The sequence below is a fragment of the Rhizopus delemar genome, genomic scaffold (assembly GCF_000149305.1).
Source record: "Rhizopus delemar RA 99-880 supercont3.14 genomic scaffold, whole genome shotgun sequence".
NCBI lineage: Eukaryota > Fungi > Mucoromycota > Mucoromycetes > Mucorales > Rhizopodaceae > Rhizopus > Rhizopus delemar.
This window is the reverse complement of record NW_027137840.1, coordinates 1-136,643: the sequence shown is the minus strand read 5'-3', so window position 1 is coordinate 136,643 and position 136,643 is coordinate 1. Positions and strand designations below refer to the sequence as shown.

Below are 136,643 nucleotides of genomic sequence, written 5' to 3'. Positions count from 1 at the left end.
CGGTTCGCAAGCTCACGTCGCCTGGTACCGAGTTTCTCGCCATTGTCTTATACTGGTAGATTCAATTTCAGTAAAGTTTTGCTTTCAACAAAACAACAGATTAACCGTTCGTTTATTTCTAAAAAGAAATCAGTAGATTTGCGTTCCATGTCCATGAAGACACGTTGGCTACTAGCTGCGTGCTCTCTTGAGACATCAAAAATCAAGTAGCGCTCTCCAACATTACTTTAGTTACAATAACAAAAAGATCGTTGTGAGCTTTAATGTTAATTTGATGAATCCACAGCAAACGAAATAATCAAAACCATTTTTTTTTGTAAACAAAAACTGCCTTGGCATGTAACGTAGTTGGTAAGGTTTGGAGGATATGTATATATATAGAATTTAAGCCAAGGCTGGGAAAATCAGAGAAGGCATTATAAAGTAGTAAAAGGTCATGTAAACAGAATATTATTATGGTATCCATTTCTGTAAAATCAAGAAGCACATCTATCGAAATTAGTAGGAAGGATTTCTGTGATCGCTAATGTTCAGCACGATCACAAGAGAACAAATGTGTTTGATAAAGAAATACAATTTGCTTTCGGAAGACTGTAAAGAGCAATCAGAAGAATTTAACCGTGAGCCTTAAGCAAATGTCCTGTATTATTAAACATAGTATACTTACAAGCTTAACAAGGGTTATCTTGTAAAGGTACATAAAGTTAGATTGAGCATCTCAGGGTCTTTTCAATTAGGAACACCGACGATCTCAGGTCATTTTCAACAACTGTTTCCGCTGTGTTCAAATATAGAAATAGATTTGATGGCTAATAAATAAGATAAACGCATACCTACTTTTGAAATAAAAATTATTTCCTTTGTATTCTCAAATGGCTTGATTCAAATTACAGATAAAGGCAAAACATCATCTGATGACAGAGGACCGGAGCTTTTGAGTAGCAAAAAGTGCCACGGGAAAATCCTAATAGAGAAAAGCCATAAGTGACTTTGAAATTTTAAACTAGTCAACTCATTTAAAGCCCCCCTTTTTCTATTTCCACCCTTTTTTCCATTTTTTTTATTTTATTTTATTTACATAATGGAAAAAGTTCCCATAAACCTCTTAAAGAGAGAAGAGAGAGAGAGGGAGAGAATATCGCGTTTTGTATTGATGTGTTTTATTAGTCAAGTAGAAGAGTTTTCTAGAAATAGATAATGTAAGTTTAAATAGACCTACTGCAACAAAAGAAAATACATCATTATTCAATCATGACAATAATCAAGTAAAACAATCATAATAAAAACACACAGCGGTATATTAATATCATATAGACAAACATGACACGCGATCAAATTAAATATTGTGGAGCGATTATGAGGAACTTGAAAAAACATCGAGACGCCACGCCTTTTTTACAACCTGTGGATTATATACAGCTAAATATACCAGACTATCCAAAGATCATTCATCATCCCATGGACCTTGCCACAGTTGATAAAAAATTAAATTCAGGCCAATACAGTAGTGTGGATCAGTGGATCTGTGACGTTCGATTGGTTTTCAATAACTGCTTTAAATTCAACGGACCTGAGGCTACGATCTCGATGCTCTGTCAAAATGTAGAATCTGCTTTTGAAAAAAGCTTAAGACAGATGCCACCGAGTAAAACAGTAAGATTTCTTCATGTGCTTGCAAATAGTCTCTAACTTTCATATAGAGTGAACCGTCCCGATCGCCCTATGTTGAATATGACAAAGAAGAAGGGTCAGCAAAGAAGAAACAAAAGACAAACTCAAAAGAGACCTTTGCTTTAATATCAGAAGACATTCGACCCAAACGAAAGGCCCAAGCACCCACCAAAGAGTATCCCGAAATCAAGCGTAATCCGAGAAAGAACGATGCACAGCTCAAATTTTGTGCACAGGCATTAAAGGAATTGAAAAAGAGTAAATACAGAGATATCAACTACCCCTTTCTTCATCCAGTCGATGTGGTTGCTCTCAACATTCCTGATTATGTTGATATCATCAAACACCCTATGGATCTGTCGACGATTGAAAAGAAATTGAACGATGGAGAATATGTTGAACCCAAAGACTTTGAAGAGGATATCAAGCTGATGTTCAACAACTGTTACCTTTATAATCCTCCCTCTTTGCCTATTCACAAGATGGGCCGTCAATTAGAAAAGGTATTTGATGAAAAATGGGCCCAGAAGCCTCCAAAAACAGAACCTGTTCCCTTGGTGGATGATGCTCCAGAAGAAGAATTTGATGAAGTACTTGAACAACGAAATGACTCGGATGATGGTAAGCTATTCATGTCTTGTGTGCAACATATCAATAACATGAACATTAGAACGCGATCAAAAGATTGCAGAGCTTGAACGCCATATTGCTACCATCTCCCAACAGATTGCATCCATTAAATCTCAAAAGAGAAAGAAACCAACAGAAAAATCACGTCGTGCGAGTACCAAGTCAACAAAAGAAAAGAAGACATCTGCTCCGAAAGAAAAGAAGAGAAGAACGAGTGCGACGAGTAAGACAAAGGAAAGAAAAGAAGAACTTCCAGAGTTTACATTTGATCAAAAGAAGGACTTGAGTGAACGAATCAATAATTTGCAAGGGGATCAATTAAATACAGTTGTTGATATCATTCGAAGTTCGATGCCCAATCTGGATGGTGTAAGTCATCATGGAATGTTATTTGGTTGTATATTAATTCATAGTATCATCGTAGCAAGGACAAGAAGAAATTGTGTTGGATATTGATTCACTTGATAGAAGTACTCTGCACCGGTTGCATGAGTTTGTTACAGGAGAAAGTTTGTTAAAACACCACAAGAAATCATCGCTACCAAAGAAACAAAGAAACTATGGCGAGCGTACAGAAGAACGTAAGATTCATGAATTTAAGCAAAATACAAAAATCCCATTCTAGTAAAAGATGCAAACTAACACTCATTTATATTTTATCCTGTAGATTCCTCAAGTGAAAGTGGTGAATCAGGTAGTGAATCAGGATCTGAATCTGATGACAGTGCAAGTAGTTCGGATTGATTAGATACCAAATAAAAAAAATTACTTTTTTAATTAAAATGTTTCATCATCGTCATATTCTACAGAAGCTTTGTTTGCTTCTTCCTCTTCAGGTGGAACTTCAAATCCCTCCTAGAAAGCATTGTTAATATACTAATGAATAATAAAAGATGACTATCCTAGTTACCTCTGTGCTGTACAAGATATTTTGAATATTTTGCAAGACAGGAATGGCTTCATGTTCTGTTTTACCGCTGTCTGCCAATGCCAATTCAATACTTTCTAAATTTTCTTGAACCTCAATTTCAATCTCACGTAATTTTCCGAAATAAAAGTCGCGTTCCTTTTCGAGACCATCCACAGTCAACTTGAGTTCTGCAATTTGCTTATTAAGATCAATGATGGCCGAAGCAGATTGATTATCCAAAGCACTAGGACGTCCACCTCGGCTTACACTACGAGCAGCTATTTGGGTGTCAATGTCCATTCTGTGCTCAACTCATTCGATTCTTTACCTGGTGTCTTTGTTGCCTTTTTACCAGCGGCGCTGACACGACCACTGAAGCAGCAGATGGACTCTTGGTGGTCGCTGTACTTGGAGCACCTCTTTCACGACGACCGACAGCATCATACTCTCCTCAGATATTTCGTCCCATATTTCTTACCCACTGCATGATCTAAATTGTTTGGAAGTTTCCCTTTAACTAAAGGGTCAAGGGGGTTAATTTTTCCTGGGCTTTAATTAGGGGGGGGGGGGGTAAAGAAAAAATTGTCCCAACCCTTTTTTATTTTTTTTTTTTTAAAAAAAAAAAAAAAAAAAAAAAAAAAAAAAAACCAATCCAATTTTTTTAATAAAAGAAAAATGAAAAGGAAAAAAGGGGAGAAGTCGATAAGTTTCAAGTTGAACCAAAAAAAAAAAAAAAAAAAAAAAAAAAAAAGGTGTACTTACTTGTGCTTTTTAAAGGTATTTTGTAAAATTTTGAAGTTGTTTACAAACTCATATTCAAGTTTAGCTTCAAACTTAACTTTCTGAACAGGAACATCACCTAAAGAGTTTTATATAAGGAAAGATGTATTTACAGACAAACAAAAAAAGGTGATGAACATACCAAAGATGGAGTCAAAGATTTGACAGTAAGCAGCACCTACAGTGGATTACATAAGTTTTTTACGAAATGTAGAAAAGAGTTTTTTTTTTTGTTTACCTGTTCCAGCTTGTTCCACTTTAGTATACCTTGTGGTTAAAAGTTCATTAAGCCAACTCAATAATTCAGTACGAGATTCACCCATATTGTGTGTGTAAAGAAGAAGAAAGAAACAAGAAGAAAAAAGGGGGACACGTGTTGTAATTCAATCTGAGTCTTCTTTGGCCCTGAAAAAAAATAAAAAAAAAAAGAGTTTAATTTTTATTGACTGTACGTAATTTTTCATTGAAGAATCTTTCTAGTTTTACAGCACATTTTGAATAATCAGTATCTTCTGCATTATATGTTTTACAATTATCAAATATCTTTTGTGTATCTTTTATAAAGTCTTCCATAGTTGGATAAGCATCTGCTTTTACGTTCTCTTCCAACGTGGTAAGGTCTAAAAGTATACACACATCAATATGTATGCATGCACAAAAGTATATGTTTACCCATTGGTTCTTTAATAATCTCATAGTAGTCAGTCACTTCATCGGATTTCACAGGTTCTAAAAATGGCCAAGCATGTGTATAATTTTGCATTTCTTCTACTAAATATAGCATTTCATGATATTGAGGAACATGTCTTGGTCGATTGGATCTGTATTATATTAATTTATAAGAAAAGGTCAAGCTTTTTCATAATCTTGTTGACTTACATCATATCCATTTCAGGTGTCCATCCTGAGTCAGATATACCAGGTACTTGAAGTGGGTCAATAGTAGTCCCATTGGGTATATTTTTGATTCCTGGAAATACAACATGTTCTGTAGACTTTTCCTTGATCTTTTTCAGTATCGCATTTCGCTGTATACTCAATATCTCATACAGCTCAAGGTATTTAACTTGCGGCACAATACTACATTGCATAATTGTACTACCTTCGTAATCCTTAATGTATCCAACCCATTTTCGTTTATCCAACGTAATCTCAGTTGTAAATCCCTGTTTTCGAAAATAGCCCACTGCAAAGTTATCAGCATAAGTCAAAAAATGCTTTACGTTAGAGTGGTAGGTTACGTGATCCTTCAAATGGTTCATAATAAACGACCCGTAACCCTTGAAGGGGTTAGTACTTTAACCATAATCTCTATACTACTCACTTTGACTTGTTCAGTAGACGCAATGGCGCAAAAGACAATCTCTGCAAACTCTTGTGTATTAAAGGGTCTATAGCATATACCACCAATGACCTTATTTGGATTACGAATAAGCGCAATACTACAGTGATTTCTGTCATAAACAAGCCTCGCTATATAATCTTTGGGCATATTGGGCAATTGTTTTTGAAATAGGTTTTTTAAACCCGTCAAGAGGATCATGCTATTGCGTGCTCCATCATTCAGTACCGCCTCTACTCTTATCCTTCCTTCTCTTTCTTCTCTCATCGCAGCTGACTCTTTTCTTATTTTTGGCTACAAAGAAGGGTACATGAGAAATTAATGTGCTTACTATTCCCTCCTCCCTCCTGTTTTTTTTTTTTTTTCTTCTTCGTTACCAAAAATTCCTGTAATTTTGGATTAGAAGCAAAACTACTATTTCGATATAAAGCTTCTTGCTTTAGTAACTCTTCCTCTTCCTTTTGCTTGGGTGTTTCGAATTCATCATCCAACTCCTCTTTTATTTTAACCAATTGATCGTCGCTATCTTCTTCTCTTCTACTATCACTGTCTTTCATGTTGTGATTTACTTCTGATAACTTATTTCTCTTTGCCATATGCTCTACTTCTTCATCACTCATTGACTCTCTACTTCTTTTTAAATCTACTTTATCGTTTCAATCCAACTTCTTTTAAGATTCTGCATAAAGTATAAAATTCTACCTTGGTCTGTATTCCTTGACGCATTATACACAATTTGCCTATGTAATTATGTTGTATCAGTGAAATCCTATGGAATAAGCATACGTATGCTTGGGTGCGATGATTACTACTTCTTCAATGATATTAGATCTTCATCCTCATATACATCATCATCAAACTTTCCCTTTTCCTATTTACATATATGACCATATCTACAAATGCATCTAGGACGGCTATACTTCAAGCACTTCATCGAGCCTTAAAGCAATTTTTAAACGTCGCTGAAGGACTTGACTCTGATCGACATGGTCTAAAAGAACACGTGCACACTGACATACATTGCTAGTCTCTTCAACTAAGCGATACCCTTTACAATTGGAAACACAGATCACAAGGCATGAATCGTGCAATCAATTTATGCTTTTGTTCATTGCTCATTTCCTGAAGTTGAGGAAATAACGAAGGTGAGGTTGCCATCTTGAAAGCATAAATTATAAAAAAGAAAAGAAAAAAGAAAAATTAAACTTTATTATTCCTCCTCCCTTTCATTCAATAATGATTTTAGTCACACAGCAACAGGAAAGAAATAAGAAAGGTTGATTGATTACAATACAATTATCATACATTATTTTTATTTCTCTTGTTTTTTATTTTCTTCTTCTTTTGACAATGAACTAGTAAGATCAGGCGCGTTTCTTAATTCATTTGTAGAATATTCTCTTGATTGAGACTTGAGTCCGTCTTTTGTGTTGTGAACTACCTCTTTATCTCCTAGTGATGCCTTTATCTTCTTGTACCATTCTTCTTCCGATTGACCATGCAAAAAGGCCACAATTTCCACTGTCATGTTATCACAGCCTATGCCTGTTGTGCCTGTTTGATCAGCAAGACAGTGATCCATGAGCTTTTCACAAATCACTTTTAACGGTACATGGTCTGCTACGTGTTGACGTATAAATTTGGCTACTTCTTGATTTGTCATGCAATCCCAGATACCGTCACAGGCCAAGACGAGAAACTCATCCTTCTCTGTTAGCTTGTGTCTTGTCACGTCCGGATCAGCTATAAGATTACGCATGTGAGAAAGGAGGAGAATAGAGCGTGTTCTAAAGTACCTGTTACGACTTGCTTCTCTGGCGGTAAATTAGTGGATGATTTGAATTCAAAATCGCCTAATGCTCTTGATAATGCCAAGTTACCTATTCAACAACATTAGCTCTTTATACTCTTAGCATTTAAAAATTACCATTGACTCTTCCAAACTCAACATGCCCACCGGCATTTTCAATACGTTGCGTCTCCTTTGGATTACTTGGCTTATGATCCTCTGATAAAGCAATGGCTACTCCTTTTGTACAAATAATCGCACGAGAATCACCTGCATTACCCTAACAATCACTTAGGAAAAGAAAGATGACAAGTGCAGCATGCTCTACTTACGACATATAATTCATTATCTTTTGTTAACAAAGCAACGATAGAAGTACAACCTGAAGGATCATGTTGCAGATCGGGATCTTTGATGATGTTAGAAACATTGTATAAAGTAGGATAACAAGCTGTACCTTGTCTTAAATCTGAATCTATTTTTAAAAAGCCCTTTTTGATGCTTTCTTTTATGTTGCCATCCTTAAAATCTTGTGAATCAATGATATTCTCTGCAAGGTGTTGGCTACTATATTTTGCTACTTTGTTTCCTACATTTAAATCCTATTCATTAGCCTCTTACCAAACATAGGCATAATTTCATTCACGTTACCACCGTGTCCATCAAATACTGCAAAAAATGCAGTTCCCGTATTTTCATAATCAAGTAAAGTTGTATGTGCATCCTCCATAGCTTTATTTTAAAGACATAAATTTTACATTTCTTTTCTAAGCTATTATCACTTACTTATTCTCCATCCTTGCATAGAAGAAGCACCATACATCAAACGTGTATCTTTGTCTTCTGTACTATGTTTTGTCGTAACAGGCTCCGATAATATTTGGCCCATATCCCCTCCTTTAAATGTTGTAAATATGTTGTATAAAGATGGTTTAATAAAGTAAAAAAATAAGAGACAGTATGCTTATAGATAAACACACGTTAATCAAGCAGAAAAGAAAAAGGAAAAAAAAATATAAAGAAGAGGGAATTTTGTCAATGAAAGCAGAATGATTTCACTTGCAAGCAAATTAAAATTCCGCGTGCTAGCATATCACAGCAGCAACCAAAAAATTCATTAAAATTCTTGGATGATTTTATTTAGACTTTATTAATTTACCATCATTCTTCAAATATAAACATTTGATTGAATACAAAGAAAGTGAGTCTAGAAGAATGATCTACAGTATTACAGTGCCCAAACTTTCTTGTTCATAAAGATGACTCAATCATACACACATGCATACATTATATGATCTTATTTGTCATGTAATATTACTTACACCTTGAACATTATCTTTTGCTGCGTAACCTGAAGCATGGGCCTCGTTTGTACTACATTGCGATAAATGTGGATGGGAATCAGAAAAAGAAGGGAAGGGGGATTGCGAAAACAGGAAAACTTTTTTTTATAAAGTACTGAATAATCTGTAAAAGATTGCTTTTTTTTTAATGTGTGATATGAATCCTAATCTTTTTTTAATACATATTTATATTTAATTGATCTGAACTCTTCATAAGTTGGAGAATAAAAAGAAAACTTTCTTCAATCATGATAACGTGTATAAAGCACAAGTGAGATGTAAAGAAACAAGATCGAGTTAAAGGTACACTTTGTTGATAACCTTCAAAAGTATGGTACTGATTAGCTAATGAATATTCTGCTATCTGAGTTGGCATCTCTCTTGAGTGTAACATGAGCTTAAAACCATCCTAAGAGGCAGCGTTTTGAAATATCTGAATGTTTAAAGAAAATACAAATGGTTGGTTAATTCATTCGTTGTATTCTTCATCCCTTCTTTTTTTAATCCCTTTTCTATCTCACAACAGCCAAAGCTACATCCAAAAGAAAGAAAAATACATTTTATGAACAGCAAAATAACAATCAGCTTTATTTTACTGACTCAAGCTTCCAGGAAAGTATGAAAAAAGGAAGAAAAAAAAAAAGGCGTTGCAGCATTTTTGGGGATAAAACAGGGACAAATACCTTTCGTGAGATATTTGTTTGATTCAAGAACAAACGCTGGCTGCAAATTGACAGTAACTGGATGCGTATAAAATAGACACTGAAGCCAAAATATACGATCTGGAGGTTGAGCAAAGAGGATTGTCAATCGATAAAAACAAACAAGGTGTTTCGCTATAATCTAACACATATCTCTGTCGTTCCTGTTTTCTTCTTCAGCCTAGCTTTTAAACAATACAAATACTATAATTAAAAAGTCAGTAAAGAAAGTTAAATGTATCCAAGATAATTGTCTGGAGACTATCAGCATGGGAAAATCGTTTACTTTGATCAACTGCCAAGTTGAAATATCAAAACTCTATGTTTCATATTGGCGCAAAATCAAGCTAAAAAGCCCTAGCGAAAACAAAGCTGGTTTTATCCTTTCTTATTTTCTTGAATCAATCGTAAACACCACTTGACGATGAAATAGTATTGACACGGTCATGAGCAGTAAATTTATTACCAAATACTATTTCCATTTAATATTATTTAAAGAAAAAGAGAGAGAGACCAAAGTAGGATGAATAACGAAATGGCTACGCATGTTCTCTCCTCCATATACAATGTATATTTGAACATACGTACTACTACCAACATTAGAAAGACAGATATAAAAGATAAAGCAAAGTTTGACTTTTAAAATAAAAAAAAAGAACGATTCCTATAAAAATAAACCGTCTTAAAGGAAGAAGGTTGAATATTGTAAAATAAAAATAAAAATCCATGGGGGGGGGGCAAAGTCCCCTAGCAAAGTGGTCAATTTCTTTCTGCTGACTTAGTCTTACGTCTGGAAGCACAAGTTCTAATCTCCATGGTCGTTTTCTGTTTGTTTATTCGTAGGTTTAAGCCCTCTTATTAAAAAATGTTTCTTATGACGACCAGCTAAAAATGCGGCATCCGAATAAAGTCCTCATACACAAAAAAATAAAGATACTCCGTATCTTTCTCTTTTGTATTTATAATTCATTGTACAGTCTAATGTAGCAGGCATGATTGCCAAAGGACTTCCCCTTCAACCAGAGAAATACTTCTTGCTACAAAGCAACACCACATCTAGAGAGGAACTTGTTTTGTAGGAGTGGATTTAGACGGCAGTCGGCTCTGTGTTATCTAGTAAAGATAAAAAGACTATAAAACTCAACGAGACTCAAAAAAAAGTTATCTTGTATTTAATACCATTGTACCTAGTATTTATATCCTTTTCATGAAGATTCAATTAAATCCTTTTCAAGATACTTTAATGAATTATGGCTGTAGATTTAGTATGAAGAAACTTAACATGAAGATCTGTTTCTGGTTATGCGAGTAGACTGTTTATAATTATTGCTCAAGTTAATTTATCTTTCATTTATGTGTCATTGCATCAGGAGATACATCGCCTCTTTCTTATTCCTAATCAACACGCTCTAAATGTCACTACCCACAGACTATCAAGGCTATAAGATTGCAAATGTCACTGAAGGATCGAAGAAATTTTTTAGTGATAATCCAGCTAAAGATTTGAATTTCGAGAATTAATGTGAGCTGACTCGCGCCAAATTGCACAAGAAAAATTTTAACACAATCTAAATTTGAAAATTTGCATTGTATAGGTACAAAGCTTCACCTGTGGAGTATAAAATATTGTGATGAAGAGCTTTTCGAGTTGTGGAGAGAGGGCTTTCTGGAGGCAAAGCCTCTATTTGAAGACTGCTTGGAGCTTCTTCCACTTGATGTTCAGTTCTTTTGGGACTTACGAGTTAGTGTAGTCATAAAAACATGAATCAAGAGCTAAAGACTCATCCTTATATCATTAGAACATAGGGATTGTTGGACGAAACCACAAGTATCATCCAAAAGCTCAAAGAAGAACATGCAAAGGCACTGTCAAAATACAGATATGCTGCTTGCACTATCACAACTCTCAAAAAAGTTATAAATCCTATCATCCTGAAGCTGTCACAAGAGAAAGACAACACAAGCATGGCTGATATGGGGCCTTTCTACTGTTAATAAAATAATTTGTTTTGTAACCTTTTTTTTTCTTACTTCATTAATTCCTATTGAGTTGCCTTAATTCTCACAATTACTGAACGTCCATGCACTCCCAATGGCACTGATGTAGGTAATATATTTACCGAGTTCAGCTTTAAAAATCACTTTCAACTTAACAATTGTTGTCTCCAAAATATCTTGTTGAACACGATGCAGCTTAGCAATCAACTATACGAATAGTGAAGCCTGTTTAGGTAGAGCACAATCAAAGTCATTCAATTTAAATAGTCTTTTCAGACGTATCTTTTTGATTACAAATTATTGGTTTGCATGTGTCAACGTGGCAAAGCAGGAGTCAAAACAAATAAAAAGCAGATACTATTAGAGAACTCACATACTAAATTGCTTTCTTTTACCATTTATTAAATGTGATTTTTTATTGTTTCAAAATATACGCATATTTTAGTTTTTATAAACCGCGAATTGATGATAGAAAATGACGGGGAAAAAAAATTATGGGCATGAAAGAGACAACTACAGTTTTTAATTGAAAGTACACTAGATAGCAAGTTTGGAATCAATAACAATCTTGGAAGCATGGTGTTGATACCAACAGGATGCTAGAAAAGCCAGGATAAGCAACTACGATCTTGCGAATAAGTTGAATGTTGTTATTCTATCTAACGAGCTGAAACAGCTATAAAGGCCAATCACCACAGAGCTCTTCTTCACCTAGTTACACCAAAGGTACCAGAGTAGCCAAAGCAAGTTTTTCTTTCAAGAGCATGCTTATAGGTTTAAGTTCGCAATGTGAAGATTTACAAGTTAATAGTATTTCAAAATTTTAATTACATATAGAATTCTTACGCTGTATTCTTGATCTAATCAATATTGTATTCCATAAAAAGCAAAACAATGAAGCAACCCGTACTCCGCGAACAACTTTAATGAGCAGCAAAGCCAAGACCAGGCTACTTCAGAAAAGCGAACTCTTTAATTTCTATACAAGTTACGTCGTGAATTGGGATCCCACCAAGCCCACGGAGACGTTCACTACCAAGACAAGTCAAAATGATATACCAATTCCTAAACCCATTAAGCCGGCCGGTCACGAAGAGGCTAATCTCCGCGTAGTAGTGTCTTCATTGTTTGCTTTCTTCCTTCATCACCATATGTATCTCGATGAGCACCTCTAGAGCTAAAGGGCTTGACAAGAAATCAGCCTTTTAACAAGAGTCAACTCTATATCCTTTGGACTTATAATTGCGTCGTGAATTAGGACTCCACCAAGCTCACGGAGATCTTTACACAAGAAAGACAAGCGAGAACGGTATGCAAATTCCCAAACCCGTAATGCCGGCCGGTCACGAAGAGGTTAATCTCCGCGTAATTGTGTTTGGTCCATGGCGATGAAGAGCATAAAGAAAAAAATAAAAGAAAAATGAGATTTCTATATTACGCAGCTTGTCTGAATTTAAAACAAGGAGGCAAAAAATGTGGGAAAGCAAGTCAGAAGATCCAATCGGATCTCGAGTTGCTGTCGATGCATAACAAGGAATGATTGACCAACAAGCACTTCCACTTGAGCAAGTCTTTCCTGTAAAGCTTGCCTTGTCATATAGATCATCATGGCTAGACTTTTTGATTGGCTGACTTCTTTGGATATTATCAGGGGGAATGCTATGCGCTAACACTTTCGCACGCACACTTTGCTATCAAGTTCTTTTTTCGCACAATCAATCATTCTTTACTTGGGCAATCAAACTGTTTGAATTTCTTCATTTATTTGACTATGTACTCATTTCTAAATACTTGTTTTCGCGTGCCCACTTTTGCTTACGAGTAGGGTGGTTCTGCAAAGTGTGCGCGCATAGCATTCCTTAAGAGAGAAAAAAAAATGGCTTGAATTTCATCAAGTCATTCGATTTTTTATAAACAAAAAAGAAAGGCATTTAGAGTGCATTTACACTAAAATGACTATAACCATACACATCTTGCTGATCATAATGCCTACGAAAAGCAACACCTCAATATTTATTTTTTTTCCATCTGTGCTTCAGATAATACATTCAATTCTATGCCTTTCGTCTCTTTTTTCCTCTTTCTCTCCTCCAAATGCTCAGCAAAGTGTCGGTCTCTTTCCTGGACAATCCTATCAAATTGTTCCTTATCATTACGAGGTTGTTTGATGATGATAGTGATGCTGATGCGATGGCTTGTAGTTGTTGCTGAAGAGGAAAGGAATGAGAAGAAGGAGTTGATCGTTCGTGTTTTTGGCCAAAGTTGCTCAAAAGAACAGAAGTGGACAGAAAGTCAGTCTCGTTCTCAAGCCTGATTTCTTTAGTCAAAGCAGATGAACGTAATTTCAACGATCCTTGGTGGGGTTTTTTTTTTCATCAGCATGCTTGCGAATGTCAGCAAACGCTTCTTTGGTATCATCTTTTTGTGCTAACCTGGCTTTCTCGATCTCTTTTGCAACTCAAAAGAAAGTGCTGCTCATGGCTAGTGAAAGAAGTATGAAAGCAATCTAGATGAATTTGAGTTTGAAAGGATACCAATCGTGAAAACAGGCCACCAATTCAAGAAGAACATAAACAGTCTTTGATCGAATTCTATGTTGATGATCCGAGTTATTGCATTGAAGATGTTGTTACTATGCTTACGAGCAAGTTCGCTGGCCTTGGGATTCAAAAGTCTAGAGTGCATGAGTTCATGAGAGATAAATATAACCTTTATATGAAGAGAGCTACTTGTTGGTCATAGGTAAGGGTACTATCCAAAAGCGCTACGATTGGGTGTCCATTTGGAAGGATTTGGACCTGGATTTCTCAAAGAACTATGCATTCACTGACGAAGCTGGTTTCGATATCAACATGTGGTCAAGCAGAGCTTGGGCTCCTAAAGGACCGATGGCAATCGTTACTACTCCTACTACTAAGGCGCCATCACCTACTGTTATTAGTACAGTTTCATTAGTGGGCATGATCAACTTGAGTGTCTGGATACCAAAGCAGCCTCCCAAAATAAGAAAAGTTTCAAGGCGGTAAAAAAGAAAAAAAAGTGCTGAAACTAACTTTCGAGATAAAGGGTCAAAAGACGCTACTGCCGACCATTACGTAAGGCTTTTAGAGGCTACATTGGACAAGCATGACCAAATAAGAGAATCTTATCTGATTATGGATAATGCGCCAATTCATTCATCCAAACAAATGGCTGAATTGATTGAAAGCAGAAGCCGGACTCAGCCTGTCTACCTTCCTCCTCACTCACCTGAACTTAACCTTATAGAGCAATCCTGGGCTCTTATGAAGGGAAAAGCCAAGCGTCATGAGCTTCAACATACTGAAACCTTCGAGCAGAGCATTGTTGATACAGTAAAGTTCCCCCTTTCAACTTCTCCAAAACATAATCCCACACTCAAAAAATCAGTTTGAGAACTGTTTAAATTATATATTTGTCTAAATGCTTGGAGAATGATCCACATTTGCTTTTTTTTGAAGTTTGTGCATTTTTTTTAGTCAGTCCTCGAATTGGGAGGTGGACCGACTGTACTGTACTCCTTGTCTAAAAGATGTGGATGATGTCAACCCTACCAGTTCTTTTAGTTTTTCTGCTCGTTTTCTTTGCTTGCATATCTATCAGATAGTATTCTAAGGCTTTATGACTCACTGTTGAGCTTGAGGATGCCGATGTGGTTTGTAGCAATAAATGATACTGTTTTGGTTCAGGTAAAGCGTAATTTTTTTATATTCATTTATTAAAGAAAATGGAGTGGATGACAAAAAGTGTGCAACTGATTTCATAAAATGTGCGAATTATTTCTGAAAATAGTCTACTGCGCAAAAGTTTAGAGGGGAAAAAAAAAAGGTCATGTGAATTCACTTACTCAAATGGATAGACTCCGATCTACTAAAGTAGTACAAAAATGAATAAACGACAGGTTTACTTTCTATCTGCAGTATGCATAACATAGCAACAAATCGAAAAGACTATTTTTATCCTAGCAACCTTTTGCATCCAAAAAGAACAGAATAAAAAAGTTCATTCTTTAGAGAAAAGAGAGTCAGAAAGGATGTGTGTATGACAAAGTGATTACATTCGTGCTATGATGTAATAAGTCGAATTCAATTGTTAAGTCAGTAGATTGAATGATTCAAATCTTTATTTCTCGAAAATACAATGAAAACATACATGGCTTGTAATCCATCATGCAACCAAGGACCTGTTGTATCAAACAAATCAATAGGACGATGAATCTCAGATGAAATAAAGTTTGAGTAACAAAAGATATAATTTACCCTTTTGCTTCTTATTTGATAACAGGAAAGACCCTTAGAGATAAGGACTATATATTTTTGCTTATCATATTTACTAAACATACAATATTTATCAGACCACAAATATATAAAACTGCATATACTTTTTTTTTTTTTTTCCTTTTTTTGAAAAGGTTCCATTTATTCCAGGTATTTAGTCTTTTTAGTACAAATTTAGATGTTTTTTTTTTTTTTTTTTGCTTGTAAACAATGTAAGCCCTCTACTGGTTTTATTCGGTGCAACCGAATGAAGCCTATGATGTCCCCTCTCTTTTTTTATACTTTTGCAACCTAAACTTCACTTGTTCAATGAATTCAAGTGAAACATCCAGTGGGACACCAACTTCCAAAAAAGCAGAGAGATGGAATGCTTGCAACAGACGGTACCCGACTTTTCTCTTCCCCCCGCACTTTTTTTTTCTCACATTGCATGACTGACTTTTTTTCCATCATTTCATCAAACGGGAGTTCCTTCAAATCCATCGTGAGAAATAACCCGTTGTGTCGATGCCATGACACAATTTATCCGCGCTCGCGCGCGCGCGCTTCAGTGAGTGAACCGAAAAGGACATCTGTCCCACTTTCCCATCAAGTCCTCCTTGGCTGTACAACCAAAGGATCGTGTAGAAAATGAAACTTAATCTTCCGTTTTCTGTCAACGTGTGAATGTTTCAATGATTTCTATTCAACAGAAAAGAGTAGAAAATAAAGACGGAGTTGGTTTGGTGGAAAAAGTGAGGGGGGGAAGGTGCTGTGGGCTTGGTTGGATGCCATTTCATAATCATCATCCATTTGAGCAGCATTGGGCCGTTCGTGAACCAGTCAAACGGCTCCATTTCATTTTCGGGGATCGTAGCGGAGAGTCGTCTTTCTGTGTCGCACAGACTTTTCTGAGTGAAAATTAAATTTGTATATAAAAGGTTGTTTTTTAATTTCTTTTTTTTTTTTTATCAATCACACTTGATCCTCTGGGTTTTTTTTTCTTTTTTTTTTTAAATGATTCAAGAAAACTATGCCAGCTCAGACACAAGCTCTGACAAATTTAGTAAAGTAGAGCAGACTGCAATTGATCGTGTTGAAGATGATCGTGCCTCTGATATTAATGAGTTTGGTCATGGCAATGGTAGCTTTTTGACTGCTTATTTTAATGTTGTCTGTGTTGTTGCTGGTACAGGTACACTGGGTCTCCCTAAAGCATTTGCTGAAGGTGGATGGCTTGGTATCTTGATCCTCATCTTGGCCTCAGCCATGGCCATCTATTCTGGAATAGTTCTCATCCGTTGCTTATATCATCAGCCTGGTAAACGTCTTCATGATTATAAAGCCATTGGCACCGCTGCCTTTGGTTGGCCTGGATACATTGTTGCCTCTGTTCTTCATTTCTTGAATCTCTTTGGTTGTCCATCCCTTTATCTTGTCTTGGCTGGTGGTAACATGGTTTCTCTCTTGAAGGGCACTCCTGGTGAATTGACATACCAGATCTGGGTTGTCATCTGGGGTTGCTTTCTGCTTGTTCCCTCACTGATCCTAAAGACATTGAAGGAAGTGACGGTGATTTCGGCTATCGGTGCCATCTGTACCATGATGGCTGTCTTTGTGGTTCTCATTCAAGGCCCAATGTATCGTCACTCACATCCCGAGATCCCTGTTGTGCATGACGGTGTGATCTGGGAAGGCTTCCCACTCGCTCTTTCGACCATTGCCTTTTCTTTTGGTGGCAACAATACTTACCCACACGCCGAACATGCCCTCAAGAAGCCCCATCAGTGGAAGTGGGCTGTTACTGCTGGTCTCAGTACTTGTGTCGGCCTTTATTTCCTGACGGCCGTTCCGGGCTATTGGTCCTTTGGTAATACGACGCAATCACCCATCTACAACTCTCTTCCTGATGGCCCTGGTAAATTACTTTCGACGATCGTCATGACTATCCACGTCATCTTTGCTATTCCAATCTACAGTACCTCTTTCTCTCTTGAATTCGAAAGATTTATCAACTGTTCCGATGAAAGATTTGGTAAGCTAGGTGCCTGGGTTGGTCGTGCGATCATTCGTACTGTCACGATGGGTATCTTGGTCGTCTTGGCCTGTTTTATTCCCTATTTTGATGATTTTATGGGATTGATTGGCGCTCTTGCCAACTGTGGTCTCGTCTTTTTGTTGCCCATCTTGTGCTATCTGAAGCTGACGGGTGTTCGTAACAAGCCTTGGTATGAATTGGCCTTTTGTGCTCTGACTGTTTTCTTGGGTATAGTTGGTTGTGTATTTGGTACGATAGATGCAATCAAGGCTTTAATTAGAGATTTCAATTCTTAATGATTCAATTATATTTGCTTTGTATATATTTTAAACACATTGTATATAATTATTTTGTTCTTAATAAATTTCCCTTTCTTTTGCTTACAAAGCAATCTATTGTCTTTTTTTAAATTTTTTTTATAGCCAATGATTTCAAAAGGTATAATTCCCTTTTTATAATCAATTACTTCAAAAGGTATAATTCAATTTACTTTTTATAGAAAAATGATGCTAAATACGTAATCCATCTTTGTCCTTTTTTTTTTTTTTACACATCAAGAAATACTTGGTATTGATTCAATAGGATTAAAGAATCTATTTTCCTTCTTAAGTTCCTTCTTTTTTTTTTTTTTTTCACTGAAAAATATATAAACAGACTTTTTATCAAAAGATCTCTCGTCATCACAAGTCGGGTAGATTCCGTACTAAATAAATAATAAAAAAAAAATTTTTTTTTGGGGGAGATGGCTTTAGGTTGTTGAGATGAAAAATTAGATGAGGAAAAAAAGAAGAGAGGGTTTCCTGTGAATTCGATGGATGAGAGAATAAGCCATGTTATTGGATTAAATCATTTGAAGAGAGTTGTAGGATCGAACGGGTTGAAGAGCATAATCTGAAACATGTAAAATAGTGGAGCTATTAAAAACCCTTTGAATGAATGTGCCTCAGTTATTGTCACAGGAAGCACACTGTGATCATAACATGCAGTCCAATAGATAATAAAAAGGTAAAGGTTGTCATCCACAAGAAGAGAATCGTAAGCGATTTACCAAACCACATTCTTGGTTCTAAATAACATAAATTAAGCATGACAGACACATAACGTCACTTGTTTATCTTGCATCAAACTCATCTTTCAACCTCTTCTTTCTCTTTCATTTTTTTTTCAACTTGTTTTTCAAACTCTAGGCTTTATTTTCTTTTTCCTGAAACCCTTGCTGAACAATGCATCATTCATCATCACCCTTTTTTTTTTTCCTTCAGTTCAAATCATCACGTTCCCTGCTTTTAAGCCATCTTTTCATTCAGTTGCCCTCTTTTTCTTATTGACAAATCCTTTTCTCTCTTTTTTTAAACAAGAATAGAAAGCCTAGTTTAAATAGCTTGTCTTTTAAAAAAAAAGCATAAATTCACAGTCTATCCTTTTCAAACAGTCGATTTGTTCTATGCAAGGGTGATATAAATAACAAAACGAATCTTTGGATTTCTTAGTGACAAAAGGATGCAGAAAGACATCTGTCCCCCCCCTTCCTCCTTTTTTATTTATGCTCACAAAGGTTCATGTGCTGTGCTTTACAAAACGTACTTTGGTGTTTTTAGTGGTTATCGGAGTTTTGGATGCAAGAAGGCGGTTTTCAAGCAGGTTTTCAGGGACGATCAAATAAAAAGCCCAATGCAAAAGTCAAAAAAAAATGTACCTTTTTTTTCTTTCTTTTTCTTTATGTTTTATATAAAATATTTCGTGTTTATTTGTTTTTTATTATCAATTCATCCTTGCTCTTCTTCAAAAGGTAGTCATCTATTCTCATTCTTTTATGTTTACATTGTATTCTAGTGTGTGAAAAGACATTGGCTTTATGCTCTCCTAAATGGAATGAAACTTGGTATCAATACAACTCATATACATTCATTCCAAACGAAAAGTAAATACACTACAATAGCAACACTCAGCTCACTAGACAACTTTTTTTTTTTCTTTCTTTCTTTAAAAAAGTAACACAGTCTTTATAGCTAATGTATGTATGTATCTACCCTCCACTGTTTATTCAAATGAATTCTAATCAACTTCTTAACAGAATATCACCTTATTCGACCTACATTTACTTGCATTAAACCAAAAACTAGATTCTAAAAGAACAATCAAATCTTGGTTTAATCTCACAAAAGCAGATTTAAACGTATGGGTGAATAATGACTGGTTTCCTACCGAACTCGCTCTGGGTTCACTCAACAAAACATGGACATTTTATGCTTTTTTATTAAGTCATGAGGCATCCATCGATCCAACCAGTGTGAATCAAGCACAACCCTTTGTTGCCTTTAATGTTGTTCGTAAGTAAAATAGAAAAGAAAACAAACATTCAATCTTTTTTTTTTTCTAGAGTCACCTCCTGTACCGATCGTGATTGACAAAACACCTCAGCAGTGGATTATTGCCCTGGTCGTGATTGCCAGTGTCTCGGTGGTCTTGATGGTGGGTGCGATGGCTTGGTATTGGACAAGGAAAAAGATGCAAAAGAAGTCGAGGCTGAGTAAACCAGATGCAATGCTGATCGCTGAGAAATTTCGTGAGGTGATGTCAGCATCTGATATGGCAGCAGCAAAAAGAAATGAAAAGATAGCTCAAGATGTGTTGCAGAAACAGTTACAGTCTGAAGTGGGTGCTTCAATCATAGACATCAAGCAAAGTGGACCTTCTAATTTAAAATAAAAATTATTATTGTTTATACCCCATCTGCTTGTATAGAAAGTTGGTTGAAAGAGTAAAGGGAGGAATGAGGTGAAAAAGGGGACATGTTCTTGCTCTCCCTTGCATCAAACACTCTATGCTTATTTAAAAGCCCAAAGGACAAGCAGTGCATCTTTTTATTCTCAGCAGTGTCGATCGCCATTGATAGTTAAAGAAAGGACGACATGTCAAGTGTGACGAATGATTCTTATTTTTGTATAAATTAAATGGTTACTGTTTCAGCTCATTCTCTCCCCCCCTTTTATTATAAAAGGCAACATGACACATCTTAGAGTCTCATATAAATTGACCTCGGATTCAGTACAAAAAGATTGGACCACATGGTTTCACTAACAATAGAAATTTAAACAATAAAGGAGTTTTCTGTATTTGGTAAAAATCTGTTTATTTAAATTCCCAAATATTCTCTTCTTCTTCTTCTTTTGCTTTTTCATAAAAATGTCATATCAAAAATTACCATCCGAATTATTAATACAAATATTTCAAAATCTATCAGAATTCTCTAGTCATCCTCAAGACTTGTACAACTGTGCGATACAATGTAAACTTTGGTGTTATTGTGCTATTCAACTCGTATGGCAAAAACCAACCATCATCAAAGTAGACACTTGGATGAAATTAGCCAACACATTAACAAAACAAGACCAGTTTATGAACTATGGATCCCTTGTACAAAAAATTAATTTATCTTCTATTGCAAATTATATGAATGATGATTCATTAGCCATACTTTCGGTGTGTGAACGACTTGATCGAGTCACATTGGCTGGATGTAAAACAATAAGTGATCAAGGACTAGCTTACTTTATTAGGCATGCAGGACATCATCTCACTTGTATCGATCTATCAGAGATCTCTCACATCACAGATCGTTCTCTACTCGAAATCGCAAACATCTGTCGTTCACTGCAAGGATTAAACATCAGCTTAACTGACGAAACAGAGGATGGTGTGACGGATGAGAGTATAGTGAAGATAGCTGAAAATTGTACACAACTAAAAAGGGTAAGAAGAACAAGATGGGTTCACGACGATTGTATCTAACCACAGGCCCGTCTTTAGATCAGATTGACCAATCGAAAATCAATCACAGATAAATCCATTTTTGCATTCGCCGCCCACTGTCCATCCCTGATCGAACTTGACGCGGCCAACTGCACCATCACGAACGATTCACTCATCGTCCTACTCAACCGATCTCGAGGACTGCGAGAACTGAAGCTGAACGGCTGCATTCATCTCAACGACCACGGCTTCCTTCATTCCTCTGTATCCAACTACCATCAGCTCCGTATGTTGGACCTGACCGGGGTCGGACAGATCACGGATCGAACCATCCACTGGGTCATCACGGTCGCGCCCAAGATACGAAGCCTGATCATGAACAAGTGTGAAAACATCTCCAATCAGGCCGTACGATCCATCGCCCGATTAGGTCGACATCTGCACTTTTTACACCTGGGCTCCTGTAAACAAATCACGGATGAGGCGATCGTCTACCTGGCAGAACACTGTTCTCGTATACGCTACATTGATCTCGCCAGCTGTTCCCATCTGGGCGATGACGCCGTGCTCGCCCTCGCCAGTCTCACTAAACTCAAACGGATCGGTCTCGTCCGCTGTGAACACATCACGGATCGAGCGATTCGAGCCCTCACCCACTCGCCTCATACCGCCCTCTCACTCGAACGCATCCACCTCTCTTACTGTCGACAGTTGACCGTGGCCGCCGTGTCGGATCTGGTCATTCACTGTAAACGACTGAACCATCTCAGTCTGTCGTTCATCCCTGCCTTTCAAATCCCAGACTTTCAACAATTTCGTCGAGATCCACCCAAGGATTATGGTGCTGATGCAAGATCCTTTTGTGTGATCAGTGGCGGTAGTATACATAAATTAAGAACCTATATCCGAGTCGTCTCATTCGCACCCATCTTTTTTGGTCATTCAAACCAATAAATTATACCCTTTATTTGGCATCCTTTTCGGATAATGTTCTTAATAAGATTTTTATACGGTATTCTGCTTTTTCGTTGGCGAGTTTCAGTGCCTTGATTTCTTGTTTTAATCTCTCGGTTGACTCCTCATCGCTGGACGGCTGGACGGCTAAGGTAGATTTTAGTTTCTGTCATGCAGTAGGGGGGAGGAGGATTAGTATAGACCTGAAGCATCACCGCCTACTATTCTTTTTAATTGTTCTACTTGGGCTTGAAGTGCTCTGATCGTCACATCCACAGGTGTGTTCTCTAAAAATTCTTCAGCCATTTTATTTCCAAAAGAAAAAAGGGACCCCTTCCCCGAGGGCTGAACTATTTCGATTTTTTTTTTTAAAACTCAACGTGTTGATAATGCAAAAAGAGAGAACAAGAGAGATTGTTTGAAGGATACAGATGATTGCTAACGTGGGAAATAGGAGAGAAATTAAACTGGCCTCCTCTTTCTTCATCTTGTTCTCCTTTACGCTTCAAAAAAAAAATCGAATTCAATAGATAGCATGAGTATAAATGATATAGAAAGCGGGGACTCATCTTGCTTGAATATATTTTTGCTTTATCAGATTTTTTTTTTACTTGGCAAAAAAAAAAAAAAAAAAAAAAAAAAAAAAATAGAAAAAAAAAATTAGAAAAAAGGGTTCAAATGTTTAGTTTTTTTAAAGTTTGCCATATATATTTCTTTTATAATTCTAAATAACCATGTGTCTCTTTAAAGGAGAAGCATTTTATATAGGAAGAAGGAGAGAATGAGTATGTACGTGGGATATGGTTAATGAAATCACTATAAAAAAGAAAGAGGGAAAAAGTAAAAAAAGATTTTTACTGTAACGCCAATATTGCAAATAAAACAATAATTGTATTTGTGTGTCCCTTTTTTTTGTGTATTACATAAATATTGCTATTTATTAACCAAACACATTTAAATATATTTATTTTTATCTTTTTCTCTCTCTTTTTCTTTTTTTCTCTCTTACTTTATATATATTATGGTAGCATCATCATCTTCATGTACAGGCTGTAATCTCTTAATTAATGAAGGATCTGTTATTGCTTTTGGGACTTCTTATTTTCACCATAAATGGTAACCAATATTATATTATAATTTACAGTGGATGCTTATATCCAGTAGCTTCATATGTACAAAATGTTCTCAAGCAGTAGATTGTGAATCAAATTTATTATTATTATCAAACGGAAAACCAGTTTGTGAAAACTGTTCTTATAGTTGCAACGTCTGTAAACTGGTGATAAAAGACGAAGCCATCATGACAGGTACATATTATTCAACAGCGTACTTTATATGCCAACAACCCGGTTCATAGGTGACGATGCTTATCACGCAGAGTGTTTTCGTTGTGCGTCATGCAATAAGAAAATAGAAGATTTAGTCTTCACTCAAACAAGCAAGGTAAACTTTACTTTACAAATCACACCAGAAACATGGTAACACCGTTCTAAAAAAAAAAAAAAGGGTATACACTGTACACCGTGTCATGAGAAAAGAAAAGCTGAAAAACAAAAAAGACGACAAGAAAGAGATAAAAAAAAGAAACCATCTTCACCACCCACGCCGCCATCGCCTCATTCAAGAAGCAACTCGGATGAAAACATATTTGACATGCCTTCTTTTTCCTTTTTCGAAAATGAGTCCACCGAACTTTCCAACCTCACAAAACAACTGGGCGCAAACATCACCATGAAAGACACAGCGGCAGCATCCACCACGACCGAAAAGATCAATCGAGCCTCTCAATATCTCGAATCGTCCCTGATCGATTTTCCCAACCCGCCCAGCAAGATCGATCAACTTTCCAGTGACCTGGAGGCCAGTGAAACCAAGCTAAAGATGATGCAGCACAATTACCAAAAGATACAGGAGGCCAGTCGAAATGCCCTGGATGAATTGACACGGGCCAAGGAGGAATTTGCTAAAGAGGTGGCGCTTCGCCAGCAGCATGAGTTGACCATTGCCCAACTACGACACCAGTTTGTTATTTATTTTCAAGCCAAGAAATACGCTCGAGATCATCTGGCTGTGCTCACCAAGGAAGAGATCGAAAGGGTCTCCAAGGTGCGAGCGGGTCTGGACAAGACGTGTTGTGATTTAAAGAGTTATCGAGATAATCTGCTGAAAGAGATGGATTCTCTTTTGCCCAAGACAGTCGAGTAAAGTACTCTGTCGCTTACGCATTCCTTCCCCCCTTTCACTCACACTTTCTTGACATAGACATGAAAAGATCGTGTCACTGGAAGTAAGCTCACTGGTATCCGAACGCGACCAATTACGACACGACATCCGATCACTCGAGACCATACGCGATGACGTCCTGAACGAAATGATCATGCTCAACAGCAAGAATGCTCAACTGACCGAGATCAACAACGACCTGTCACGAAGAATGTCTGAACGAGAAAAGGACTTTTCGCCTTCGCCCAGCCTGTCTTCTGAAAACATCAGCATGCAGCGAAAGTCATCCGAAGCGAGCATCGCGCGCAAGACAGCGGCCAGTCCGGAACCCAAGACGGGCTTCAAGCTGAAGAGGACCATGTTTTCAAAGCTCAGTGGGAAAAACAAGGAGGCAAGCCCGGTCTATGGACAGCTGGGGAACAGCAGTCATCTCAGTCTGCATCCCTATGAGAAAACGAAACGGAAGGCGTCCCAGGAGAACCAGGCCCACAGCTTTCAACCGACTTCCTTTTTGAGACCGACGAAATGTGATGGGTGTGGGGAAACCCTCTGGGGATTGTCCGAGTTGCGATGTGCCCACTGTCTCTGTGCGAGTCATGCGCGTTGCTTGCCTCAGGTCGCTTCTCACTGCTACATGATGACCATGAGTTCTATCGACCTCGGACCGTCCGAGATGGATCTTTTGGATGCCTTGTTCGGTCTCGATCTCTGTGCTCGTGCTCAGTTGGAGCAAAGACCGGTGCCGCTGATCATCGTTCGATGCATTGAGGCGGTTGAGAAGCGAGGGATGAGCTATGAGGGCATCTATCGAAAATCAGGTGGAGCGACCCAGATGAAGCTGATTCAGACCTCATTTGAGTCTGGTAGTGAACCAATTGACTTGGAGGACTATGAGTTGATCAATGATATTTGCTCAGTGACGAGCATTCTGAAACAGTACTTTAGAGAACTGCCTAATCCCTTATTGACCTATCAGCTTTATTCAAAATTCATTGACGCCGTCTGTAAGTCTTGATGGGCTCCATCCTGCTCTGTGACTAATTTTATTTGGTAGCCATGAATCATGAGCAAGAAAGAATCGACAAGTTTTACGAGTTGCTATCTCAATTACCTAAAGTGAATTATGACACACTCGAGTTATTAATGAAACACTTACACAGGTAATTGTTTACTGCACACACGTTTTATCATGCCTGTTGCTCACATCATAACCTGTAGTGTCCAAGAGCATAGCAGTGAAAATTTAATGACGACCAAAAACTTGGCCATGGTGTTTGGTCCAACATTGATGAGAGATGAAGATGGAAGTCGAGAGCTAACGGACATGAGTTATAAAAATGCAGTGATCGAATTCTTAATTACTCGCGTACACCAACTATTTACTTAATTGTATTATACTATTATTTATATAAAGTATTTATTTTTTCGCATTACATGCTATCCTTGGGGAATCATCCTTTGTATTGGATTTGTACGTGGCCTAGAGCCCTGTCTAATCGCCCCACGGGCTAATTTCAAATATATTATATTAGTAAAGTGTATACCCAAAAGCCAAAGATGATATTAAACATCATTACCTTTTTTATATTTTCCTAACAAACAGCCTGCCTTTCATGGCCTATTTTATCAATGCTCCTTCTTTTCTCACTAAGTAATATGTGGTTATATTTTAAAATTGATCTAGTCAACTTGAAGCACACTTTATCATTGTACTTTTATCCATTTTTGTTATTAAAAAGAGAAACGATGATGAAAAAAGACACATATACAGTTCACAAGGCTTGTCCTATTTGGTGAGTATGTCACATGATCGTGTTTTCTATGTGGAATCATTGTTCTTTGTCTCATTTCTCATTACTTTGATACTAAAGTTAATAGAGTACCATGATCTAATGATACTAACACTCGGAAGAAAATAGCGCGGGTTTTCATTATTTTTAATGTTTAAAGACTTGAAGCGGAGAGAGTGCTTTTTTTTTTTTCTTCTCAATGAAAAGAAAAAATGAAGAAATCAACTTGAATGACAAAAAGAAATTAAAATCAACAGAACCAATGAAAAAATATTCTTCAAACCAAAGATTGGCACAAGAACATGAAGCTTGTTGTGTTGTATGTGGAAGATATGGAGAATATGTCAATAAAGATACCAAACAAGACGTTTGCAGGTAGAATTTACACATTTGCATGTGATTTCACGACAATAACCATTGTATATGTAGCGTTGAATGTAAAAATATCAATACAGACTTGAATCAACACCGAATAAATAGCAAGTCTAAATCTATACCAACAATAAAGGAAATGCACAACTATATGGCTGATAATCTTCATGCCAAATTAACTCATTATCAAGAACCAGCATCCATTGCTTCAGCCAGCAAAAGCCAGATTCGATACATGATGAAAGCACACTCACTTGAAGTCAGCGGCAGCCAAGTCCCCAAGCCCTTGACAACATTCGACCAACTGTCTGACCTGCTGGGCCCCACTTTACTTCAAAATATCGAATCACTTGGCTGGACAAGTGCGACTGGCATCCAAAGACAGGCCATCACAGCTGCCTTGGCCGGGCGAGACGTGATAGGCTGGGCGCCCAAGCACTCTGGAAAGACGGGTGCTTTTCTCATCCCGACCTTGGTTCACTGTCGTTCGATGTCGGCATGGTACAGTGACAAAAGACGAGCAGGTCCGTACGCGTTGATCCTGGCTCCAACGCGCGAAATCTGTTGTGAGCTCGAGACGGTATGTCAGCGATTGGCGGTGGGTATGAAAAATATGCGAACGGCCTTGTTGATTGGCGGTGAGCCCTTGCCGAACCAGCTGTATCGGCTCAAGAAGGGTGTTCAGATCTTGATTGGCACTCCTGGACGATTATTGGATTTGGCTGCAGACCATCCCAAATTACTTCGACTTTGGCAAGTGCAGATGATTATCATGGATGAAGCCGATACCATCTTCCAATCTGGATATGGTGTCCAGGTACGACAGATCTTGGGCAAGATTAAGGATGATCGGAACAGACAGTTCATGTACTTTTCATCAAATACGGCTGAAGAAGAAAATGATGTGTTGAAAAAGTTGGTGAAAAGATTGAAATCTCCCGTTGAAATAAAATGTTTGGACTGATTGACACATGCTTTTGTTTATATAAATACCTGTTTCATCTTTATTTTCTCCCCCTTTTCTTTTCTCTTAAATGAAGAAAGGATTGATAAAGAATATCGCAGGTTCGACACTCCTGTGTTATATGCTACGTTTTGTTCATTTTAATTATTGGTATTTGATCTTATTTTTCATCATTCTCTATGCTTTTTGTCGGCCTTCTTCCTTGGAGCTTTTTCGAAAGACAGCTGTTATTAAAAGAAGGTCTTTACAAACGCCAGAAGAAAAGTTTGCAAGTTTACGAGTAATGTATAGAGAATAGTATTTTATCTATAAACTAATCTTTTTGATAGGCTAGTAATAATCAATTTGTGAATCCTTTTGAAGAATGGATAGAGGTCCCCTTTTACAAAACACTGTTATTTTGGATAAAGAGATACAAAGGAAATGGTATTCCATTTAATGAAAACGAGCTCCATAGCTCGTTACCAACCAAAAGGCCTTTATTTGAGACCTTGTTCAATCACCCAGCAGATAAAATCACTTTTACTTGGTTTGGGTAAACAAATAAACAAACATTCCGTAAAGAGGCTTATCCGAAAATAGACAATCCACATGCCTTATAACAATAGACGGATTGACTATTTTGACAGATCCGGTGTTCAGTAAAAGATCAATCAACGACTACCTTGGTCCTAAGAGATTAAGGCCTATCCCTTGTCAACTAGAAGAATTTCAAGACAAGATAGACATAGTCTTGGTCTCTCACGATCATTTTGACCATTTGGGTAACAGAAAGAACTCGGCCTTTTATATATTGTCTAATTGTAAAAGAATAGATGAAAATGTGGTCAATAAATTAGGCAATTCGGTGACTTGGTATATTCCACTAGGTCTTGGAAACTGGTTTTTGAAAAGAAAAATTATGAATTTTGTTGAACTTGACTGGTGGCAAAAAGCATATTTCAAAGATAACATATTGATAACTTGTGTACCAGCCATGGTAACAAAAAAAAAAAAAAAAAAAAAAAAGTGTTTTATAAAACAAAGTTTTCAACTATTCGACATAGCATTGGAGTGGATCAAGAAGACTCTTTGAAAAGAATAAAACGCTTTGGTGTAGTTTTGTTATCAAATCAAAGAAACACAACATCTTTTTTTGGTAAGCAAATAGGTTTTTATGCATAAATTAAACAAACTTGTAGCGGCGATACGGGCTATTCTCCAGAACTATTTCAGGCCATTGGTCATTTATATGCACCCTTTACTTTAGCTGCTTTACCTATCGGAAGTTATTTACCCTTTAAACTTATGAAACACTTGCATATGGGGCCTCAAGATGCCATTCAAGTCCATCGCGATCTTAGAAATCCCCGATTATCCGTTGGCATACACTGGGGGACTTTTATGATGTCAGACGAACACTATTTATCTCCAAAACAAATACTAGATACCTCTTTTGAACAAACTGAAGATTCCCAATTCATCACTATCGCTTTTGGTGAAACGATTGTGATACCAAAGGGCGATTTATTAAATTGAGGGGCGGGAAAACAAAGTTCCAATGGACAGTTTTCTTTTCTTCACAGGCAGTTTCTACGTTATTTTAATTTCAGATACTATAGATGAAAACCAAGACTATCCAAGATTTAAAATGAGATGGATTTAAATTTTTTTAAACGAATGAATAAAGAAAATAAGTCAAGAGTTTTCTTATTTAGACTAATCCTTATTAGTCCTAGTATTCTTCAGACAATTGAACAGCGTATTACAGAACAATCATTCACAATGCAATCAGTATGATATCCACATATCTCATTAGAAAAATCAATTGCTGTATCTAAAGAGATGATGATCATTCACAGATATAATCTTCTGATGAATTCTTTGGTTGTAGTAAGACTCTTTGAAAGCTATATGATGATTGATAATAACTTATTTTTGCTCTCTTCTCAATCGGAATGTATGTAGAGCTGATACTGCTACAAGAAGTCTGTAGTTTACTAACATACTTGCCGAATATCAAATTTATTTACTCGATAAACTTTTCCTTTAAATATGCTCCATTTCCAGATTGTATTTTAATATTGTACATGAAGATATTTATAAACCAGGTCCTTTTGAAATTGCCACTCTCAATGCAAGACTATTTCTTTAAATTATAATATACATTGTTAGAATTAGCCTATATAATGTCCTTCTTTGTCAAAATCTTGTTGCCAAGTCCTGTTGTATTAACAATATTTAGTTGACTACTTGTTATCCGTATATTATCCGAGAAAGTTTAGATTTTAAAGGATTTTGAGTCATCATCTGAATTCTCTCTGCTGCTAGTACCACTCTCGCTATTCCTTGCCTCACTCCTGTTTCACATAATTTTGTTGACGTCCTTTTTGATCTTTACATCTGATCTTTATATCTCTAACTTCCGTCTTTGCCTTGCTGTCCACTTAATTCTCACTTTTATCGCCATCTCTCACCACCTATCTCGCTCAAGTAATTACCCATTACAATTCTCTAGAAATCTTTCAGGCCTTTTCCCATTAATCGCTCTGCATGCGACGCTTGATATTGCCTTCTTCAAGCCAAAAGGCCCTGCTGAGCATTGCTTCATCGTCCCAATTCTTCATCTTTCCCAAATAGAGCTTATATGACACTAATCCGAATCCACAAAATGCTCTATCTTTCTTTGTTCTCGCAAATCACCATTCTAGCCTTCTATTTGGGCTCAATATCACTTAACTTATTTTTCGTCTTTCATTTTCTCATCTCAAACTGAATTCTGCACTTCCACCGCTCTGGCGAGTACATGGGCGTATGGTTTTTGATGCGGTGCCTTTTGAAGTTCCCCCATTCTAATTCCAACAAATTAATCAGCAAATTCTTGCAAGAACCTCTTCTTGCTCGTAGCGAATCTCCTTTCTCTCTTCCTTATGTGAGCCTCAATGTCTAAGTTTCCATGTTCCAATCAAACTCAAACTTAAAACAAAAACTACATCTTATCTATTCTTATGTCAAAAATGCCAAAAATTTATATTATGTGGCTCATTTCCATAATTAATAAGTTCGGGCTCTACTCCTTAGAAATAAAAAAAAAAATCAAGAATTTTAAAGTATAGTAGGATAGATACTGTAGAATCCGATTATTGAAATCATACATTTGCCTATCGAAAAAATAAAAGCCAACCATTGAAACCTTTTTTCCGCCCTTGATTTAGAAAACCGCCCTTTGGCGTTGCGACTACTGCATTAGAACATGCAGAAAATAGAATTTCTTTTAATGTTACACGTTTAAATTTATTTGTGTTACGATCATTTGATTAAAAAACAACCATTATGACATATAATCGATGAGTTTACAAGATCCACCTTCATAGATATCGACCTTGGTGATGTGATGAGCTTTATCCAATTTTTGATAATTGTCCATCGAGTAAACGTAAAAGTCAATGTGTTTACCATTAAAACTCCAACTTTGATCTAAATGGAGAGGGAGCGTGCATTAATTTATGTGTAAATTAGATAATATTTGTGTTCGTGTTTACCATCCACCAATAAACAACCATTGTGTTTCTTGCTTGAGCCAGGAATTGACCAACCAACAAGAGAAGGAACATAAATCTTTGTATTCTTCTTGATGTCATTAGAAGCAACAGTAACATAAGGGCGAAGAGGAGTATCGTAAGCTAGATGTAAGAAAAAAAAAAGATTAGAATGAATCATAGAAAGCTTTTTTTTTTCTTACAAGTTAAACCATAAGGATCGCTTTCTCTGTCGACCAACTCAAAACATTTATAATTGCTGCAAGTACAGCCACCAAGATTGACAATCTTGGAACCAACAACACCAGTACCCTCCATAACAAGAGCATCAGCATAGTCTTCAGAGACAGAGGCAATCTTTTTACCGCTGCAGGTCTTGACGGACACGTCCTTACCGCTCTTATAGTCATCAGGTTGAGCAATCCAATAATAAGTGAAAGCAGATTGACTTTGAAGCTTCTTGCGGGTTTCTTTTTTGCTGGTGGTCTTCTTGGTGGTCTTCTTTTTAGAAGATTTTTTGGTGGACTTCTTTTTGCTGGTTGTCTTCTTTTTAGAGGAAGACTTCTTGACACAGTATTTCTTTCCATTATACAAGTTTGTGCAGCTCTTGTTTACATTAGAATTCCAACTGTAAAAGTTGTTGAGAGAAATACCATACTTTTTTGCAACACTGATACAAGTATCACTGCCTTTAACTATAAAGATTCTGTTTAGAATGATAATATATCGCTATTTATAATGAACTTACTAGTATGGTACTTTGAGCAACTGACACCACGCTTTTCTAAAGTGTGAATGGTTGCAACTTCATCAGATAATTCAAATTCGATATCATCATTATCATCGCTGGCAAAGGCTGAAAGGTAAGATTCAGAAAGTGGTTCGCCATCCTTTAAATCAGTTTTAACGGCTTGAGTGCCCATATTGGTAAGAAATAAAAGACCAATAGTGGCCAATGAAAGTGTTTTCAATTGCATTTGTTCTCAGTCTTTTTTTGTTTTTTCTCTTTTCAATACGTGTTTAATGGTTTGTAAGAAAACCTTAAGGGAAAGGAAGGGGGAGGGTTTAAAGAAGAAGAAAAAAAAATTAAAGAGAAAATGAAAAGTATCCAAGCAGTATATTTATATAGAAAGTTTAATAAAAATAAGGTGGGACAAGTGATTGATTTTGTGTTGCATTTGAAAGTGCTTCTTACTTTCCGCTATTTCTATTGTATGTGTACACACAAGATGAATATTGAGGTTCCTATACCTCGTGTTGTCAGGAATAGGCACAATAGATGCCTTTTACAGTAAACCTTGTTTATTGTTCTAGCTACCAATCACGTGCATCACACTGACCCTCTCTCACTCATGTTGCATATAAATTATCATTTGTTAATAGCATTGAGTTTAGAGAGAGAGTATCAAATTCCCGCTCCAACCCCATAAATTAATCAATTTATAAGATGTCTTTTGAGGTTAGCTTCTACTTTTATAATCTTTAAAAGAACAATAGTGAAACCATAGCAACAACTGCCCAGGAACAAAATATCATATTTGCGCACAAGCATTCTATGATTCAGAAAGCCATTGTATTTGAATGAATTATTATACTGTTGAAATGAATTTCATCTCATATCATTCGAACCCTTTTGTTAGGCATATCAAGGATATATGCATCAAATATAAAAGGCGTATTTTCTTATAGTTCCCTCGTTTTTTTTTGTGTAAAAGTCAATATACTAAACGCACTATGTATAAAGATAAGAAGGAGGAAAAAAAAAGAATATTAAGAAAAATTAATACAATTATTTGACTATAATTACTACTCTTTCAAGCCACTCATATAAAATTAACTTCTTTTCTCTCTTTTACTTTTCTTTTTTTGTATATTTGTAAGAATGATTTCAATTGTCTTCTTCCTTTAATATTTACTAGTGTATCTCAAAATTAACCTTACAGGAAATAGTATAAATGGACAGTCTGCCAAGAGATAGAAATAGTTGAACTTCTCTTTTTTCTCAAGGTTCCTTATATAACTTGACGACTTTACAGATTGAGGCCGTGCACATTTACATTTGAATATATTTTTGTGATCAGATATAATTTATTGACTGAGGGAAAAAAATCCTTCTATTTTCCATTAACCAATTATAGAAAATGAATCGCGCGCGTTCTGTCTAAATTATAGAATAGAATACAGAGAGCCATTCGAAAAGTATTGTCAGGTTACTCCTTTAGAAATGAATATTTTAATATTGCTTCATCTTGGTTTTTTTAAAAAGAAAATTAGGTTGTATCTTAATGGCTGTCAAGAAAAAGTATCTCAAATACAAGCAAAGAGGTTTTTCGGAGCTTAGTTTGCTACCCAAAGTTGGGGAAACTTTATTGCGTACCGCTTTCTTTTTCCTTAGTTTGTTCAACTTTATGCTAAAAAAAAGATTGTGCGTAATTAGGTCGCTGTTTTCTTTGTGCTTCCTCCCCTCATCTTAATAAAGTTAAACAGAAACTCGTAAATAATTACTCAATGTAAACAATAATGAGATAAAATAGTACCTTTAGTATTTTTTTTGTCACAATAAACTATTTATTTCTTATTTGGTTTAAAAAGATACATACAGCCTATCAAACAATTAAACATGTCTCTCGCACAATATTTTCAGTCATAACAATATTCAACCCCTTCCCTTTTTTTTTAAAAAAAAAAAAGGATAGCTTAAAGCATGTTTGAATCAAACTAAGATATTCAAATCAGTGATTTTGGTTAAATTGAAATAATATTGAATACTATTCGACCTACACAGTCAAACGGAATGAACTATTCTTTGTGTCGACTCATAAAGTGGCCACATTTTTTACCCTTAATCCTAAAGAGATTTTTTAGTCAATTTGTACTACTTTAGATGATCTAGAGTTGTTAAATGTCTTTTTCTTTTTAAAAAAAAACAAAGCAAAACAAATTAAGACGATGGTAGTTGTTAAAGAAAAGGCTTGATGGATGTTTTACTATACTATTCGTATATCACCTTGACAGTTAATGAATCTTACAAGAAAGATAACCATACATTGTGTATGCCAAATATTAATTTGTGATACGTATACAAAAAAGTTTTTTTTTTAATGTAACTAACACTACACATTTTATGACTATAGTATGCTTTTAAATACTTAAAGACTATAATTTGACTATCAAAGACGTAAATGGCAGTGTCTATATCTTCAAACATTGTCTTTTTTTTTAATAGGGGTTTCTAATACAATTTTGGAATATTAACCATATAATAAAAAAATGTTAGTTTAGAACCTGGTTTATTCTCAATAAAGAGGGTCTAATATATTTTAAACAGCAACTTGATTAACGAGCAAAGAACAATTGTGCTATCAAACTTGTAATGCTAAGAGAAAAAATTCTCGAATCAGAAGATGGTAAAGATCAAGTTCTTTTTTTTAAGGATAAAGAAAACACCTCAGCTTACAAAGCACACAAAAGACTGGTAGTGTGACATTTATCTTGTATTCTACATAGGACTGATCTTCTTGTTCGTGGTGTTTTAAATAAAATGGCGTACGGTGAGGTTAGTATCTTGTCAGAAACTGATGCTAGAAAGAATATGATGATAATAAGATCAAGATCATAAATTCGACAAAAGATATACTCGGTGGCCGCATCAATGATGTAAATTATAAAGACAGTTGCATGGGCTCAGTTGAGGATCATTTGTTTCAAGTTTTCCAGTAAATGTTGTCAAATTGAAAAGAAGCTGATACAAGCATATTTTGTCATTACTGAATATTTAACCATTTTTATGGGACATCGAGTCATGGTATATTTCTTGTCAGTTTCTCTATACTCTTGAATGTAATAATGCTTTTTCTCTCAATCTATACCTTGGTTACCTGAAGGCTGATACTGCAATATGCAGTTTTGAAGAGATGAATCTGAAAAATCAGTAATAACAGGCAACATCATGCTTTCCCTTTGTGTCTCAGACTTTTCTACATGAAGAAGCCAGCGAATAAATATGAGATAGTAAAAGAGAAATCAACATAAAGAATTAGCACCAGTAAACATCTATGAGTTTTTTTACGGCCGATAGATAAATTAGTCTTTATTTTTTATATATATTCCTTCAACTCTCAAGATTACTTGAAAATAATCTTATCTTAGAAAATATATATTTAGAAAATAAAGCTTGAAAGTAAAAGCAAACCACGAAGTGAGCTACCTAGCTAGACCTTAGTGATATGGGAATCATTATAGTTTTAAGAAGTACTGTCCAATATAGCTTTGGAACATAATTTTCACTGTATATTATTACCCCTTTTGCAAAAATAGATATATATATATATATACATCGACTATAGATAATATCCTGATGTGGAGTATAAATTTTATTCTAATTACAGAAACTATCATTTATATCAACAGTTGCAAGCCTGAAAATGTTACAACATTTATTCAATAAAAACCAGGACATTATATACACTTGTTATATTTCGCTACTAGTCAACATATATTATATACTTTAGTTTTATTAAACACTCGGCTTATTGGTTGTTTTACAAAGATTGATAACACTTTTCTAAAACTTGTTGCTTCGATATTTTTTCTTATCAAAGAAAACAGGTTCACTCTTGTTTTCTTTGCTCCTTTTTCTTTTGTCCGACATTTAAATATATTATATCCCTTTTTCTTTGCTTCTTTTGGATTCTTTCAAGCACTTTCTATAGCTTTTGGTATTATTTAATGCAGTTTTTATATTGACTCTATTCAATTTCCTCTTCCTTTTTTGGGGATATCCTTGGCTGCTTTCAAATTATTTCTTCTTCTTTCACTTTTTAAAAGCAAAGAGAGCAGTGGATTTTGTAAAAGCTATATTTACCTTCACCAAGCCAAAATGTAATACGAATATATATATATATATATATATAAGAGCCATGCATATACAACAGACATCACATACAAGCACTTTCTCCCTTTTCTTTTCTCCTGTACTCGCCGGACTTTTATTTAGATGGCCCGTGCACACCAAAATGGGATAGGATTGAGAAGTTTGGGCGAATTCAGAAAAAACAAAAAAAAGGAGGCAAACCTTGTTTTGAAAACATAAAATACTGTACTTTATCTTTTTGGTTAAATATCTATCTTTATGTTACTTGGGTATACAATATAGTGTACCTCTTGAAAAGGAAGAAGAAAAAAACCACTAGTGAGACGGTTTTATGTATAGACGTTCAGTACAAGTTTGACTACTTGATTTCTCTCTCTTTCTCCTACTTTTATTCTAAATAAAGATAATCTTCATATTCTTAAAGTGGGGTTATTGGCAAAAAAGAGATCATGTGGCTGCAAAAGAAAGCGACGAATAAAAAAGTTGTTATTTCCATAAAAAGATATATTTACAAAATGATTTAGTATAGCAAAATTATGCTACTAAATCGTCAGCATTACGTCTGGTAGAATAGCAATATACGCCAATATAATATAGACACGAAACAATCGTTAAAAAAACCGGTGCAGGTGATAAACTAAGAGGATTTACTGCTGTTGTATACGTATTTATGTGGCTTGTAATAAAGCTATAGGAACACTGCTTAAATGAATACAGTTTATCATATTAGCGATATATAAATCATTTCTAAAAAAAGACAAACCAGTAGCAAGAAAAGGGGCGAAACATCTTGGATACCATCAAGGTTTAAATCTAGTGAAGTGACAAATCTCGATAGAAGTGAGACACTTTTGTAAAAGAAGTCGAGAGTGTTGTGGGTATGCTTTGTTGATGAAAGCATTGAGTTTATTATCATCAAACCACTCATATTTATAACTTTGTTTTTGTGCTTTTAACATAAAAACTTGTTTTAAGAATTGAATAATGACTACTATAGATGAATCTCATCAATACAATGTCTTTTTTTGTTTTTATATGTTTCATTGTAAACAGTTCGATCTATTCCCGGTTTTGCTACTAAATGGTAATGGGCAGTCACTTGATAAACAATGGGCGGTTTGGGTTGATCATTTACCACATGGCAATAGCTCTTTTCTTTTTTCTCTCCTTTTTTTTTGAACAGGTTTTTTAAACCCTTTTTCTTCTTCTTTTTCTCTCTTTCTTTTTCAAACAAAAAGTTTTTTTTTTCACTTCAAGATGCTTTTACTTAAACATAATACGCTGGATTCCAATGATTTAATAACAATAGAAAGGGTACAGACAATGATTAGTATTGTTGTTATAGTTTGTATTGACTTAATATAGCAATACTTACGTTGGTCAAAACACAAGGGATCATTTATTACTTCAGAATTTAATGTACTCGATTGCAGTCGTACCGATCTTTATGGACATTTGATGGGTATATTTGAAAAGTTGGGCATATTAAACACCCTCAATATCACTGTATCCCAATTGTTGGACTTCTTGGTGGATATCGATTCTTCCTATCACTCTACCCCCTATCATACATTTTATCATGCAGCGGATATTGTTACTATTCTTTATTTCGCAGTGACTGAATTGGAAGCGAGTACTTGCTTTACAAATAAGGAAATTGCTATCTTGTTCATAGCCGCTATCTGTCATGATGTGGGACATGTAAGCAAATATGAAATAAAGAATAAACATGTTATACTGAACAGCTATTCTAAAGCCTGGGTTTAATAATGATTTTCAAGTCAAGACAAGGAGTAATCTTGCCACTCGTTATAACAACACATCCGTATTAGAATCTCATTCAATTGATTTAAGCATTCCATTGATAGAAAAGCATGGACTATTCAAGGGAATCGACTACATCGATTTGTTTAGAAAGCTGATTCTATCGACTGATATGGCTTACCACTATGATTTGCTCCAGGAAGCCCGTGATTTGGAAGAGGATCCGTTTTTCTGGTTCTGGGATGACAAGAGACGAACAAATTTTGCCAAGATATTACTACATGCAGCTGATATAAGCAACACAGTACGTGTATGGCCCATCTCAAAGCAGTGGTCAGATTTGATTGTACAAGAATTCTTTCAGCAAGGAGATGCCGAGCGATCGGCTGGATTGACTGTCTCACCTGGCATGGATCGTGCTTTAGCTTCTCAAGCCAGTATCAGTTTAAGATTTGGTGATCTAATCGTAAAGCCTTACTTTGAGGCCGTCTACAGACTTTTACCCAAGGCAAGCGTATGGATCGATACTCTGGAACAGAATAGGATCGAATGGGAAAAGGTCAAACGGGAGACTCCTTTGACAGCAGCTATTCGTCGTCACGGCAGCGTAAGCATTCCTGCTGGCACTGTGCTTTTGCCTTCTTTGCTGGAGACCAAGATGAAACCAATGAGAATTTTGAGAGCTTCAAGTCATTCGAATATCTTAATTCCTCCTCAAAACTCCATCTCATCGGAGCTTCGAAGGAACAGTGTACAGCATATTGTATCATAACAAATTGTATATTTTATTATAAAGAATGTATTACTTACATGTAGAGAGAAAGCAAAAAAAAAAAAAAATAGAATAAAAGCAAACTATATCTTTCAATTGTAAATCAATTCATCCCTCACATTCTGGACATCACCCTGTTGAACCTTGCGTTCTCTTCTTATTTTTGTACACTGTTACCCCCTGAAATCAATAATAGCACATATATTGTCATGAAGTAAAAAATGTTCAGAGTATTGTTTTTGAAATATATTCTTGAACATTCTTGTGAATTTTTACAAATTGTTGATGATTCATTTTATAAACTGAAAAAAAGGTATCAAATTTTATTTACAAGACGTTCTTTTTTGTTAAATAATCAAAGCGTTTAAAGGTATATCCAACAAAAGCAAGGTCTTTTTGTGCATTGACTGTATCCATTTGATAAGCTAATATAAATGTGTAAATGAAATGCATACTGCTTTTATTGTCTTTGCTTACCTTGGTTAGTGTCCACTGCGCCTGGTACAGCTTCTAATTCATCTATAGGGAAATAGCTTGTATCTGTAATGCTCTTCAACTGGGGTATGTGGGGCGATCTTTCGTTTCGAAGTTGTTCCCAATTGATTCCATAAAAGAAAGGATGTGCCTTTATTTCTTCAGGTCCGTTTCTTCCTAATCGATACTCTTGATCACAGATCAACCTGTCCAACATTATTACTGTTCGCTTTCATGAATGAATAGTATGCTTAATTACCTGCGAATAAGGTCCTCTGCTTCTCTACTGATCGGTTGATCCTCTGGGAAAATCAACGTCTCTCTCCAATTCATGATCTTTCGATAGGTATCATGAGGATTTTCTGAACAAAAAGGAGGATAACCACAAAGGCACTCAAACATGATGGCGCCCAAAGACCACCAGTCACATTCTTTACCATAGCCTCTTTGTAAAAAGATCTCGGGCGCAATATAATCAGGTGTGCCTACTGTAGAATAGGCAAGTGCTCTTCTATTCTTTTTCCACGTAGCAATCTTTTCCTTTTGTGTGTTCAGATTGATGATCATATCAGATGAATTCAACTGGGCTCCTCCTTCCAAGAGTCTTTGGTAATATTGCGAGTCGTGTGTTTTATGGAACCCGGTGGATAAACCAAAATCAGATAGTTTGATATGACCATCCTTATCGATCAATATATTATCTGGTTTGACATCTCTATTGCTGTTATTAGTTCTCTCTTTCTTTATGCGTATATATTCCTTTACCGATGAATGAATCCCAAGTTATGGATAGCTTCTAATGCCAATACAATCTCTGCAATATAAAAGCGAGTAACAGGTTCACTAAATGTATCATACTTGATCAGCATGGTCATTAAGTCTCCTCCAGGCAGAAACTCCATGATCAAGTAAAGATATTGTGCATCTTGAAAAGAGAAATACAGCTGAACAACCCAAGGTGAATCAGCTTCGGCTAAAACATCTCTTTCTGCTTTAACATGAGCTAGTTGATCCTTTTTCAACATTTCTGACTTCTTTAAGGTTTTCATCGCATAAATCTTTCCCGTATCCCCTGCTTGAACTAACCGTACCTTTGGAGACAGCGAGGAGTTAGTTGAGCTATAAAATTAAAAAGAGGAGAAAGATAAAGTTTACCTCACCAAAAGCGCCTTTACCAATCACTTTCACGGTAACAAAGTCATCTAAACCAAGTCTTGTTCTACGTAATCTTAAATATTGAGATTCTTTCCTACCCAGAGAATAAAGTTGTCTCTTTTTCTTTTCTTCACTACAATTCTCGTGTAATAATCTGTTTTCCATCTCGGCTCGTCTAAGAGAGAAGAATGAGTTTTTATTTTTTTATTTATTAATAATTAACAATTTACCGCTGGTTTCTTTCATGAGCCTGTTGAATGGCAGTTTTATAATAATTTTCTAAACGTAATTTGGCAGCTGTTGCTCTGTCTAATACACTTTGAGGGAATCCTTCAGTTGAGCCTCTTACAAACTCATCAACATGTTGTGGGCTTGTATAAGTATAATCCATATTGTGTAATACACTTGAAAAAGAAAAAAAAAAGGATATTAAAATTCAATTGTCAGACAAAACTTGAAATAAAATAAACTAGAAAATTCAAATTCCGAAATCCTTCCCTTTTTCTTTTTCTCCCTCCAATTAAAAAATGACCACTCGTGATATTATCCAAGTTACGCGTCAAATGGTAACTGAATACATGGCCAAATTCGATTCTTCTCATGATATGTATCATGTTGAAAGAGTGGTTGCTTTAGGTAATAAAAATAACAGGAATTCGAGTTGAAAAAAAAGCCTGATTTTTCTTTGGTGATGCGCAGCACTTGATATTGCTAAAGATTGTTCTACCAAGGATCAAACAGTTGATTTACAAGTAGTTGAATTGGCTGCCTTGTGTCATGATGTAGGCGATAGAAAATACTATCAAGGAAAAGAGACGGGTGGTCAACTGATTGAGAAATTCTTGCAAGAACACGGTTATGAAAAGGCAAGTTTGGTTTCCAAGATTGTAGATCATATTGGATTTAGTAAGGAATTAGGATGGGATGATCAAAAGGACCCTAAAGAGCAAGTAAAATGGCGTAACAGCTGCTTGGAGTTACATGCGTAAGTTCATGATGTGCATCTCTAAAAAAAAGTTTTCTTATATCTTTGGATAGTGTACAAGATGCTGATAAGCTGGATGCCATTGGTGCATTCGGTATCATGCGCTGTGCAGCTTTCAGCGGCACTAAAAATATCCCTCTCTTTGTACCTGATCAAAAAATAGTAAAGGATTTGACACAAGAAATTTATCTTCAAAACAAGAATCAATCCTCTATTGCTCACTTTCATGAAAAGCTGTTTAAATTGAAAACGATGATGAGAACTCGTAAAGGGAAAGCATTGGCTATCAAAAGAGACGAGTTTATGAAAACCTTTGTGGATCAAATAAATGAAGAATACAATTTATTGAAATAATACTAATAAATAAATGGTAAAAATAAATAATTTTTTTTTCATGTAGTAGGCTGTCGACATATCATGGATGGTTCACCAGCCATACCAAAATTTGGGAAAGAGATGGGTCTTTCTCGTCTGGATGCTTTGTTTCTTCTTTTGATGGATATGGTTGAAATCACATTAGATTTCCTCTTTTCAAAAAAGACGGTCTTTAATTTGTCAAGTATATAACTTGTCTTTCTTTCTCGTGGTGCAGCCGATACATGATTAGCATTCTCTATTAAAGAAGAGCCTTCAATGATTTGATGACTATTGTTCGTATTGGGATTTTCATTGATATCTTCTACTGATTCCATTTCTATGGCAACCGCGGTTGTATAACGATTTATATTTGTATCCTCTTCTTGTTCGATGTGGTGTACATCATGAAAAGAAGGAGAAGAAGAAAGGGGTGAAGATTGCAAATTCGACTCTACTGCATCATGGCCCATTTCCTCTTGTTCAATGGCAACATTTGCTTCCAGGTCAGAATAAGTACGACAGAGAGGACATTGAAAGCCAGGGTAACTTTGAAAAAGAGGACGAATGCATTTGAAATGAAAGGAGTGTGAACAAGGAGCGACAAAAAGAGCTTGAAAAGGTGCTAATGCATACAAGCATATACAGCATTCATCTGTCGTCTTCGTGTCATCATGAACTGCATCCACTTGTGTTGTTAGTGATCGGAGATTTTGAAAGGCTGTTAAACTAAAAGACAAAGGTCTTGTATGACGACGGTTTAATTCAAATTTCATTTTGACAGATCGATAGACTTCTTCTCTTCCACCTTGAAAATCAACACCCAACTGCAAAAGATCGCCATCATGTATTTCAACCGATCTACTCTCTTGTCCTGCAGGACTAAGTCGAACATGATTCAAAAAAGTACCGGAAGACGATTTTGTATCACGAATATATAACTATATATAGTGTATGTGTGTAAGACGGAGCTTTTTTTTTTTTTTTCTGGACATTGGCGTCACAGCTTTTTTGCACTAATTTTTTATACCTTGCCATCTTGTTCAACCCAAATTTCACAGTGACACCTTGAGACGACCTTACTTTTGAATGATAAACAATCTGAATTCATATGTCTTTCTGAATATCTTCCAATAAATAGCTTTGTACCATGCTCAAGTTCACGATCCACAATATCAAATATCAAACTTCGACTGGGATTATCAATGTTGGGCACAATGCGAATATGAACTTTGGGCAGCTGGGCACACACAGTAGCTCTTCTTGAATCATTCATTTGTCGTGTAAATCGTCTGGTTAATAAAGCAGATGCTCCGCTCAGTGATCTTCTTCTACTATCACTAATTGACATGTAATATTACACAAAAAGGGAGATGATAGAGAAAGAGTGGGAGAGGGGAAGAAGAAAAGGGGAATAAAAAAAAAGGAAGAAAAAAAAATTCAATTGTTAATAAAAAAAAAAGAGGTCATTTTATTAAGTTTGGGCGGGAGAAAAAAAGAGCTGGTCTGATATAAAAATGTCACACATGTATAAAGTTACATAATAAGAGAGAGAGGGGGAAAGATGCAGTTTTTTGAAAGAAATTCATTTAGATAAAGCAAGAAACTGCCCGGTATTCTCACTCTTTCTCCTTTTCTTGTTAAAAAGAAAGGGGCGGATGTATCATTGACTGAAATTAAGAGAGACGGAGGGCGAATATTGAAAATGGGGGAAGTGGGGGTTCAAACTGTTTGACTAGGTCAAGTCAATTACAGTGCCTATAACCTTCTCAAAGGTAACGTCACTTTTTTTTTTATTTTTTTTTTTTTTTTTTTCTTTTTTTGAAAAAACACACACACTTTTTGCTTCCTTCACTAATAAGCTTTATGAGGGAAAAAAAAAAAATTGGCTTGGGATTTTTTCTGCAGTCCTCTTTCCTATTGCTAATTATTCAAGCCAATCACAATTGTTTGGTTCAGGCTATTTGATTTTTTTCTTTAAATAAATTTTTATCTGATATGAATATACATCAGAATTAATTAAAATAGAGCAGCAAATAACTTTCAAAGTAAGTATCATTGTTCGTGCCATATAATGGTTAATCCCAATGCTTCTGTCAAATCATTTCGTTTATACTACATGGTTCAGTGGCAAATTGTATTTTTTTTTTTTTTTTTTGCCAAAAATTATCGACAGCAAATGAATATGAATATCTTTTTTTATTATTACTCCTACTAATTGAATTACGATGTTTTTAGGTTTGAAGGATTATCAATCGTTTGAGACATGCTTCTTTTTACTCCTGAAGAGAGCTCCTTAAAAATGGTTTATAAATAATTGACAAACAAAAGGAAATTAAAAAGGTTCAATGAACTTTCTGATTATTTTATTGGCATTTATTGTTATCGTTCAAGCATCTGTGCATACAGTGCACATGGATAAATTAAGATTAGCTCAATTCATTGTAGCTCAAATCAAGGCCCGTATTCACAGCGAAATTACCCTTAAAATATCTACTTCTGTAATCAATCCTTTATTCATTCTCACATGGTTTTATTAATGATTCTTTAGGTTACTTCAAATGTAATAAGGCATATTTCTATTGATTTAATCACACCACATGGTATTAGCAAGGTAGAAAAAGCTAGCTCAAGTACAATTCAACTGTCTGTGGCTAATGGACTTCAAGGTAATAAAAAAAAAGAAAGGGGGAGGGGGGGGAGGGGATACATGCTTTTATAAACGTTCATTTAAGCCTTTATTTAATTGATAATAGTGCGTGTATCTAAAACGTTAGAAAAAGCATTGGATAAAATCATAACTCAATCCATGATAGAGGAGCTGATGCCAACCAAACTCGATCGTGTGTCTCAATTAAAGGGTGTGATGATACAAGCAGAGAAGTTGGTTCGTCTTCAACTTACAAAGATTTTACCAAAAATAGAAAAGGCATTAAGGTCCTGTATAGAGACACATCTCGAGAGAAACACACATCATTTAGAGATATATATTCCTAAAGAGGGAAACTTTATTGTATTACTTCATCTTGATGTCAGCGTTCTTTCTCGAGCTGAAACAATCACTCGATCTGTTTTCAGAAACTACATTCGTCAGAATGCTACAGACCTAGCCCAGTTAGGCCAAAGAAACCTATTGTATAAAGGCTTAAGGGTTGCTTTTGCTCATTGAAGTTGACCTCTTTTCTTAATGTATTCAAAAAAAAAAGCCTCTTTTTATATGTACTCGAGTTGAAGTCATAAAAATAAAAACAAGTAGTGTGAAAGAGTACTTGGTCAAATAAAGCCAAATGCATTCAGCCCTCGCTGTGGTTCTTGTTTTACGTATAAACAATCGTATTCAAAAACATGTTCTTCACTTGCACAAAATACACGTACAAGAAAAAAACAAAAGAGGATGTGAACACGCCAAGCGTTCCATTCTAAAAAAAACCAAAAGAGATGGTAATTGTGACACGGGAATCATTGTGCGTTTTCACGCGATTTTTAATCTAGAACGCATCAGGCTACTTGCAATCCATCAGGTTGAAAACACCAGTGGCTTGTACTATGCGCAGCTCATCAAATTTCCTGCAAAAACCCCTTGGTGGAACTTTTTTTTTTTTCTACCAACAATAAAATGTCACAAATAGAAAGTATGGCCATTTTGGGAGTTCGCTCCTTTAGTCCTTCAGAACCAAGTTATATAAAATTCTTTTCGCCACTGACTTTAATTGTGGGTTCAAACGGTTCAGGCAAAACAGTAATAAAAGAATGCGCGTTGAAGAGGATGTCTGTTGATTGATTTATTCTGTAGACCATCATTGAAAGTCTTCGATATGCATGCACAGGAGACACACCTCCCAACAGCAAAGGTGGTGCTTTTGTGAATGACCCCAAGGTTTTTGTTTATAGCATATTTCTCTTAAAGGACATTAACAGAAGAAAAGGTAGCTGGGACAAGTGAAGTGAAAGCACAAGTAAAGATTAAATTTAAAAACATCAATGGCGAAAGAATGGTCTGCAGTCGTTCTTTGGCAGTGACCCAAAGGAGAGCGACAGTAACACAAAAAACAATTGACAATTCACTGTTAAGATATGATCCAGTGACAGGCGAGGTAAAGATGAAGGAGTTTTTTTTTTTTCCTTACAAAGCTCTCAAACGCTTGCATATCTACCCGTAGGCTTTCAGTATCAGCAGCCGTTGTGCAGATATGGATGCAGAACTGCCACTTCACCTGGGCGTTCCTAAAGCCATCTTGGACAATGTGATCTTTTGCCATCAAGAAGAAAGCAATTGGCCGCTATCAGAGTCGAGTCTATTGAAAAAGAAATTTGACGACATCTTTTCATCCAAACGATACGCGGTTGCACTGGATAACATCAAAGACGTAAAAAAGGAAGCCGTCCAGGATGTCAAGATTGGCAACGTACGACTCGAAGCCCTCAAGGCCGACACGGTCAAGGCCAAAAAGATTCGTGCAGACTTGACACAGCTCAATCAGCAGACGGCAGCCAAATTGAACGCGTTGGACCTGATCGAGGCCAAGATCGATCAAGCGCAGCAAGAGGTGGCTCGATTGAGTGATGTCTTTCGGGACATTCACTTGACTTCCGATCAGATACAGCAAATCATCAACAAGCGTGACTTTTATCTGACCACGATCCATTCGCTCCAGGACACCCTCTCGCCTCGACCGGAATCCACCGAGGAACTCAAACGGCTGCTGGACGAGCATCGGGTGAGTGAAGGCAGGGTGAGTGACGAGAGGGATGGATTGATGGAGAAGCGCAGGGGACTGGAAAGGAAGCTGAAGACAGCGCAGGATGAGCTGTCACGAAAGCATACCACCGTAGGTAAATTGATGGCGGCTAAAGAGCAGATGGAGGACCAGATGCAGAGGCGGATCGAATTGATCGAGTCCATCAACTCAACCCACAACCTGTCCTTTTCCATTCATGATGGCTCTAAGGCTGCTGCTTTGCTCAGAAAACAGGTGGCGACGTTAGAAGCAAAGCAGAAAAAGGATAAAATGGCTGCATTAAACCAACAAAACACACTGTCTGACGAGCTCCAGTTACTAAAAAGTCAACACATGTCCATTATTGAAAGCAAAAAGCATTTGACAAAACTGATTGTAAGCTTCTTCTTTTTATGTCTTGTACCCTCTTTTTCCCTGATACGTTTTTTTTTCTTTGTTTTTTTCTTTGACAACAGGAGAATGATAAGATGCAGATTGAAAGTTTAAGAACAAAGTTGTCAGAATTTGATGTGTCTGCAAACGAAATTGAGGAAGGGAAAGAAAGAGTTGAGAAAGAAGTAAGAGAAAGAGCATCTTTTGAAAATCAAACACTTAGCTTTATTTTAGCAAATGAAATTGAAACAGTTGGAAACAACCTCAAACGTATCCTCCCGAGAAAAGCTGACAGAGAAAGAACGTGAGTTGAAACAGCTGGACAATAGCATCACGAATCTGAATGATGAAATGAATCGATTGAGTAAGCAGAGTGACTCTTCTGCAAAGTTATCACTGAAACGTTCCGAAAAGGAATCAAAAGAGGCCACAGTGAAGCGATTGTAATTATGAAAAAAAAAGGTACAATGTGTGTCACTCACCGATTCATTCAGGTATAAAGAACATCTTGAAACGATCGAATATCTATTGGGTAAAAGACCGGATGCAAAGGATTTAGAAAAGGATCTTTTGCAATTCAAAGAGTAAAATATTCATTGGCACACGACTGACAGTTGACTTACATTTTCTGTTGTGTAGAGAAAAAGAAAGAAATGTAAAAGAGTTGAAAGAAAGCAGAGATACTGCCAATAAAGAGTTTTCGGCTGCAGAAGGAAAGATTGGTGTTGCTAGACATCATATATCCGTCAGAAGAAAAGATATCCAAAGTAAGGTTTACAGTGTTTATCGGATGGTGGGTTTATAACAATTTTTTTTTTTTGGGTCAGAATATGAGACCACGATTCGTGCTGCATGCGGTGATCATGATCTCATGGATACCTTGAACGCAACAGAAAAGACCATTATGGATTTACGAGAGTAAGTTGGAGAGGAATGAAATAGAGAAAAGAAACTAAACCAAATCAGACAACTTGCCAACATTCATGGTGCAGAACTCATTTATGGCAAATTCTTTGAAAAGGCCAAGGCCTCAAAGTGTTGTCCGTTGTGTACAAGGGGGTTTGGTGAAGACGCACAGAATGATGCCTTTCAAGGGAAATTGCAGACGATCATGAAGAGGATTCCGGATCAAAGAGAGAAATTGAATGAAAAACTAAAGAAGAGTGAAGAAAAGAAGGTGAGGTTGAGAGCGGCTCAAGGAGACTGGATCAAGTTGGAAGCGCTCAAGAAAGATGTGGGTTCGATTGAGAAAAACCTGATGGAATTTGAATCTGAAAAGGATCATGCACTTAATAGAGCGGATGTGGTAAAGAAGAGGTAGGGGTGGTGTGCATGATTTTAACTAAGGTGGACTAGGCCTCTGCTGAATTGATAGAGATCGAAAGCTATACAAACAAAGTAGACAGACTGTTGAAGCCAGCAGAAGAAATGAGCCGTCTGCTGAAAGAATGTGATGTGCTCCAAAAGAATATCACTGAAATCGAAGACGAATTGAGCTACATGGGCTCGACCCGTACACTGACCGATTGTCAAAAAGACATGGAAGAATTATCTTTGAAGAGGTAAACATAGACTTTTATCAAAACATCCAGTTTTCTCATCTTCTCAAGTCAAACTGTGCGTCGAGATATCAAACGATTGCATGATGACATGGACCTTGCCCGTCGTCAGATTCAACATGCAGAGAATAACGTGAGAGATGCACGCGAGGCGTTGATGAATTGTCAGCACAAGTGGGACTTTAGGGTAGGTTTGGACATGCAATTGAAAGAGTATGAAGAGAACATGAAGACACACATGGAACAATTAAAGGTAAAGAGATGAGACAAAGTGCTTTTGAATGACATTTGGATAGAAAGTGGAGCATGACATAGCCCCACTTGAAGAACAAGTTCAAGCGACGACGGAAGCGCATGAGAAAGCGGTGGATGCATGGCGTATGACGGAAGAAAACATGAGGGCCCAACAAAACATGTATTTACGTCACGCTGACCGTTTGGATGAATTCAATCGTCGGATTGCAAGGTAAGACACATGGATGCCTAAAGGGGAATGTGTCGATTGATTGATTTGGGTAGAGAGGAAGCTTCAGTCGGTGCTGGAAAATTTGAAAACACGATGAAGGAAATAGCGGATCTTGAAAGTCTGATGGATCGACTCCAGGTGGACATCAAGAGCACGCTGGATCAAATCAACGTGATTGAGAAAGATGAAGCAGAGAGAAGGACGGTCGAACGCGATCTACAGGATCAAATCACATTTAGAGAGAGGCAGGTTGATCTGGCCAACTGTGAAAATGAATTGCGCCAATTACAAGAAAAGCAAGGAGATGTGGATGTCGCGTTACTTTCAGAACAACTCAAAAAGGCCCAAGACAATGAGACAAACTATATTGATCAAGTAAGAAGCAAAAGAGCAGGCTTAATTGATCTCATTCTATATGTAGCGTGGAAGTATCCGAGGTGAACTGGTTCAAATGCGTGATCAGATTAGAAGATATGAAGCAGAATTAGCCAATGATTATGCAAGTGTGGATGGTCGTTATGGAGAATTGTTCATAGACGTCAAGTCAAAAGAACTTGCTATTGGTGACCTTGAAAAATACAGCAAGATTTTGCAGATGGCCATCATGAAGTATCACACATTAAAAATGCAAGACTTGAACAAGATGATTCGAGAGCTCTGGGTGAATACATACCAAGGAGGAGGTCTGTGTTTCAAAAAAATAAAGGGAGAGAGAAGAATGAGTACTGAAGGATATTGTTTTTAGATATTGACTATATCGAAGTACGTGCGGATGATGAAGGGACGACAGCAAATAGATCGTTTAATTACAGAGTAAGTGTATATTGCTGATATCACTTGTGGATGATTGATCATGAAGCACAGGTTGTCATGATACAAAATGGATCAGAATTAAATATGAGAGGCAGATGCAGTGCAGGACAGAAAGTGTTGGCGTCCATCATCATCCGACTGGCTCTTGCAGAGACATTTTGCGTTAATTGTGGTGTGTTCACCTTGGATGAACCGACGACAAATCTTGACCGAGAGAACATTGAGAGCTTGGCCCAAAGTATAGTGAGGTAATTGAGATGGGTAATCAAAGGATGAAGCTGACTTGTTTTTTATAGGATCATTCAAAGAAAGCGTGGACAAAGTAACTTTCAATTCGTTGTCATTACTCACGATGAAGAGTTTGTTGAATATCTTTCGCGTTATGATATTCTTGGTCAATATTATCGAGTGAAGAAAGATGACTAGTAAGTCAATCGCACAAAGGATCACAATCACAGTCTAATTCTCTCTTCTAGTCAACACAGTACGATCACACTCCAAAGTGAAAGCGACAGGTTCACAAGTTAATGGTCTATAAAGATACAAAGGATACCTCATTCTGCTCACGATCGATAAAGAAGTGGATTAGAATGATTCAAAATAAATATAAATGAATTTCAAAACATGTTAACAGTCATAATAGAAACGCTTATCCTCATTCTATTTTCCAACGTGATAATACAATCTAAAAGGTCTTTTTAAAAGAGAGGAATGATTCTATGTATCCTATTGGATAAACAACTTCATTCAATCCAATCCCCCCCCTCTTCTTTTCAAAGGTAAAAATGGGTTGATTAAGGTTCTGTGTTTTGATTGGATCAATCCAACCCGTATTTCTTTAGCGTGAGAAAACAATTCTTTTTTTTTTTTTTTCTTCATTGAACATTATTATGGGAGTAAGCAAGTTGACGACTGAAGAACGAGAAAAGAAGTTGTCCACTTTATTTGAATCTGGATGGAAATTAGTGGATGATCGAGATGCTATTATAAAAGAATATACTTTTAAAGATTTCAATGAAGCCTTTGGATTCATGACTCGTATTGCATTAAAAGCAGACAAGATGGACCATCATCCAGAATGGTTTAATGTAAATAAATCAAATAGATAGCATCCTACCTACTCACGTTTATCAAAGGTCTACAATCGTGTACAAATCACTCTGTCTACTCATGACTGTCAAGGATTGTCCATCAGGGATATCGAGCTGGCAAAGTTTTGTGATAGCATCAAAGTAGACATCCTCTGATGCTCTCTTTCTAAATCCTATTCTATCGTATTTTATATTAAACATGTTGAATGTCTTTACAAGATCCATGGACTTTAAATCCAACCTATTTTAAAACCCATCGTCTTTTCTAAAAAAAAAAAAAAAAAAAAAAAAAAAAAAAAAAAAAGATATTGAATCACTTTGACTATCTTTTGCATTCCTTTTTTTTTTTTTCCAAATAAAGTGATCCGATTCAAACAAGTCAGCCAGTCTGTTTGAAACACTACCTGTCACTGGTGTGATGAAGGAAATCTTTATCGGTGAGGACATTAGGAAGGATAGCTTGTTGAAATCAATGATGTGAAAAAGAGTAGAACGTACAGGTTTTGTTTGAGAATGGGATGGTATCAAACAAGTAGGATGATAAAAAGACATTGTCACCATTTCTTCCAATTGGGTGATTGAAGTGTGTTTGAGCATTACTGTAAACAAAAAGCCTCGAAGTCACTGTCACTTGTATTCACGTTGAAGACTAAACACGTATCCAAATTCAGTTCTAGCAGAGAATGACTCCATGTAGCAGTCAACAACTAAAGTCTCCATAAGTTCATGATGATGACAGACTTCAAACTGGACAAGAGGGATTCACGATCAATGATCAACAGGCTGAAACTCTGTGTTTTGAGAATCTATTTCAAATGACTCAGCTTTTTTTTTTTTTTTGCAAGTCAAAGGACATGAAAAAACATGAAACAGTGTTTCCTATTCTTTTTATAGACTAATGCTTTATGGATGTATGCTTGAATGCTATTGACAATAAAAAGGATATTTTTTTTTTTCTTTGGTAGATCCGAGTTTATCGGATTTCTTATTTTGGCTATGTTTCCGTGATTCCTTTTGTCTTTATTCAACTCTTCTTTCAGAGTGTCTATTCTATCAAAACCATAGAAATAGAGTTTAAACTCTTTGTTTGTCATCCAATGAGTTGATATATAAAAAAAAAAAGAAAAAAGAGAGAGAGAGGACAATAAGGATTGTATTACACAAGTCTTGACAGTTGAGTGGACAATATTATTTATTTATTACAATTAAGATAACGCATCTCCAGCTGCCAAGGTAGTTTCATTAAAAGTAGGTGATAATCTATGAAATGCTGAATTCGATTGGGGTCGTTCATCATCATTCAACAAGTTCCGTATCGTCGGTGTTCCGGAACTAGCCGCATGATGTATTGTTTTAATAGGAGCCAATTGAAGCCCGAAAGTATCCCGTCCTTGCTCATCCTCTTTTTCTCTCTTTCTTTTTTCCCGTGAGAGGGAGCCATGTTGGATGTTGGGAACATGTAAAGGTGGGTAGATATCCCGGTTAGAATAATCAAGGAGGGTGGATGTGGAATATAAACTAGGAAAATGAGAACTCGTCTTGGGTTGTCCATCGAGTATGTTTTGTAAAATGCTTTCGATCACTGACAGCCTTTCTTCGATGGCTTGAATTTGATGCATTGAGATAGTGCTTGTTTGAATGCTTGATGTGGTGGACTGGGGTGACTGTGCTTGAGGTGATTTCTTTCGAACAGGCTGTGTGATCAAGTGAACATTGTTATTCAACCTTTCTCTTATAATAGACATTGGTGCACCCGGTCTCTGATTAATGATATATTTACATTCAACACGAGCCTTTAGACAACCCGTACAAGGATATTCTCCATTGCATTTCGTCTTTTTCCTTCTACATTCTCCACAGGCACTGATCACCTTGAGTCTTTTACGCTTCATTTTATCATTTTCTATTGGTTTATTCATTTTTTAAAATAAAAAGGAAAAAAAAGGTTTGTCCCGCTTGAATTATTTTTTTTTAAAAAAAAAAAAAAATAAAATAATAAAAGAGGGAGAAAAAGGGAAATGTTTAAAACAAAATATATTTAAGGGAAAGAAAAAAAAAAAAAAAAAAAAAAAGAAAGAGAAAGGGAGGTGGAATAGAAATTTTAAAAAAAAATTGGTTTTATTGCCACATGAAAGCAACCTTGGTGGTTTGCTTTAAGCGTCACATTATGATCATCTTATCTCAAACAAGTCCAATTGGAATAAGCTTTTTTTTTTAAAGTTGAACAGTTTCCGAAAGGTCTTGTTGAATTCACTGAATCTCTTTTTTGGAAAACAATAGCAAGCGATCACTTTACCGAATTGTGAATTCCCCCCCTTTTCTCTCCTTCTTTTATTTATTTATTTCTGAACCTTAATCAATAGGATGGATTCATCAACTTGATTTTTCATTCTTTTGTAAAGACAGTGTGTCTTCTTTAAAGAAGTCCTGGCTTGATCAGGTAGGATGCATGGAATATGCTGTCATCCAAATAACAATAAGGTCACGCTACCTTTTTTAGACGTCATCCGGCCCACACCACTCTTCCTCAAAAGCATACCTGATTCCCCTTGTCCCCCTTTCATTTCGATTCCACCTTAACTTTTTCTCAAAAAGGCATCCTTTGTTTCTACAAGAATGCAATTAGTTTATAAATCATTGTCAATGCTCTCTCAACACTCTTTCAGATCACTGATTTATTTTTAAACAAAATCCCCCCCCCTCACTCGCCTCTCGAATTCTTTGTCGGCCAAATCCCAAATTAAAAAAACGGAAAGATTTCCTTTTTAGTCTTCTGTGGGACAACAGACTTCAATAGTCCCCCTTCTCTCTCTCTCTCTCTCTCTCTCTCTCTCTCTCTTTCTTTTGATGGATTGAGTTGAGCTAATGAACAGATTAGGTTCAATACTGTCTTTATCCACTCACAGTCAGATCAGAGTTGAATCCCTCTTTTTTAAATAAAAACAATCTTTATTGACCTTTAGACCATGAACTCCATTGAAAAGAATAAAAAAAAAGGATAAACTAGTTTAAAACTCGAAAAGAAGCTCTTTGACTTGTAACCCTCGTTCATCAACGATCAATGGGCCCCACAAAGACGATTGGATGCGGAATAATTTTTATCTCTCTTTTTTTTTTATTTTTTTTTTATTTTTTATTTTTTTCCACATGTCCTTGTCAGCTTTTGTAGAGTCACAACCAAGACAACGAGTGAGCAGAGCTTGGTTTGTACAGTGAAAAAAAGAACGTATTCTATTGTCTTACCTACTTTTAGTGACTTGTGTAGAAGAAAGAAAATAAGATGCGATGGCGCAAACCCTGTCTGTGCTAATTGTAAAACGATTGGACTCGACTGTACTTTTAAAGATACTACAAAAAAAGTAATCATACAAAGCCACCGTCTCTTCTCTATCTTATCCTTCTCCCCCCTCAACTCTATCTATAGCGAGGACCACCCAAGGGATACATTGAAGCTATTGAAAATAGATTATATAAATTAGAAAACATGCTCGTCGATTTATCAAAAAAGGGCGAAATACAATCCAACAGTCTGCTGATGGAACTCAACTCTCCGCTGGAAACACCCAGTGGAGAACAGATCCGGGCGAGACCGATCAGAAGAGTACCGAAATCAGAAAGGAACAAGGTCTTCTTTTGGCAGCAAGACAAAGCAGGCAGAAAGAAACGAGAGAGTTTATGGTCAGAGGACCCAGGGCGAAAAGAAGGTGTGGACGAAGGCACGGGTCAACTTGCGATGGATGAGAATGGTCAGGTGAGATACCTTGGTAAATCCTCTGGCTATTATTTATTACAAAACTGCAAGACGTATCAAAACGGTGCCTTTCACTTCACCGATTACGGTAAAAGGCTGAAGAGCGTCTATCTCGTGGCTGATCCACTTGAATTACCACCCAAGGATCTCTCAGAGCATTTGATTCGTCTTTACTTTGACCATTTCTATCCTTTCCTGCCCTTGTTCTTTCGACGTCAACTCTTTTCTTCGGTCGAAAGAGAAGTGACGCCGCTCTTGCTCAATTCGATTTATGCTGTCGCTTCGAGAATATCGCCTGATGTCCGAGTGAGATCCGATCCTGCCCTACCAGAGACAGCAGGAGATGTCTTTTTTGAAAGAGCAAAGAAACTGTTGGATGAGTCGTATGATCAACCCAGCATATCCACCGTTCAATCCCTCTTGTTACTCGCCAGTCATCAACACGGTACGAGAAAGTCGGCTAGAGCTTGGTTATACAGTGGCATGGTAACACCTCTTGTTCTCTCTTTATTCATCCTCATTCATTCCTTTTTTTTTTTTTTTTTTTTTCTTTCTTTCAGGCCTTTCGAATGGCACAAGATCTGGGTTTACACAGAAATTGTGATCACTGGAATCTATCACCAGAAGAATGTGAGAGAAGGAAGAGAGTGTTCTGGTGTTGTTATGTTGTGGATCGATTGGGAAGTGCAATGTATGGAAGAGCGACGACGTTTGAAGAAAAAGATTGCGATGTTCCTTTTCCCTCAGTCGATGACCATGATGTACTCTCAGCCAAAGGAGAACCAGTGATTCGGTTACTAGACAACTTTATTCATTTAATCAAGTTGTGTGACATATTAGGCCATGTTCTCAAGAATATTTATTATGTACGTTCTCTGCAAAGTACGGCAACCAAACAAATCGATTCAATCTTGACCATCTTGAATAAAAGGCTACATCAGTGGCATGACCAGTTGCCAAATCCACTCAAGATTCATCCCAAATCCAATGCGCTGCCCTGTGTCGCTGTCTGTCAATTACACTTGGTTTACTACACAACCCTCATCTTGCTCCATCGATTGTTTATTCCTGGTCCAGACCAAGGCCTGTCGACGCTTGTGCCCTGTGCCTCCATCTGCGCCTCAGCCGCGGATTCTATTTTGTACATCACCCATCACATGCTTGAACACAACCGGTTGGTTTATGTGATGAATTATGCAGTCTATTATGTCTTTACGGCCGGTATCATCTTTACCAGAGAAGCCAATCACAGTGAGAAATCGGCAGAGGAAGCCAAGATCAAAGTGACCCGATGTATGCAGGTCCTGGATGAAATCGAACTGACCTGGATCACGGCCAGTAAGAATTCTCAAATCTTGGCAGAGTTGTCCGGCCTTCAGCAGCCGTCGTCATCGTCGACCACCGGCTTGAACCATCCTCCTCCATTCTATGCCAACTTTGCTCTTTCACAAACTACTTCCATGGATCCATTCGCAGCCCCTGGTATTATCCCAGTCGATGCCAAACCTTTTCACCCTTCCTTTTGGGAACCCTCTCTCGATCACTGGCATTCGTTTTCTCCTCAGCAAGAGACCCCCATGTATCAAGAAAAACAACACTTGATTCATAACGATCAACATGTGGATGTGCTCACGGGTGTCTGCTTACCTCTGGAGAGCTCAAGAGATGACCCTAAACCCACGGATGGTTTCATGAGCTATGTTCACCACAACAGGACACTTTATCCATCAGCAGAGGAGGAGGGTGGCAGGCCATCCTCATCCCATAACAGAAATAATCATCTTCTTGAGGACACTGCAAATGCTTATTATTGGTAACATATAAAAAGCACGGATTGAAACAGGATTTATTTATTCATGAATATTTACCCCCACTCGACTCCTTTTCTGATCGCCTGTCGACCCTTTTTTTCAATCCTTGTTCAACTGTCCCTTTTGTTTTAAAGAATAAATTGCAAGATTTAAAAAAAAGATGTTCAAGTCGACCTTTCAATCGCTAGTTTCGTTTGTATCCACAACAGTTTTTTGTTTATCACAAAAGACACCTATCCCCCCCCTCCCCTTGATGCGCCGTATTCAAAATATCCATCATCACCATCGATTTCCTCCAAACTTGATTGAGGAAAAGTCAAAAGCCTGAGGCGGATGATACTCCTGTGCCTTATAAAAACAGGGTCATTTACAAATAAGCGATCGAACTGACCCCATTTTTAATCTCTACTGCAGACCACTGCCAATCTATCATGATACCGGATTCTTTAAAGAGGATCATGATTCGACATGTATTTCAGAACCGGATGAGATAGAAACAGTCGTATTGCAAAAAGGGTGGAATAAGAATAGGATCCAAAATGAAATAAATGTACCATTTTCAAATTGTGTTTATCCGACTGAAAAGAAGCTGCTTTTTGTAACCTGCTTTGCTTTCTATCTCCTTTTCGTCGGTTGTCTCCAAACAAGCTGTGGAGCTTGGCCTTGGGTCTATAAAAAAAAAGAAAGTAGAGGCCTTGTGGGATTAAGAGTACAATCGATCGTATTCCCAACCAAGACAGCTCAAGAAACACATGGAGCCTAGGATCCTCATTTTTAAGAGAAAGAAAAAAAAAAAAAGGGGGGGGGACTTTATTTTATAAATAGGATCATTTTGTACATATATACAGCCGTGTCTAGAGATATTCTGCCATCGTCAGTCTGGTCAACTTGACTGACCACCTGATTTTTTCTACAAGCTTCAAATCGATCGTCTTGAATTGGGCCAGACAGTGTTCCATCCGTGCCTCCCACTCATCCAATGCCTGATGATGATTTTCAATCAGCAGAATCAGTTGATCTTCTTCCAAGGCCGTGTTCGTCACTTGCTCACAGAGCGTGGGCCGTTTGTGGACGATGGATGCCGTTGACAGAACACACATGCAATACTTGCTCACAATCAACGCATGTCGATACAGGGCCTCGGGACTGATCGTATTCGGCTCCGTCTTGAGGACATAAAAGAGGACCTTTTCCAATCGGAGTGGCACATGTTTCTTGTTGCGAAACTTTTTATAGCTGCTCTCGATCCGAGACACGTCCGTGTCGGCCACGGCTTTATCCAAAAGAGCGATCAGAAAGGTGGGATACTTGATGGCCTGCATCAGCTGTGAGCAGGCTTCAGGGTCCATCTGTTGAAAACGGGAATACAACTGACTGACAAGACCATCAAAGCTCGAAATCTTGTCAAAACAAGAGATGGTGATCATCTATAGACACTTGATTGAGTTTTCCCCCCTGTGGATATCCTTTCTTTCTATTTACCATGTTCAATAGATCGCCAGAGAGTTGACAGAGGTGTTCATTTTCATTTGGGTAGCCCTTCAACACAATGTCGAGGTACTTGTCAAACTTGGTGCAGGTAAAGAGCGATTCGTTTGTCAAGGTGGCGAAAAAGATGGATCGAGCCACCTTTCGGTCATCTCCCAGTCTTTCCTTCAGGTCTGTCTGGAGCACGTTGACAAAGAAAGCGAGCACGAGCGCACGACAGCGAGCTTCCAGATGATGGCTGGGCTGATTGAGTACTTTGTCGACATAATTCCAAAAGCCGCTGTAAGCGGATAGCTCCTTTGTATTCAGCAGTTCGTACTGACCGCTTTCGTCATCCATGTCCATCGACTGAGAAGAAGACAGCTTGAAATAAGCAAACTCATTCCATACTGGATTGAACATCTCTGGTCCAAACAGAGTCAATACGTCCATAAGTAAAGTATAGGCTTGCTTGCATTGAGACCAGTGGTTTCGTTGTGTTTCTCTACTTTTGAATCCATCCTTGGACTGTAACATAGTGTTGATGAGTGCTATTAATAAAGCGCTACAAAGTGTGTAAACTACAAAAAAAAGTGGGTTCTGATTCCTTTTGCTTACCTTGGTGGCCTTTTGCCAGTACTGAGCATATTTTCAATCAATTGCATGCCAACACCAGCTATACACACACAGCATAAAAATTAATGGTTCAAATTGCTTCAAAGATCCTTCTTACAGTGATTGACTTCAAAATAATCAATAATCATCATTTGCATTCTCCTAGGCATGTATTCTACTTTGTTTATTCTCTTTTCTACTCTGGTCTCTAAAGTGACATCATTTTGGTAATTATAGATTTCGAGTAAAATAGGATTTGTAGCCAGCAGTTGTCTGGCTGGAATGGTCTCTGTTAATTCATTCTTTGAGTTATAGTTGATGTATACAACATCATCCTTGTTTTAAATCATACAAAGTTACTTGCACTGGTTTATTTATTTTTATTTTTTTTTTTTTTTGTTTTTACTTGTTCTTCATATCCAACAATAGTCATTGTCGAATAAAAAGTACGCGAATTTTCTTTAAAAATCGCGACCAATAATAATAATAATAATAAAAAAAAAAAAAAAAAAAAAAAAAAAAAGAGAGAAGCTGTCAAAACCATATTGTCTAGTTGAACATCCCAACTCTATTTTCATCAAACACAAACATCATTTTGTTACATTTTTTGATACAAGGCATTGGCAAAGGAAATTTGAACCTGATTTGAAAGGGATAAATGGATCTTGCAATTCTTGCAAGTGCACCATATTCACCAATAAACACAACAGTGTACCTTAACATTTGAAAAGAGAAAATGATGCTTTGGATATCCACATTTCTCTCCATTGCTTCTCATTCGTCATTCTAGTCATTTTACTTGCCCTTTTTTTTAGATTCTCTTGTTTGGATCGTGCACTGTAACCTTAAGATCCTGTTATGCAATACTGAAAAACAATAATGTCATCCTCTTAGGTCCCAGAGAGGGCGTTCCAGGCTTCTGTAAGCAGGGAAGGGAAGGGAAGGGGGGGGTACGATCCATATGGATGCTGCTGCTGTTTGATATGAATACAATATCCATTGTATTAAGATGTTTGATTTATTATCAAGTACAAAGGCTTTTTTTTTCTGCTTGCTAATAGATTCTTTCTTTGGTTTGATGATTATTTGTTCGTTTAGGAAAGAAACAACAGAGTTCCCTTCCTATTTTCTTTTGTTTTTTGTTTTTCTTGGAGTAGCTTAGCGCATGACTGAAAAGAAAAAAGGGGGAGAAAATGGGCTGCTATCCTCCTTAGACACATGTAGCATTAAGCCTGAAACATAAGATTACTTCATCTCTTTAGCTTTTTCTGTGTAATGTTGAATAACAAAGTAAATTGATATCAAACAAGCTAGATCATGCAAACAATAAGAGGAGCCTTGAAAAAAATTATTGTTTACTTGTTTTATTCATGAAATCCACTTATTCACATGTCTCTCGAATTGATTAGGCATGAATTGTTGTATTTATGAAAACCCTAAAGAATCCTTTAGTACGTTCAAAGTTATTTTTAGCTAAAAGAGCTCTCTTTTTTTTTTTTATTGAATAGTTAAAAAAAAAAGATATTATCAGAGTATTTGAATTGAATGCCAAACTGCTATCTTTAGTTGCCTTCGAAGACGGTTGACTTTCTATGCTCAAATCTTTGTGAATTATACTGTGCTTCCAGTCTCAATTTACCAAATGTTTGAAAACTTCGCCCACTTTTTTGAAAAAAATTGGCCAATTGTTTGTCGTTCCTAAATCAATCTCAGTTGGCTCCACTCCGTCTCCTAATGTGATAGATGCTCTCTGAGCCACGCTTTATTTTCCTTATTTATAATAAAAATAATATTTTCCCTTTCTTCCCTATATCTTTCTAAGCTGCGCATCGTGGAAAAACTATGGATTATATCAATCACACAAATGGACAGGACGAAGAATCAAATCAACAAACAATCTTTACTCGAGCTGAAGTCGAGGAAATCATCAGAGAACTTGAGGAAAGAAGAGAACATCAAAGACAATTACAAACCATTGGGAGTGAACTCCCTTTGGCTATTAGCCAAGCCTTGGACGGCACATCTACAACCCAACTCAAGGACAATTTTAAACAATACAAAAGAAGCGTCCAACGTTACAACCATGACGAGTGGACTACAGCTGAACAAATCAATAAAGAGTTCATCCCTGAACTCAAGAACTGGAAAGTGGATGCCTATCAACTCGTACATGCCATATATAAGATCACAGAAACCACAAGAATCCAAGCCAGAGCAAGCACCGAGTTATACGAACAACTCAGCTATCTACAAGACAAAACAGAATTTGCATCAACAAAAGACAGAGACATTTTCAACAACACAATTGAACAAGCACAACGACTTGCAGTTTATGATTTTGGGTCAGCAAAATTTCAAGAAAACGACGCCAAAGAGGTGGCAATCAAAGCACTTAAATTACCAACTAGCATCAAACATCTGGAATATTCAACAGAAGATGATGGAAAGAAGAATTCATTCGATGGAGACTTTGTTGAACGACTTCAAAGAGCTCGATTTGAAGACAAAGTTATTAGAGATGCATCATCATTTAGGGGAGGCTTCCATAGCAACAGAAGCTTCAACAATGGATACAGAGGAAGAGGCGGATCACGAGGTGGATCTTGGCGTGGGAATTGGTCACACGGTCAATCTTTTCAGACAGGAGGAAGAGGCAGAGGTACTCCTTTCTCCCAACAACGAAACTACACCTCTCAACAGCCAACAGATTCAACATCCAACGACAGCAAATAATTCAACAACATCCTTCTTCACCGGTAATCTCTACCAAACAACAACAACAAACACAACAAGTAGTACAATATCACAACAAGAATTTCACATCCAATCAACATTACGCGGTACCCCAGGATGGGATCCTACCCGGGGGTCGCCTGACTCACTTTTACAACTATTGGACACAAATAACGTCCCACCAATGCCCTCTATCAATTGTGAAGGAGGGATACAAGATTCAGTTTGCCTCCCATCCAACACCATGGAAACTCAAATCATCAAATATAAACCCAGCAGATCAGCAAGCAGTGAATGAAGCAGTCAACAAATTCCTTTCAGCAGGAATAATAGAAATCATGCCAACACAATCAGAAAAATACCTGTCAAAATTTTTCACGATTCAAGAAAGCACCAAGAGACGACCCATTCTGGACTGTCAAAGGTTGAACCAACACATCCAATGCGAACACTTCAAGATGGAGGGTGTACCGGCGCTAAGAGAATTAATCGAAAAGGGCGATTTCATGTGCAAGATCGACTTGAAGGACGCCTATACTGTGGTTCCAATTCATCCAGAATCGCGTCAATACCTCACTTTCAAAAACGAAGGAAAAATTTATCAATATCGTTCCCTCGCATTTGGACTAAACGTCGCTCCCAGGCTATTCTCAAAACTAATGAGATATGCAATAGAACCGTTACGCTACCAAGGAATCCGCTTAGTATACTATCTCGACAACATCTGTCTACTGTCAAGGTCAAAAGAAGATCTATTAAAAACAACACAAACGGTAATAAGACATCTAAAATCTTTGGGATTCATAATCAACGAAGGAAAGAGCATACTAACACCCTCTCAAACACAGGAATTCCTAGGATTCCAATTCAACACAAAGAAGATGAAGATTACAGTACCTCCACACAAGATCAACAACCTTCTACAAAGGATCAAACAAGCGTCACAGCCAATCAAGAGGTCTTGCAGGTGGATTGCAGCTCTACTGGGGAAAGTTACATCAATGATCCCAGCGATAGGAGAAGCACTCCTTCATATTCGTCATCTTCAACGAGATCTAGCAAAGAGCCTACAACTGAACAATCGGAATTGGGAAAAACCATGCCAGATATCTCAACAAAGTCAGCAAGAGTTTCAATGGTGGAGGAAATCAATAACAATGAAGAACGGCCTACCGATTCAGTCCATGGAAGTATCAACACCACAGATCACAATTTATACGGACAGCTCCGACTCAGGCTGGGGAGTGAGTTCGCCAATGATCAAGACCTTTGGCTTTTGGAACAAGGAGGAACAAGAAACGTCAATAAACGTCCGCGAACTGAAAGCAGTATACTTTGCGTTGAAGATGCATGCAAAAAAATTAGAAAATTGCACAATAAAGGTTTTCACCGACAACACGACGGCATTGAAATACACAACAAAATTTGGAGGAACAGCTTCACTCCAATTACAAGAATTAGCAGTGATGATTCAGGACATCTGCAACAAATACAATTTGAAGGTAATTTATCAACATATACCGGGGATAAAGAACACCAATGCAGACCGACTATCAAGACAACAGCTGCCACTTTACGAACGGACAATTCCGAAAAAGATGTTTCAACAGATTTTACAACAATGGGGACCACTACAGATCGACGCCTTTGCTGCGACACACAACCATCAACTGAAGAGATATTGGAGTCTTCATCCGGATCCAATGGCAGAAGCCCAGGACGCTTTCCAACAGCGGTGGCTGAAGAAGGGAATGTACTTGAACCCTCCTTGGAGACTGATTCCGAAAGTTATACAACAAATCAAATTACAGAAAATCCATCAGGCAGTTCTAGTGACTCCATTCTGGCCCAGTCAATTCTGGTTTCCAATGATTTTGAAGATGAAGCATCTAAACAATCCGATTATTATGAAGATCAGCAAGAAGTTTTCCCTAGCCGCTTGGAGATTATCAACGAAAAAAGGCGCAAGTCTGGTTTAATAAATGAAACTAGTATTAAGTACATAGCTAAGTCAACAAGAAAAAGCACAGAGAAAGCATACGACAATGGATGGAAGCACTGGCAACAATGGTGTTTTCAACAAGATCCTCAAATAGACCCAACGGCCTACAACAGCACCAATGTATTACATTTCTTGGTTGACAATAACAAATTTAGCAGCAATCATCTTAACACTTTAAGATCATCCATAGCGTCTGTATTTCGAGTACTTCATCCGGAGGAAATTCCTCTAGCCAATCAGTCTATTATTCAAGCCTTCTTTGCAACAAAGCGTAGATCAGAAATCAGAATACCTTCAACTCCACAACTAGAGACTTGGGACATTGACAAGATGACGGATTTTCTAGTATCAACTTGGACAAACTCAAGTAGTTTAACTCTATATGATTTATAACTGAAGACAGTCGCATTACTATGCCTAGCTACCATGGCCAGACCAAGATCAGATATTGGAAGACTGCAGTTTCAAGACATCATCTTTAATTTCGAAGATTCAAACAACTCAATTCCTACGGGTGTCAAGATACATTTTAGAGAACCAAAAGAAAATCAAGTTAAAACTACAAGGCTCGGTCTTCTACAAGATACTCGTATATGTCCGGTATCCACTTTATACCTATTTATCTCGAAGAGTAACCATTTGCGAGTCAATCTACCGACTGATCATACTTTATTCTTGGCGCACATTGAAAAACCGGAACAGGTCGCATCTATTCGTCCCTCAACGATGTCAAGTTGGGTTAAATCTATCATGGAAAGATCAGGAATAGATACCACCATCTATAAAGCACATTCAATAAGATCAGCTTCAAGCACAAAGGCAGTAGAAAAAGGACACTCGATTCAAGCAGTAAAAGAACATGCCGGTTGGAGTCTCAACTCAAATACATTTGAGCGATTCTATTACAAACCAACAAATCAAGACTCTTCAAGTATAGCAATTACCCATTCAATTTTTTCTCAAGCTGAAAACTCTATCACATTAGGAGACGGAGTGGAGCCAACTGAGATTGATTTAGGAACGACAAACAATCTTTTTTTGAGACTCTGCTTATTTGAGTGGGCGTCTCAAAAAAAGAGTCCCATAATTTTTGAAATCATCTCCTTTTAGACTAAAACACTATACAACACTAGATATACTAATCTATAGAAATAGTTGATTTTAGGTGACACCAACGTTACTAAATTGTTTTTAAAATTCAGAGATCAAAACACCCAGGCCGTTGAAAAAACGGGAAATATAAACTCTATGCGTGTTTTGTAAGATTATACTAAAGTCCAAGAGCGAATTTGTCATGTGCCTAATCTATGATAACGTATAATAGATTGCTTTCGTACATATTCCCTATTAATAGATGGGATACTAATTTCTGTATCACTTCGTATGTAAAACAAACAATGGAAGTACTGCATGCATTTGCATACAAAGAAATTTCAATGCTAAAAATATCAGATGAATGCATGTTGTACTTGAAAAAAGCGTCTGATGTAAATTATTAAACTTCTAAAGAAAAAAAAAAACTTTTCCCTGAAATTTACTAATTAGGCACTCGACAATGATGATGTTGATATCTCAACGTTTACCTTTGAGCCAGCCTCAGAGCTGGATGTAAATGTAAAGGCCGCTTGCTTGGAGTTCGTCTCTTCGTTGGCAATCAAATGTAGTAAACGATCCGAAGATATGTTCTTTGATCGATATCTTAAACCATCGATTAGAGAAGCTGTTTTAAAATCTTGCAGCAAAGACTTTATTTGTTCGGGATATGTAAACCGGCCGTTATCACTTGAGACACACATATTTCTATGGACTAATTGCTGTATTAGAAGTGATGCCTCGGACCCAAACGTGCCTTCCAAAAAGAAGGCTGACTTTATGTTGGGCTATAAAGGCCACAAACGAGAAATTTTTTTGTTTTATGTCGAGCTGAAAAGACCCAACAAATTCAGCAAATATCAAGTTGAAGACGATTTCGTCAAATTATGCAAACATATGAAGTACTCTATTGACAACCAAGCAGCAATAGGCATTGAAGCCCCGGTTGCCTTAGGCTTGTGGTGTGAGGGTATCAGCGTTTTTTTACACATATTAATACCAAACTTTTCTAACATCATATATTCAGGTTTTGTTTGTTCCCTTATGAAGATGACACTTGTCGAAGAGGGAATTTATGTACCAGTGGTGTTAAGAAAGTTCAGACTCGTGGAGTCTGAATCTGAGTTAATTAGCCTCTCAAGAACGATGGAGTGTCTGAACTTTGTCTTGGTATGTATAAATGCATATAATTGATTATTCCCTTTTTATTAATTCCCCTTTGTAGGAGGAAGTAAAGAGCTTCCCAGAAAAATATAATGCCAGAACAAAGAAGGCAATTGTAAAGAAATATATGAAATCATCATTTATTTCAAAATTTATTAAAGAAAAAAAAATAAAAACATATATATTATGCTGTAAGACTTTTGGGAAGAATAGAAATTGTTTGATTCTATATTGATCATTGATATACGTCCTAAATCCATTAGTTTTTGATACACCTTGTTGACAGTTATAGGTTGGCTTTTAGGTGTCTGGTATCACGAAGGGGCGACTCATAGTATGAATTGTGCTTCAAAATAGTCCCCTTTTTTTCTTGAATTTGTGGTATCAAACAAATAGAACTAACACTGAATAAAATACGTAAGCAACTATATCAAATGTTTTGATTACAGTGCTCACTAATAATAATAACTTCATAACTATGTATAACAATTACCATGATATCTCAAAACGTGTCCCTGTTTAATAGTATCTGATGGAGGTGCCGGTTGACCATGCCCTGTGTTTATCGACTTATAAAGAAATAGGTCATTCACGTATTTTCAAGCACCAGAACTACAGATTTCATTTGATATAAAGCTCAAGTATGTAGTTCTTATAATAAATTAATGTGTATCTGTATAATAAAATAGCCGATTTTCTTGTAGCTTAATTTATTTATGTGGCAATTGGGCTTTTACATAAAATATAGATTCGCAATGGAAACAGAATGATGAGGATCATGTAAGCAGGATATTTGGCTTCGATTCTAGGTTAATATTTGCACGTAGCTACTTTGCTGTGGGTCAGAGCGAGGGTATCAAGTGCCTGGTTGATCTTTAGGCCGACACGCAAAGACTGCACGCAAAGAGGTCAGAAGAGTACTGAAGGTCATGAAAGGAAAGGATTCCTGGCTTGCTTTCGCTTCCGTATAACGCAGTCTTTCAAGAGGCAAAATCCCCTTCAACACACTTCTCATAATCAAACGCCTTTTCAAATAGAAAAGAAACCCTGCTACTGTGTATTAACTGACATGATAGCGTGAAGACATATTTGAGTGAGGGGTTGATTGTTAAATTGCATGGCATGAAGAAAAAGTGCAGATGAAAATGAATTTTGAACTTTTTGAGTCATCAAGGTATGGCTGGAGATGTTGATAGACCATCGATTTTCAGATGATTTGAGTATGGTTCTTTAGTTTGCATTTTCAAATGTCAAAAATAATGTCCTTGTCCTTTTTGTTGTTGTTGTTCAGCATGCTACGTGGTGTTAAAGAAAGAGAAAAAACAAAGGAAAACTAAATGTAAAATTTTTTCAACAATGTGACGTAGACATATTACCTTATTTGTTTATTTTTGAGTAATGTTCCGCACGAGTTTGTTGGTTTTTTTTTTACTGTCGTTAGTATTTCTCAAAGTAAAAAAGCTAATCAATAATAAGCTCAATTGTGAAACACTCATTCTTGTTTGAAGTTTTTTTTTTTGTTTTTTATTCTTCAATCTAAAAAATAAATCAACAATCCCAATTGTGGAACACATGCTTGTTTGAAATTTTTTTGTTTTTACTCTCGTTAGTATCTCTAAAGGCTCAAAATAAATCAATAAACTCAATTGTGGAACGCACGCTTTTCTTTGGATTTTTGTTTACAGTGCGAGCGGTGGAGTTTGTTGCTTTCAAAGATTCTTAATTTTAATTGTCGCGTAAGTCAATAATATTTTGTTGCCAAGGGGGGATCTTGAGGACGGGAACGCGTAAGAAACGACATTTTTATGGTATCTTGTGAACTTAAATGCTCAAGCAAACATTTTCCTTAGAGCCTAATGGATCTATAATACTTCGTTGCCAAAAAAAAAAAAAATTATTTTGTTGATTTATTTTTTTTGTAAAAGGAGGATTTTATTTAGGTGCCGCATAGCGTACACCATTGTAAGCGGTAAATAAAGTACAATCAGTTTTTTGTTCTGCTTTTTTTTTTTTTTTGTTAGTTTGTTTTTGTTATTTTTGATTTGCAATATGTGCTGAGTGTGTTAATGTCAAAGAAACCTGAGGTAGAAAAAAAGAGAAAAAACACTCTATGGACTAGCCTTGAAGTAAATGACTATTGTTTTCTTTGTGGATCTTGAGGATTTGCCTAGTGGCTCTTGCTACTACTTCCTGAGTCCAGAATGGATGGTCTTCAAAAATAAATTTCCAGTGAAGTTGCCATAGAGAGAGCAGCACAGAAGCGATGATATCCAAGTAGGTCACAGAGAGCGAAGGAGCGACTTCGACGTCAGAGGAAGGAGGGAGGTGAATGAGATTATAAGTCAATTTGGTAGGATCCACGAAAAAGCGAGAAGAAATTGTTTGCCAGATTTCATGTTTGAAGGGACAAGACCAGACAAAGTGTTCTTCAGAATCGACGCCGCCACAATAAACACAATCAGGATCTCGAAATCGGGTGGGTATTAACTGGTGAAGGCGTTCCTTACACGGCATTTTGTGATGATATAGTCTCCAGAGTAACGTGTGAGCTCTGTGTGGGATAGCTGCCTTCCAAAAAAGACGCCAGGCAGTATGACTTGCACGCGGATATGCTGCTGGCAACGTGGATGAGTGGGGTAGCTGAGATTCGCGAAGCCATTTTGTGTTCAACGAAGCAATAGGAGTCCCATCTGGCAAAAGTGAATCCAGAATATTGTAAAAGTCTGTTTCAGTAAGCGCAGGAAGTGGTAGTACTGACGAGATCATGTGGATCGAATTGTGTGGACATTTGAACTGCTGAAAGAAAGTGGTTTCTTGTGTGCGACATAGTTGAAGCTGTTCAAAGTAATTCTTGTTCTTAGAGCGAAAAGGATCTGAAGGTATGGGAGATTTACGCCGAAACTTACCACAAGCCATACCAAATTCATATACATGTTTGACAAGAATTCCAGACCAGTAGGAAGCCTTGAAAACTTGATTTGGCTCGAGCAGATACGGACAGACTTGAGTCAGTGGTAGTTCACTGACCATACGAATGTCGAAGGCTTGCCAATCAATTTTGTCCATCGTTTTGAACAATGAGTTGAAACAGCCAAAGGACTTGATTGTACTTGAACGCATGTTAGGAATCAGTAAAGGTAGAATATGAGAAGGTGAAACTGAGAAAAGGCGCAAGCAGTGTCGAAGAACATCACTAATGAAAGTGTAGTAATAAGGTGGATCAGAGGAAGGAAGAAGAAGTGGCTGCAACCATCGAAGTTGTAGAGCTGCATGTTGTGTTCCAGAATCTAAAATGGCAAGCCCGCCTTCCTTACGTGATCGCTGGCATGTTTGGAAGCTGACTGCAGAAAAGCTTTTGCGTGTGAGAAATTGAATCATAGTCGAGCGAACCTTACCGAGGTAGGATTGAGGAACAGCAAGAACACGGATAGTATGCCAGAGCGGACCAAGCAAGAGTGTATTAGCGACTAAACTACGGCCAAGAATTGACAAGTTACGTTGAGCGAGCATTTGAGCACGTTGCTGTAACTTGAGCAGGAGGCTATCAAGAAAACTAGAAAGCTGGTGGTTGGCGCTGGTGAGTGGGTAGCCAAGGTATATGGCCGCTGTGGAGTTTGATCGATCATGCCACTGTGTTATACCATGAGAAGACAGGATAGATTGCCATGGGTGCTGCGGTTGTCCAGAGAGTGAAATTGCCAAGGTTTTTTGACGGTTTAGGCGAGCATTGGATGCCCGAGAATAGAGATCCAAGATATCGAGTAAAGCATGAAGCTCACTAGGATCGACTAGAAATACAGCTATATCATCAGCATACGCCATGCTTTTAAGGACAGGTGCTTGAATTTTGTTGATTTATGCTCCAGTAATCATCGCGTATAAAAGTTTTATATGTCGTTTCTCTTCAAATGTTTGTCGCAAATGAAGATTCTATTTGTCCGGCTACTTCCAATAATTGTCGTTTTGAACAATGAAGTTATTTGGGTTGCCAGTTAGTTTTAACGAGCAGTTTTACATTATTATTTAACAGAACAGATTTATTTTTTTGAAAAACAGGTATCATTTAGAATACAAGTAAAAATACATTATCTCCTGGTTTATTAGAGCAAACCCAGTGGTAGAGGGGTATTAGATTAACTTTAATAGGTCGAAGCTAAACATTTAATACCTTTTGTGAGGATGTCACTTTATGGTCCCTATTAACTCGGACTCTATTAAAATTTCTATATTATATTTTTAAAATTGACATGAGCTCTGACGATGTTTACGCAGCTGTAGCAGAACGATTCAGCAAATTGAAACAGTTCCAAAACGAAGCAAATAAATATCTTCTTGCTTTGAAAGGCTTTAATCTTGAATATGACAAAGAAATCCACTATGTCAGGTCACTTTGTGATCATAAAGTTGTCAACCAAAATCGCATCGGGGATCATCTTCGTCTCATTGCAGATGGCTGCTTGTATTCACCAACCTACGACAAAAAAACTTTTTGATACCGCTTCAGAATGCGCCGAAGCGTGTTTATCAGTATTATTAAAGTCATTTAACTTAAGGATTACAGCTTTCTTCAGTATAAGTACAAAACTACTAGCAAAGCTAGATTTTTACCTTACCAGAAAATGGCAGCTGCCACCCACCAGGTAGCTTATGGATACGGATATCACTCTGTGCACTTTAAAATCCATGATTACTCTGCCAACTGATTAGATGAATATTTTCGTATGTCAGAAGATTCAGCAATGTAGTTGAAGTTGTTTTGCAATGTTTATCATAGTAAAATTCGGCTTTATTTAAACTAAAAATGCAATCATCCATCAACTTATTGCATTATCAATATATAGAGAACTCAACTGAATGCATTCTGAGGTGACATATAAGCGAGAAAGTTGAAGATCCATTATTAAGATGATTTACATAGGCGTTATACGAAAAATAATAATGTAACGCAATGCAGCAAGCTTTGACAACTTTTGACTTTTCTCTATCTAACTGGTTCAAATCCAGAAAAATATAAACAGATACATGTGCATAATAAATATCACTCAAAGCAAATTTCTTTGTTTTTCTTTTACTTTACTTAACATCAAGAACAAGAAGTCCCTTGAAGCATATACACTTTATTGTAATCCCTTTTATTTTATCTTTTTATTTTACTTTACTCAAAACAGTTTGATCTACTTAACAAGATCTGGTGGTCACTTATTACAAGCGAACTTATATTCAATCTATTACTATTTTGTGAACCAAACACTATTCAAAATCTTGGTCTCAAGTCAAAAACCCTTCATAACAAGCCTACTTTATACTATAAAAACTTTACAAATTCCAATCTCACAATAGATCTGATAACTCCTATCAAATTTAATAGGGTTCGTTGGGAAGACATAGCTGTAGTAAACCCAAAAAAAAAAGAAGGAAGAAGGAATAGCAGTGGTTTTTCCTTCCCTTTTATTCATGTGTAATTTTTGGTATGTGTTTGTTTGTTTGTTAAAACACACTTTATATGACGGTTAACACTCGGCACATGACAAAATCTACTAAATCCACTATTTCTTGAAATCATTGTTATCAAGAAATCAGCTGTGTTCTTCATCCCCGAGTGATTATTAATTCAGCTCTATTAAAAGCAAACCCAACGGTCCTAATTAAATTAACTTTAACACCACGAAATCAAAAAATTGTCACCAAATATTCCCATGTATCTTGCGATTCATGCAATGAAACCTTTAAAGATGCTACACAGTTAAAAACCACCATAAAATCCATCGTCAAAGTTCAATTGTCATCAACTATACAAATTATGAAGGTTTGTTTGCAAGCTCATCGTGTTGATTATACTCACATGTTTATTTAGGCGAATCAAAGACATTGACATTGGATCGAGACAAAGATGATAATTTTATTTGCCCAGTATGTTCCCTTAATCAAAAACGAGATCTGGGCTTCGTTCTCACTTCTCACGCTAAAAAGGTAACTGTGCCTCATGCTTGCCAACTTTACAAATCTACATTGATGGAGGTTAGTACATTCATACTCGACAGTTACCTTATTAAAAGCAAAGCTAACCTCTTGTTTTATTTTATATTTTTTTCAATGATAGTTGTGTGTCAAATGAAACTGTCTCTTCATCGAGAGTACAGATGTATAATATGCAATGTAGACATCAAGGAACCAAAAGAGCATTTCAAAAGCCAGCACTTCAATTACAATGTCCATATCGAAGAAGTTGGAGAAAAATGAAAGATTGGTATTCCAACATATGATACTTTATTCTATGATCGAGATAAGGACTTTAAACGAATCAGGGCGGAACCACTTATGAGAGCCTTGGGTTTAGATTTGATTAATATTGACTTGAAACATAACCAAAACTCATTCAGAACAAGCGCATTGATTAATGAAAAGACATCCAGGTTACTAAAACGATTACCGCAGTCTACTGAAAGCAGCTTAAATGCAAGTATGACATTCCCAAATAATGAATCACAGTATCCAGAAACGTTTACAGTATGTAACCTTCAGAAAAACATCAAAAATAGCAATTTCCCATGTATCAATGATATTCTGGAGTCATACGTAGAGTTAAATGATGACATTAAAGAAAAAAGTGAATATTTGGATTTGAATCATACTGTTAACATCTTCCCAGGATCAAGCATAGCGTCAGATAATTTTTCATTATTAGTATTAACAGCAGAAACATATTCAAGAAATGGCTTTATGGGTGCTCATGCAGAGAGGAGTGGTGATTCGTTTCCTGAAAGTATTGGTGGTAGTTGGAACGAAAACCAGAATTATAGTCTAACCAGATCTTTATTTGATAAATGTGAGATTTCTGCAATAGCCAACTTTGCCCTGTTGTCCCTATTGGCGTTCTAACGACTATATCGGGACCTGATTACAACAACGACAGTTCAATCCAATCCTATTCGATAGTTATTGTTAAATCAATAATTTATTTACTTCATTGTTCCTTGATTCGTCAAGAAGACAGCGGTTATTGATTATCCACTAACCTTCCTTCATTTTCCATATCATTCTTTTAACCGATCAATTGAAATAGCGGTAAAGACCCAGACATTCAAAAAGTATAAATACCCTCAAATGATTTTTATTAATAAAGCAATATACAATCTTTAGTTTCACAACTATTGTATTTTTTAGTTTTTGTCTCATATTTCATATTTGGCAAAACGCTTCTATATTGAATGAAAGACATTTTGTTTGTTGTTGATGTTAATGGTGCGCTGCGTAAGTATTGCTAGTTTTAATGCGTCCATATTCAATGCTTTTTTAGAGATATTTCCAAGCTCACATTCGCCATAACCAAAGCATAAGTTTTCATTGTTATTTATTGCACTGATAATTGCATCTAGTGTTTTTGGAGTGTAGTCATCAGCAGCCTTGTTCGTCCATCGCAAAAGTATGTTATCTTGAGTTTCAGAGAGTATTGTAATGAGTAAAGGAGTATAATAAGTACTCCATAATTCGATCTCTCCAAGCTTTGCAACATCAACCTCTTTCTTCGGAAGAAAATTCAGCATACAAGCAATACCCTTGATGATATTTTTCTCGTAAATGGTTATTTCTTCCTTTACAGATAGTTCCAAAAGCTTGATCATTCCCATTTCCAATAAAAGCACACTACGCTGGATATCATAAATAATCTTTGAGATTGCTAAATATACTGTATTCACCATCGTAAAAGTGCAATCAAAATGAGTACATTCTTAAGTATTTGATCTAATAAAGTACCACCAAAATACTTGATTTGCAAGCTGTTATACTGATCATCGGCTACAAGAAGCATGTTAAGATAAGCAGCCAATTCCGTAATATTTTTTTCAGCAAATATCAATCCTTCTGTTTTAACCATACTGATTCATACTTCGTCTTTATTACTTCTTCAGTATTGAAGCTGGCCAGACTTAAAGAATCTTTGGCAGATTCGGGTAGCTCGGGTGGTGGCATGGACTCAACAAGAACCTCGGAAGTTCTTGAGTATTTGTACCTGCAGGTCTGAGTATAAAGAGCATCATCATCAGCATAAGCACGTAAGTGCTTCTTTGAGAAGGTGTCAGGTGTTTCGTCAAGAGCATTTAGAATTTTCTTGAGCTGTAAACTAGTCTGGTTGCATACTTCAAGTAGGACATCACAAGTTGATTGTTCAACTAAAACATGTATTTCTGTTTGCTCTTTAGCAACTGAATACAGAGTTTGCAAGGCGGGATAATTGTGGTACTCTGTTGACATCAATGAGAGCTTTTGTGAGGAGAAAAAGTAGGCAATTGCCATTAATGGGGGAAGAGGAGCGGTCTTCTCAGAGGCTTCGCCAACTGTGCTTTGGCTTAAAACATAGCACTTTTCAGCCCAGTACTTGCATGAGATCTGCTTCATAAATGAAAATTCTGTCGCCTCAAGAGCTTTACTGACATCGCCTCTAATAGCATGTGTTCCAAATACAATTACAATTGGTTTTGCCTTCAGTTTCTTTTTGATAGACAACGAGTAGCTCATAAGTCGGTTTATGAAGTCCATGGTGATGAAATGCTGTACTTCAACTAGCACTGGCGGTAACTCATTAGAGCTTACAGAAGCAGTATAAACAACATCAGACTTGGTGCCATTGGGCCACTCAGTTGGTCTTGAAGCGTACAACAATTTTGCTTTCTCACCTACATGGACAATCAGTGCCTGTACAAACCAAAATAGCTAATGAGGATTCCTTATCAACAACTGCACAAACGATCATATCAATTACATTAGCATCTCTCAAAATAATCTTGGCCATTAAATCGCTTCCTAGAAGATACTTGGGATTCATTTTGAACAGTAATAACTTGGAGTCTAGAGATACATAATTAAATTAATGCAAATCCAGACAACGAAACTAGAAACTCTAGCAATATGTTTTGAAGACATTTTTTTTAAGAAGAGGAGTACCCAGCAGTTGAAAAAATGGACACTGAAATGCCATGATTTCTTTTTTTTTTTTTTTCGACTTGTAGGAAGATTATCGATACTCTACGTCGTCAAGTCGATACGCCCTAACTGGCGTGTCTTATAATAAAATCTTATTTTGATGTTTCATGATATCATACTGTTCTTAATGCCTTAAAGGATACTGAAACTTTGACAACAAGGATTATTATTGAGGGCTGTGAAGCTGTTCCCCTGGAGCATCTTCAGAACTTCATTCGACATTCCATTAAAAGATTTGAAGACTACAAAAACAAACAGTCAATTTAATAAAGTCATATGTCTTTACCACTTTGAAGAAGTATAATACAGTTTTGACGCTGACCAACTTAATTCCAGAAAGTGACCAATTGGTTTTCAAAAAGCCGACCAATTTATTTCAACAAGATGTTTATTCTATTTGTATTTCTGTTTGACAATATTCTTCATACTCTTTGTTGTTTTTGGTCCTTGCTTCTTCAAGGCCTTCCAAGTCTTTTTGAGAGTGGAAATACTGAGTAACAAAAAATTAATATCACAGAATGGATCAATTAGAAGATGACCAACTTACATCTTTCATCCTTGGTGCACTTATTAGCTGATGTGCTTTTAGCGTACTTTTTATCTAGTGTACTTTTGGTGTACCTTTTAGCTGGTGTACTTTTGGTGTACTTGAATAAGTATCTAAAAGTACACCGAAAGCACATTCGAGTTAAAATAAACAAAAAGAAAAGTAATATTTTACTCTAACGATAGATGAGTTTATTTCACAAATGAGAAAAATAAATTATTTATAAAGTGACAAGAATTTGTCTCGTATATTTTGTGAAATTTTGGCATTTGCTACAGATATTGTACTGCTCAATCCCTTTGCAATCGTAGAAATGTTATTGTCAAGACAGAATTTATTGACGTTAATTTCTTCACTTGTTCCTATTTCTTTCTCTAAATGTTCAGGAACAATTGGTGAGACAATTCGGCGATAAAGTATCAATGCCTTCAAATTTGAGCAACTTGCGACAACTAATGACACACTTCAGCAAAGTCTCGACATATAAACCTTGGAGAAGTAGTCTTCACAATTTCGACACCATCTTGACCATGCCTGCAACCATCTTCTCTTTGTGTAGTTTGCCTTCGAGCGGGTATGGTTTTGGACCAAACTCTCTGGCTTTAATATCTTCACATTTGCTTCAACTGTTTGCATTGGCTGTGATTCATAACAAAGGCACTTTCAAGAATAATCGACTTGAAGACTTTTTTTGTCGAATACAATCCAGTTTTTAACAAAAAAAAAAAAAAAAAAAAAAAAAAAAAAAAAAAAAAAAAAAAAAAAAAAAAAAAAAAAGCTGCAAAGATTGGGAGCCAATATGCAAAATCGTTGAGAAGCTGTACGAATAAAGATACAACAGGTTTCAGAAGAGATTCTATTTGACCAAACTTTACACCTGGCCCCACATGTACTTTTGAGTCATTGGATACATCAATCGATGACACCACCAACAAATTTACAGAAGTGCTTCCAATGATTAATTTTTGGACTTCTGGCCTTCCATCTGACTTAGCATATACTGAACAACTGGTATGATTATTGCCATCAGGCATGGAACATTCGGTTGATTCTGAGTGAAAATAAATGTTGTTGCTTCTAGAGTAAATTTCAGCAGCCAAAATAATTAAAGCAATGCCATCATCTTGAATAATAGTACCATTGAACAAAGGAGGTATCAATTTCAAAAGCTGAGGGTTCAAGCAGTAATTGTAATCTAAAATTCTTTTTATTTCACTGTTAATTTTTGTGTAAGGACCTAGCTTTTTGATAATGCTTGGTGTTGCAGAAACCCTGACAAACATTGAAGAATAGAGTCATCGTTGTTTATCATTCGTGTTATGGTACCTGCCGCTTGTTGATCTTTATACAAACGACACGAAAGTAAAAGGTATATATATATGGACTATATGTTCAAATGAGTCAAACAAATAATTTGATCGAAAATGCCTAAAACATCCAAACAAACAAAATCAAGACGACATGTACCAGTTGATGCGTGATGGTGCTTAGAAAATGTGAATAAACTTACACCGCAAAATTTCTTTGAACATTTTAATTATGACAACAATCTAAACGGAACAGAAGATATAAAAGTATTATACGTAAATGGATTGCAGTTGGAAAAAGAGACGTTTTGTTGAATGCTTTGAAAAGTTGGGACAAATCAGAAAAAGTTGTATCATTTTGGAGAGACAGATGTATTTTTGACTCTACAACCATCGGCGATAATGACAACGAGCATGACGAATCATCCGACGATGAAGAACTACCCAAAAGCAGGTGGAATATCAATAGTATAAACGTTTCAAAGATGTTGTTTGATTATAGACGCAGTGTGATCAGTATGGTTAAAACAGAAGGATTGATATTTGCTGAAAAAAATATTACGGAATTGGCTGCTTATCTTAACATGCTTCTTGTAGCCGATGATCAGTATAACAGCTTGCAAATCAAGTATTTTGGTGGTACTTTATTAGATCAAATACTTAAGAATGTACTCATTTTGATTGCACTTTTACGATGGTGAATACAGTATATTTAGCAATCTCAAAGATTATTTATGATATCCAGCGTAGTGTGCTTTTATTGGAAATGGGAATGATCAAGCTTTTGGAACTATCTGTAAAGGAAGAAATAACCATTTACGAGAAAAATATCATCAAGGGTATTGCTTGTATGCTGAATTTTCTTCCGAAGAAAGAGGTTGATGTTGCAAAGCTTGGAGAGATCGAATTATGGAGTACTTATTATACTCCTTTACTCATTACAATACTCTCTGAAACTCAAGATAACATACTTTTGCGATGGACGAACAAGGCTGCTGATGACTACACTCCAAAAACACTAGATGCAATTATCAGTGCAATAAATAACAATGAAAACTTATGCTTTGGTTATGGCGAATGTGAGCTTGGAAATATCTCTAAAAAAGCATTGAATATGGACGCATTAAAACCAGCAATACTTACGCAGCGCACCATTAACATCAACAACAAACAAAATGTCTTTTAGTTCAATATAGTAGGATTCAAAGTTAGTTTTTTTGTAACAAGGATAGAGAATGAACATGTATATGTAATGAAGAAAGTAGGAGAAGTCGTACTCTCTCGTTGTTTATATAATTTACCTTCTTTTAGCAACATGAAAACGATGAATGACATACTACAGATCAGCAAATACTTTTGGGAAGTATGCAATACGGATTTACATGTTGGTCAAGTCAGTTGGAAAAAAGGAAATCTACCTTGGGCGATGAGACATTTGATCCCATTATTCACGCGGATCTCTCTTTTGTTGAGGTCGTTGTTACGCATTTGTAGGTTTGTTGCATATATTTAATATAGTACATTTCATAACCAACGCTTTTGATTCGATTTCTTTAGCCTCAATTTAATCACCAGCCCTAGAAACCCTTTGCAGCATGTATGTATGGAGCTTACAACAGCATCGTTGACAACGGTGTTTATCTTGAATAACCTATTCTTGTCTAATAATGATACCATTAATCTTGTCTAATAATGATACCATTAATCTTGGCTGGTATGTTACATATGTATATGCATGCCAATGTATAAAGCACTAACGTGTTATAAGTTCTTGTTCCAATAGGTTTGAAAGAGAGATTCATACAACTAGTACAACCAAATGGGACGGAGTGGCTATTGCCATCAAAGATAAAAAAAATTACTCCTGTTCTTGTTGAATTTTCTGGAGGTGTAAAGTTCAACACCACTGATAAGAAAGAGCAAGACGATGAAACAAAGATGGTGGGCAAGATTTTACATACATTGAAATACATTGAAGCACTGCAAACGGCTAATTACCCGATTCCCCAACATTATATTCGCTTCTTTGGTAAGTATTTTTCAGTGTACTACATCACTTCTGTTTTGACTAAAATACTCTTTCTATTGTATTGCAGGGGGAGAAATTATCTTCGAATGTATTTACTTGTTGAAAAACGGAGAGTACATAAAGAGAAAGTACTTCACAATCACCTGCCCAACGACTTGTGAAGAGCTAATCTTGTTCGTCAAAAAAATACCTCGCTTGCTTAATTGGAAACAGATCATCATCATGCAAACCAAGCAAATGTTGGATTATGATGAGTAAATAAAGTTTTCTGTTAATTTATGTCTACCAATACTTATTCTTTCATGTTGTCTAACTTTTTTCGATTTCTTCCTCATTTTATATATGTTGCCTGAATAAGAAACGAAACTATTGACAAATGGTTCAGAGGCAATAACTTTTTAAATGAATATTCTAATATGCACAGACATACAAAGCTCCCCTCTTTGTTGGGGTCCACTCACTCAATAAACAAATAGAAAATAAAATAAAAGGAAAGTTCTATTTTTTTTTTTGCACTTTATTTTGATTTTAACATTCAAAGGACTGGCACAACACTATAAATTGTAAATTGAGAACTTCATAAAAAGGATTCGTTCAGGAAAAAAATTGGCTCTAGTATAAACAGTTTAAAGTAAAAGATATTAGTTTCTTTTCTTCCTTTTTCTTCTAATATATAAACGTATAGTTACCTTTTGAAAAAAAAAAAATCTTGAAGATTCTCCACCGTCGCGGGCAGGGGTTGAGTCCTACTGCTTTACTATCCTTTCTGAATGACATTAACTTAATAATGCCAATCCCTAAAGTGAGTGGAGGCTACGGTACACTGTACAATAGGTTGTTGAAACCACAAAGTAGGGTGAGGCCGCTGTTTTACATTCAAGTTAAAAAAATACAGGGAATGCAGCGGGTTTAAAAAAATTAAAGTGCGGGAAATACAATTTTTTAAACCCGCAATTTGATGCTGCGTTCACTGTAGCTGGACAAATAGAATCTTCATTTGCGACAAACATTTGAAGAGAACCGACATATAAAACTTTTATATGCGACAATTGCTTGAGCATAAATCAACAAAAATAAGTTCGTAAGATACCGTAAAAATGTCGTTTCTTAGGCGTTCCTGTCCTCAAGATCCCCCCTTGGCAACAAAATATTATTGGCTTACGCGACAAACTCCACCGCTCGCACTGTAAACAAAAATCCATATGAAAGTATGCGTTCCACAATAGAGTTTATTGATTTATTTTGAGCCTTTAGAGATACTAACGAGAGTAAAAACAAAAAAGTTTCAAACAAGCATGTGTTCCACAATTCGGATTGTTGATTTATTTTTTTAGATTGAAGAATAAAAAAAAAACAAAAAACTTCAAACAAGAATGAGTGTTTCACAATTGAGCTTATTGTTGATTCGCTTTTCTACTTTGAGAAACTACTAACGACAGTAAAAAAAATAACAATAAAGAAAAAATAGTGTGATTTTTCAACCTGTGCGTTACACCAGTTTATATGATTGGCTAGGATAACAACTTCAACTGTCAATAATATTCTTACGTGCATTAAAAAGGGGCTAAGAAGCTTTTATTATTTTTGAGGGAAATCAGGCTTATAATTCACAAAGATTTGCGCATAGAAAGTCTAAATGAACTAAAGATAGCAGTTTGGCATTCAATTCAAATACTCTGATAATATCTTTTTTTTTTAACTATTCAATAAAAAAAAAAAAAAGAGAGCTCTTTTAGCTAAAAATAACTTTGAACGTACTAAAGGATTCTTTAGGGTTTTCATAAATACAACAATTCATGCCTAATCAATTCGAGAGACATGTGAATAAGTGGATGTCATGAATAAAACAAGTAAACAATAATTTTTTTCAAGGCTCCTCTTATTGTTTGCATGATCTAGCTTGTTTGATATCAATTTACTTTGTTATTCAACATTACACAGAAAAAGCTAAAGAGATGAAGTAATCTTATGTTTCAGGCTTAATGCTACATGTGTCTAAGGAGGATAGCAGCCCATTTTCTCCCCCTTTTTTCTTTTCAGTCATGCGCTAAGCTACTCCAAGAAAAACAAAAAACAAAAGAAAATAGGAAGGGAACTCTGTTGTTTCTTTCCTAAACGAACAAATAATCATCAAACCAAAGAAAGAATCTATTAGCAAGCAGAAAAAAAAAAGCCTTTGTACTTGATAATAAATCAAACATCTTAATACAATGGATATTGTATTCATATCAAACAGCAGCAGCATCCATATGGATCGTACCCCCCCTTCCCTTCCCTTCCCTGCTTACAGAAGCCTGGAACGCCCTCTCTGGGACCTAAGAGGATGACATTATTGTTTTTCAGTATTGCATAACAGGATCTTAAGGTTACAGTGCACGATCCAAACAAGAGAATCTAAAAAAAAGGGCAAGTAAAATGACTAGAATGACGAATGAGAAGCAATGGAGAGAATGGTGGATATCCAAAGCATCATTTTCTCTTTTCAAATGTTAAGGTACACTGTTGTGTTTATTGGTGAATATGGTGCACTTGCAAGAATTGCAAGATCCATTTATCCCTTTCAAATCAGGTTCAAATTTCCTTTGCCAATGCCTTGTATCAAAAGATGTAACAAGATGGTGTTTGTGTTTGATGAAAATAGAGTTGGGATGTTCAACTAAACGTCCGTTTTTCTTATCGGCCAATTGAAAGCAACCTTTTCTATTTTTTTATTTTTTTTTAAATTTTCATGAAAATATAAAAGGACTTTTTTTTTTTCTCTCTTTTTTTAAAACTTTCCTATTATTTATTTTACCTGATGTCTAACAACAATCGTCAAAGTCAAGCTTACCAAAATCGTCCTTACCCACCAAGAAACTACCCAACAGATAGTCAGAGGTCTAATCTAGATCAACGTGCACGTAGTTATCCCAATCAGTCACAGTATGATCCTCGCATGCGCCATTCACAAAATCAACATTCTACAGAAAGTGGGCAACCATCACAACGACCACATCCTAAAAAAGAGCCAACACGTCCCAGCAAGTCTCGGTCTTTATCTGTTAAAGTGAATCCACCTTGGTTGCTTGCTGCCTTGTCACATAAAAATATACCAAAAGACGCAACTATACAGAAACCCACAAAGAATGAAATAAAATCAATCATTCCAAAATTAATGAAGGGCTTTCGATGCAATGTTCCTTATGCATACCATCACAGATTAGTACATGCTTCATTAAGTCGACCTACTGAATTTGTTAGACAGATACCGGTGCCATCCATACGCTACTTGAAGAAAGAAAGTTGGCCTGTATACAACAAATACATTGGACCTCCCCTCAACAGGGAATTGTTAAAGAGGCGTTGCCATCAAGCTGCTGATCCCTCATACAAGGTTCCTGTTCCTGATCGCAAAGAAATCATATCACCTTATTCCCGCAGACCATTACCCGCCAGAGAACCAGGAGAAATCGTCAGTGGCGATGCCTCTCGCTGGAGACAGTCAACAACAGCAAGATCTAGATACCCAGAACCTAGCTCAAGTCATACCAATGCCCCTCAAAACACGAGAAAAGATGCCTTTAAAAATGATCCTGAAATTATGTCATTCATTGCTGATATCAAGGCCAGATCAAAAAACTTTGCTCCTAATCCTGATTCAGCTCAGACATCTAAAGAAACACCGCCTGTCAAGAAGGCACTGCCTGCGCCTCCTGCACCGCAAAAGCCCATTACCAATACACAAAGACCCATTCAAAGACCTGCTGCTGCTACTGCTGCTGCTGCTCCAACACAGTCTGTGGCTCCTACATCTGCTCAGGTGCCTTCAAGACCTACACCTGGATCTTCACAAAAGCCTGCTGCAGCCCCTGGTACATTCAAAACACCCGATCGTGTCAATCGTCCCCGTCCAACGACAGAAAGCGCATCAAAGTCAAGACCTGACCCTGTTTCTCGTCCGTCAGAGACTATGAAGAAACCTGATCTTACTTCTCGTCCTGCTACAGCTACAGCTACTGCTACAGCTACAGCTACTGCTAATGCTACTACTGCTACTGCTACTGGTGACAAAAGACCTCAAGCTGCAAAACCACCTCTTCCACCTGCTCGTGCTGCACCTGTCGCAAGCTCTTCAAAAGCTTTTGGTCATCAAGAGAAATCAGTTAAATCTGATCTTCACAAGACAAAAGATAAGACAATTGACAAAGGCAAGCGCCGTACTTCCATGCCACTTGATAAAATACAGGTAAAAATAGATATACACATTTATAAAACATAGTATCTCACATTCTTGTTTTGTTTTTAGAAAGCTATGGCCATTAAAGAATTAATTGAATTTGAAAAAGCTTCTGCTAATCGCATTCCTACGTAAGCAAATACATTTAAATATAAAAAACCAAATTAACATTTCATTAGCACACCCATGACACGTTGGTCTATTAAACTGATCCCTCGTCCAAAACTAATCGTCCGTCAACGCCATCCAACTTCTTCTTTCATGAAGCTCGCCCAAAGACGTAAGATTTTCTTTTATTCCTGTCTTTTTATTAATTTTCATTTGTTTATTTAGATGCTAATGATATCAAGAGTATCTCATCTTCAAACAAAGCGTCGGCTGAAAACAGAAAGATTACTAAAAAATCTATCCCTGTTAAAAAGTCTACATCTCCTCTCAGGAAGACTTCCGTTGAAAAATCTCTCGCCGAAAAGAACTTTGAAGATAACTTTACCAAGAAACATAGCATTGCTCAAAAGCAGCTTGACAAGAAACCTACCGAGAAGAAACTCACTGAACCCACTGTTAGAAGGCCATCTGAACCCACCGAAAAACTTGAGCAGAGACCAGTGGAGAAGAAGTCAGCAGAAAGAAGACCAGTGGAGAAGCAGTCAGTGGAGCAAAGAACCCACAAAGTTGAAAGAGCAAAGTTGTCTGAAGACACAGAACTTGAAGAAGGTGAAACGATCAGCCCGTCCCCATCCCCTCCTCTTCAAGAAGAGCGTGTAAAGACTTCCTCCTCAAGCCGCTTAGAAAAAGACGCCACTCGCTCATCACGAGATATAAATACTGCATTATCCTTGAATGCGCCGGCTGAATCAAGTAAGCCACAGAAGCGAAAGGCAGAAGAAAGTCCTGAAGAAGAAAAGGCACCCAAGAAGACTGCCAGCAAGATGAAAGATGAACCTGAAAGCCAATCAAGCCATAGTAAACATGCTTTGTCAGCGACAGCTCCCAAATCAAACACGATGGAGCAATATAAGGTGTTTACTTTTATGTAAGTTTACTTTTCTTAACAAGAAAATAAATGTAACTAAACTTTATTACTTTAGGTTTAAAAAATTGGCACATACATACAAGAAACGAGGTGATGCTGAGTCTGACCCGCTGAAGGCTTCATTCGACCACTTCCACTCCTTTTGTAACTACATCATCAGTTACCATTATGCTGAGCTTCAAAAGCCGAATGAATCCCCCTCCCAATTCTCAGCCACGTGGAAGTCTCTTTTCCCTTTTGCGGACTCGCTGCTGTCCAAACTGAAGTCGCAAAAGGAAGAGCTGCTTTATGGCGTGTGTCTTCGCTTGGTGTCAATGATGCGATACCACATTTTCAATCGCATGCAAGCGGAAACACGCGTCATATTGGCCAAGCAGCTAGCCAAAGAAGACAAAGCAAGCAGCCACAAGTACTTGCAGATGTCTAGCAATCTGCTAGACGAATACCACAAGGCCATCAACATGTTTGGAACATCGGAGTTGCACTTCAATTACTCTGTCGCTGCAAGGGGGTTCCCCACCACGTTCAAGGAGGTCTGCGTTGACGGAAACGTTATCCGAGGAATAACGATTGGTGGGGAAGCAGGTGTTGAAGTGCACCCGATGTTTCCATTCACATTTGATGCAAGCTTGTTGCACGCTGCAATCACCGCCAAATGTATCATCGATGAAGCGATCACCGCTAAGAAATTAGCTTACAAGACCATCGATGATACATTTGATTTCATGTAAAATAAAAAAAAAATAAAAAAAAATAAGTCGTCTTATGTTAAAAGCGCAAAAAAAAATCTCTTGTTATCTCTTTTATATTTTCTTCTTCTTGTCCAAATGATAAGCATAAGTACACTTTATTCCAAAATTATTGATATACTTTTGAGAAAAAATTCTTGCAAATAAAATAAAATAAAAAGGTGCAAAAGTAAAAAATAAATTTAGCGTAGAAACAGAAAAAAATTTTGAGCAAAAGAAGAAGAAAAATTGATGCAAAAGATAGAATAAGAGTAATAGCAATGATGAGTACATATAACAAAAGAAAAGGATTAGTAGGTAGAAAATAGATAATATATCAATATGAAACTTACCAATAACAAGAAAAAGTAAATTAAATGATAAAAGGTGCAACAACCGAATGTTAATAAACAAAGTACCAAATTATTTAAGTTCAAGCTTACCAAAGTGCATCTAAGGTAATACATCGATAACTGTGTTGGATAGTTATAGAGTTCCAGGTAAAACTCGGCGTTTTTTATTCTCTTCAGATCTTCTTCTTCTAATCGGTCCTCTTCTTTCCACCTCAGCACATTGAAATCTCTCTGATATTTCACCATTCAAGCGAAGGTTACAAGCAATATGAATCATGTTTAAGCATACTGCCAAATCCCGATTCCATAAACGCTCACAAAGGTCTTCAATACCTGAAATGTTTTGCATAGTCACTTTGCATTTTTGATTTGTATATCTAAGAGACCAAAAAAAAAAAAAACAAAAAAAACAAAAAAAAAAAAAAAAAAAAAAAGTCAGCAAACAATTTTGATAATCGTTGGTCAGAGTATTTGATTACTTACCAAAGTAAACCATGACAAATAACTTCGGGATTGTTTCGTCTTTGGTATGGCCGTGGATTTGGTATTCTCTTGAAGGTTGTCAGATTATGATTTCCACAAGAAGGGCAGTACTGACTTGTTCAAAACTTATCAAATATACCAAGAATTCATGCTTCTACAGCAACCAAATAAATCGGAAGCAATAAAACTTTTTAGATAGAAGCAAGATGTTCTTCATTAAAGTGTGTTTATTTTAAGGGGGCTTAATCATAATAATCGAGGCTGCTCAAAAGACCTATTATATTGTGTTTCCATTGAGTCATATCCATATTTAGTTCCTGTTCCTTTATCCATAGAATCGAAATTGACAGTGTTTTTGGGTCATAATATCATTTTTATTAATAGTTTCAGCAATAACACTATGAGTAGAGAAATAAAAGTTAGATATTGAAAGGACTCAACAGAAACACTTGTTAATAGGTTGTCAAAATATAGAATACCTAAACAAACATTCAAGTCATCAATCCCAATCCAAAATCCAAATAGTAAAAAGTCACGATTATTCTGCATCAAGACAAAGAAATTAAGATGTAACTTCTCAAACTAGAAACGATAAACATGTACAAAGAATAATTATCTTTCTTCTATTAAAAAGGTCCTATTACTTATATTTTGATTATCAATTTTCTTAAAGGATTACAATAGCATTGCTTATTCTTTGTTATGGAATTAAAACAAGGCTAATGGCTAAACATAATTATGAATGTATCAATAAATGAATAGAACGAAATGATCATGAGGCGCTCTGTAGCATAATAGAAAAATGGGGTGTTGTTGTTGTGCTTTTGCAGATGCACCCAAGATAAGAATCAAAGCAATAACTATTTTTGATGCTATCTCTCCTTATTATGTAATAAGCATCAAAGAAGACCAAGAGAAATAGTCCCTTCGAAGAAGAGAAAAGTAGCAGGTGGTACTCAGGCTGTTGAAAATACCAAAGGTGGAACTGTCATTGGGTATTATAATTTCATTACAAATGCTGGTGATATTTTGTATAAGCAAGGGTGATTGAAGAGCAGCTACATTGTTATGGACAATATTCCTATTCACAAGAATGCTGCTTTTAGAGAACAAACTGAGCAATGCTGCTACTATTAATCTTTCGGCTTACTCCCCTTGGACTTAATAAAATTGGACAGTTTTGGTCAGTTTGCAAAAGTAAGCTTAAAAGAAAAAAGCTTTTGCAGGAAGAGACATTGTCATCTAGAAGTGAAGATGCATACAGCAGAATCCTTTTGAGCGATATTCAAGGATTTTGTAGATATTCAGCTGCTAGGTTCGAAGACTGTTTAAACAGTAAGCCAATGTAGTATTCTCTTTTTTTTTCGTGCAGTTCATGCACCAATAAATTTATGAACTTTAAAAAATAATCTTGAACCAATCTTTATCTTTAAACTATACGAATTTTTTTCTGAAGGCGTTAGAATAATTTGTGAAAATAGTATACAGCTATAAAAGCCCAACAATATCATCAGATCCCATCCTTTGGCTACCAATGACAAGAACAGAAAGAAATAGATGCAAGCGCTGGCGCCTTGACTGGCTATCAGGCGGCAATCTAGAGCCCTGTCCAAGACATCCTACCCAGATGCTCACAAAACAACATGCAATAAGATGCCTCGACATGCATCATCGCTTGCAAATGCCAGAAACAGTCCAAGGTCCTCTATCGTTCCTTCTCAACAAATTACCAAACAGAATACCATGTTCCTCTCACTTTGCCTCCCCATGGTTTCTTCGATGGTCGGTCATTTGTACTATACTTTATGAACTTGACTACCTGTTTCATGATAAGGACCAACCTTTACCACCATTCCAGCTAGGGCAAAGATTCCTCGATTGGCTACCCTCTTCCCCTCACTAGTAACATTCATTTGTTTCCTTCTTTCTTTCTCCCATATCTTTTTTTACTCTTAATCCCCAAAGGAGTTTTTAGTTTCCATTCTCTTTTTACTGATCTGACCAGGGCGAAAACGATGCAATGTTAGACATCATTCGCTCAAAGTGGCCATTAATTTTTTATAAATAAAAATCAAAAATTTAAACGTATAACTATACAACGTATATCTTAGAAATGGTTAGGTAAATAAAACAAAAGGCTTTCTTTAGTGTATATTCTATGATTGGGGAAAATAAATGCTGTTTCATTTTGTTGGTGAATGCTTGTATGAAAAAGATGCGGCTTTTTTTTAAAGGTGGAATAAGTTAGAGTTTTACAGTGCTTAATTTTTGTTGCTGACGGTCCAAGAGAACGCTATGCCAACTTTTGAATTGTTCAAGTACAACAAAGGTAATGATTGTTTGAGGACCTAAACGAATAAATGCTGGTGTCCAGCCCTTGAAAAATGAAGAAATTCCTTCGGCTTTAAACATTTGTTTCATAACAGCGGTGGATGGCATTTTGTGGTCATTTGTACTGGCTGACATGATACGGGTTTTAATGACATCGACAGGTGAACATACGGTAGTCGCCACAAGACCCTGAAATGATAGAATTAGTAAGCATGATTTTTTTAATATCATTGAGCACTTACAGCAAGAACACTTGAAGTGAAATGAAGGGTCAAACCATCTTTCATTAAAGTATAATTCAAAAGAATGGCCTTAAACACATCATAAGAAACACACTGTGATGAAGTCATCAAAATGGCGCGGTTAACATTAGGGCCAATGCCACGGAAAAGGGCCGAGTAACCTTCCTCCTTTGAGATGCGAATGATGCCGTCCAAAGCATGCTTATAATTGCGACGTTGTTGAGGAGGCAATTGCCCATCATTTTGCATACGAACATTAATCACATCGCCTGGGTTACCGAATGCTCCACCCAAAGCACCAGCAATACTCGAACAAATCAAAAGCTCTCCTACATTGGCCTCTGTAACACAAAGTAAGTCACAAATTCCCCTTCTTTTCATACTTACTCTTATTTTTAGAAATCATTTCTTTTAATTTTTCATAAACACCAAAGCGGACAGTTGAATAAGTAGCTTGTCGTAAGATGGAAGCAGAGAGTCCAGCATATAGTTTAAAAAATCCTTCGTTTTGAGCAATCTTGACCATAGTTGAAAACATTCCCAACTTTGCACTACCTTTTGTGTTCTGAAGTCGAACTTTAGTTAAATCAAAGGGGTGAACAAAGACAGCTGCAACACAAGAAGCCGCACCTCCAAAGTAAAAAGGATGAGATTGTTTTACAGTTGTCATAGTGCCTTTAAAGGAAAAGAAAGATCGAATAAAAATTTTTTGTTAGCTTTTTTATGATAATCTGTGATTAAATTTGCGTCCGTGTGTTTTTTGTGGAAATGATTTCTTCCGAAGTTTCAGTTTACACAATCACACCAAATATATTTTCGGTTAAAGAGATTTACCAAGGAAAATTTTATGCTCATAACAAAATAAAGTTGCTCTTTTCTCAACCATCAACTCACTAAAAAACATGTCAGCCCGAATATCCATAGACTGCACACGACCTTTGATTATAACTGAAGATGAAACAAAAGAAAGCAAAGCATGGGGGACTCTCTTTTACCTTACTAGACCACATCATATGATTAGAGAGATCGCAGAACTTGTTGAATTGAGCAAGTCTACTATGCAAGATATAAAAGCCAAGACGGATAACGATGGAAGCCCTTTACTTTACAATCAAACAGGTTGTCCATTGAAAATAAACGAAGGAACTGAAGGGCACTTGAAGAGGATATTCAGAGAGGATCCTTTTGCCTCTTATAAGGAAATAAATACGGAATTAACAAAGCTGGATATTTTTGTTTGTATAGAAATTCTTCGATCGACATACGATCGATTTGACTCCAAATCGTACAGAGCAGCTCACAAGCCTAGATTGACCGCAAGACACCGCAAAAGTAGGCTTCGCTGGACGAAGGAACACCTCAATTGGACCGGAGACCAATGGAGAAACGTTGTTTGGTCTGATGAGTTGCGCTCTTGTATGGAAGGCAGTAAACGCGGTAAAAGAATACTCAGGAAGGAAGGAAACCGTTATGACGAAAGAAGTATACTATCTACAGTCAAGTGGGGCAGTGATGGTGCTATGGCTTGAGGATGTTTTTGACGAGGAGGTTTCGGACCTTTAGAAATAATTGACGCCGGTTTTGTAGACCAAGAAACATACATCAATACTTTGGCCAACAGGTTTCATCCTTGGTTTACAAATGTCATGATGTATCAGGAGAGGGATTTCGTCTTCCAAGAGGATGGAGCTTCCTGTCATACAGGTGGTTATGCTCGATGGTGGAAGGAAACCCACCAAATTAGGGAGTTTTGAGTACTGGCCTGCTCAAAGCCCTGATTTGAGCCTTATAGAACATGTTTGGAATGCTCTTGAAAGACAAATTGAAAGAAAAAGGTCGTCCGTCAAAAACTTCGTGCAGTTGAAGGTAGCTCTACAAAAAGAATGTGCAAGACTGGATGATGAGTTTGCCGACCGATTAGTTCGAAGCATAAAGAGGCGATATGAAGCAATTATTAAGGCTAAAACCGGCGCAATAGAATACTGAAAATTGCTTTATGTATATATTCTTAAAATAATTGACTCAACCTTTCTTTTTCAAAACTTGAAATCCAGGCTTAAGCTTACACATATGAATTGCATTTGAATTTATATGCCATATTTTTTCAGAATTTTGTTTCAATATTTTGTCCGAAAATTTATTTAGTCTGACTGTAGTTGGTTCTGTCCATGGTAAAATAACATCACTTTTCCGCCAATATTTGGTCGATACACACTAGAAAGAGGTAAACAGGGTTAATATTACTCTGTGCGCAAGAATGCCAGCTGCTTCAAAGAATCTATACCAAGCAATGATGACCAAAGTTTCTAACATCGGGAAGCTCAACAAAAAACAGCTGTGAGTTGCCGTTGCCAAGGAAAAGCCATCATGACTGGAATCAAATCAGACAGATTCTTTGCAAGTCTTGGGCATTATTGATCTGTTGGCTAAACACTGTCTATCTGGTTCAGCCATTTGCCCTAATGGTACTGAGAGTGAATTAACATCCTACCAGAAGTTTGCTAAGATCCTCGATGAAATTCTAGACGACACCATGCTGAACATGTTAGATGGTGAAAACGCATGCAAAGCATCCAAGTCCATTGAAAAACTCATAGGAAAATATATGGCTCTAATATTCCTCTCAATAATGGCTTTGTCCGACGCATTGATTTAATACTTGCAACAAAGAATATAGAGTTGTCCACTAGCGAATGGAAGCGGAACAAAATTCCACCTGTCAAGTGCTTGCAACAGTAAACCAAAAATACTCTAATGAATAAAACTATGTTGACCTACCTTTTGGACCTTCCTTTAAATGAAGCAGATAGTGATCGTGTGTTGACGTTCGGGATGGACTAGATGGGTCCTATGGGGTGTATGTTTGCCATAAAACAAGCAAAAGATGTATATGTAGTGAAGCCAATTTCTACTTCGTTGGTGCCCACCTATCTTGACAAGCTGCTATCTTTTGAAGAAACGCTGGGTTACCTATATGCGTGGCGCAACTGTCATTTGAGACTGAAGAGATCATGCTGCCAGCATTTCACAAATGCGAACAAGAAGTGTTTTTTCTTCTGCCCTTAAGACATCTGTACCTGCAGATGTCAACAGCACGCCAAATATATATTTGAAACCATCGATCTCGCCGCAGTCAGGCCCCTACGACGACTGAGCTTGATTTGGAAGATTCAGATAACGATGAACAATAAAAAAATGCATATGTTACTGGTTTTTTTTTTTTTTTTTTTTTTTTGTGAGAAATAGTATAACTATTACTATTGAAAGAATTTTACTATTAGCCCAACAGCAGAGATATTTACTTGGAGTAGGTGCATTTATAATTGTTCATGATATCGTTGAGCATCCGATCAAGCCCAATTTCATACACTTTTCAAAAATGGTTGTGAGAGCGACACATCGAAAAAAAAAAAAAAAAAAAAAAAAAGGTGAATGCTGATCGCTTTCCATTTTCAAAGCCCAAAAAGCAACTCATGCAAACGGTACATTTGGGAAGCGCTTACGGTCCATTTTAATCTTACAAAACTCACTTACTTTCAGAACGGTGACTCAACCAAGTTTTACTTTGGCCTGAGTGTCATAACTGTAGAACCGGTCAAGGCAACTTAAAGGGGGGAAAAAATTGGTCGATAGTCACCGTAGTCCACTTCATCTGAACTCTCATTGTTAGAGAAGTAAGGTTATTCTGGACGAAAAAAAATCTCAATTTCTCAACTGTCTAAAAGATATTCAAGCATGTCTAGAAAAAACTACACTCGTCTGAATTAGATATGCGACATATTCTTTTTAAAAAGCACAGCATTATTTTCCTGAATTATGTGACACTCGTTTTTAAAATATACGATACTGTTTTTAAAAAGTACAATAGGTTATTTCTTTTACTTTCAACATCATTTTGGCAAAAGGTGTATGTTCAAGGCTGACCAATAATAATACGCTGGCTTTTTTTTTTATCAAAAAGATTTACAGAAAAATTTAACCCAATAATAAAAGGGGAGAAACGTCTTTTCTCTCTTTTTTGTTATTGTTTTTCCGAAGCGAAAGATGACTCAAAGAGATGTCTTTCAAAACTTTATGACTTCGTCTGCTTATAATAATCAAAATCAACAGCAGCAGCCACAACAGCCTAACATGATGTCGTATAATCCAAGTCTTGCTGGAATGGATCATGCTTATTTTTATCAGCAACCACAGCTTCAACCTACAAATGTGCAGCAGATGCAGCAATTGAATCATTTAAGAACAAATAATAATTTTTCTCAACAGCAGCAGCAAGTGAGTTACAGTTCAATTGCTTACAACAATTACCCTCAGCAGCCTAGACCACCATTGCCACAGCAACAGCAAATGTCTCCCGCGGTAATGAACAGTTTATTAGCCAATTCGAATCCTTCCCTCATTTATCAACAGCAGCATTCCTTATTGAATCAAATGCCTCAAGCTGTTCGACAAAGCACACAACAGTTTTATCCTCAACAATTACCAGGCTTTATTCAACCTTACGCACAACAACAACTGTCTCCTCAAGCTATGCAAGCTTACCAGCAACAATTACAACGTCAACAGCTTCAAAGACAGCAGTATTTATTACAGCAGCAGCAATACAGACAGCAACAACAGTATATTCAACAACAAAGAGCTATGACAGAAATGAACGCAAGGCCTAAACGACCTACCAGGGCAGCCACTAAAAAGAAACGAGCTTATGAAGAATCCTCTGAAGAGGAAGATTTTGTAAGTCTTATTTTTGTTTGCTATTTTTATACTTATTTTTAATGGAATAGGCAATTACTTCAGATGAAGAAGAGGTGCCTATTGAAAGCGATGAAGATAGTGAACATAATAGAAAGAGCCAATCAGCCTCGGTCGATCCCGATGAACCAGTAATGATTCCTTTAGGAACAAAGTCATTTGAAAGAATCTTGGATTATAGAAGAAATAATGAAACAGGCGAAGAAGAATTGCTTATTAAATATAAAAACACGAGTTTTCTTCATGTTGAATGGGTGCCTCTTGAAAATATTGAAAATGAGCATTTGGGTAAACATCGTGTTAAGAAATTTATGCAGAAATACCATGAAGAAGGCGGAAAAGGTGAAGACTTTCAAGAATATATTAAAGTAATAAAAAAAAGTGAAGCATTATATGTATATTGACTTTAGCATAGATTGACCGTGTAATTGATGATGGAGAATTAGAAGATCCAGTTACAGGAGAAAATAAAATTTACTATCTTGTAAAATGGAATGGGCTATTTTATGATTTATCCACCTGGGAAACCGAGGAAGATGTTCGAAGAGTGGATAACGTGAAATTGGAAGAATTCATTGCTCGAAAGCAAATCCCGGCACATAAACTCGCGCCTTCTGCTGCAAGACCAGACGTGACGCGTTTTATTCAATATGATTCTTCACCCGTTTATAAATACAATAATTCATTGCGTCCTTATCAGCTCGAGGGCCTTAATTGGTTGAGATATTGTTATTACTCTTTTCGATCATGTATCTTGGCTGATGAAATGGGCTTAGGCAAAACAGTTCAATCAGTTGCTCTCTTGAATGACATTTATCATCACATTGGTATTCGCGGCCCTTTCTTGATCATCGCTCCACTGTCAACCATTCCTCACTGGACAAGAGCCTTTGGTGCCTGGACAGACTTGAACATTGTGGATTTCCGCGGTAGTCATACTGCTCGAAGCTTGATCATTGAAACTGAGTTTAACTATCTGGACATGGAAGGAAATCCTATTCCAGGCAAATATAAATTTGATGTTCTCATCACTACCTATGAAACAGCCTCAGCTAGTGCTGCTACCTTGAAAGATATTCCTTGGCGATGTGGTGTATTTGACGAAGCCCACCGTTTAAAGAACAAAAATTCAAAAGTGCTTGAAGTCTTACGTACATTTTATATTGACCACAAACTTTTGCTGACAGGCACTCCTTTGCAAAACAATTTGGGTGAATTGTATAGTTTACTTCACTTTATGGCTCCTCATATCTATGATGACGAAAAATACTTTTTTAGTGAATATGGTAATCTGAATTCAGCTCATGAAGTTGAGAAGCTTCAAGCTCTTTTAAAACCCATCATGCTCCGTCGTTTCAAGGAAGATGTTGAAAAAACCATTCCAGTCAAAGAAGAGACTGTTATTGAAGTAGAATTAACTAACCCTCAAAAGAAATGGTATCGTGCTATTTTAGAAAAGAATTTCACTTTCTTAAAAAGAGGCTCAAAGAGTAAGTTGTATATAAAAAACAGAAGAGGAAAGAGACGTATTCTAAACTTTTTGTTGTCAGATAATAAGGACATGCCTCATCTTCGTAATATTATGATGCAGCTTCGTAAATGCTGCATCCACCCTTATTTATTAGAAGGTGCAGAAGAAGTTATTGTCTCTGAATGCAATGCAAAAGGTTCTCAAGAACAATTTAATTGTCTCGTCCAGTCCTCCGGTAAACTTGTGTTGATTGACAAATTGCTAAGAAAGTTGATTCTTGGCAACCATAAAGTATTGATCTTTTCTCAATTCACAAGTTGCTTGGACATCTTGGCCGATTATCTTCGTGGACGAAAGTATGCCTATGAGCGTATTGACGGCAGTATTCCTGGTGAACAACGACAAGCAGCTATTGATCGCTTCTCAACTCTTCCGATTGAAGAGTCATTTGTCTTCTTACTTTGTACGAGAGCAGGTGGTGTTGGTATTAATTTAACTGTAAGTCAAATGATAGGTGGAAAAAAGAAGATAAGCTAAACGAGTAAATTTTCAAAGGCTGCAGATACATGTATCATCTTTGATAGTGATTGGAATCCTCAGAATGATTTGCAAGCACAAGCTAGATGCCATCGTATTGGCCAAACTAAACCTGTCCAAATCTATCGTTTGATATGTGCCAATACATACGAAAAAGATATGTTTGACCGTGCTGGTATGAAACTCGGTCTTGATAAGGCTGTGATGGGTACACACGATGACGGTAATACCAACAAGACATCAGAGTTGAATAGACAAGAAATTGAAGACCTTTTGAAAAAGGGCGCTTATGGTGCTATGCTAAATGATGAAGAAAGTGCTAAATTCTGTGAAGAAGATATTGACCAAATTTTGGAAAGACGTACAAAAGTCATTCGACACGAAGGAAATGAAAAAGGTTCCGTTTTCTCTAAAGCTACTTTCTCTGCTGCCGATGATGATAATTTAGGTGTGGATCTCGACGATCCAGATTTTTGGGAAAAGTGGGCTGCTAAAGCTCAGATTGATACTTCCGAAAAGCCAGATGAAAACACTTTGATTATTAAGCATTCTCGGAGAAGACGACAAGTGCAACGTTTTGGATCGCGCAATGGAGATGGATTTTATTCTTCAGAAAATGATTCTGATGCTGCATATGAAGATGAGTCTGATTTGAAATCCTCACGACGTGGTCGTGGAGAACAGCCTCGTCCCTGGACTCTCTCAGAAAAAACAAAATACGAACGAAAATTGATGATTTATGGCTATGGAAGTTGGGACCTGATGGTAACACACTTCCCACGTCGAAACGAGAAAGATTTGAAGGCGGTTACAAGAGCTTTAATGCGGAAAGCTTTGCTTGCTATTGATAAAAAAAATGAAGAGGATCGCAAGCTGATAGAAGATATTCAAGAGATTTTAGTTAATGACTCGCGTGATGAAGCAAGAAAGTATGATAGCGTTCCTTACACTGGCGCAACAAAGAAGCAAATTACAGAATATCGTTCCTTCTTGAGTCCTCCAGATTATGCTGACCATATTGAGCGCAAAGGTAAATGAGGTTTTTGTTTATCAGCTTTTAATGCTTAAAAAACTGGTAGGTCGTAACTTTTTACTTCGTATTCAAATGCTTCAAATTATTCGAGAAAAGATTGTTCCTAATGATTGGGAAGAAGCTAAAAAATTAGAAATTCCTCGTGTTACTGGTTCTCCGCCTGCCTCTTGGTGGAAATCGGATGAAGATCGTGATCTGTTGTTAGGTATCTTGAAACATGGCTACCAGCAGTATCTTTCTATTCGAAGTGATCCAGAATTTTGCTTTTATGGTAAAAAATACGATGATAGTCAAACCGACGGTGGAGAAGACGATGAACCCAAGAACGACCAGGCACTTGAGACAGAAGAAAAGAAGTCAATCACTTTTGGTACAAAGGACGAAGATAGCGATTATGAAGATAAAAATAATGGGAATGAAACAGATGAAGAAGAATACATTGGCGGTAGTAAATCTGAAGTTTATATCTGGCCATCCAAGGCTGATATTGGCATGCGCCTTCGTCGTATCATTGCTGCCTTTTTAAGAGAACGTGTCACCACAACCCGCAAAAGACGAACCCGTGATGGGTCTACTCGTTCACGACAAAGACAGCCTGCTCAAAAACAACGAAGTCAGAGTACTGGTCGTCGGTCAAAAAAACGTAAAGTGGATGTTGAGCAAGATGAAGAAATAAAAGGATTAATCACTGAGCAAAGTGTGGAACAAAGCACTGAACAGAATGCGGAGAATATCGACGAATTGTTACCTTTAGATGACACATCATTAGAAAAGAGACCAGAGACTCTTTCTGGATATCAGGTTGGAGCATGTCTTGTAGGAAATGTAGAGGAGGTAGCCATGACAGAACGACATTTGTTGACAAGTGAAAAAGAACTACCCCAAATATATACAAAAGAACCAAATACCACCGAAGTTCCTTTAATGGGAACGATAGAACAGCCTCTATCAGAGAAAAAAGAAGAAACAGCTCATTTAGATCTAAAGGAAGGGCTTGTTACTACGTTTGCTGCTGAGCCTTCACCTGTAGAACAGAATATAGCACACATCAATACAGAAGAACAAAAAGGAGTTGCTTCTGAAGCTGTTAATACTGCTAATGTATTGAATTAATTGAATTACCCCTTTTTAAATACGCGCCACTATTTAAACTGTGTTTTTATATAAAAGACATAGAAGTTGTATACACAAGAAAGAAATGTTTACTAATAAATATATATACAGATATTACACTTTATTCCAAAATTATTGATATACTTTTGAGAAAAAATTCTTGCAAATAAAATAAAATAAAAAGGTGCAAAAGTAAAAAATAAATTTAGCGTAGAAACAGAAAAAAATTTTGAGCAAAAGAAGAAGAAAAATTGATGCAAAAGATAGAATAAGAGTAATAGCAATGATGAGTACATATAACAAAAGAAAAGGATTAGTAGGTAGAAAATAGATAATATATCAATATGAAACTTACCAATAACAAGAAAAAGTAAATTAAATGATAAAAGGTGCAACAACCGAATGTTAATAAACAAAGTACCAAATTATTTAAGTTCAAGCTTACCAAAGTGCATCTAAGGTAATACATCGATAACTGTGTTGGATAGTTATAGAGTTCCAGGTAAAACTCGGCGTTTTTTATTCTCTTCAGATCTTCTTCTTCTAATCGGTCCTCTTCTTTCCACCTCAGCACATTGAAATCTCTCTGATATTTCACCATTCAAGCGAAGGTTACAAGCAATATGAATCATGTTTAAGCATACTGCCAAATCCCGATTCCATAAACGCTCACAAAGGTCTTCAATACCTGAAATGTTTTGCATAGTCACTTTGCATTTTTGATTTGTATATCTAAGAGACCAAAAAAAAAAAAACAAAAAAAACAAAAAAAAAAAAAAAAAAAAAAGTCAGCAAACAATTTTGATAATCGTTGGTCAGAGTATTTGATTACTTACCAAAGTAAACCATGACAAATAACTTCGGGATTGTTTCGTCTTTGGTATGGCCGTGGATTTGGTATTCTCTTGAAGGTTGTCAGATTATGATTTCCACAAGAAGGGCAGTACTGACTTGTTCAAAACTTATCAAATATACCAAGAATTCATGCTTCTACAGCAACCAAATAAATCGGAAGCAATAGAACTTTTTAGATAGAAGCAAGATGTTCTTCATTAAAGTGTATTTATTTTAAGGGGACTTAATCATAATTTCTTTGCCTTGAAATGTATAATAATCGGGGCTGCTCAAAAGACCTATCATATTGTGTTTCCATTGATCCATCTCTGTATTTAGTTCCTGTTGCTTTGTTCATAGAATTGATACTGACACTTCAATGGTCTTCTTGTTCTTTATGTTAAGTAAATATAAAAGAAATTTACTATGAATGATATTTGTTTAAAAATAATCAAAGAGTAAAATAAGTAAGGTAAAACATTGTAAAAAGTAAGTAGTAAGCTTTTCAAAAGCTAAATGAATTATATTTATAGTTTTCTTGTTTTTAGTGATTTTGTGGATGCTGTGTGTTTTTATGTTTTTCTGTATTTATCTGTATTCATACGTGTTTGCTTGTAGTTTTCTAGATTTGGACTAGTTCGAAAGAAGTCAAAGGAAGCCAAAGTTTGCTGCATTGTTTTATAATATTTTAAAACTTCAGGATTTGCGGGAAAAATACTGTGATGTTCATTATAATGCTTTGTGGTCACAATTTAGGCTGCTTTTACATATCAAAACTTCCTATACCACTTTTGTTAGTATTGTTGTATAATGGTTAAGATAATTAAATGAAATGTAGAAACAAAGATCGAGAAATAGTTTGTGTACTTTTTGAGACTGATCTTTATTTTAGTTAAAGTTAAAGTAAACATTATTCTAATTGAAGGCAGGTATTTATATCTTATTGAGTGAGTGGCTTGATATCTTCTATTGTTATCGTTCTTCTAATATTCAGGTACTTTAGCAAGTGTTATCTATAATTATGATTATGAAAACTTTTCATTTGTTCTTTTGTATGTCTGTCATAGATTATCTTTTATTCTGGAAATTCCTCACTGATTTGAAATAACGTTATTTTATGCATTATTTCAATTATGTGAAAGATTAGCAATATTCCTGACATTGGATTGGATTTGGTTATTTTAGTTGATACTTCTTCTTATCAAAGAACTCTCATGAATACAATACATATTCTAAAAGAAGATGTTTAATTGGAATTGATTGTATGATCTTATTTAAATAAACTTATATTTTATTTTATTTTAATTATGATCTTGTATTAAGACTTATACTTATTAATGTCAACTACAATCAGTTACTGTTCTACAACAGAACTCACTTCGGTCCCTGAATAATTTTATTTCCTATATAAAGGCGTAGTTTGATTAAATGGGTTCTCTCTCTCGTCTTGAAATCTAATAAAGAGGTTACATAGAGACTCATTCACTAGTTTTCAAGTACCATCTCCTTTTAATTCTCAAATTTTTATCTGCAAATATCTCAAAAACGTCAGAGGGTCTAGAATCGCGGGCCTGTGGATGTTCCGAAAGAATAGTAAACAGCGCGACCGGGCACAAGCGCAAGTCAGAATGGGGGTGGATGAGATAAGGCTTGATACAGTAAGGGACAAAATCAGTCCGTTTTTTGGTTTTTTCGCAATGCCTCTCCGAGAATTACTTTTAGAGCTCCGCTTTGCTGACACTAAATACGCATGTGGACTAGACAAAAATATTGGTGTAACCTAATTGCTTCTAGCTGCATTTCTTCTGTAGTTATGGCGGAAAAAGTGATTTTCCGTGATTGCTGCTAACGCCCGATTTTGCATTAGGTCCCGTATCTCCAGAAACAGTCACTGGATTGACTTGAAATTTAGTTTGGTATGTCTTATGACGTCAGTGAACGCTTACGCGTTCTCATATTTTAGCTCATTTAATTTTTTTACATTTTTTCTTTTTTCCCATTTACCTCATCTCAGATTAGCCAAACACGCCAGGACAGCAAAGAATGCCGACAAACATGCCCAAATTGAAAACATGTTGAACCACTCCATTCCATGGGATGTAATTCAAAAGAAAGTAGGCTGTGGAAAGTCCATGATTCGAAGAATTTCAAGGAAAACCAAGATGCAGTCAAAAAATAGCGCGGGTAGACATCGTTTACTCACACCTAGGGAGGAAACCAAAGCAGCTAGAGACATAAGACTAGGCTTATCTAAAAGCGCAGCTGATGCCTCCTTTGGTGTTAAAAAATCAGATCGAATGGTCAATCCAAAAACAATTCCTCGTACTTTCAAACGCAAAGGTCTAAAATCCGCTAAAAAAAAGACGGCACTTCCACTTAGTAATGACAGGCAAAAGGCGCGATATGATTGGGCAAATGCCCATAAAGACTGGTCCGAGACTGGTTGGGAACGCGTTGTCTTTTCTGATGAGACAAAGATCCAAAAAAGAGGGTCTAATGGTCTAGAATACGCTTGGAAAGAGGTTAATGCACCTTATCGAGACCATCACTACAAGAAGAAACATGCTTATGGAGGAGGCGGGATTATGCTTTGGAGTTGCATAACTATACATGGAGGGGGCTACATGTTCTGGCTACAAAGTAATGTAAATGGTGAGCTATACACATCAGTACTTGAGGAGGAATACAAGGAAACATTGAAGTACTATGGCCTGCAAAGTAGTGACATGATCTTTCAACAAGATAATGCAAGCATCCATTGTGCTTCAGCTCCTTCAAAATGGTTCCAAAAGAACAAGGTTAAGCTACTGAGCTGGCCAGCATACTCTCCTGACCTTAACCCAATTGAAAATGCATGGACCATGCTTAAAAAGAGGGAACAGATGACAAGACCACCCCCTTCCGTGATTGAGGCTGATCAAGCATTTTTTGACCGGGTTTCGAAGCTTTGGTATGACCTAGCAACTCCAGAGAACTGTAGAAACCTTATTCACTCCATGCCCCGTCGAGTTCGGGACGTAATCCAGCGTAAGGGCCGTGATACCAAGTACTAATTAAAATTCAAAGAAATAAAAATCCGTTATTTTCAATATATCTTCTTATAACATATCGGAAACTAAAAAATGCCAATCCCGACAGGTATTGTCAGATTTGTTGAAAAAAGAGGTAAATTTTTTGTCAGCAAAGCGGAGATCTAAGTATAATTCCCGGCGTGGCATTGCGAAAAAACCAAAAAACGGACTGATTTTGTCCCTTACTGTATGTTCTGATTTTTCAGCAGTGAGTCCCAACGAGCTTTGTCAATAGCGGATTGTTTCCTTAATCTTTCTTCTGCAAGATAACGAGCTTCACGTAATCGCCTAAGATAATCCAAAGCATTTTGGGAGATCAATTCAGCATCTTGTTCCACGAATTCTTGTATAAAAGGTCTTTGATGATCACCAGGAATACGAGGATCAACACCGTAAGTCAGATAGAATGGGCTAAAGCCGGTAGTGGTATGTTTTCGAATGCGACAAGCAAATAAAGCAGCATCTATATACTCATCCCAACTGTGAACAGCACCATCAACATATTTGGTAAGCATTTTCTTGAATGTTTGGTTGAGTCTCTCGCATTTTCCATTTGTTCTTGGATGAAAGGCACTAGTCAAGTTGTGGCAAGTCTTAATTTTTTTTTTATATATTGCTTCACAACCTTAGACATGAAATTTGGACCTCTATCTGTAATGATTTCTTGTGGGCAACCAAAGCGCATAACTATTTCTTCATAAATGAATTTTACAATTTCTTCATCTGTTGCGTTTTTCAGTGCTCTAGCAATAGGCCAATTGGTGGTATAGTCTACAGCCATCAGAAGCCATCGGTTTCCATTCTTTGTGCTAGGCAGTTCACCTATAAAATCAAGATGCCATCTTGAGAAAGCTGGAGGTACTTCCAAAGGCTTCATAGGAGCATGGTGATTATTTTTATCAGGAGAAGCAGCCAGTTGACATTTTGGACATTTAGATATCCAAGCGTTGATGTCTTCTTGCATACGGGGCCACCAAACTCGTGTCTTCATCAAATGATATATTGTGGTCCGACCAGAGTGACCATACCCAGTATGAAAATCATTTACTAAGTCAGCTCTTCTTGAAAAGGGTATAAACTTAAGTTCGAGATGATTGTCAGTCTTTTGTATCTTTTCAATTCTATAAACCTGCTTGTCCTTAATCACGAAATGGTGTTTCAACTTGTTTAAACTATCCTTTAGCTTCTCAGGCCATTTATCTTGATCACCCAAGTAATGCAGAGGCCAATCTTGTATGGGATCTTGCTCTAATATGGGAAGTGACTTGAGCGCCGCAGTTATATGATAGACATATTTCGGTTGTATAGATTTAGGGTTAGGACTTGAGTCAGGGCCATCTCTTCTCGATAATATATCAGGAATTTGATTGTCAGAACCAGACTTGTACAAGATTTCAGGGTCATACAGTTCAATTTCACTTAGCCATCTTACCAATCTGGGAGTCGGCTTGTTTTGAGACCGTAGGTACTTTAAGGGCAGGTGATCAGTAAATATTTGATAAGAATTACCTTCGATAAAGCACCTCCAAGTTCTCAGAGCATACAATATACTGAGTAGCTCTCTCTCTTGTGCAGGGTAGTTTCTTTCCGCTTGCGACAACTTCTTTGATTCAAAAGCCACTGGTTTCCATATTCCTTCAGATTCTTCTTGCATGAGTACAGCACCAATCGCAAAATCACTTGCATCACATTCAATTCTAAATGGTTTGTTCATATCAGGAGTCATCAAGACTGGAGCACTTGAAATCATTTTCTTGATTAAATCGAAGCTTCTTTGACATTCATCATTCCATGTGATGGCACGACATTTGTGACCAGTACCTTTTGTCAAATCTGTCAAGGATGCAGCAATACTTGCAAAGCCCGGAATAAACCTTCTATAGTGTTGTGCTAATCCAATGAATTGTCTAACCTGTTGGACATTCTTTGGAACTGGCCATGACTGAATCGCTTCAACTTTTTTGTTGTCAGGTTGAATACCTTTTTCATTGATAGTAAATCCAAGGAAGGTTAGTTCTTTTCGATTAAATTTGCATTTCTTTTTGTTTATAATAAGCTTAGCTTCATCCAGTTTCTTCAATACTAAGCGTACATGCTCCTTATGTTGTTCTTCATCTCCATTTGTAAATATTAGAATATCATCAAGATAGACCATTACGAACTTATCAATGTATTCCGATAACACCGAATTTATCATCTTTTGGAATGCAGGTCCACTATTAGATAAACCAAAAGGCACCACTTTCCAACAGAATTGACCATACCGAGTACTTATTGCAGTTTTGATAGAGTCAGCTTCGGTTATTCTCTGTTGATGGAATCCGTTAGTCAAGTCCAAAGAGGTAAAATGCTTAGCATTGTGTAGTCTTTCTAAACATTCATCTATCCTTGGTAGTTGTATCTTTTGTTTTAAAGTAACCTTGTTCAGCATACGATAGTCACAACACATTCTTAAATCACCATTTGGTTTTCTAACAAAAAGTACAGGATTTGACCATTCAGAAGCACATGGTTCAATTAGTCCTTTATTTAGCAGTTCCTTCAGTTGTTTTTGCAGTTCAGAAAGTTCTAAAGGTGACATTTTGTATGGTGGTCTTGATACCGGTACAGTGTCAGGCTTTGTTACAATTATATCTTGAGTGTCCCTCATTGGAGGTAATCCTGTGATTTCGCCTTTAAACACCTCAGGGAACTCCTTGCTAAATTCTGTAGACCAAGAAGCGTCAATATCATTTATATTGTTTAGATATACCATTTCATTTTCTTTAAGATATACTTGAGCAAAATAGCATTCTTCAATTTGCTTGGTCTTGTAAAGTCTTTCTAATTGTTTGGCAGATATCAGATAGTTGATTTCATTCTGCTTCTTTATAAATGATGTTGGTTCTTTAACTGGATGTAGTACCACCATTGATGCATCAGGAAGCGCGATTGTCCATGTACTATCAAACCAATCAGGTTTTGGCTTTACTTGCTTTAACCATGAGTTCCCCAGAATGATATCAAACTTCGATTCAAAAACGAAGGCTTTGAAAGTGCTAATAAAGTTCTTTTCCTCTCCCCTTATTTCCATCTTGCATGTAGCTTCACCATGAATAATCGTTTGTTCGCCATTAGCAGTCTCAACAGCTTGATTCTTGACTGGATGGTAAGATTCTACAACTTTGAGTACCTTCGGATGAATATAATTTGCACTAGCTCCACTGTCAATCAAAGCATTGAATGCATGACCATTTATGTAGATTTTGTATGTGGGCAATGTTGAGTTTTTTGCATTGGTATTCAACAAAAAGGTACGATCTTGTGAAAAGTCAAAAGAATAAGGGGAAAGGTCAATTAAAGAATCTTTATTAACACTATCAAAAGAGCAATCACTATTTCGTTTAGGTAAAGTATCATTATTACTTGTGTGAAGCTCCATAGAATCAATATTGTTGACTAGGTGGTTCCGAAATGGCCTTGTTCGCTTGTATTGTCGGTTTTGTCTTATTCTTGACTGTTCAAATTCTTTGATATCACGTATTCTTGTTCTACAATCAGCTACCATATGTCCAGGTTTATTGCACCAATGACAAATTATAGTAGATCGTCTTGCATATCCATTGTTCTGTCTGTTTTGTTGAAAATTGTTGTTGTCTTTGTTAGAGGCTACCATTGCATTGAGTTGATGTAACAATACAGACAAATCCATAGGATCATTGACATATCTATCTTGTTGGATTTTTGCAGGCATTATCCCTATTTGTTGTGCGCTTTCAAATGCAATAGCGAATTTACTAGCTTCTTCTAGTGTTCGAGGTTCTTTAGTCAATACATGAATTCTAACATTGTCTTTCAATCCTCTAACAAATCTATCCAAGGATTCATCATCTGAAATATTTGGGAGGTCTAATAAAATGTCTTGGAAAGCATCTACATATTCAATAACCGATGACGATTGTTTGACGTTAGCTAATCTATCTCTTGCAGCTTGTTGAGAGTAGGAGGGTTTGAAAGCATATTCTATATCTAATTTAAATCTTTCCCAAGTAGTTGATTGTTCATTCTTTTCTGTTAGTCGGCTCCACCATTTTTGGGCTCTGTCTCTCATAAGGGTGACTGCGTACGGAATCCATTGATTGCTGGGTACATTATAAAATTGCAAATATCGTTCTACTTCTTGTATCCAAATGTTGATTGTTGCAGCATTTCTATCTCCAGCATATGTCGAGGGAATTGGGATCCGGATATGGCTGTTTGTGCTCTCTGTGTTTTTTGGCATTGCTGAGCTTATTGCTGACGCGATCAGCTGTGCTAAGTTTTCCATGTTAATATTGTTGTTGTAGCTCATAGGCGATTCTTCTAAATTAATATCTTCTTCTATAATAAGTTGTCTGTTGTTGTTAAGTATAAAATCTGATGCGAATTTGCTTGCTATTGACTCAAAATATTCTGCTGTTTTTCTTCCGTAATTGATTCTTTGATCTTCAGGGTATGTTGGCACTTTTCTGTAAGCAAGGTATTTAGTTCTGAATTCCGGTGCTAGTAATCTGTAAACTCTTTCTTCTATTTCAAAAATCCTTTGTTCTTGCGATATTGTTGGCTTGCTATTTGACATACAGTGGGTCAAAATACCTCACAAACGTATGATGATTTTTACTTATTTTTGATGTAATTCCATGAGAAATTGGCTCAATCATTTCAAATTTGAAAATAAAGTCATCCATATGTATGCTACTGTGTACCAAAATTTTAAACTCAGATCATTAGCTGAGATCTATTAGGAGACAGATACTTAACCTCGGTCTATTTGTGAGGTATTTTGACTTTATTAATATCTAGTTGATCCGCCCTTTTCAGCAATGACATCTTGTATTCTTTCTGGCATACTGTCAATATACTTTAAGCACTGATCTTTTGTAAAGGAATTCCACTCTTTTTCCATTCTTTGCCACAGTTCATGTATGCTTTTTGCTCTATTTTCGTACATACTTAGCTTCAGCTTAAGATGGTGCCATATATGCTCGATTGGATTCAAATCAGGACTTTGGGATGGCCAGTCATCAATATAACACATGCTGTTATCATCCATATACTGTTTTGTTGACTTTGATCGGTGTTTTGGGTCGTTGTCATGCTGAAAAATGGATGATTTCCAATTTAGGCCATAGTACCCGAGCGTGTCTTTAAGGCTTGTGCCAAGGATTTCTTGGTATACCTCTGAATTCATGGTGCCATCATATATCTGACATGCATACCCGGGTCCCTCACTGGTTATACAGCCCCACAACATGATACCACCACCACCATGCTTCACTGTAACTTCAATGTGATAAGGCTGAAGACGGTCTCCTTTACGCTTCCAGTAGTATTTACAGCCATCCGAGCCCCAAATATTAATTTTGGTTTCATCCGAGAAGATGACACGTCGCCAGTCGTGAATGGTCCAATACTGATGCTTTTTAGCCCAAGCTAATCGAGCTTTCTTGTGCTGTGCAGTGAGTAAAGGCTTCTTCTTTTTTATCTCAGCAAAAATCTCCACAGAATGCAAAACGTTAATAGCGGATTGGTACGACATAGAATAGCCCAACTCTTCCAACTTCAGGTGGACCTCCTTGGCAGTCCTTAATGAGCCGTTTAGAACCTCTCGCTTGATTAGACGACGAGTGATGTCGCTTACTAGGCGTTGCTTGCCGCCTTTCTTGCGAATCCGGTTAGGCATCCACTTATTTGCATAGTTGATAACGGTGTTTTGATGCACTCTAAACCGTTTTGCAATAACATCAGTCGATACATCATGCTCTAGTGCTGATTTGATGTCCATTTGAGCTTCGTATGGTAAGGATTTGGGCATTTTTGCAGACGGATGGATGATGCTGTAGATGGAAATTTACTTACGGATTAGCGAAAGAAAGAATAATCAATTCTTTTCCAAAGTTTAAATTTTATGTTCCGGGGTGACTGCGCTATCCGGGAAATATCTAAAACTTGCCAGAACATTGTTTGGAATGACCTATGGCGAAGAAAAGAAATAATTGATGGAAGTCAAAATACCTCACAAATAGACCGCCTCCAGTTCATAGTGGATGATTAGCTCAGTTTTCATTCTCGGTCGTGAGAATGTTCTGGCTATATACGCAGAGTCTGGGATGACATTCGTGCAAAATTTGAGAAAGATACAAAAATTATTGAGTAATCCAGAAGACTACCACATCAAAAAGTTCTGAGGTTTGTGAGGTATTTTGACCCACTGTAAATACAGTAGGTCAAAAAACTGCTGCAAGGAATTGCAAAATTCAGGTTTTACAGCTGGTTGTCCATGGGTATTGCACCAAACTATCTCAAACTTTGACTGTTTGTACCTCAATAGAAAATGCATTTATTCGTCGATTATCGGATATGGGCAATGGTTATTGGTGGAATTTGATACTGCTAAAGGTAATATTTTAAACATCCGGTATTTTTTACTTGTTTACATATGTTTGAAATAATGAATTTTAATACGACCCAACCGGTTGCCATCACAATTTTTCACATTCTTGACGAGATTAGAATGGTGCCAGTATATAAAAGCGCTTACAATTCCTTTATTTTAAATTTTATATTCCCTTATTTAAATTATTTCTCTTTTTTACCCTATCGTCAATCGCATGCCTAGACGGCTGTCAGAGGAGAAAGTAAACGATCTCAAACAGGCATTAACCGGATCCACATCAAAATATGATATTGCTAAGGAGACTGGATTACATGAATCAACTGTTAGTAGATACTTTATAACGTTGTTTTCAAGTAGGAGAGTGAGCACAGGTGATAGACCTGCAGTAGTCTCCAAAGTGACGAAGCGGTTAATCAAAAGAAAAGTCATTGAAGGGGTTTTAAAGACTTCCAAAGAGGTATACCGGGTGCCAGTTAGATTTGGCTACGATATCTCATACCAGTCAGAAATTAACGTACTGAAATCAATGGAGTTCCATTTTCTGATAGAAAAAAAGGAGCCATTTCAGACAAAAGTGCATACGTAGCATCAGTTAAAATGGAACAAGGAGCATCAGGATTGGGCAATGGTTGACTGACAGCAAACCGTTTACTTTAATGAAACCAAGATCAACGTATAGGGCTTTGATGGTGGTGATCACTATCGGAAAAGGCCAAGTGACCTTTTTCAACATCATGACCTGGATTTTGTAATCCAGCATGAAGCTAGCAAATTGATGTCCTGGTGTTGTATAACCTCTGAAGGACCAGGATATGCTTGCTAGATTTACGATGGAAAGTTGTACTCGGGTGTTTACCAGTATATTTTGAACACTACGTTTCGTGATACTATGAAGTACTACAATTTCGACTGGTCCAACATTTACTTTTAGCATGACAATGACCCAAATCACAAGGAATAATTTACAATGGCCTAGTTATGTAGTAACCTAGAGAGCTATATTAACGATTGGCCAGCTCAGAGTCCGGACTTAGATTCAATCGAGCACGTATGACATCAATTGAAGTTGAATCTCAAATATTACGAACGTAGAGCAAAGACCACGAATGTGCTTTGGGAACAAGTTGATAAAATATGAATTGATTTCGATAAATATCTTTTCGGAAGTCATGTAGATAACATTTCGAAAAGAACTCAAGCCATTATTAATAGAAAAGGAGGTTCAACTAAATATTAATAAATAAATTCATTCCATTAAAATTTTCGTTTTTCCAAATTTTCAAATTGCGCATCTCATACTTCCTTCAATACTTATCCAATAGGGCATAAACTCTTTCGGATTTTTCAAGACATGTAGAAGATTTACTATGTGGGAACAGAGGCAGTTTGTGCCATTGTAACAGGATGGGCGCTACAAAAACCAAGAAAAATGGATTCCTTGCAGCAGTTTTTTGACCTACTGTAAATTCTGTTGCAATTGGAATGTTTACAACAGATGCTACCAATTGTCGTGTTCTTTATAGTAATGTATGTAAAAGGAAATATAAGTATATGGTCTTAAAGATTAGGTAGTAGATAATTGTCCTTTTATTTCTAATAATTATTGGGTCTATTTATATTACTTTACAGAACTGAGGTATATACAGTGGCTACCAAAACCGTTCGCACAAAACGTATTTTTTCCTTTCTGAATCTTTTGTGACCTATTGCGCATAAAAGATACCATATCTAATACATATTTCCTAAGAGTACAAACTCTTGGCTTTCTGATGAAGTATAAAATGTCACCCTATGCGCACCCTAACTCGTACTACGGAGAATCAAAACTCAAAGGCACTTTCGAACGGTTTTGGGGCCACGCTTGAGGAATTCTTCGATTGCGATAAACGCAGTCACTGCACCCTCCAATTCTTCCACAACTTTCGCTGCTTACTAATTCACCACTGCGCATTATTTTTTTGCCTTTTTTTCTTTGTCATTCGCACATTCTCATTTCGACATCTCGACATCTACCAAGTAATTACCCAACATGCAACCATTAACAGAAGATCGCAAGAACACTATCGAGTTTTACCTTCGTCAAGGTTTTTCTTATCATAAAATTGCAAAGTTAGTCAAAGTATCATCCTCTACTGTTCATAAAATTCGTTTGGAGTTAGGCTTGCCTGCTCGAATTGACAAAGGTGGTAGGCCAAAAGCGCTCACTAAGCGGGAACAGCAGCATCTCGTTCGTGCTGTAACAGTAGATAGTCTCGAAAATGCTGTACAAGCACAGCAGTCGTTAGAGCAGAACTTGGGCAAGTCAGTTTCTGTAAATACTGTACGTAGAGCGTTAAGAGATGCTGGTTTGGTCTCATTTGTCAGGCCAAAGAAACCTTTAATTAATGAAAGAAATAGAAAGAAGAGGCTCCAATGGGCTCGTCAGCACATTGACTGGACAGTAAACGATTGGATGAACGTCATATGGTCTGACGAAACCAAAGTCAACCGTTTTGGGTCCGACGGGAAGTCTTATGCATGGAAAGTGCCAGACCAACCGTTAAAAAAGCACCAGGTTTGTGAGACAGTGAAGCATGGAGGAGGCTCTATAATGGTATGGAGCTGCATTAGCTGGTACGGTCCAGGCTATATTGTGGATGTGGGCAAGAACATGACAAAGGACGTTTATTTGGAGGTTTTACAAGATGACTTGATGAAGTCTTTGGCCTGGTATATGGAAGAAAGTGGAAAATCTACGAGTAAATTTATCTTTATGCAGGACAACGACCCCAAACATACAGCTAAAGTCGTATCAAAATGGCTAAATGAGCAAGAGTTTTATGTAATGAAATGGCCACCACAATCACCGGACTTGAACCCAATTGAAAACATGTGGCAATTACTTAAAAGACGGCTGTTTAAAAATTATGACTGCCCTCCATGTGGTATACATGAGCTATGGGATCGTATAGGACACACTTGGTACCAAATCACGGCTGAAGAATGCCAAAGGTTTATTAAAAGTATGCCCGATCGATGTCGTGCGGTTATTGAGGCTGATGGCTTGTATATTGGATATTAAATAAACTTATTTTAATTCATTTCGCTTTTAAAATATGTGGCCCCAAAACCGTTCGAAAGTGCCTTTGAGTTTTGATTCTCCGTAGTACGAGTTAGGGTGCGCATAGGGTGACATTTTATACTTCATCAGAAAGCCAAGAGTTTGTACTCTTAGGAAATATGTATTAGATATGGTATCTTTTATGCGCAATAGGTCACAAAAGATTCAGAAAGGAAAAAATACGTTTTGTGCGAACGGTTTTGGTAGCCACTGTACAAGTATTGTCATAATTCATGTTGATATTGAATATAAACAACTCTCTTGTGAGTCATAGTGTAACTTGTTAGTACTTGGGACTTGGCTTGTGTTAAAGTGATGTAGATTTGTTTAAATTGAGGTTTGAAGTCTTGAATGACTTGAGTTTAGGTAACTTGATTGAACGTTTAGCAGTTCTTTAGAGTAAATTGTCTTTGAGTAGTGACCACCAGATCTTTTTAGATCAATAAGGTTAAGAATAAGATTGTTTGATAAACGATAAAAATAAAAGGGAACTTTCTTGATTTGTGATAACTCGGGTATCGGATCAGAAAGAATAAGTAAAAATAAAAAGAAAAGAAAAGGTAATTGTGACCCAATAAGAAAAGATTGCTTTTTTTTTAAGCGCAAGAGGATTTGATTTATTGAATTTATTGGATAATGTTATTTTGTTTAAAAATATTCATCTTATTTATATAAAAATTGGCGTGGCTTATTGTTTGTGTTGTTTGACATCTATGTCGAACGACATCAATGTCGCTGGACATCAAAATTATTCTTGTGATCAGCATTGTTCTCTTGATCTAAAATTTCATCATTTGTGCTACAGATCCTCCCACCAGAAGAAAGACCATCCCTGGTCTGGCTGTTGACTTGAAGCAAAGAGTCTTCATCCCTTATTCTCTTTACTAGTACCCGGTGGTTTGCAAGGTTTGGCAATAATCTCCTTAATTGATTGTACTTTGTTTCCCAATAAATCTCTTCACCCCATCTTTGGTTTATTCCACTAAATGTCATACGAGTCCATTCTTCTATATGCCAAAGTAGGCGTACGATGACTTGTTCCTTTAATTCTCGTAGATTTTCTTGTTCTTGCATAATTTGCATGTATTGATCGTATACTTCAATCATGAAATATTCATGAATGGCGGGATCTTCAGTAGGTTCAGGATTTTGGTTGACACAATTGTATATAACGTCAAAGAGATCATCCGTGTCCAACAGGTTTAAGATACTATCAGGCTGGGTTATGTCTTCTCCAGTTTCAGGGTCGTAGGGTGTAGCAGTAATGTGGGCTTCAATTTGTCCTTTGTTAAGAGCAAGTTGGTTCATGATATAGTTAATAAACTCTTGACGGGTTCCTGTTCCAGAGCCTATTACATACTCTATAGGCTGGTAGCTGTCGTGTTTGGTCATTAATGATGTCTTTATTCATTATTTTATTATTGATCTCAGTCCAGCCTACGTCAGACTATACAATTAATAGTCAGACGATATAATCCAGGGTTCATTCTAAATTATTAGTTCCTTTCCTTTTTTTACTTAATAAATAGTAGTTGTTAGCTATTGACTTCCTACTGTTTTCATATTATAAGTACCAAATATCGCATTTTTTGGCTAAATGAAAGATTTACCGTCCATCTCTTTGGAAGCCTATAGCGGCGCTAAAATTGAGCGTACAGACGTATGCTATACATCATTCGAAAGCCTGGGTCGTCTATTTTAGATGATGTAACATTAATTTCCAAAAATGGTAATATGCGGGAAATAATTAGGAAAGAAAACAGGCGCTATAGGCCCTGATTTTTATAGTTATCAATGAAAAATTTTTTTATTTATTTTAAGCACTTCGGAGTTTTTTTACGGGCGTACTAGGTGCTGAGGTATCATTTTCATCAGATTCGCTATCGGAATCGTCATCTGAGATAAAAATAAATGGCTCTTCATCGCCCTGATCACCAGTGGCATCTTCAAAGACGGTTGTGAGCAACGATACCAATGGACCTTGGTCGGCAATGCCTGCTCTGGTGAACGACACTTGCGAAAAGCAAACACGCATTGCCTTCCAGTGATTGCCAGCATGTTTTCTTCGCTAGATGAATTCCACTAATTTCCATGGCATCATCGATGCTGTGCGATGACGGCTGGTCACTCCTCGTTTGATACCATTCCAAGTACCTAATAGCAGGTTGTTAGCATTGTTTAAGAATTCTATGATCTACAGAAGTATATACCTTCTATTGTGTTAGTGCAGGCACCTGTCTTTGGATCGCGAAATGTTTTGGAGTGATTGACCGTTTGAACAACTAAATTTCGGCTTGGATCGCTGTCAATCCCCTTATGGCCTTTCCAGCAGTCTACCATGACAAGTGAGCCTGTAAACAAGGGTTAGGTGCACTGATCATCAAGTATATACATATTTCAAATGTTACCATCCTTAGCAAAAGTATCGATTATGAGCTTTAAGGTATTTTGGTTGCGGTTAGGTACCGTCAGTAAGAACACCTTACGTTCGGGCGTGCGCTCTACACCTCCAACAACCCAAACACCGTCTACCCTCTTTCCCTTATTGTACTTTCTTTTACCAAATTTGCTCTCATCTATTTCAACAACAATTGGCTGTCCATCACTGCCAACCCTACCTAAGTATGACTAATTAATTACATACTCTGATATCAACAAAGCATCATGTACCAACTTGAACATCTTCAATTCGAAGATCTGCCTCCATTACTTGATAGATATCTTTGACAATGCTGCGGACAGTTGGCAGGTTAAGTCCAGTCATGGTAGATATTGTTCCGTTTGGAACTTGCAGCAGAAAGAGATACACTACTAACAGTGTTTGATGGATAATTGACTTGCGACCTTGAAAGAAGGATCCATCCAGGTAAGAAATACGGCTACGACCGCACGCACAGGTGGTTGAGCCGCATCGCCAAAAGAATCCATCCCTGCTGGACTGGTTCAAGCGCATTTCGGAGCCTTCCTTGCACTTGCGCGATGAAAAAAAGGCACCGTTCTCCTTCAAGTAACTTTTACCAGTTGCCTTTAGTTATGTTCCCTCCCACTTAAAAAATAAACTTACTTCAATGTACATTCAGCCGTCATAGTTCTTTCAGCGATGTATGCAAGAGTTGGCATGTTGTTAGCAGCGTTAGAAGACATTGGAGATTGATAAAACTGATAAAAAGATGAAGGAAAGAAAAAAAAAAAAACAGAAATAACAGGCCTTTTTATATTTTTTTTACATGTTTTGTTATCTGTCCGAAATCAGCCGATAGATAGGCAGCATCTCCGCAACGGGAATTCGTTTTACCATACAGAACCGATAAAATTTTTCCGAAAACTTTTGATATTTCCAAAAAAAATAATAAGTTACTTAGACCCAAAAATAATGCAAAAAGTAGACTATGTTTGCTGAGCGTCTACCGGGAATCGAACCAACGCCTTTAGAATGAGAAGCCATTAGCATAACCCAACAACCACAAATGTTGATTTGCCGATTCTCGTTTCGCAAGCCTTTTTGTCATACAATTTTTGGTTTTTGGAGCTGTTTTTCTCGACCTGCAGAAGTCGTATCTCGGTCCGGACTTTTTTCATGACCTTCTACTTGTCATCCCTCTTGAGTGAAGTAATGAACAAGGAAGAAAAAATGACTGTTCTTAGTAGATCTCGCAATTGGCCAATTTTGGCTTAATAAACTCCGCTTAAAAATGATGTAATCGTGTTCTGTGACCCCAATTACCATATTAATCATACCAAACTCCGCACGCGGAGTTTGTATATATATATATAGTAGATGGACGGTAAATCTTTCATAGATCCCATTTTTTTCAATAAGCCACTCCAGCTACTACTACCACTACAACATGGCCGTCATCACCCGCAACAACCGCCCCACTCGCACATCTCGTGCTTCCATCTCTTCTGTCTCTTCTTTGTCCTCTGTTGTTTCTGAGGTTGCCTCCTCTTGTCCTGCTTCTCCTGTGGCCCCTGGCCTGGACAACTTTTCTGACCGTCCCGGGTCACTTTCCTACGTGGAAATGGTCACTGGTTCCCGTTCTCGTTCGCCTTCTCCTGCTGACTCAGTCAGTGGTGCTATAGGAGAGAGACTTAACTCTCTTTCCATAAAGAAGGACGAATCGTCCTCAGTACGTGGTGACGCCATTAGTCTGTCCACTGCTGAAGATGACGTTGCCATGGAGGATGCACCTCTGAACAACGCTCGCTGCGCCATTAGCGGTGAGAAAAAGAACGCCTCGCGTTCTTCTAAGTCTGTTTCGAAAAGTAAGAGCAGCATCCCTGAGAAGCTGAAACGCTTTAATCGTAAGTACGATGAGACAGCTGACTTGCTCGACAAGTTAGTTGAGAAGCGTGATCTTGAAGAAGATGAGTCGAAAAGAAAGACTCTTAAGATCCAAATACGCGAGTACAGGGAAGATTTGGACTACTACGAGGAACGTATTACCAAGCTTGAGGTTAGCGCTAATGAAATTAGCCAAAAGATAAATGAGGTTGGGAACAATACCAACAATACTCGTGAGTCTGAGCCTACTGTCCCCATCAAGGTCATACCTCCCTTTCGCCTGTTGGTCAGTGCTGCTTACAATCCTAAGTATTACTCTTCCAGCAAGGTCAGTCCTGATGATGTGAAGAATGGCAATGCCTTTAAGACAGTAAAGGACTTCATCAGGAAGTTTGAGGCCATCGTGAAACATTATGGTGTCAACATTGACAAGAACTGGCTAGGATATCTCCAGTTGTCCATTGAAAATGGCCAGGATGATAGGAGCATCAATTGGCTCCAACATAAGCTGACTGTCGCTGATTTTAAGAACAGCAATTGGGAAGGCGCCAAGACCGCTCTCATAGGCAAGTTTGGTGAGTCCTTCACCTACTTGCAGTATCGTCAAAAGCTGATGAGAATCAAGCAGCCCAACGGCGAGTACTTGAACATGTATGTGGACAGATACATAGATCTTTTGACCAAAGCCAAGTTTGCGGACAGTCCGCTGGCAGTGATGCATTTCCTGGGCACATTGCTTCCACCTGTCAAGGATTGTTTGGAAAGAAGACTGGCTGAAATACGTGCCAAGAAGAATGCTGATTTCATCTTGGAAGACGATACGTTGTCGAAAATCCAGACAATCATAGAAAACAACAAGATGCATTTCATAGAAGAATGCAAGAAGATCTTCCCTGGGTTTGAAAAATCAGGGAACGATCTCAGTTCAAGCCTGCCGACAAGAAGGCACCAAGGCAAATAGAATCGAAAAGAAAGTTTCATGGCGACGAGCAGAGGCACTTTCCCGAAAACAAGAATAGGGAAAGAAATTTCCATAAAAAGCCGGCACACAGCGCGCCTAAATGTCGCTATTGTGGGGAGAAATATACCCCAGGTCACCTTGACAAATGTCGAGAAATGGAAAAACGTCGTGACCATTACTTAAATAAAGATACGGGTTGTAGAGCACGCAAAGATGCACCCAAAAACTATACTGGTAATTTTTCCCAAAGGCGTAGATCATTTGAAGAGAAAATTCATAATGCGAATGATTCACGTATAACGGTTCATAATATTGAGAAGGTTGAGAAACAGACCACTACTGAACCAGAGATCATGCAAACACATCCTGCGGATGAGGTTATGAATGACCTCTTAAATGATGATGAAATCATCAGTCCGTTTCAAAAAGCGTTGAAACAAATTCGGGAGAAAAAGAAGCACAAGCAAGGTAATGTTCGTTGCTATAGTTTAAAAACAAAAGAGGAGACACATCCTACTATGCTTCAAAGCCCTTACTCATTACACACTCCTTTCTTATTGAACGATCATAGATTAATAGCTCTCGTCGACACAGGCGCAGATGTTTCTTTCATAAGTAAAAATGCTGTTAATAAATTGAAACTGAGTATTATCCCAGTTCATGGTTCATTACTCTTAGCTGATAAAGAAAAAACTGTTAAACGATTGGGTGTGACCGATAAATTAAATGTCGGATACAAAGGGCAAACTGTAGCTCATGAATTTGAGGTGTTAAATATGCATGATAAAGTAGACGCTATTTTCGGGAGGGATATTTTACCAAGTTTAGGAATTCACCTTGTTGGTGTTGCCACCAATTGGGATGATAACAAAGTCAAATTCGATGATTCTATTGAAGACTCAGAATACATTCCAAATGTTTCCAATGCTGGCACACCAGAAGAGCATGAAGCTTTACTACAAGCACTGCAATCTCACATTGATAAAAATCAACGGATTGATGTTCATTCCTTATGTAATCTACCAGAAGCGGTGGTAAAGTTAGACACTCCTCATGGAAAACATGCACATGTCCGGCAGTATCCTATTGCAAATAAGATGATGCCAATCTTTGATGAGGCTGTAAAAACATGGCTCGAGAACGGTGTCATTGTACGTGCACCACCCTCACCATGGAACAGTCCAATCACATTTGCTCCAAAAAAGGATGCGAATGGTAATCCCACTGATTACAGACCATGTATTGATCCTCGTAAAATCAATGCCCTACTGGAGTCTGATAACTATCCATTGCCATTGATCGACGATATTTTTCATGATCTTGCGGGTTCTACAATTTTCACCTCACTCGATCTCAAAAGTGCATTTCATCGATTGCCCATTCGTAAATCAGATCAGGTCAAAACCACTTTTACTCACAGAAACAAACAATACATGTTTCGTTCAGCACCGTTTGGATTGAAACATGTCTCCAGTCATTTCATGCGCATCATGAACCTCATCCTCAGTGATCTATCCAATGTTCATGTATACGTGGATGATATTGTGGTTGGCACTCCAGGTGATTCCATGGAAAAGCATTATCAAGCTGTCAGTGCAGTCATTGATAGACTCACTCAACATAACATGATCCTCAATCCTCAGAAATGTCACTTTGGCAAAAGAAGTGTTCATCTGTTGGGCTTCTGCATTTCTGAAAAAGGGAAAAGCTTGGATCCACGTAAATTGACAAATATTGCTGACTGGCCCCGCCCCAAAACCGGCAGAGAAATGATGCAATGGCTAGGCACTGTTAATTACTTTCGTGCACACATCCCTTGTGCTGCCACACTCACTGCTCCTCTAGATGCGTTACGAAATGTTGCATTCATAGATGATATTGATTGGACTCCTGAACTGCAAGTTCACTTTCAAAGCATCAAAGACATATTATGTTCCAACGTTGTTTTGAGTCCATATGATCCTACCAAATCCCTTTATGTTGCCACTGACGCATCTAACACTGGAGTTGGTGCAGTTCTATTCCAAAAATTTGACGAAAAACAGTCGGGTGGACTCACTGTCACCACCATCAAATACCTCGGCTTCATGGCACGTTCTTTATCCCAATCTGAACGAAATTATTCTGTCACTCGGCGTGAACTCCTCGCTATTGTGTTTGCTTTGAAAAAGTTTCACAAATTTTTATATGGTCATCACTTTACCTTATATTCTGATCATCGAGCACTCACATACTTGTTCACGTCAGATGAACTCAACCCCATGATGGTGGGTTGGATGGACACATTATTGTCCTATGATTTTGACATCGTCCATATACCCGGTGTACAAAATGTTTTACCTGATGCTCTTTCACGTCTTTTTCCACCTGAAAAAGAACTGGCAGGGAGTGATTCTAATAACAGCACAGTAAAACACCAAAATCTTGCTTACAAACCAAATCTAAAAAAGGAACATGAATTAAAAATGAAAAAAGAGAACCGAAAAGTGTCCTATGTCCAAAGTCCTACCAAATTCAGTGACAAGGACTATATCACTCCACCATATGAGGATCGACAAGAGATTCTTGATGGAGTCCATAAATTCGGACACTTTGGAGCTGATCATATTGTAAAATCAATCCACAACCAAAACCTACATTGGCCAAATTTATTAGCTGATGCAGTAAACTATGTAAGCAAGTGCAATACCTGTCAGAAGTACAATATTGCCAAAAAGGGTTATAATCCTCATCGACCTGTCTACGCTTATGTTCCTGGGGATGCCTATGCCTTTGATTTAATTGGGCCTTTTCAATCCAGTAGCAACATGTATACATACGTGTTGATTCTAGTCGACATTTGCACCAGATTCTGCGTGTTGAAACCCCTAGTAGACAAAAAGGCAAAAACCGTTGCAGGTGCCATGGTTGATACATTTTCCTTACTCGGCTATCCCAGACACTTTGTATGTAGCGATAACGGCTCTGAATTCAAAAATGAAATTTTAGAGAATCTGTTCAATGCAATGGGTATCGACAAAAGATACACCACTCCTTACCATCCCTCAGCAAATGGAGCTGCTGAACGTTACGTTCAATCTGCTAAAAAGATATTAGCAAAGTTCCTTGAAGGTGCCACCGAAGATTGGCATCATTACATTCCATCTGTACAGCTCATGATCAACAATAAGATCTCCACACGCTTGCAGACTACACCTTTTTCATTGATGTTTGCTCGCAACATAAATGACTTCATTGAATACAGGGATGATGCTGGTGAATTAAAAAAGAAGGAGTACATGCCGCACGATGAGTTGCTGAAAAGAATCGACTACATGTCGCAAGTTGTCTTCCCTGCTATACAGGATAGGACCGACCTTTACACCAAAAGGCAAAAGGAAAAAGCTGACAGCAAAAATCGTCAGTCCACATTCCCGGAAGGAAGTTACGTAATGGTGCGTGACAGAGAGCAGTACAATAGCCTCTCACCGGTCTACAAAGGCCCATATCGTGTTGTACGTCAAGTACAAGGTGGTGCTTATATACTTCGTGATGTTGACGAAACGCTCATGTCTCGAAATTATTCTCCAGAAGAATTAAAGCTCATTTCACAGGATGAAATCATTCCAAAAGATGAATTGTACGAAATTGAGGCAATCATCAACCATAGAGGCGAACCTGAAAATAGAGAATATCTCGTACGCTGGAAAAACTACAGCAAAGACGATGACAGCTGGTTAACTGCTGAGGCATTTACTGATCCCGAGTCAATTAACATTTATTGGCGCAAAATGGGTAAATCCATAAATCAAAATGGTGAAGTAGTAAAAAAGAAAAATAATGAGGCTGAAAAGAATAAAAAGCAAAAATTACCCTCAGACTACGCCCCTAGTAAATTACTGACTACGACAATTATGAATGAACAGTCAAAGTCTGGAACTATGTCGCACAATAGACAATCTCATAATATAAAAGAAAAAAAGAAAGCTCAATCCAAACATAATGGTAATGCTTTATCCAGATATCCCAAACGAAGACTACAACAAAGTCAAGAAGGCTTTGATCGAAAAACAGATCATCATGAAAGCTCCGTAAAAAATGCCGTGACTGCAAATAGTAATCTTAGGCACAGCAAGCGCATAAAGAGAAATTAGGTCACACAAAAATTTATAACTGTTCAAACACTTCCTATTCAACTTCCAAACGTTGATACCAACTGGTAGGGGGTGATGTCGTGTTTGGTCATTAATGATGTCTTTATTCATTATTTTATTATTGATCTCAGTCCAGCCTACGTCAGACTATACAATTAATAGTCAGACGATATAATCCAGGGTTCATTCTAAATTATTAGTTCCTTTCCTTTTTTTACTTAATAAATAGTAGTTGTTAGCTATTGACTTCCTACTGTTTTCATATTATAAGTACCAAATATCGCAGTAGCCTCCGTCTTCGCACTGATTAAGGTAATTGTTGAGGTGGGCTTCTACTCCTTCAGGACCATATTCTTCATAGATCTGTTTCAAATACAACCCAGCAGGGACAGAGAGACCAGAAAAAAGAGGAGAGAAAGTTTCTTGATTCATTTTTGCTTTGTTTTGTTGATAATAAGATAGGTTTGCTCTAAATTTTGTTGATTATTTATACGTTTTTTTTTTTTTTTTTTTTGTAAGTGTGTGTGAGAATTATTGAAGTAACACGTTTGTTTCAGGATCGAGTCGCATATCATGATCTCTGACATTTTCCAAACACCATTGTACTTTGGGTAACAAATAGGGTTTCAGACGATTTCCGTGTACCCTTCTAATTCTAGTATCTTGTGCATCCAAGTTTTTAATATGATACGTTCCTTTTCCTAATGAAAGGTGTATAATAAATGGACCATCCCATTTGTCTTGTAATTTGGCAGACCATGATGTAGATAGGGAGTCTCGATATAATAGTACTAAGTCTCCTAGTTTGAAAGGGGGCTTTAATTCTCTGCTTTCTTCTAATATTCTTTTCTCAATGGCCTTCTTTTGAGTTGCTTGTACTTGTGCTATAGCTTTTGCGGCTTGTTCACGTATTCTTCCCAAATTATATATCTGATGTATCGTTCTATGTCGTAGAATGGCTTCATACTTTGGTGAATTTCGTTCGTAGACATGATGATCCAAGTCAAAAGGAGTTTTTGGCTCATAACCATATGTCATGAAGAAGGGTGATTGTTTAGTCGTAGCTTGTTTTATACTTCGGTACGCAAACAAAGCAGCAGGTAGGTACACATCCCAATCTTCTTTCTCCTCGACTGATCGTTTTTGTAATATTGAAGTAAGTGTTCGATTGAAACGTTCAATTAATCCGTTACTTTGTGGATTATATGGTGTTGTCGTCTTGTGTATTATTCCATAACTTCTACATACTTGTCGGATTAAATCACTCAGGAAAGGCTTCCCATTGTCCGATACTATAATAGTAGGGCAACCGTGTCTACATATTATTTCTTCGTATAGAAACATAGCTATTTCTGCAGCTGTTTGAAAACGCATTGGTCTGGCTTCAACGTATTTGGTCAGGTAGTCTATTCCTGCTATGATATATCGAAAACCCGAACGTGATGCTTGTACATGTTTAACATCTAAGGCTATTCTATCGAAAGGCTTGGTAGATACAGGCACTGGATATAATTCTTCATTCAGATGCTTCTTTCCATGCACTTGACAATGATGACATCTTTTTACATATTCCATTATGTCTTTGGCCATTTTATCCCAATAGTATCTTGCAGCGATCTTATGTAGTGTGTTGTTGTATGCCAAGTGTCCTCCTAAAGGATGCTGGTGATATGCGTATATAACTTCTTCTGCTTCTTTCTTGTTTAATACTTTGCGGATCAATCCGTTCTCAGTGTTATATCGATAAAGTATGCCTTTGTATAGGGTAAATTTTTCGGATTCCCTAAGTAGGTATTTTTCTTCTGTAGGTGTGAGATTTGATGATAATTTGAGTGTTTCCAAATATTGTTTCAGTTGTTGTATCTGGCTATCTTCCATTTTTGTGATCTTGTGTAATGAATTCTTTCAGTGGCTTTTTGTTTATTGTTCAAGGTGAATTTGTATTGTTTCAGGTTTAAGGTTTTTTTTTTTGAATAGGTTGTTTCAAATTTGTGTGGTGTAAAAAAAAAAGAATTTGTATTGTCTTGTCCGACCGCCTCCTCTATGTAGATTTTTGTTGTTTTATAATGTTTTTGTGATTGTTTTATAGATTTATGTTTCAACTACCCCTCCCATCCTCCAATGGTAGATAATAACGATAATATTAATGATATATATATAAAATGATAAGTTGATAGGTTGATAATATCTAAGAATTGATTGTTGTAGTGTTCCAAATAGGCGATATTAGTATCCTAATCTGGACATGAAGTCTGCGCTCTCATTCACTCTTCCTGGACGATATTTGATTTCGAATTCGTATTCTGACAAGATAACAATCCATCTTGCTATGATTCCCGTTGGGTTACTTGTTTTGAGTAATCCAGTTAAGGCCGAATGGTCAGTGATGATAGTGAACTTCTTTCCTAATAGGTATGGCCTGAAGAGCTTTACTGCCCACACCACAGCGAGACATTCTAACTTTGTAGGAGCATAGTTAACCTCTCCAGATTTCAATCCTCGACTAGCAAAAATTACCGGGTGTTCACGACCTTCTTTGTCTAATTGTGTGAGTATACATCCTAATCCTAGCTTAGATGCATCGGTTACTAGTATGAATTCTTTGTCGAAATCTGGTCTTGCCAAGACAGGTGCAGTGGTGAGTAGCTTCTTTAATTGTTCAAAGGCTCGTGTCGCCTTATCTGTCCAGGGTACTTTCTTTTTTGTCTTTGTTAGCTCATGTAGAGGTCTTGCGATTGAAGCAAAGTTTTTGATGAACCTTCTATAGTATGAAGCTAATCCCAAAAATGATCTTGTTTGTGTTACTGTCTTTGGTATAGGACATTCTACTATCTTTTGAATTTTCGATGGATCTGTCTGTATTCCTTCTTTTGTTACAATATAGCCAAGAAACTTGAGATGTTTTTTGAAAAAGATACATTTCTCTGGGTTGAGCTTTAAATTCGCTACATCAATGCATTCAAATACTTGTTTAAGGTGTTCCAAATGTTCATAAGGGTTTTGTGAGTAAACGTTAAGATCGTCTATATATGCTACTAGACATTTGTTCAATAAGGGTCTGAAACATAAGTCAATGAGCCGTTGAAAAGTGGATGGTGAGTTTACCAATCCCATTGGTAGCATGTTATAATGATATGTTCCAAATTTAGTTGTGAATGCGGTGTATTCCTGGCTGCTTTCTTCTACTGGCACTTGGTGAAATCCAGCTCGCATGTCCAAAGCTGAGAATATTTTTGCTTTTCCTAGTGTATCAAGTAAATCATCTATTCGAGGCAATGGATATGAATCTTTCTTGGTGACAGTATTTAACTTTCTGTAGTCAATGACCATACGATAATCTCCGTTCTTCTTTTTAACTAATATGACAGGTGCAGCCCACGGACTATTTGAGGGTGATATTATTCCGAGTTTACAATATTTGTCTAACTCTTTTTGTAAGTAGTCGGCTTCTATAGGACTAAGTCTGTAAGGACGGTGTCGAATAGGCATTGTGTCTTTTTCTAGTATGATTTTGTGTTGGATAAGGTTGGTGTGGCCCATAGTGTTGTTGTCCCAATCAAAGATGTGCTTGTATCCTTGTAATAGCTTACTAAGTTCTAGCTTTATGTCGTCAGACAAGTCCTGTATTTCGAATTTGTCTAGAAGTTCTGGGTCTAATGTTTTCTTATCTTCCTCTATTTCACTAATATGTCTTCTTTCCAAAGCGCACAATTCAGGGTTATTACTTAGATTGTAGGCATTTACTATAGTATCCTTTTGCAGGTTGAATTTTTCGAGCATCCCTAATTCTTCTTCAGGTTCTATTTGTATGTCTTTCTCCGTTCTATTGAATATATGTATTTCCAAATTCCTTTTGTTGGATACGAGAGATGTACATGGATCAAAATATCCTTGTGCAGGTAAAAGAGTTGGATGGGTTACGTCTGTCGTATCCCAACATACTTTAAACATGATTCATATTCAATTTATAAGAAATCAGAGTAATGAATGCTTTACAAAGATTTATTACAGTCTTTTCTCTATTGTTCGGTCATAACTAATTCCACTCCTTTAACTCAATGCAAGCTTTTAATATAACTCCTGATGCAATGCAACATAAATGAAAGATCAGATCTACTTAAGAAATAATTATAAAACAGTCCACTTGCATAACCAGGAACAGATCCTCACATTAAAACTTATTGACACTAGATCTACAGTTATAATTAATTAAAGTATCTTGAAAAGGATTTAATTAAACCTCCATGAAAATAGTATAAATACCAGACATTATAATATTAAATAAAGATATAACTTTTTTCAGTCTCGTTGAATTTTATAGTCTTTTTTATTCTTACGAGATAACACAACGTCAAATAAATACACATGATTATTCCGTTCTTCAATAGGCTTATCGATTGTTATGGTCTTTGATGTGTTAGCCTGAATGGTAAGACCTGTGGATGATGCTTTTATACGGTAAGTTTCTTTTTCCAAGATTATGTCGACTTTTTCTCCTTGATCGTCGTCTAATACTAGTAATGATTGTCCTTCTTCTTCTTTTTCGACGTCTTCTTCTTCTGAATGACTTTCTTCAGATTCTGTTGAACTATTTGTATCCGTATCATAGCTTTCATCAGACTCTTCATTATCAAAGTGTACATACTTAGTTATTTTGGAATTTGTTAAACTTATAGGCTGCTGATAATTCTGATGAAGGGCTTTTATCTTTGGCAAGGCTGCATTCTTCTTGATAAAATGTATTTCTATTTCAGCTTTCTTGTTTTTGTATTTCACTTTTAAGGTTGAGCTGTTGAAGTCAATTTTAGCCTTGGCACGATTTAACCAATTGGTGCCTAAAATGAGGTGCGAAGGACATGATGGTAGCACTTCTACCGTACAAGGAATAATGATGTCTTCTTTTACTTCTATTGGTACGTCATAAATTATTCCTAGAGCAGGTTGTTTACTATTATTTCCAAGTGTAAAAATGCTTTCAGACGGTGCGTCTATTTCTAAACCGAGTTCATCAGCCAATGCTTTTGACATACAAGTCTTGGCAGCTCCACAATCTACTAGCGTCTTGATCTTTTTATCATTGATATGTACAATACAATGTGCTGCGGTTGTATTTAATTCATCGTCAACAATATCTAGAGCTTGTATCATTGGTTGCTGTTGATTTTGTTGTTGCTGTTTTGTGGATATGCGCTTGGGTCTACATTCGCTGACTAGCTTTCGTCTTAAGGTTGGAGCTACTTGGATAAGTTCTCCTATTTCGATATCTGCTTTTTGCTTCATTACATCAGAAACTATGTCATACTGAATTAAAGCTGGTTCACTTTTAGTTCTAGTTCGCTTTTGTTTGATCGTTTCTCTATCTTGTACAGGTAAATCTGTGTCCATGTTTATATCATGTTGTGATGTATTCTGTTGATTGCTAACTGGCTGAATTTCTTCCAAATGACTTCTCGTTACAACCTTTCTTGTTAATGTAGGTTGCTTGCCCTTCGTCTTCATTGTTGGCTTTGTTTTGTTATAAGGAGTAGCAGTAGTAACATCAGGAGGTCGTTCAGGTCTTATTGCAGCACAGAGCTCTATTTGAGAAGGATCATGATTGATTTCTGTATCTGATAGGATGACATTAAGTTGGTGTTGAGAGTTTTCATGTTTAATGGATTTGTTATTATTGTGGGTGTTCGATTGACCATTCATTTTATCATTAAAAACAACCGACCCATTCAGTTTTTTGACTGACTAGGTTGTTGAGGTTGAGATTGTTGCACGGGCGGTCTGTTTTGTTGCGGACGGTAAGCTTGATTGTTAAAGTTATTTCTGCTTCGTCCTTGATTGTTATAGTCTTGTCTTCCGTGATTATTATCGTTACGTTGGTAACCATTGTTATTATACATATTATTATTGTAGTCATTATTGTTATAACTGTTATTGCCATTTTGGTATTGATACTGATAATTATCATTGTAACGATTACGACGATTGTAATTTCTAGCCGGGTTTTGATATTGTTGTTGGTTACCCAATTCATTTCGGATGGTTTGTTGAATAAGATTAACCAAATCCTGTTGATTATTATGTTGGCTATGATATGTTCCATTGTTCCTTTGAACTTGATATGGATAATTTTGGGCATGATAATTATTACGAGTAATTTCCAATGTTGATAGCTGGTTGGGCCCACTTACAATCTGAGGGTTAGGTATTACAGTGTTGACCATTCCGTAAGGATGTAAGTTAGAGATTGGGATTACTTGAGCAGGACCTTCGTTTGCGTCAATCAGTTCAATGTTATGATCATTTGTCGGATATCGCTGATGATAAACACCATCATCATGATATATGAGTGCGTGATTTACATTTCTTGGTATGAATGGGTTGTCAACCATTGCGATCTTGCGTGGACGGTTTGCGTTCCACCAACCTTCTGCGTGGTTTAACCAATCTTGAAATGTTCTAGCACTACTTTGTATACAAAATTGTTTGATATCCCTTAATAAACCTGCGCGAAAGCGGCTTTCGATTACGGCTTCGCTAGTGATATTAGCCAAGTCAGCAGCTTCACGTAATCTTGAAAGGAATATTTGAGGGTGTTCTTGTTCTCCTTGGATCATATCATTGAATTCCAATTCGTAATTCTGAATTAACTCAGGAGTAATGTAATGACTTTTCAAAAGTTCCATAGCTTCATCGTAGGTCACTTGTGGACGATCCTTGAGTATAGTTTTTTCAAAGTAGACTTTAGCAGCTCTACGTAATTGAGATTTGAGAATAGCGAGTTTGCGGTTATCACTATGTGTGTTGCTGAGTATAAGGTAGGAATCCAGTAGCTCTTGAAAATGGCGAAAGTCCTCGCCTTCATAGCCATAGAATTCGATTAGTTTAGGACGGTATCCTTGAATTTGGTTGCTGCTTTGCACCAACGCGATAGGTTCTGTCGTTGCCATTGTTGATAGTAAGTGTTTTGATATTGTTGATTCGATTTTGATTAAGTTCTTTTGATCAGTTCGATAGATTTCTTGATTTGTTGATTTATTTCCCTCGTAGTGACCACCAAATGTAACTTGTTAGTACTTGGGACTTGGCTTGTGTTAAAGTGATGTAGATTTGTTTAAATTGAGGTTTGAAGTCTTGAATGATTTGAGTTTAGGTAACTTGATTGAACGTTTAGCAGTTCTTTAGAGTAAATTGTCTTTGAGTAGTGACCACCAGATCTTTTTAGATCAATAAGGTTAAGAATAAGATTGTTTGATAAACGATAAAAATAAAAGGGAACTTTCTTGATTTGTGATAACTCGGGTATCGGATCAGAAAGAATAAGTAAAAATAAAAAGAAAAGAAAAGGTAATTGTGACCCAATAAGAAAAGATTGCTTTTTTTTAAGCGCAAGAGGATTTGATTTATTGAATTTATTGGATAATGTTATTTTGTTTAAAAATATTCATCTTATTTATATAAAAATTGGCGTGGCTTATTGTTTGTGTTGTTTGACATCTATGTCGAACGACATCAATGTCGCTGGACATCAAAATTATTCTTGTGATCAGCATTGTTCTCTTGATCTAAAATTTCATCATTTGTGCTACAATAGCTTGTAACTTGTTGAACATGAACTTCATTAAAAGAAAAGCAACACAAATATCCATATATAGAATAAAAAGATGACACAAGCGGGTAAACGTATACCCAGAGCAAGATTGAAAAAAGAGGAATCCGTGGATTGAACACGGGACCTAAAGATTTGCAATCTTCCGCTCTACCGCTGAGCTAATCCCTCACTTTTCTTTCGCTTTTGGTTAAAAAGGTAAACTCGTTTATTTTTCGAAAAAAGCCGATAACTCCACCAAATCAAGCCATCCATCTCCAATTTTTACACCATTCGATTCATCTTTCAAAAACACACCTTTTGGTTTTTTTAATTTTTCGAATACACCAAGTCTATATCACTTTTTTTCAGTTTCAAGTTTATCAAAAACGATGGGACCTTTACGAAAAAACTTGGGGTCAAGGATCCCCAACGCCGCCGCCTCAACAAACTCAGCAAATTCAAATGCTGACGTCACTCTTCAGTCTTTGGCTGCTGCTTACCAAGATCTGACTGCCCGCTTGAGTGCCTTAGAGCAGCTCCAGCTCGAAAACGCTCGTCTCTTGGAGCTTACGCAATCTCAAGCCAATGAGATTGATTCCTTGCGTGCCCAACTGGCCGCACAAACCGCCGGGGTCCCTAAAAGCACCCCAAGTTCAAGTACCGCCGTTTCTTCTTCTGCTTCTCCTGCTGCCGCAAATGGTGCTAAAGAGACCGTTTCTTCGCCCACCTTGGGTACTGCTGCCTCCTCTTGGGCCACTGTTGCTTCACGTGGTTCAAAAAGTAAACTCCGTCGTCGTGCTGCTGCTGCTCGAGGCTTCCAACCGGTTACAGGTGAGCAAGGTTTCGACTATGTGTATATCCCTCGGTCCCGTAAGATGTCTTACACCGAAGCTCGTCGCCGTCTTGGTCGTTTGGGTGTTGACACCTGGCGGGTGTTAGACGTTTCGTTCCCCGCCCACTCAGTTGTTGGGCTACTTGTACACCTTCAGTACAAGCCTGCTCTCGTCGCCTTGCTTGAAAAAGCAAAGATCAAGGTACTGGATCAATTCGATCCCTTGGATCCCAACCACCTTGCTGACCCTGCTTTTGCCTCTGCGTCTCTTGAGGTACGTCAAGAAAAGATGGCGCACATCTCTAATGAGCGTTGTCTTCGTACCCTTGAGCGCTTGCGCTATCCCGTTGCTGTTGCTGTCTCTCGCTTCTTCTTGGCTAATGCCATGGTGTCTGACGAGGCTGTCTCTGAAGTTTTGGCTTCAAAACAAGATCGCCCTGCCTTCCCTCGCCACCGTGATCAACCCGACGACGAAATGATTCTGGATCAGTATGATCAAGACCGTCCCGACTCTCGTTCCAGCTTTGGATCATTATAATGATGAGTAGTAATACTTGTCATTATAATGAGTCCTCGGTCTCTGCCTCTGGTATGGTCCCAGATTTGCTCACTCCTTCCTCTCCTTTGGTTTCTTATGGCTCTCATGGCTCCCATGGTCCGTCCACTCCTTCAAATAATACATCATCACTCGTTCCGCTCACCATCGGCTTGTGGAATGCCAACGGTCTCCAGGCTTCCACAGTCGATGATCTCCTCCGTCACTGCCAGTCGTTCTCGTTGGTCTTTATTACCGAAACCTGGTTGCTTCCTCCTGCTCGCCTTCCCACCTCATGGCAGCAGTTTCATCTTTATGGATCTCCTGTTGCAGGTCAATATCGTGGTTCAATGGGTGTCTCTGCCTTGGTCTCTCCTCGGTGCTCACTTCCTGTGGTTGAATTTCCTGTGAACTGTAAGTATGCTCTTGGTCTGCAGTTGGGTCGTTCCTTACGGCTCATCTGCCTCTACTTGCCTCCTTCATTGCCTACTGCTGAGGTACAGTCTGTCCTGGACTCTTTGCCACTCACTGACGATACAATCATCTGCGGTGATCTGAACGTTCGTCTTGGTCGTCTCGTTGGTGACTCTCGTACTAACATGCGTAGCTCTGTCCTTCGTCGTTGGTGCGACGACCATGGTCTCAACATTCTGAACAAGACACTTGCCTATGGTGTTCCAACATACCTGACTTGCCGTGGTCATGCTGAGGTAAGCAGCATTGTAGACTACTACATCACCAACATGCCACTGGTCCATTCAGCAAGTATCTCGGTCGCCTTGGACCTTTCTCTGGGGTCAGACCATAAACTGATGTCTCTCTCTTTTGAGTACTCGGTCCCTGTGGTCCCTTCTACGCAGTCTTCTCCTTCTTTAGGTCAAGTTCGTCGCCTTTGGAATCTGTCTCGGTTGAAAGAACCAGAAGTTCAGAAGCTTTATGTGTCTACCTTTTGTTCCTTGTCTGCTGCTTTGCTTGACCAGCTTCAACAGCTGTGTTCAAGTCCACCGTCAACGCGTCCACCCATTGACCATCTTAACGATGAACTCAATGCGGCCATCTACTCTGCTCTGGACAAGTCAGTAGGATCTCGTGTCTCTAGACCGAAGCAATGGAAAAGGTTCTGGACCTCTCAACTACAAGCCTTGGCTGATCGTCGCGACTGGCTCTACCGTAAGTGGCGTTGGTCCCTTGGGATTGACAAAGCTTACTGGTGGGGTCTCCATCAAGAAGCTCATGTCCGTTTCCGCACGGCTGTCAAGCGTGCAAAGCGAGAATCCTGGCGTGCCTTTTGTGACTCCCTCGCTCGTGGTGACTTTTCTGCTGCGGTGCGTAGGGTCAAGCAAGTCCACAACCGTCGTCGTCCTCAAGTCTCCTATGCTCATCCTGATGGTCCCGTCGCTGGTGCCAACGCTATGCGGGATCATCTTGCATCCGTATACTCTGGCTCTGGTCTGCCATCCAGTCGTCCACCTCCACTTCCATCACCTGATGATCATGTCCCATTTGATCTTGGTTCCATTTCCGAGGATAGTCCATCTGGTTCTGATCTTGGCTCTGGTCTTGGTTCTGGCTCTGGTCTCGGCTCTGGTCCTGGTTCTGGCTCTGGTCTTTCTTCTTTTTCGGCTGACTCTGTTGCTGACACAATGCGTCGTCTACCTTTACGCAAAGCTCCTGGCTCTGATCATCTGCGTACAGAGATGCTTATCCCCATTCGTAAGCAAGTCGCTGCTATCCTGGCTCGTCTCTTTGATATCTGCTGCCAATGGTCATACACTCCTTCTCCTTGGCGTCATGCGCAGGTCGTGCCTATCTACAAGAAGGGCGACCCTCATCAACCGTCAAACTTCAGGCCGATCTCCTTGACGTCCATCATTCGCAAGCTGTTTGAAATGTGTCTCTTTCCACTTCTAGAAGATGTCTCGCCTCCATTGGACATTGCTCAAGGCGGTTTCCGTCCACAGCGAAGTGCTCTTGACCAAGCCCTCTGCTTGCATGACTTGATGCAAGAGTACTATCGTCGAAAGCGTCATTTCCCTGTTGTGGCTTTTCTTGATATCAAGGCTGCGTATGATACCGTCGACAGACGTGTCATCTGGCAATCCCTCTTGGCTGTCAATGCTCCTTTTGCTCTGGTCTCTGTCTTGGCTCATCTCTTTGATGATGTTTCAATCGCGGTCCTGCTGTCCAACCAAGTCTCAACACCATTCACTCCGAGTACAGGTGTACTTCAAGGCTCTGTCCTGAGTCCACATCTGTACTCGATTTACATCAATACGCTGCCTGCTCTTCTTCGTTCTGCTGCCACCCGTACAACAACGATGGTTTCGTCCTTGTCTCCTTCTGGTCCTCCTGGTCCTTCTGGTTCTGGTTCTTCTGGTTCTGGTCTTGGTCTTCCTTTTGGTCCGTCATTGGATGTCTCCTCTTTGTCTCCGTCTCCCACTGCTGTCAACTCTCTTCTTTATGCTGATGATGTGGCTATAATTGGTTCTGCAAGCGAAGTTAAACAAATGCTTGACCTGGCTCAAATTCATTCCCAAGTGCTCGGTTACAGATGGAGTCCCACCAAGTGTGCCATCCTCAATGCTCCGGATCCGACGTCCTCAAGATACGCCCGTCTCACACTGTATGATGAAGACATACCGTCTGTTGATGAGTTTGTTTACCTTGGTGTTCCATTCATCCGTAATGGTATCTCTCCGTCTCGTCTGGTCGCTCACCGCAAGCCTGGTGCTCAGCTCAAGATGGCCCAACTGTTGTGCTATTGGTGCCAATCGGTCTGGTTTCTCGTTGCTGTTCTCTTCTCGCCTCTATGCTATGTTTGTACGTCCCAAGTTGGAGTATGGCCTAGCCATCTCTAAGCTGCTCAAAAAGGACTATGACGAGCTAGAGCGCGCTCAAAGCCGGTGTCTGCGACTGATCGTTGGTGGCCACAAGACCTCGTCGACAGTTGTGCTTCGGCACATTACCAATCTGCCTTCGATGCGTTTCCGTGCTGATACCTTGGTATTGAAGTTCTGTCTCCGTGCTCAGACCTTGCCTGATGACTGTCTCTTGTCGCTGCTCTCTTCTTCGCTGCCATCGTCACTACTATCAACTCTTCGCTCTCGACGCATTGTGCTCGATCACCCACCAGAAGTTACGGCTCCTTCTCGGCTTAAAACCTGGTTACATGCGTATCGACAGCAAGAGTTTGATCAGTTCCTGGCCTCGACATCTCAAGTCTTGATTCGTGCCTGTCGTCCTGTACTGCGTGTGGATCCAATCCTGTATGTTCCTGCTTCGCGTGCTGATCGTAGTCGGCTTATACGTTGGCGTATGGGTTGGCTACCTGGTGATCCCCGTCCTTGTGCTTGTCTGTTTGGTCATACCACTCGTGCGCATCTCATGGTTTGTCCTCAGGTCCCATCAGCTCTCTGGTGTTGTGTTCCTTTCCCTCCTGCTGGTTCTACCGAGCTGCACATTGACTATCTCTTGTCGTTGTTGCCTGTTTCTCCTTCTGCTCGTTGTCCTCCGTTCTGGGTCAGTCTTTGCACTATCCTTTGGCACTTTGATCGTCTCTGCAACCCTGACGGTGACTACACCAACGATCCTCCACCTGGACTGCTTTGGCATGAAAGGTCGCCCTCCTCGTCTCGGTGAAATGTGTTCGGATCTTCCCTCTGGCTTCTGCCTCCCACTGCCACACCTTTTAGTGCACGATGCGGAGGAGACCATGGATTTGATGATCTACAGAATAGCTCTTTTGATATCTCTTTTTTTTGGCTGCTTTTATCTCTCTCCTCTTTTTTGGTCCATCAAATGGTCGCTAGGACTTTTTTCGCGTCATGCATATTCTCTTTTTGTACTTTGATTAGCAACTAATGACCTAAAGGTCGACTGCATTAATCTTTTAAATAAACACATAAATTTTCGACTGAGCTAATCCCTCGTTACACAAAGATTTATTAATTTTTTATTTTTTAAATCTTTAAAAAGCTCATATCTCGCTCAATACTTGTCATCCATCAACAACTCTTGCACCATTCGACTCAGCATAATTATTTGCATATAATAGCCAATTTTCAACTCGCTGCGTTAATTATTCACCATTTCTTTTTTTGCAATGTCTACTAATTCATTTTCTTCATCTGGTCGAATGTCGACTACTCGACCCCCAACTGTGGTGCCAACAGGTGTTTCTACTGCTTCCATTTCAATTCAAGATCTGTTTAGCAAGTTTCAAGAGTTGGAACAAAGAGTTTCTTACCATGATGGGCTGCTTCGCCAATTAGAGGAATTGCAAGCTGAAAATGCTCATCTCAAGAAAATTACGAATGAGCAATCTGAAGAGATTGCAACACTTCGTGCAAAGCTTGGTTCTGTGACGTCCTCTGGTCACTCTGGTTCTGTCAAAATCACAAAAACCGTTCCAAAAGTTGGAAATGTCGCTGCTGCTTCCGCCATTTCTGAAATGGAAGATGGTAATGTCAACGCTATGCCATCTGGCACTGAAGCTTCTTCTTGGGCCGTAGTGGCTGCCAATGGTAAGCCTCGAAATAAGGTACGTCGTCGTCTTGCCGCTGCTCGTGGCTTTCAACCTGTCTCTGGTGATCAGGGATTCGAATACGTCTATATCCCCAGATCTAGGCGTATGTCCTACTCCGAGGCGCGTCGTCGTCTCAGTCGACTTGGTGTTGACAACTGGCGTGTTCTTGACGTGTGCTTTCCTGCACATTCTGTTGCTGGTCTGCTTGTGCACTTGCAGTACAAGCCTGTTCTCCTTGGTCTGCTCGAACGAGCAAAGGTTCCTGTCTTGACTGATTTTGATCCTTTGGATCCTCAACACTTGGCCGACCCTACCTATGCCTCTGCTTCCATTGACACTCGCTTGACTGCCATCGCAACTATCGTTAACGAACGCTGCTCTCGTACTCTAGAACGTTTAAGATACCCTGTTGCCGTTGCTGTTTCCAAGTTCTTTCTTGCCAACGCTATGGTATCTGATGAAGTTGTCTCGGAGGTGCTCTCCTCAAAAGAAGATCGTCCTACCATCCGCCGTCACCGTGATGACCCTGTTGAAGACATGGCCATGGACCTGTATGATCAATACGATGCTGCCTCTCGTTCCAGCGAAAGATCATTATAATGATGTGTAGTAATACATATTATTATAATGCATCTTCTCGCCAAGTCTCTGATCCGTCAATACCATCGTCCCAGTCCATTCCTGTGTCTCCGTCCACTCCTTCAAACCATCAATCATCACTCGTTCCGCTTACCATCGGCTTGTGGAATGCCAACGGTCTCCAGGCTTCCACAGTCGATGACCTCCTCCGTCACTGCCAGTCGTTCTCGTTGGTCTTTATCACCGAAACCTGGTTGCTTCCGCCTGCTCGCCTTCCCACCTCATGGCAGCAGTTTCATCTCTATGGTTCTCCTGTTGCTGGTCAGTACCGTGGTTCGATGGGTGTCTCTGCTTTGGTCTCTCCTCGGTGCTCACTGCCTGTGGTTGAATTCCCGGTGAATTGTAAGTATGCTCTTGGTCTGCAGTTGGGTCGTTCTTTACGGCTCATCTGTCTCTACTTGCCTCCTTCATTGCCTACTGCTGAGGTACAGTCTGTCCTGGACTCTTTGCCACTCACTGACGATACAATCATCTGCGGTGATCTGAACGTTCGTCTTGGTCGTCTCGTTGGTGACTCTCGTACTAACATGCGTAGCTCTGTCCTTCGTCGTTGGTGCGACGACCATGGTCTCAACATTCTGAACAAGACACTTGCCTATGGTGTTCCAACATACCTGACTTGCCGTGGTCATGCTGAGGTAAGCAGCATTGTAGACTACTACATCACCAACATGCCACTGGTCCATTCAGCAAGTATCTCGGTCGTCTTGGACCTTTCTCTGGGGTCAGACCATAAACTGATGTCTCTCTCTTTTGAGTACTCGGTCCCTGTGGTCCCTTCTACGCAGTCTTCTCCTTCTTTAGGTCAAGTTCGTCGCCTTTGGAATCTGTCTCGGTTGAAAGAACCAGAAGTTCAGAAGCTTTATGTGTCTACCTTTTGTTCCTTGTCTGCTGCTTTGCTTGACCAGCTTCAACAGCTGTGTTCAAGTCCACCGTCAACGCGTCCACCCATTGACCATCTTAACGATGAACTCAATGCGGCCATCTACTCTGCTCTGGACAAGTCAGTAGGATCTCGTGTCTCTAGACCGAAGCAATGGAAAAGGTTCTGGACCTCTCAACTACAAGCCTTGGCTGATCGTCGCGACTGGCTCTACCGTAAGTGGCGTTGGTCCCTTGGGATTGACAAAGCTTACTGGTGGGGTCTCCATCAAGAAGCTCATGTCCGTTTCCGCACGGCTGTCAAGCGTGCAAAGCGAGAATCCTGGCGTGCCTTTTGTGACTCCCTCGCTCGTGGTGACTTTTCTGCTGCGGTGCGTAGGGTCAAGCAAGTCCACAACCGTCGTCGTCCTCAAGTCTCCTATGCCCATCCTGATGGTCCCGTCGCTGGTGCCAACGCTATGCGGGATCATCTTGCATCCGTATACTCTGGCTCTGGTCTGCCATCCAGTCGTCCACCTCCACTTCCATCACCTGATGATCATGTCCCATTTGATCTTGGTTCCATTTCCGAGGATAGTCCATCTGGTTCTGATCTTGGCTCTGGTCTTGGTTCTGGCTCTGGTCTCGGCTCTGGTCCTGGTTCTGGCTCTGGTCTTTCTTCTTTTTCGGCTGACTCTGTTGCTGACACAATGCGTCGTCTACCTTTACGCAAAGCTCCTGGCTCTGATCATCTGCGTACAGAGATGCTTATCCCCATTCGTAAGCAAGTCGCTGCTATCCTGGCTCGTCTCTTTGATATCTGCTGCCAATGGTCATACACTCCTTCTCCTTGGCGTCATGCGCAGGTCGTGCCTATCTACAAGAAGGGCGACCCTCATCAACCGTCAAACTTCAGGCCGATCTCCTTGACGTCCATCATTCGCAAGCTGTTTGAAATGTGTCTCTTTCCGCTCTTAGAAGATGTCTCGCCTCCATTGGACATTGCTCAAGGTGGTTTCCGTCCACAGCGAAGTGCTCTTGACCAAGCCCTCTGCTTGCATGACTTGATGCAAGAGTACTATCGTCGAAAGCGTCATTTCCCTGTTGTTGCTTTTCTTGATATCAAGGCTGCGTATGATACCGTCGACAGACGTGTCATATGGCAATCCCTCTTGTTTGTCAATGCTCCTTTTGCTCTGGTCTCCGTCTTGGCTCATCTCTTTGATGATGTTTCGATTTCGGTCCTGCTGTCCAACCAAGTCTCAACACCATTCACTCCGAGTACAGGTGTACTTCAAGGCTCTGTCTTGAGCCCACATCTGTACTCGATCTACATCAATACGCTGCCTGCTCTTCTTCGTTCTGCTGCCACCCGTACAACAACGATGGTTTCGTCCTTGTCTCCTTCTGGTCCTCCTGGTCCTTCTGGTTCTGGTTCTTCTGGTTCTGGTCTTGGTCTTCCTTTTGGTCCGTCATTGGATGTCTCCTCTTTGTCTCCGTCCCCCACAGCCATCAACTCCCTTCTTTACGCTGATGATGTGGCTATTATTGGTTCTGCTAGTGAAGTTAAACATATGCTTGACCTGGCTCAAATTCATTCACAAGTACTTGGCTACAGATGGAGTCCCACCAAATGTGCCATCCTCAATGCACCTGATCCGACGTCGTCAAGATACGTCCGTCTCACGCTGTACGATGAAGACATACCGTCTGTTGATGAGTTTGTTTACCTTGGTGTCCCTTTTATGCGCAATGGCATCTCTCCGTCTCGTCTGGTGGCTCACCGCAAGCCTGGTGCTCAGCTCAAGATGGCCCAACTGTCTGCTATTGGTGCCAATCGGTCTGGTTTCTCGTTGCTGTTCTCTTCTCGCCTCTATGCTATGTTTGTACGTCCCAAGTTGGAGTATGGCCTAGCCATCTCGAAGCTGCTCAAAAAGGAATATGACGAGCTAGAGCGCGCTCAAAGCCGGTGTCTGCGACTGATCGTTGGTGGCCACAAGACCTCGTCGACAGTTGTGCTTCGGCACATTACCAATCTGCCTTCGATGCGTTTCCGTGCTGATACCTTGGTATTGAAATTCTGTCTCCGTGCTGGTACATTGCCTGATGACTGTCTCTTGTCGCTGCTCTCTTCTTCTCTGCCATCGTCACTACTATCAACTCTTCGCTCTCGACGCATTGTGCTCGATCACCCACCAGAAGTTACGGCTCCTTCACGGCTTAAAACCTGGTTACATGCGTATCGTCAGCAAGAGTTTGATCAGTTCCTGGCCTCGACACAGCAAGTCTTGATTCGTGCCTGTCGTCCTGTACTGCGTGTGGATCCAATCCTGTATGTTCCTGCTTCGCGTGCTGATCGTAGTCGGCTTATACGTTGGCGTATGGGTTGGCTACCTGGTGATCCTCGTCCTTGTGCTTGCTTGTTTGGTCATACCACTCGTGCGCATCTCATGGTTTGTCCTCAGGTCCCATCTGCTCTCTGGTGTTGTGTTCCTTTCCCTCCGGCTGGTTCTACTGAGCTGCACATCGACTATCTCTTGTCGCTGTTGCCTGTTTCTCCTTCTGCTCGTTGTCCTCCGTTCTGGGTCAGTCTCTGTACCATACTTTG

The 136,643-nt window shown here is 37.8% G+C and overlaps 47 protein-coding genes and 1 non-coding gene across 48 annotated transcripts; 26 read left to right on the top strand and 22 right to left on the bottom strand.

The window, feature by feature from the left end:
- Nucleotides 1–1,320: 1,320 nt before the first annotated feature.
- On the top strand, nt 1,321–2,757 carry RO3G_14396 (uncharacterized protein; the record flags this gene model as incomplete). Its single annotated transcript, XM_067668980.1, has 3 exons — nt 1,321–1,653; nt 1,701–2,292; nt 2,342–2,757. 3 exons carry the CDS (start codon nt 1,321–1,323, stop codon nt 2,755–2,757), a joined length of 1,341 nt encoding a protein of 446 aa, XP_067525081.1.
- A 321-nt stretch (nt 2,758–3,078) lies between these two features.
- RO3G_14395 (uncharacterized protein) lies at nt 3,079–3,511 on the bottom strand (the record flags this gene model as incomplete). The annotated part of the gene is made up of 2 exons (XM_067668979.1): nt 3,079–3,156; nt 3,212–3,511. 2 exons carry the CDS (start codon nt 3,509–3,511, stop codon nt 3,079–3,081), a joined length of 378 nt encoding a protein of 125 aa, XP_067525080.1.
- A 458-nt stretch (nt 3,512–3,969) lies between these two features.
- On the bottom strand, nt 3,970–4,314 carry RO3G_14394 (uncharacterized protein; the record flags this gene model as incomplete). Its single annotated transcript, XM_067668978.1, has 3 exons — nt 3,970–4,070; nt 4,134–4,169; nt 4,230–4,314. The coding sequence occupies 3 exons, from the start codon at nt 4,312–4,314 to the stop codon at nt 3,970–3,972; spliced, it is 222 nt and encodes a 73-aa protein (XP_067525079.1).
- Nucleotides 4,315–4,628: 314 nt separating this feature from the next.
- Nucleotides 4,629–5,953, bottom strand: RO3G_14393 (uncharacterized protein; the record flags this gene model as incomplete). The annotated part of the gene is made up of 4 exons (XM_067668977.1): nt 4,629–4,812; nt 4,871–5,157; nt 5,316–5,627; nt 5,711–5,953. The coding sequence occupies 4 exons, from the start codon at nt 5,951–5,953 to the stop codon at nt 4,629–4,631; spliced, it is 1,026 nt and encodes a 341-aa protein (XP_067525078.1).
- A 692-nt stretch (nt 5,954–6,645) lies between these two features.
- On the bottom strand, nt 6,646–7,852 carry RO3G_14392 (uncharacterized protein; the record flags this gene model as incomplete). The annotated part of the gene is made up of 5 exons (XM_067668976.1): nt 6,646–7,076; nt 7,130–7,213; nt 7,261–7,402; nt 7,455–7,597; nt 7,744–7,852. 5 exons carry the CDS (start codon nt 7,850–7,852, stop codon nt 6,646–6,648), a joined length of 909 nt encoding a protein of 302 aa, XP_067525077.1.
- Nucleotides 7,853–12,090: 4,238 nt separating this feature from the next.
- Nucleotides 12,091–12,339, top strand: RO3G_14391 (uncharacterized protein; the record flags this gene model as incomplete). Its single annotated transcript, XM_067668975.1, has 1 exon — nt 12,091–12,339. The coding sequence occupies one exon, from the start codon at nt 12,091–12,093 to the stop codon at nt 12,337–12,339; it is 249 nt and encodes an 82-aa protein (XP_067525076.1).
- Nucleotides 12,340–13,757: 1,418 nt separating this feature from the next.
- RO3G_14390 (uncharacterized protein) lies at nt 13,758–14,577 on the top strand (the record flags this gene model as incomplete). The annotated part of the gene is made up of 3 exons (XM_067668974.1): nt 13,758–13,812; nt 13,907–14,186; nt 14,265–14,577. The coding sequence occupies 3 exons, from the start codon at nt 13,758–13,760 to the stop codon at nt 14,575–14,577; spliced, it is 648 nt and encodes a 215-aa protein (XP_067525075.1).
- Nucleotides 14,578–16,455: 1,878 nt separating this feature from the next.
- RO3G_14389 (uncharacterized protein) lies at nt 16,456–17,772 on the top strand (the record flags this gene model as incomplete). Its single annotated transcript, XM_067668973.1, has 1 exon — nt 16,456–17,772. One exon carries the CDS (start codon nt 16,456–16,458, stop codon nt 17,770–17,772), a length of 1,317 nt encoding a protein of 438 aa, XP_067525074.1.
- A 2,025-nt stretch (nt 17,773–19,797) lies between these two features.
- Nucleotides 19,798–20,185, top strand: RO3G_14388 (uncharacterized protein; the record flags this gene model as incomplete). Its single annotated transcript, XM_067668972.1, has 2 exons — nt 19,798–19,810; nt 19,857–20,185. 2 exons carry the CDS (start codon nt 19,798–19,800, stop codon nt 20,183–20,185), a joined length of 342 nt encoding a protein of 113 aa, XP_067525073.1.
- A 477-nt stretch (nt 20,186–20,662) lies between these two features.
- Nucleotides 20,663–22,183, top strand: RO3G_14387 (uncharacterized protein; the record flags this gene model as incomplete). The annotated part of the gene is made up of 2 exons (XM_067668971.1): nt 20,663–21,188; nt 21,318–22,183. 2 exons carry the CDS (start codon nt 20,663–20,665, stop codon nt 22,181–22,183), a joined length of 1,392 nt encoding a protein of 463 aa, XP_067525072.1.
- A 1,653-nt stretch (nt 22,184–23,836) lies between these two features.
- RO3G_14386 (uncharacterized protein) lies at nt 23,837–25,793 on the top strand (the record flags this gene model as incomplete). The annotated part of the gene is made up of 4 exons (XM_067668970.1): nt 23,837–24,384; nt 24,446–25,410; nt 25,461–25,566; nt 25,625–25,793. 4 exons carry the CDS (start codon nt 23,837–23,839, stop codon nt 25,791–25,793), a joined length of 1,788 nt encoding a protein of 595 aa, XP_067525071.1.
- A 926-nt stretch (nt 25,794–26,719) lies between these two features.
- On the top strand, nt 26,720–27,532 carry RO3G_14385 (uncharacterized protein; the record flags this gene model as incomplete). Its single annotated transcript, XM_067668969.1, has 1 exon — nt 26,720–27,532. The coding sequence occupies one exon, from the start codon at nt 26,720–26,722 to the stop codon at nt 27,530–27,532; it is 813 nt and encodes a 270-aa protein (XP_067525070.1).
- Nucleotides 27,533–30,842: 3,310 nt separating this feature from the next.
- On the bottom strand, nt 30,843–32,027 carry RO3G_14384 (uncharacterized protein; the record flags this gene model as incomplete). Its single annotated transcript, XM_067668968.1, has 4 exons — nt 30,843–30,988; nt 31,054–31,194; nt 31,254–31,745; nt 31,799–32,027. 4 exons carry the CDS (start codon nt 32,025–32,027, stop codon nt 30,843–30,845), a joined length of 1,008 nt encoding a protein of 335 aa, XP_067525069.1.
- Nucleotides 32,028–37,381: 5,354 nt separating this feature from the next.
- Nucleotides 37,382–38,459, top strand: RO3G_14383 (uncharacterized protein; the record flags this gene model as incomplete). Its single annotated transcript, XM_067668967.1, has 2 exons — nt 37,382–37,624; nt 37,680–38,459. The coding sequence occupies 2 exons, from the start codon at nt 37,382–37,384 to the stop codon at nt 38,457–38,459; spliced, it is 1,023 nt and encodes a 340-aa protein (XP_067525068.1).
- A 327-nt stretch (nt 38,460–38,786) lies between these two features.
- Nucleotides 38,787–39,958, bottom strand: RO3G_14382 (uncharacterized protein; the record flags this gene model as incomplete). Its single annotated transcript, XM_067668966.1, has 4 exons — nt 38,787–38,884; nt 38,937–39,139; nt 39,193–39,648; nt 39,699–39,958. 4 exons carry the CDS (start codon nt 39,956–39,958, stop codon nt 38,787–38,789), a joined length of 1,017 nt encoding a protein of 338 aa, XP_067525067.1.
- Nucleotides 39,959–40,615: 657 nt separating this feature from the next.
- RO3G_14381 (uncharacterized protein) lies at nt 40,616–41,141 on the top strand (the record flags this gene model as incomplete). The annotated part of the gene is made up of 3 exons (XM_067668965.1): nt 40,616–40,724; nt 40,806–41,038; nt 41,127–41,141. 3 exons carry the CDS (start codon nt 40,616–40,618, stop codon nt 41,139–41,141), a joined length of 357 nt encoding a protein of 118 aa, XP_067525066.1.
- A 324-nt stretch (nt 41,142–41,465) lies between these two features.
- RO3G_14380 (uncharacterized protein) lies at nt 41,466–42,778 on the bottom strand (the record flags this gene model as incomplete). The annotated part of the gene is made up of 3 exons (XM_067668964.1): nt 41,466–42,368; nt 42,458–42,528; nt 42,577–42,778. The coding sequence occupies 3 exons, from the start codon at nt 42,776–42,778 to the stop codon at nt 41,466–41,468; spliced, it is 1,176 nt and encodes a 391-aa protein (XP_067525065.1).
- A 997-nt stretch (nt 42,779–43,775) lies between these two features.
- On the top strand, nt 43,776–44,596 carry RO3G_14379 (uncharacterized protein; the record flags this gene model as incomplete). Its single annotated transcript, XM_067668963.1, has 3 exons — nt 43,776–43,928; nt 43,979–44,096; nt 44,184–44,596. 3 exons carry the CDS (start codon nt 43,776–43,778, stop codon nt 44,594–44,596), a joined length of 684 nt encoding a protein of 227 aa, XP_067525064.1.
- Nucleotides 44,597–45,419: 823 nt separating this feature from the next.
- On the top strand, nt 45,420–49,802 carry RO3G_14378 (uncharacterized protein; the record flags this gene model as incomplete). Its single annotated transcript, XM_067668962.1, has 15 exons — nt 45,420–45,521; nt 45,588–46,541; nt 46,622–46,842; nt 47,033–47,122; nt 47,178–47,305; nt 47,366–47,456; nt 47,505–47,844; nt 47,895–48,100; nt 48,284–48,350; nt 48,394–48,563; nt 48,617–48,938; nt 48,985–49,246; nt 49,309–49,376; nt 49,428–49,624; nt 49,673–49,802. The coding sequence occupies 15 exons, from the start codon at nt 45,420–45,422 to the stop codon at nt 49,800–49,802; spliced, it is 3,348 nt and encodes a 1,115-aa protein (XP_067525063.1).
- Nucleotides 49,803–50,266: 464 nt separating this feature from the next.
- On the top strand, nt 50,267–50,623 carry RO3G_14377 (uncharacterized protein; the record flags this gene model as incomplete). Its single annotated transcript, XM_067668961.1, has 2 exons — nt 50,267–50,464; nt 50,513–50,623. 2 exons carry the CDS (start codon nt 50,267–50,269, stop codon nt 50,621–50,623), a joined length of 309 nt encoding a protein of 102 aa, XP_067525062.1.
- Nucleotides 50,624–51,672: 1,049 nt separating this feature from the next.
- Nucleotides 51,673–52,386, bottom strand: RO3G_14376 (uncharacterized protein; the record flags this gene model as incomplete). Its single annotated transcript, XM_067668960.1, has 1 exon — nt 51,673–52,386. The coding sequence occupies one exon, from the start codon at nt 52,384–52,386 to the stop codon at nt 51,673–51,675; it is 714 nt and encodes a 237-aa protein (XP_067525061.1).
- A 1,814-nt stretch (nt 52,387–54,200) lies between these two features.
- Nucleotides 54,201–56,035, top strand: RO3G_14375 (uncharacterized protein; the record flags this gene model as incomplete). The annotated part of the gene is made up of 2 exons (XM_067668959.1): nt 54,201–54,704; nt 54,779–56,035. 2 exons carry the CDS (start codon nt 54,201–54,203, stop codon nt 56,033–56,035), a joined length of 1,761 nt encoding a protein of 586 aa, XP_067525060.1.
- Nucleotides 56,036–56,883: 848 nt separating this feature from the next.
- Nucleotides 56,884–58,161, bottom strand: RO3G_14374 (uncharacterized protein; the record flags this gene model as incomplete). Its single annotated transcript, XM_067668958.1, has 3 exons — nt 56,884–57,456; nt 57,512–58,061; nt 58,115–58,161. 3 exons carry the CDS (start codon nt 58,159–58,161, stop codon nt 56,884–56,886), a joined length of 1,170 nt encoding a protein of 389 aa, XP_067525059.1.
- Nucleotides 58,162–59,953: 1,792 nt separating this feature from the next.
- Nucleotides 59,954–60,844, top strand: RO3G_14373 (uncharacterized protein; the record flags this gene model as incomplete). Its single annotated transcript, XM_067668957.1, has 1 exon — nt 59,954–60,844. One exon carries the CDS (start codon nt 59,954–59,956, stop codon nt 60,842–60,844), a length of 891 nt encoding a protein of 296 aa, XP_067525058.1.
- A 3,543-nt stretch (nt 60,845–64,387) lies between these two features.
- On the bottom strand, nt 64,388–64,642 carry RO3G_14372 (uncharacterized protein; the record flags this gene model as incomplete). The annotated part of the gene is made up of 1 exon (XM_067668956.1): nt 64,388–64,642. One exon carries the CDS (start codon nt 64,640–64,642, stop codon nt 64,388–64,390), a length of 255 nt encoding a protein of 84 aa, XP_067525057.1.
- A 2,575-nt stretch (nt 64,643–67,217) lies between these two features.
- On the bottom strand, nt 67,218–68,769 carry RO3G_14371 (uncharacterized protein; the record flags this gene model as incomplete). Its single annotated transcript, XM_067668955.1, has 2 exons — nt 67,218–68,643; nt 68,744–68,769. 2 exons carry the CDS (start codon nt 68,767–68,769, stop codon nt 67,218–67,220), a joined length of 1,452 nt encoding a protein of 483 aa, XP_067525056.1.
- A 4,076-nt stretch (nt 68,770–72,845) lies between these two features.
- On the bottom strand, nt 72,846–73,926 carry RO3G_14370 (uncharacterized protein; the record flags this gene model as incomplete). Its single annotated transcript, XM_067668954.1, has 3 exons — nt 72,846–72,899; nt 73,005–73,796; nt 73,864–73,926. 3 exons carry the CDS (start codon nt 73,924–73,926, stop codon nt 72,846–72,848), a joined length of 909 nt encoding a protein of 302 aa, XP_067525055.1.
- A 1,549-nt stretch (nt 73,927–75,475) lies between these two features.
- Nucleotides 75,476–75,914, bottom strand: RO3G_14369 (uncharacterized protein; the record flags this gene model as incomplete). The annotated part of the gene is made up of 2 exons (XM_067668953.1): nt 75,476–75,487; nt 75,573–75,914. 2 exons carry the CDS (start codon nt 75,912–75,914, stop codon nt 75,476–75,478), a joined length of 354 nt encoding a protein of 117 aa, XP_067525054.1.
- Nucleotides 75,915–77,876: 1,962 nt separating this feature from the next.
- RO3G_14368 (uncharacterized protein) lies at nt 77,877–78,225 on the top strand (the record flags this gene model as incomplete). Its single annotated transcript, XM_067668952.1, has 2 exons — nt 77,877–77,967; nt 78,035–78,225. 2 exons carry the CDS (start codon nt 77,877–77,879, stop codon nt 78,223–78,225), a joined length of 282 nt encoding a protein of 93 aa, XP_067525053.1.
- A 2,539-nt stretch (nt 78,226–80,764) lies between these two features.
- Nucleotides 80,765–83,950, top strand: RO3G_14367 (uncharacterized protein; the record flags this gene model as incomplete). The annotated part of the gene is made up of 5 exons (XM_067668951.1): nt 80,765–82,192; nt 82,253–82,314; nt 82,363–82,463; nt 82,517–83,219; nt 83,275–83,950. The coding sequence occupies 5 exons, from the start codon at nt 80,765–80,767 to the stop codon at nt 83,948–83,950; spliced, it is 2,970 nt and encodes a 989-aa protein (XP_067525052.1).
- Nucleotides 83,951–87,027: 3,077 nt separating this feature from the next.
- On the bottom strand, nt 87,028–88,026 carry RO3G_14366 (uncharacterized protein; the record flags this gene model as incomplete). The annotated part of the gene is made up of 3 exons (XM_067668950.1): nt 87,028–87,303; nt 87,357–87,697; nt 87,744–88,026. 3 exons carry the CDS (start codon nt 88,024–88,026, stop codon nt 87,028–87,030), a joined length of 900 nt encoding a protein of 299 aa, XP_067525051.1.
- Nucleotides 88,027–88,369: 343 nt separating this feature from the next.
- On the top strand, nt 88,370–89,110 carry RO3G_14365 (uncharacterized protein; the record flags this gene model as incomplete). Its single annotated transcript, XM_067668949.1, has 2 exons — nt 88,370–88,793; nt 88,944–89,110. The coding sequence occupies 2 exons, from the start codon at nt 88,370–88,372 to the stop codon at nt 89,108–89,110; spliced, it is 591 nt and encodes a 196-aa protein (XP_067525050.1).
- A 2,290-nt stretch (nt 89,111–91,400) lies between these two features.
- Nucleotides 91,401–96,262, top strand: RO3G_14364 (uncharacterized protein; the record flags this gene model as incomplete). The annotated part of the gene is made up of 6 exons (XM_067668948.1): nt 91,401–92,090; nt 92,141–92,476; nt 92,524–93,598; nt 93,659–94,077; nt 94,135–95,146; nt 95,196–96,262. The coding sequence occupies 6 exons, from the start codon at nt 91,401–91,403 to the stop codon at nt 96,260–96,262; spliced, it is 4,599 nt and encodes a 1,532-aa protein (XP_067525049.1).
- Nucleotides 96,263–99,168: 2,906 nt separating this feature from the next.
- RO3G_14363 (uncharacterized protein) lies at nt 99,169–100,149 on the top strand (the record flags this gene model as incomplete). The annotated part of the gene is made up of 1 exon (XM_067668947.1): nt 99,169–100,149. The coding sequence occupies one exon, from the start codon at nt 99,169–99,171 to the stop codon at nt 100,147–100,149; it is 981 nt and encodes a 326-aa protein (XP_067525048.1).
- Nucleotides 100,150–100,349: 200 nt separating this feature from the next.
- RO3G_14362 (uncharacterized protein) lies at nt 100,350–103,900 on the bottom strand (the record flags this gene model as incomplete). The annotated part of the gene is made up of 3 exons (XM_067668946.1): nt 100,350–100,760; nt 100,880–101,152; nt 101,216–103,900. The coding sequence occupies 3 exons, from the start codon at nt 103,898–103,900 to the stop codon at nt 100,350–100,352; spliced, it is 3,369 nt and encodes a 1,122-aa protein (XP_067525047.1).
- A 1,077-nt stretch (nt 103,901–104,977) lies between these two features.
- Nucleotides 104,978–106,000, bottom strand: RO3G_14361 (uncharacterized protein; the record flags this gene model as incomplete). The annotated part of the gene is made up of 1 exon (XM_067668945.1): nt 104,978–106,000. One exon carries the CDS (start codon nt 105,998–106,000, stop codon nt 104,978–104,980), a length of 1,023 nt encoding a protein of 340 aa, XP_067525046.1.
- A 1,174-nt stretch (nt 106,001–107,174) lies between these two features.
- On the bottom strand, nt 107,175–107,516 carry RO3G_14360 (uncharacterized protein; the record flags this gene model as incomplete). Its single annotated transcript, XM_067668944.1, has 1 exon — nt 107,175–107,516. One exon carries the CDS (start codon nt 107,514–107,516, stop codon nt 107,175–107,177), a length of 342 nt encoding a protein of 113 aa, XP_067525045.1.
- Nucleotides 107,517–108,611: 1,095 nt separating this feature from the next.
- RO3G_14359 (uncharacterized protein) lies at nt 108,612–109,643 on the top strand (the record flags this gene model as incomplete). Its single annotated transcript, XM_067668943.1, has 1 exon — nt 108,612–109,643. One exon carries the CDS (start codon nt 108,612–108,614, stop codon nt 109,641–109,643), a length of 1,032 nt encoding a protein of 343 aa, XP_067525044.1.
- Nucleotides 109,644–110,408: 765 nt separating this feature from the next.
- RO3G_14358 (uncharacterized protein) lies at nt 110,409–111,169 on the bottom strand (the record flags this gene model as incomplete). Its single annotated transcript, XM_067668942.1, has 2 exons — nt 110,409–111,031; nt 111,136–111,169. The coding sequence occupies 2 exons, from the start codon at nt 111,167–111,169 to the stop codon at nt 110,409–110,411; spliced, it is 657 nt and encodes a 218-aa protein (XP_067525043.1).
- Nucleotides 111,170–112,079: 910 nt separating this feature from the next.
- On the bottom strand, nt 112,080–112,826 carry RO3G_14357 (uncharacterized protein; the record flags this gene model as incomplete). The annotated part of the gene is made up of 3 exons (XM_067668941.1): nt 112,080–112,300; nt 112,353–112,561; nt 112,747–112,826. The coding sequence occupies 3 exons, from the start codon at nt 112,824–112,826 to the stop codon at nt 112,080–112,082; spliced, it is 510 nt and encodes a 169-aa protein (XP_067525042.1).
- Nucleotides 112,827–113,530: 704 nt separating this feature from the next.
- RO3G_14356 (uncharacterized protein) lies at nt 113,531–114,928 on the top strand (the record flags this gene model as incomplete). Its single annotated transcript, XM_067668940.1, has 1 exon — nt 113,531–114,928. One exon carries the CDS (start codon nt 113,531–113,533, stop codon nt 114,926–114,928), a length of 1,398 nt encoding a protein of 465 aa, XP_067525041.1.
- Nucleotides 114,929–115,281: 353 nt separating this feature from the next.
- On the top strand, nt 115,282–119,002 carry RO3G_14355 (uncharacterized protein; the record flags this gene model as incomplete). Its single annotated transcript, XM_067668939.1, has 4 exons — nt 115,282–115,396; nt 115,508–115,962; nt 116,008–118,798; nt 118,929–119,002. 4 exons carry the CDS (start codon nt 115,282–115,284, stop codon nt 119,000–119,002), a joined length of 3,435 nt encoding a protein of 1,144 aa, XP_067525040.1.
- A 196-nt stretch (nt 119,003–119,198) lies between these two features.
- On the bottom strand, nt 119,199–119,493 carry RO3G_14354 (uncharacterized protein; the record flags this gene model as incomplete). The annotated part of the gene is made up of 2 exons (XM_067668938.1): nt 119,199–119,208; nt 119,336–119,493. 2 exons carry the CDS (start codon nt 119,491–119,493, stop codon nt 119,199–119,201), a joined length of 168 nt encoding a protein of 55 aa, XP_067525039.1.
- Nucleotides 119,494–123,360: 3,867 nt separating this feature from the next.
- RO3G_14353 (uncharacterized protein) lies at nt 123,361–126,002 on the bottom strand (the record flags this gene model as incomplete). Its single annotated transcript, XM_067668937.1, has 3 exons — nt 123,361–123,896; nt 124,011–124,793; nt 124,928–126,002. 3 exons carry the CDS (start codon nt 126,000–126,002, stop codon nt 123,361–123,363), a joined length of 2,394 nt encoding a protein of 797 aa, XP_067525038.1.
- A 758-nt stretch (nt 126,003–126,760) lies between these two features.
- On the bottom strand, nt 126,761–126,832 carry RO3G_19176. The gene has a single exon. It is a non-coding gene; the product is annotated as a tRNA-Cys (tRNA).
- Nucleotides 126,833–127,032: 200 nt separating this feature from the next.
- On the top strand, nt 127,033–130,868 carry RO3G_14352 (uncharacterized protein; the record flags this gene model as incomplete). Its single annotated transcript, XM_067668936.1, has 2 exons — nt 127,033–127,964; nt 128,024–130,868. The coding sequence occupies 2 exons, from the start codon at nt 127,033–127,035 to the stop codon at nt 130,866–130,868; spliced, it is 3,777 nt and encodes a 1,258-aa protein (XP_067525037.1).
- Nucleotides 130,869–131,325: 457 nt separating this feature from the next.
- On the top strand, nt 131,326–131,649 carry RO3G_14351 (uncharacterized protein; the record flags this gene model as incomplete). The annotated part of the gene is made up of 1 exon (XM_067668935.1): nt 131,326–131,649. The coding sequence occupies one exon, from the start codon at nt 131,326–131,328 to the stop codon at nt 131,647–131,649; it is 324 nt and encodes a 107-aa protein (XP_067525036.1).
- Nucleotides 131,650–132,112: 463 nt separating this feature from the next.
- RO3G_14350 (uncharacterized protein) lies at nt 132,113–136,543 on the top strand (the record flags this gene model as incomplete). The annotated part of the gene is made up of 4 exons (XM_067668934.1): nt 132,113–133,086; nt 133,146–133,812; nt 133,963–136,367; nt 136,501–136,543. Coding segments are annotated over 4 exons (4,089 nt in total), but the record flags the coding sequence as incomplete, so codon positions are not given.
- Between the last annotated feature and the right edge of the window lie 100 nt (nt 136,544–136,643).